The 144,179-nt window shown below is 42.4% G+C and overlaps 1 protein-coding gene across 1 annotated transcript; it reads left to right on the top strand.

The window, feature by feature from the left end:
* The first annotated feature begins 47,275 nt into the window (after window positions 1-47,275).
* LOC126109797 (probable cytochrome P450 304a1) lies at window positions 47,276-93,204 on the top strand. Its single transcript, XM_049914853.1, has 9 exons — window positions 47,276-47,420; window positions 60,414-60,662; window positions 64,209-64,372; window positions 69,742-70,035; window positions 72,190-72,307; window positions 77,080-77,260; window positions 81,397-81,514; window positions 87,943-88,084; window positions 92,838-93,204. Exons 1-9 carry the CDS (start codon window positions 47,321-47,323, stop codon window positions 93,011-93,013), a joined length of 1,542 nt encoding a protein of 513 aa, XP_049770810.1. The 5' UTR covers window positions 47,276-47,320; the 3' UTR covers window positions 93,014-93,204.
* The last annotated feature ends 50,975 nt before the right edge of the window (window positions 93,205-144,179 follow it).

Genomic DNA, 144,179 nt, shown 5'->3' with positions numbered 1-144,179 from the left:
TTTTCTGGAATGGGGTCGAGGGTTCCCGTTGGCCTAGAATCGTGAAACACGGCAAGACGTAAGGTTTCACAGTTCAAGTAAAGCAAACAGAGAATTTGAAACTTGTTAAACTGTATTTTGCCATTTGAACATACATTGCATTCATCATCCGCCAAAAGCATAATAGACGAACATCACTGCAAGCAGACATAGCATGTCAGATTTAGTCGCTTTAGTAAACGCTTCATTAAATCTTCTCTCTCTCTCTCTCTCTCTCTCTCTCTCTCTCTCCCTCTCTCTCTCTCTCTCTCTCTCTCTCTCTCTCTAGCGTCTTCTTGTATATCCGGTCTAGCCTGAAGAATTACTGCAGAGATTTTGATACGGTCTCGGAATTCCCGGAATCAGTATCTTTCCAGTACAGATATCGATAACAGGCAAAAATCGTTGAGATTATCAATTGCCAGTATGGATGAACGGTCTATACAATTAATTACGTTTGCACGGAACCCTGAATGTGCGAGTACTGTTCGCACTTGGCTAATTTTTTGTCAGTCCGTGTGTTTAGGTAAATACTTACTATTCTAGGGGGCCGAGCAGCTACACAGCTAGCTCTTTATTCACACGAAGTATTGAGTGCTATTAACAAGGGATTTCAAACTGATTCAGTATTTCTGGAAGGCTTTTGACACTGTATCGTCACCCGGGGTGGCCGAGCGGTTCTAGGCGCTGCAGTCTGGAACCGCGCGACCGCTATGGTCGCAGGTTCGAATCCTGTCTCTGGCATGGATGTGTGCGATGTCCTTGGGTTAGTTAGGTTTAAGTAGTTCTAAGTTCTAGGGGACTGATGATCTTAGAAGTTAAGTCCCATAGTGCTTAGAGCCATTTGAACTAACATTGTATCACACAAGCGGCTTGTAGTGAAATTGCGTGCTTATGGAATATCGTCTCAGTTACGTGAGTGGATTCGTGATTTCCGGTCAGAGAGGTTACAGTTCGTAGTAATTGGCGGAGAGTCATCGAGTAAAACAGAAGTGATTTCTAGTGTTTTCCCAGGTGGTGATGTATGAACTATGTTGTTCCTGATCGATGTAAATCATTTAGGAGACAATATGAGAGGCCGTCTTAGGATGTTTGCAGATGATACTGTCGTTTATCAACCGGCCGGGGTGGCCGAGCGGTTCTAGGCGCTACAGTCTTAACCGCGCGACCGCTACGGTCGCAGGTTCGAATCCTGCCTCGGGCATGGACGTGTGTGATGTCCTTAGGTTAGTTAGGTTTAAGTAGTTCTAAGTTCTAGGGGACTGATGACCTTAGAAGTCCAATAGTGCTCAGAGCCATTTGAACCATTTTTGTTGTTTCTCGTCTAGTAAAGTCAGCAGAAGATCAAAACAAATTGCAAACCGTTTAAGAAAAGATATCTGTATGGTGTGAAAATTTGGAATTGACCCTAAATAACGAGGAAAAGTGTCAGTTCACCGACATGAGTGGTAAAAGGAATCCTTTAAACTTCGGTTACACGATAAATCAAACAAACCTAACGGCCGTAAATTCAAAGAAAAACCTAGGAATTACGATTAAGAACAGCTTAAACTGGAAAGAACTCCTAGAAAATGTTGTGGGGAAGACTAATCAAAGACTGCGTTTTATTGGCGGAACACTTAGAAAATGTAACAGATCTACAAAACAGACTGCCTACACTATGCTTGTCCGTCGTCTTTTGGAGTACTGCTGCACGATATGGGATCCTTATAAGATGGGATTAACGGAGTACATCGAGAAAGTTCCGAGAAGAGCAGCACGTTTTGTATTATCGCGAAATAGGGGAGAGAGTGTCACTGACATGGTTCAGGATTTCTGATGGACTTCATTAAAAGAAAAGCGTTTCTCGTTGGGGCGGAATATTGTCACGAAATTTCGATCACCAAGTTTCTCCTCCAAATGCGCAAATATTTTGCTGACGCCGACCTACATAGGGAGATGCGATCATCATAATAAAATAAGGGGAATCTGAGCTCGCACGGAAAGATACAAGTGTTCGATTTTTCCGCGCGCTGTTCGAGAGTGTGTGTGACAACACAGAATTATTATGAAGGTGGTTCGTTAAACCCTCCGCCAGGCACTTAAGTGTGATTTGCAGAGTATTCATGTAGATGTATGGTGCGAAAATTGGGAATTGATCCTAAATAATGAGGAAAAGTGTCAGTTCATCGACATGAGTGCTAAGAGGAATCCGTTAAACTTCGGTTACACGATAAATCAGTCAAACCTAAAGGCCGTAAATTCAGCGAAAAACCTAGGAATTACAATTACGAACAGCTTAAACTGGAAAGAACTCATAGAAAATTTTGTGGGGAAGACTAACCAAAGACTGCGTTCTATTGGCAGAACACTTACAAAATGTAACACGTTCACTAATCAGACTGCCTACACTACGCTTGTCCGTCGTCTTTTGTTTTCAAACTTAAACGGTCATCATTTTCAACAAACGGCGTCTTCTTGGCAACTTGTTAGTCACTCTCGACGTCAGAATGGGCCAGTAAACGTGAAGTGGCAGAAAACTGCTTGGTCACTGTACTGGCGAGCAGTGACATGTTTCTAACAGTTATCGGCTTGTAGTTCTCTTGAATGCATACAAACTGTGGTGTCACCGCCAGACACCACACTTGCTAGGTGGTAGCCTTTAAATCGGCCGCGGTCCGCTAGTATACGTCGGACCCGCGTGTCGCCACTGTCAGTGATGGCAGACCGAGCGCCGCCACACGGCAGGTCTAGAGACAGATCCCAGCACTCGTCCCAGTTGTACAGCCGACTTTGCTAGCGAAGCTACACTGACAAATACGCTCTCATTTGCAGAGACGACAGTTTAGCATAGCCTTCAGCTACGTCATTTCCTACGGCCTAGCAAGGCGCCATTTATCTTTCGCTGGTTATCTTAATAAGCCTGTACCGTCAGACCGATGTTCACCAATTATGGAATAAAGTTAAGTATTACATCAACTACGCACTTTATTTGCTATATTAACTCCTTTAACTGTTCCAGACCTCACGCCAGTCTGCGTGAGATTAAGCGCTTGCATTTCGGCTTCCTACAAACCCCGTGAATTGGCTCCTGCCAATTCACAACACAAACTGCAGGCCGTAATGCGCTGTCAGAATCTATCAGCGCGAAACCCTTATCTACGGTGCAACAGCTGACCCCGCTTCCCGTTGAAAATGTGCCAGCGAGCATGCGGAGTGAATAGCATCTCTGTCCTTCACAGAAGTTGTCTCCCTGTCTCGCTATCGCACGGTACAGCGTAGTGGCATTTGGCTTGCAGAAAGCCGGTTCGAACACTGCTTCTGGAAGAAGTGAATCAGTGTCAATGCCTACTTGATGCATTTTAATCTACTAGTCCAGCCGAGGACTGAACTAAATACTTTGTTAATGAAAATGCGCACAATTTACAAACACAAGACTGAGTTGTACGGGGTGTTGAAAAAGTCTCTCCGCAGTGCCGTATGATTGCTAGCCGCACGTGCCGTATGATTGTTCGCCTGCCTGGGTTACTTCCCTCCACGTGGACTCTACCAGCATTCCACTGTTTCGTTTATCTCAGCCAGCGTCAGTAGTATCGTTGGTATGTGTCGTTACGTGTAGACGTGAACGGTTATCTTTAGTTTCGTTTGTTTCGCTTTTGTCACTGTCAAAATACACTCCTGGAAATGGAAAAAAGAACACATTGACACCGGTGTGTCAGACCCACCATACTTGCTCCGGACACTGCGAGAGGGCTGTACAAGCAATGATCACTCGCACGGCACAGCGGACACACCAGGAACCGCGGCGTTGGCCGTCGAATGGCGCTAGCTGCGCAGCATTTGTGCACCGCCGCCGTCAGTGTCAGCCAGTTTGCCGTGGCATACGGAGCTCCGTCGCAGTCTTTAACACTGGTAGCATGCCGCGACAGCGTGGACGTGAACCGTATGTGCAGTTGACGGACTTTGAGCGAGGGCGTATAGTGGGCATGTGGGAGGCCGGGTGGACGTACCGCCGAATTGCTCAACACGTGGGGCGTGAGGTCTCCACAGTACATCGATGTTGTCGCCAGTGGTCGGCGGAAGGTGCACGTGCCCGTCGACCTGGGACCGGACCGCAGCGACGCACGGATGCACGCCAAGACCGTAGGATCCTACGCAGTGCCGTAGGGGACCGCACCGCCACTTCCCAGCAAATTAGGGACACTGTTGCTCCTGGGGTATCGGCGAGGACCATTCGCAACCGTCTCCATGAAGCTGGGCTACGGTCCCGCACACCGTTAGGCCGTCTTCCGCTCACGCCCCAACATCGTGCAGCCCGCCTCCAGTGGTGTCGCGACAGGCGTGAATGGAGGGACGAATGGAGACGTGTCGTCTTCAGCGATGAGAGTCGCTTCTGCCTTGGTGCCAATGATGGTCGTATGCGTGTTTGGCGCCGTGCAGGTGAGCGCCACAATCAGGACTGCATACGACCGAGGCACACAGGGCCAACACCCGGCATCATGGTGTGGGGAGCGATCTCCTATACTGGCCGTACACCACTGGTGATCGTCGAGGGGACACTGAATAGTGCACGGTACATCCAAACCGTCATCGAACCCATCGTTCTACCATTCCTAGACCGGCAAGGGAACTTGCTGTTCCAACAGGACAATGCACGTCCGCATGTATCCCGTGCCACCCAACGTGCTCTAGAAGGTGTAAGTCAACTACCCTGGCCAGCAAGATCTCCGGATCTGTCCCCCATTGAGCATGTTTGGGACTGGATGAAGCGTCGTCTCACGCGGTCTGCACGTCCAGCACGAACGCTGGTCCAACTGAGGCGCCAGGTGCAAATGGCATGGCAAGCCGTTCCACAGGACTACATCCAGCATCTCTACGATCGTCTCCATGGGAGAATAGCAGCCTGCATTGCTGCGAAAGGTGGATATACACTGTACTAGTGCCGACATTGTACATGCTCTGTTGCCTGTGTCTATGTGCCTGTGGTTCTGTCAGTGTGATCATGTGATGTATCTGACCCCAGGAATGTGTCAATAAAGTTTCCCCTTCCTGGGACAATGAATTCACGGTGTTCTTATTTCAATTTCCAGGAGTGTACTTTATTAATGAAAATGCCCACAATTTCCAAACACAAGACTGAGTTGTACGGGGTGTTGAAAAAGTCTCTCCGCAGTGCCGTATGATTGCTAGCCGCACGTGCCGTATGATTGTTCGCCTGCCTGGGTTACTTCCCTTCAAGTGGACTCTCCCAACATTCCAATGTTTCGTTTATCTCAGCCAGCGTCAGTAGCATCGTTGGTGCGTGTCGTTACGTGTTGACGTGAACGGTTATGTTTAGTTTCGTTTGTTTCGCTTTTGCCATTGTTAAAATACTAAGCTTTGAAGAACGTGTGTTTTTAGTCGAATAAGTGTTCAAAGCTGACGGTAAACACAGAGTTTCAATTCATCAAACATTTAATTCAGTTTGTGGTGTCACCGCCAGACACCACACCTGCTAGGTGGTAGCTTTTAAATCGGCCGCGGTCCGCTAGTATACGACGGACCCGCGTGTCACCACTGTCAGTGATGGCAGACCGAGCGCCGCCACACGGCAGGTCTAGAGAGACGTACTGGCACTCGCCCCAGTTGTACAGCCGACGTTGCTAGCCATGGTTCACTGAGAATTACGCTCTCATTTGCCGAGACGATAGTTAGCATAGCCTTCAGCTACATTTGCTGCGACCTAGCAAGGCGCCATTACCAGTATAGATATTGAGATTCTATTAATGTATCCTCAAGAGCGATGTTCTACAAATGTGGATTAAAGTTAAGTATTCCAGAAGCTACGTAGTTTTCTTTATAGCATTCATTACGTATCCTGTTTCAGACATCACGCCAGCCTGCGTGAGCTTAGCGTGCATTTCGGCCTCCTCTAACTACAAGGTGTTGGCACTTCGACCAACACTTCACAGTTTTCCCACATCACGATATTGTGCAAGATTTGATTAACAAATCTCGAAGTACGGGTTCAGTGACAGATGCACCGAGAAGTGGTCGTCCTAGCGTTTTGTCTGAGGATAAACTTATTTCCGATGAAGTATCCACGAGCCCGAACAAGTCAGTAAGAAAACTCGCCCAGGAAATCGATGTTAGTGTCGGAACGGCCCACACAGGAAAAAACTAGAACTTTACTCATATAAAGTGACAGTCGTGTAAGAACTGAACTGATCATGGCAAGAGACCGTATTATTGTCAATGGTTCAAAATTTTCGTTCAACAAAATGAAAGGGATTTTCTTAATGAAACGTTTTTCACTGATGAGGCGTGGTTTCATTTATCCGGGTACATGAACTCGCAAAATTCTCGTATGTGGAGTACTGCAAATCCATTGTGTATTCATGAGGAATAAATTTCATTTTGTGAAAATAGGAGTTTGGATTGCAATTTCTAGACGTCGGATTGTGGGTCCCATATTTTTCAACGAAACAATAAACGCACAACGATATTGCAATGATATTCTGTACCCATTCATAGGAAATGTTACAGCTTGTGTTTGGAAAAATAATTAGACGAATTGAATTGTATATTCAACAACAGGGCGGACACTTTCAACATTTAATGGGAAATTTTGTAGTAAAAATGAATATTCAATAAATTAATAACTTGAATTTCACTGAGTTTCATTTCGGTATACGGCATACGACCCGCGCGGCTAACAATTGGGCACTGCGGAGAGACTTTTTGAACACCCCGTATTACTAGGATTGCATTAGTAATAATACTGCCCACAAACTGTTACATAGGTAGTGGGCTAATTGTAACAAATAAATAAATAAAATCTTCCCTTCACATGTGTGTTGAATGATGGCATTGTTGTTTCCAGAGTAACTCTGAGACAATTGTGTTTTGGTGACACTTCTGGTGGTTTGTTTTGAAAGGCCATTGTCTCTTATGCTGAGAGTTTTCCTTTGGACTAGCCTCGTCGTCAGTTTTGTTGTGCGCACGAAGCCGGGTTCGCTAGGCAAACAATGAAACACCTCGTATTTATGAGTTTTATTACAACAAGAAAATTACAATACTTAACTTTGCTAGATGTGTCCAAACAAAGGGCGAGATACAAAATAATCTTATAGAAAGTCGAAACGAGTAAGGTTGTTGGAGAAATAAAAGTGTAGTCAAAACATCCGAAAAGTTATTGAAAGTGCATCCAAATGGGCGCTTCGCCTCAACTACATTTTCATGCAAATTGCACTTAGGAATAACAGAAGGGCCAAGACCAGGACTGTGGAATTAGATTTTACGACAAGATTCCTGCAGATCATTAGTGAAGACTAGATCAAAACATCCCAAATATGGAAGTGACTCAGTTCATAACAAGACGACGGCTGAAGTAAAGTCTTCAGTGGTTTGCGCATCTATTAGAGCTATCGGACAATAACGTCCAAATTTTTCGTTACATTTACACAGATTATTAATTAACAATTTTCTATGTTTAATTTATGATACAAGCACCCTCGTTATCAACAACATTTTGTCGTCTAGCGTTCAAATTTTCAATGCTGAGTCACTATAAATCAATCGTTTTTCTTTAGTAAAATATGTGGAAATGGCATTTTGGACATCATCCATATTTGAAATTTTGTGCCACTTAGCAAATGTTATAGCAATATCAGGGAAGCATAGTGTGTGAGGCAATACCTCCCACACCAATACATTAATTTTTTTGCAGCACGGTCTTGCGTTATCGTGTTGCGTAATAACGCCTTTTCTGTTGAAAATCGCTGGGCACTTTTTAATTAAAGACTGATTCTCTCGATCAAATTGTTCACAGTAAAGGTCTGCATCACAGCTTGTCGAGGTTTCCGCATTTCGAAATGAAAGACTCTCGAATACTCCACCAAACATACCACAGCCTCATTTTGCAGTGTAAACCTTGCTTAGCTACACTCTGTGGCGATTCATTCGGAGAAAACCACTGCCTATTGCGTTTTTGACTATCGTAGAGAAATCATTTTTCACCTCCAGAGTTCAACCGATCAAAAAACGCTACTATAGTGTGCCGCTGAAGCAATGAGTTGCATGCCGTGAGTGGGTTAGCTTTGTGGGTCTTTACCAATCTGCTGCAAATGTTTTTCGATCGTCGCCTGAGGCTGGTTAAGAGTGTCTGACAATTCGTCGACTGAAACTTCCTGGCAGATTAAAACTGTGTGCCGGACCGAGACTCGAACTCGGAACCTTCGCCTTTCGCAGGTAAGTGCTCTACCACTCTACCCAGGCATGAGTCACACGGCGTCCTCACAGCTTCAATTCTCCCAGTACCTCGTCTCCTACCTTCCAAAAGCTGTGAGGGGCACTCGTGAGTCGTGGTTGGGTAGCTCAGTTGGTAGTGAGCACTTGCCCGCAAAAGGCAAAGGTCAGAGTTCGAGTCTCGGTCCGGCACACAGTTTTAATATGGCAGGAAGTTTCACATCAGCGCACACTCCGCTGCAGAGTGAAAAATCTCATTCTGGAATACATCGTTTGTTTGACACGGATTTGCTTCCACTCCCGCTATTAACATGTCACTTTCTAAAGTTTTTGGTCTTCCCTAATCATTGACAGAATAAAAAGATTAAGGGGCTCCGGAACGCCCTATACTTGCAATGTTAAAATAACGCTTATAAATTACATCTTTCCTCGCAAAGTATTTGAGGTAGGAAGTTGAACTTTTTACAGATTATTTATTGGAATATGGGCTACAACTTAACACAGGGATTTTACAAAATTTTAGTTCAGTTATTAAAGATGATTTTTTTTCAATTGTAATGAAAAATTCACAACATTTTTTTGCAATTTTTTATTTATATATTAAAAAATATACAGTTTTTTGGAAAAAGGCTGTGTTAAATTATGCAGAAGGTACTGTGTAACATTTACTGAAAGTTTGAAACAAATATGTTTGGAAGATCCTTAGAAAACATGTAATTAGTATGAGAAAATAAAAGTTTTGGGAATCGAGCGACAAAGATTGGATTAACTTTTTAGTGCATTCCAGGTCCATAGGATGGATTATCTTCATCCTCTGCAAACTGCTCCTCCAGCTTCCTCTTGTTCCTCCTCCTGTTTACTCTTGCTTGTATTTCTAGACTCTTTAGAGCCCTGTCTGCAGCCTGAAGGCGTTCCTTGTCTAAAGCAAGCATCGCTCGTACCGTGTTAGAACCTATCTTCATTCCCATATTTCTAAATACCTTGCACCTTACAATGTTGCCATCATTGAAAGTCGCAACAGCATCATACACACCAAAGTGAAGTGTTTCTATTCCAACAAATACAGTCTTGGGGATTCTCGACCATATAACACTATTTACACTTTCATTGGGGTTTTGAGTTTTTCCGTGAATACACTTTTTCAACAGTTCAGGTGCTGCTAAGTCTCTGAAAGTAGGTTAGCCACAACACATACTTTATCTCACATCACTAAAATGTACCTGATGAACACGGACGTTAATAATAAGACCATTTGACAGCAGTTTAACAGCGCCACAGTGAGTCACGCCCATGTAGAACACATTTCAAAAAAAATTTGAAAATAGTTGTAGTCTTCGGAATTGAATAAATTATATATCTATTAAAAGGTAATAGTCTGCAGATTCAGAAAACGCAAAACAGTAAAAATAGAACTTTTCATGATTTTGAGCCTTTTCGGAGCCCCTTAATGTCACTCATAATCTAAGTTTTGTCTTGAACCAGCGAAACTGAAGGCCCGTTAATACCCGGACTCAGTTCATTCGGTATTTGACAATGACAGCACTCAGCGACTTCCAATGAGGTTTACACATAGTTTGAAATTCCTATGAAACATTTTCACGCAGACAACTCCCACAGGACTATGAACGGTGAAAAGGTTGTAATCGATAAGGATTACAACCTTTTCGCCGTTCATGTAGTAGAATTTCAGCATCAGATACGGCGGTTTAATATATTACTTCTTTACTACCGATTCCATTCGCAACACATTTTTCAGACAATATCGACGTATGTTGATGGTGTTGAGACAGCAACCAACCACAAATTTATTTTCAGTTCCATTATTCAAAGGGTACTGTTACCGGTTTCGAATCGTTATGATTCATCTTCAGACGGTTTTCATGCTTTCATTACAACGTTTTTTAACAGATTAATTGTCCTACAATATAAATAATACATAATTATAAGCACGCCACACAGATGGTTCCGTTACAGATTTTCGTTGGATGTGACTTAACGTGAAATGTCGGTTTGGAGTTACATTCGTCCAACAGATGTGAATACATTCCCACTGCATTCTTATCGTTGCACACATAAATTTTTCTCGCTGAACACTTTAGATTTGCCAGAGAGAAGATTTCTAGCACACAACACATGTTCTGAGACAATACAAAGTGCTTACAAACATGTGCGTGACAAAGATGCTATGATATATCGTAACATCATGAAAATGCCCCATGTTTGGAAAAAGATCATAAATTCACTTACTTACTTAACTCACTGGTCATGCCGGACTCGAGAGTCCATTACAGCGGCAACGTATTTTCGCCATCTGTCCCTATCTTGGGCTATTTCCTTCCATTCCCCTTCAATACCTAGGCTCCTCAAATCAGCCTTCACATTTTCCTCCCATCCACGCCTCGGTCTCCCCACAGGACGTTTTCCCTCTAGGTGCCCTACCAGTACTCTGCTTATGCAACTAAAACGGCTTTTACACTAGTACAGAGAGACACTGATTTTATGAGCTTTAGAGTGAATATCGTTACATTAATTATAAAGTTGATACTTTTTTTTGGTACTGTATAGGTAAGACAGTACATTATTTACATTTAGCATCATGAGAATTGTAGCAACATATAAATTTGCTACTTGACGAAGAAGAAGATCTGCTTATTTGTTCCACTAGAGACTTTGAAATGCTACAAGTAGGACCGTTGAGTGGTGGTAAGAACTTCTTCCAGAACCGGGGTACGAACTCGCTATCTCCGAGTCTTGCGTTGGCGAGGGAGATAAACAGCTTCCACGAAGGACAGAAGTAACGTCTGGCGTGCCACAGGGGAGTGTTATGGGACCATTGCTTTTCACAATATATATAAATGACCTAGTAGATAGTGTCGAAAGTTCCATGCGGCTTTTCGCGGATGATGCTGTAGTATACAGAGAAGTTGCAGCATTAGAAAATTGTAGCGAAATGCAGGAAGATCTGCAGCGGATAGGCACTTGGTGCAGGGAGTGGCAACTGACCCTTAACATATACAAATGTAATGTATTGCGAATACATAGAAAGAAGGATCCTTTATTGTATGATTATATGATAGCGGAACAAACACTGGTAGCAGTTACTTCTGTAAAATATCTGGGAGTATGCGTGCGGAACGATTTGAAGTGGAATGATCATATAAAATTAATTGTTGGTAAGGCGGGTACCAGGTTGAGATTCATTGGGCGAGTCCTTAGAAAATGTAGTCCATCAACAAAGGAGGTGGCTTACAAAACACTCGTTCGACCTATACTTGAGTATTGCTCATCAGTGTGGGATCCGTACCAGATCGGGTTGACGGAGGAGATAGAGAAGATCCAAAGAAGAGCAGCGCGTTTCGTCACAGGGTTATTTGGTAACCGTGACAGCGTTACGGAGATGTTTAACAAACTCAAGAGGCATACTCTGCAAGAGAGGCGCTCTGCATCGCGGTGTAGCTTGCTCGCCAGGTTTCGAGAGGGTGCGTTTCTGGATGAGGTATCGAATATATTGCTTCCCCCTACTTATACCTCCCGAGGGGATCACGAATGTAAAATAAGAGAGATTAGAGCGCGCACAGAGGCTTTCAGATAGTCGTTCTTCCCGCGAACCATACGCGACTGGAACAGGAAAGGGAGGTAATGACAGTGGCACGTAAAGTGCCCTCCGCCACACACCGTTGGGTGGCTTGCGGAGTATAAATGTAGATGTAGATGTAGATGTAGATGTAGATGCATTTCACTCGGCGTGCCCGCTGGCGGCTTTTCAAGGTAAAGCCATATCTGCCGCTGCATCTCAGATAAGAGTTTCGCGCTAGTTGGAATACTGACGGTGCATACGGGGCCACGTGGTTGAGCGCGTTCCGGAGACCTGTAGTGAGTCGCGGAGATGCTGTGACTGGACAGTTTCTGGGGACTGCCGGTTTCTTCTTCTCTCTCTCTCTCTCTCTCTCTCTCTCTCTCTCTCTCTCTCTCAAACAAAGTCACGGCCAACCAGCTGATAAGAGTGAGGCAGCAAGTTATTTCTCGCCAGTACGCTGACTGAGCGATTTTCTGCAGTTCCTGGCTGGCGCGTTCAGAGGTCAAGAACCTCGCCAGTGATTCGCCAAGTCACGAGGAATTTCCGTCTGCTGATATTAGTGAACATTTCACTCAGGCACGAATATATGTTTTGCATTGAGAATCTAGAATGGTCAAGGAGCAGCAGGTCGAGCCCTAGAAAAATATGTACTTTACAGAACACTGTTGACGAGGGCGTGCTGGAAAGTAATGTCTTCAAATTCTTTATATGAAAACTCTTAAAGCTTTTTAAATAAAACAAAATTTGTTAACATTCTGCATTTTTATTCTTCATGTCTACATATTTAATTCTCAGCTTGTCCTCTTGTACACATCTATCCGACTACTCCTTCACAGTATACGGAACTTTATCCACAAAATTTTTGTACGCTTACCTTTTACTTATTGTGCATTAGACTTGGCCACTGTTTCTATGTTTTGATACAGTGTATCGATACGTGGAACTGTTTCAGTGTTTCGGAACGGCTGTGGTTCACTGTTTCGAAACAGTGGTGTTTCATTTCGCCCCTGTCTCGAACAACCGGACCAGATTCGATCTCGAGCCAGACACAGAAACTGTATCGTTGTTTCAAAATAAGGCTGTTTCAGTCCACTTGTGCTTGGAACGGACTAATTGTATCGAAACAGTGATGTTTCATTCCGCTCTGTGTCGGACGAGATTCGGGCTCGGCACAGGTACTGAAACACAACATACCACTTCATGAAACACTTTCAAGAGTGTCGAAATCTTTTTGACAAACAATAGCATGTAACTTAAGATATCCGAAAATAAAGCTTCGTTTCTAGCTGACTGTACTATTAAGAAATGGCGTAACATCTGCTTTATAAACACTAACCAAACAATAGAACAACGCATACTATTCACATTCCAAATACTAAATATATGAAAATCATTCAGTTAAATTACACTTTTTTATAACATACGCTTCTGTTCATGTACAGTAATAACATTAAGAAACGCAAGTAAGCCTACAACATTTTGAATAAAAAAAGGCGTCGAGTGGCAGTTATTAGACATATACATAAATTTGATGTAGGTATAATTGCAAGCAATCTGTTTGACGTATCACTGATAGTGTAATGGTGAACGGGAAGGGCTGGGAAGCATGGTGTATTTATAGTAACGGTTAGGAACACCTTGAAAGACAAAAAATTTTTCTGTTATATTTTGTTATTTATTCGAATTATTTGGCGTTACTTGTGAGTGTATAGTCACTGTGCCTATTATCCACAATGATTCCCTTTCTGTGAATGGGAATTAGCAGGATGGGTATATTACCCATACTAACAGAATATGGGAATCCCAGTAGCATATCCGTTGTTTCTGCAGTTTGCTCCCACCTCCAGTTCCGTTCGTGGTGGTTCTTCTGTCGTATGAAGGTCACACGACACGAAAGCAGCGCATTTGCTGCAGGAAATACGAAACTGCCAGGACGTCTAAGTGATAGTTTCATGCTTTCTGCGATATGATTAGCGTTCTCGCACCTAATTTGTGTTTATATGGACATACTTATAGAGTAGACATTCAAGATGATAAAATGTGTAGGTTTATTAGATTACAAAACACACACTGTTTCACTGTTTTGAAACAACGTATTGAAACATTACATTGTACTGTTTCATTTGTTTCGAAACAGTTACGTGTTTCAGTTTGCCCATCTCTATTGTGCATACTGTCCTTCGAAATACGAGGTGCATTCAAGTACTAAGGCCTCCGATTTTTTTTCTCCGGACTGGAAAGAGATAGAAACATGAGCATTGTTTTAAAATGAGGCCGCGTTCATTGTCAATACGTCCCAGAGATGGCAGCAGCGTACGGCAGATGGAATTTTACCGCCAGCGGCGAGAATGAGAACTGTTTTAAATACTTAAAATGGCGACGTTTTCCTTACTTGAACAGCGTGCAATCATTCGTTTTCTGAAAATTGCATGGTGTGAAACCAATTGAAATTCATCGACAGTTGAAGGAGACATGTGGTGATGGAGTTATGGATGTGTCGAAAGTGCGTTCGTGGGTGCGACAGCTTAATGAAGGCAGAACATCGTGTGACAACAAACCAAAACAACCTCAGGCTCGCACAAGCCGGTCTGATGACGTGATCGAGAAAGTGGAGAGAATTGTTTTGGGGCATCGCCGAATGACTGTTGAACAGATCGCCTCCAGAGTTGGCATTTCTGTGGGCTCTGTGCACACAATCCTGCATGACTACCTGAAAATGTGAAAATTGTCATCCAGGTGGGTGCCACGAATGCTGACGGATGACCACACGGCTGCCCGTGTGGCATGTTGCCAAGCAATGTTGACCTGAAACGACAGCACGAATGGGACTTTCTTTTCTTCAGTTGTGACAATGGATGAGACGTGGATGCCATTTTTCAATCCAGAAACAGTCAGCTCAATGGAAGCACACAGATTCACTGCCACCAAAAAAATTTCGGGTAACTGCCAGTGCTGAAAAAATGATGGTGTCCATGTTCTGGGACAGCGAGGGCGTAATCCTTAGCCATTGCGTTCCAAACAGTAACAGGTGCATCCTACGAAAATGTTTTGAAGAACAAATTCCTTCCTGCACTGCAACAAAATCGTCCGGGAAGGGCTGCGCGTGTGCTGTTTCACCAAGACAACGCACCCGCATATCGAGCTAACGTAACGCAACAGTTTCTTCGTGATAACAACTTTGAAGTGATTCCTCATGCTCCCTACTCACCTGACCTGGCTCCTAGTGACTTTTGGCTTTTTCCAACAATGAAAGACACTCTCCGTGGCCGCACATTCACCAGCCGTGCTGCTATTGCCTCAGCGATTTTCCAGTGGTCAAAACAGACTCCCAAAGAAGCCTTCGCCACTGCCATGGAATCATGGCGTCAGCGTTGTGAAAAATGTGTACGTCTGCAGGGCGATTACGTCGAGAAGTAACGCAAGTTTCATCGATTTCGGGTGAGTAGTTAATTAGAAAAAAAATCGGAGGCCTTAGAACTTGAATGCACCTCGTACGAGGGTCGTTCGAAACGTCCGTGCGAAGTCCGAGAGATGGCACCACCGGCTCGTATCGAGGTCACGTTTTGTTAGTAGCATCTTTGGAAAGAACGCACACCAAGTTTCAGCCATATTGATCTATTTCTTTGTGTTTGGCATTCGTGTGAATCAAGCGAGTGATTGTCAAAAAATGGACGAAAAAGAATTTCGTGTGGTGATTAAACATTACTTTATGAAAGGTAAAACACCTCAGGAGACTAAAGAGAAGCTTGATAAACATTACGGCGACTCTGCACCTTCGATTAGAACATTTTATAAGTGGTTTAAAAATTTTCGGTGTGGCCATATGGGCACAACTGATGCTGAATCTTCTGGACGCGCTGTGGAGCTGACGAATCCAGAATCCAGAATCCAGAAATCATCGTTAAAATCCATGATATGGTGATGGTTGACAGAAGAGTTGAGGTGCGTGGGATTGCTAGTGCTGGAGGCAACTTGAATGAGCGGGTACATAATATTTTGCTTAAACATTTGGACATGAGAGAGGTATCTGCAAGATGGGTTCCGCGATTGCTCACGCTTGGCCAAAAACGGAATCGTGTGAAATGTTGCAAGGATGGTTTGCAGCTGTTCAGGAAGAATCTGCAGGACGTTAAGCGTCGTTTCGTCACTGTGGATGAACCGTGGATACAGTACTATACTCCTGAGACCAAACAACAATCTAAACAATGGATTACCAAGGGAGAATTTGTACCAAAAAAGGCGAAGACCATTCCTTCGGCTGGAAAGGTTGTGGCGACAGTCTTTAGGGATTCACAAGGGATATCTGGCAAAGCGTAAAACTATTACAGGTGAATATTATTCATCGTTATTAGACCGTTTGAAAACCGATCTGCAAGAAAAACACAGGCGATTGGACCGCAAAAAAGTCCTTTTCCATCATGACAATGCACCAGCACACACCTCAGCAGTTGTGGTCGAAAAACTAATGGAAATAGGATTCCAACTCGTTTTACATCCCCCATATTCTCCAGACATGGCTCCCTCAGACTACAATTTGTTCCCCAACTTGAAGAAATGGCTGGCGAGACAAAGATTTTATTCAAACGCGGGGGTGATTGCAGCAACTAATAGCTATTTTGCAGACTTGGACAATTCCAATTATTCAGAAGGGATCAACAAATTAGAACAGCGTTGGACGAATTGTATAAGTCTAAAAGGAGACTATGTTGAAAAATAAAAAAGGTTTACCCCAAACACGCAAGTAATTTTTGGTTTTGCACCGACTTTTCAAACGCCCGTCGTACTCTCCTCCACAATTGATACACCGCTCCCATGCCGTTTCCACTTCCGGGTGCAGTCTTAGTATGCCTCTTGCTAGATCACACAAAGCGCCTTCTGCGAATTTTCTGTTATCTCGTGTATCGTTGCAAATCTACGTCCTTTCAACGGGCTTTGCAACTTTGGAAATAAAAAAAGTTCACAGAGGCCAGGTCTAGAGAATACCGAGGATGAAGCAGCACGGTGATTTCTTTTTTTGCCATAGTCACGCACCAACAGCGATGAATGAGCAGGTAATTAATCGTGTTGCAACAGCCACGAATTGTCTCGTGACATTTCAGGCCGTTTCCTTTTCACATTATCTCGCAGGCGTCGCAACACGTCCCGATAGTACAATCGATTAACAGTTTGTCGCTCTGGCACGAATTCATGATGAACTAATTTTTCAAAATCAAGGAAAACTATCAGCATCGCTTTGACGTTTGACCTGACCTGACGAGATTTTTTTTAGACTTGGAGAATCTTTACTGGCCCATGGCGGAGTTCGAACCTTTGTGTTAACATTATAACCGTAGACCCACGTCTCATTACCAAGTATGATTCTTCCAAGGAGCATCTCGTCCCTCGGAACTTATTCGCATTTGCTTAATTAAATCGCCTGAACACTTAAAACATATTATTTTGGCTGAACATCGTAAAAATGATATCGAAGCTTTTCAGGGACTTTTCTAGAATTGTAAATCGACACAGACAATCGCATGATGCAAAAAGAGAAAAACAACAATTACAGGTCACATCCATCACAATTTCATGATGACAGAGATAATATCCGTGCATGACAAGGCTACTGTTATAATGTAAATCGTGACCAAAACAGACACCACCCGTATGACAACCATTGGCAGAATAACAATAATTACAGAGAAAGATCATATTTTCGTCGTAATTACTATGACACAGACAACCGTAGAAATAGACAATATGGGAACCAAAATAATTATTATCAAGGGAGACAAAATGACTTCAGAAGCAACAGTCCACCACGTAATTACGATTCCGGGAGAAATTCTCCACCACTTAATCGACAAGAAAGAAATTACAGAAATTACCGACAAGACCTGAATTTAATCAGAACTGGGGTGATTAAAATAATGCAGAGCCCTCTCAACAAGCTGAATTGGTAGATCTCCAAATCCCAGTAACGACGCGCGACAACAAAGAGATAATAGCCAAAGACTTGCACCGCAGGCAGCCACAAAACGTTATTACGAAGCGGACGACGTAGCTGCCGTGACTATCAATTACGTTAAAATGGAAGACATTAGGGACATTTTACTCCAGGAACATTACATGAAACAGAACAATACTGCGTATCCTGTAATTCACATCACAACAAATGACACAAAATTTACGGCAGTACTTGGTCAGTCCTATTTTGGTAATTAGTGAAATAGCTTTCAGTAAATGCAGCAAATCGAACGATTGGCCCACACTTCCTTTACGTAAAATTAAATTACAAGATGCAATTTTTGGAAAAAGTGTAGATGTACGCCAACAAACTTTCTTTGAATTCTTCTGTCGAAGCCACACGTTTATTATGAATTTTCTTATTGTTCCATTATTGTAGATGGAGATTATATTTGGTGTAGACTGTTTTGAATGAGTATAAACCAGTTTTAACTTTCACGTCGCAGAATTTTAAAGAAAGAAGGTAAGTCAATAGCTTTGAAATTTGAAGATTGGCTTTCAGACCATGACGAGAAAATCAATCGGCTTTACCTTTTGTCAGTTCACAGTTTGAAACTTTCGACGGAATTTGACACCAATAATCACTTCGCAAGTAGTGACGGGGATGATATTTATGACGTATTAGATACTAACGTTGTAATTCAGAAAAAATTCAAACAATTGAGAACTTTAGTGACACTGATAGGCAGGACCTTTTTGATATCTTACAAGCACATTCCACAGTTTTTACTCATAAAACAGGAACTATTAAAGGATTTCAATGCAAATTTCGTGTTCTTGAGCATACTAAATTTTGCGTCAGACCATACGTAAATCGGGCACGTTATAGGGAGCCCGTTAGAACGGAATTAAATTTTATACTTGACAAGGGCATTGTTTAACCAGCGGTAAGCTCACACAACAATACATTACATGTTGCTAAGAAGAAAAACGGATCGATCAGGCTTGCCTTAGATTCCAGACAAATAAATACCATAAAAATTCTTGACACAGACAGGCCGCAAACGTTGGAAGTGTTCTCTTCTATCCGGCTTTTATCAAATTGAACTTCATCCAGAATGTAGAAAATATACGGCTTTTATTTGTTTCGGCGTTTGTTATGAATTTAGGAAACTTGCTTTTGGTTTGAACATCTCTTTGGCAGCATCCATTGGTGGGCTAAATTCCATATTACCTGATTCTTGAAACGACGCATCACCCCATACGTGAACGATATTTTAATAGCAGAAGCCTCTTGGGAACAACATAATCGTATCCTCAACAGTTTCTTACGTATTTTTGCTGAATCTGGAATTACAGTTAACTTGGAAAAATCTGAATTCGGTAGGACAAAGGTGAAGTTTTTGGATCACGTTATTTCTTCTGAGGGCATTCAGCCGGATCCTGAAAAGTTGGAAGCAAGCAGAGCCATTCCAGTTCCATCCACAAAAAGACAAGTTTGCAGTTTTCTACGTCTCGTGAATTTCTATCGTAACACTATTTGGAATAGGTACAGTTGGAATTTGATTCTTTGAAAGAAGCGCTACTTAACGCGCCAATCTAAGCTCACCCAGATCTGTCACAAGATTTCTGTCTTAGCAAGGATTCCCCTAAAGTTGGTCTTGGTGCCCATTTTATTTTAGGAAGCTATAGAAAATGACATTACTGCTCAGAAAACCGTCGCGTGCTAACAAAATCTGAGAAAAATTATTCCGTCACTGAATTGGAAGCCTTAGCTATCGTTTGGGCATTTGACAAATGTCGTTTCTTTCATGTAAAAGTTTATAGTGATCGCCGAGCATTACAATTTCTAGCTATGGGTACTTTATATTTTGTTAATGAGCTCATCTGGTACATTCATTTCAGCTACGCACATTTGGGTCCACAAAATGTTATCATGTTCCCAGAATGAGATTTTCACTCTGCAGCGGAGTGTGCGCTGATATGAAACTTCCTGGCAGATTAAAACTGTTTCATGTTATCATGTTCTTCGGACGATTTGTTATTTTAACAACATGGAAAAGAGAGTTAGGAGAGTCTTGTCTACTTATAAACTTTGTCAAAAAGCAAACCGTCTACCATCTCACATCGTGCTCCATTGTTTCCTATTATTCCTACTAGATTACAAGAATTATCTCAACTCTCGTAGAGAGACACTTGTCATAATCAGGGGTGTAAATGTAAGAATGTTTCTCATCAATTCATATGCATTTCAGTAAGTAGCTCAAACTACAAACTTCAATGTGTAATTATATGTTTATAAGTAATGGAGTATGTCGTATTTGTGGTGTGTTCTGCAAAGAAATGTTAGTAGCAAGATAGTTTTGATGATCACAGATGCACACATCCTATTGCAAGATTACATGGATACTTCCCTTATCTGCATTGCTGTCTTTACTGTAAGACTTTTTCTTCTCGTACTAGGTATAAATTATAACATTTTGTGCAAATATTTGTCAAGCAATGTACTACTGAATTTTACTTTGTATTACTGTGATAAGCCAGTTTTACCACTGATTTATTTTTCTTGTTTGCTGCTTATTGCCATTTATTAGCTGTAATGTTGCATTTTCTTTGCTAATTCAGATATGCTGCTGCTTGCTTTGCCAATTTGCATTTTTGTCGTTGTTTGTGTTAATTTTTTGTGCTGTTGCACTGTCTCGTTCTCTAGTTTATGTATCTGAGCGCCGGCCGCGGTGGCCGTGCGGTTCTAGGCGCTACAGTCCGGAACCGCGGGAGTGCTACGGTCGCAGGCTCGAATCCTGCCTCGGGCATGGATGTGGGTGATGTTCTTACGTTAGTTAGGTTTAAGTAGTTCTAAGTCCTAGGGGACTGATGACCTAAGATGTTAAGTCCCATAGTGCTCAGAGCCATTTGAACCATTTTGTATCTGAGGTCAGTAGATTTAAGTTAGCTTAAGAGGGGGTATGCTATATAAGAAAATGAGTTATGATGAGGTGGTAAGAAATGCATTGAGAAGCTATAAGGAAAAGGTGTGGCCAAAAAGTATTGTATAATGAGGAACAATTATTCTGAAAGAGGAAATGAACAGATATAAGTAGGGTGTAGTAGAAATCCTTGGGTAACAGAAGAAATATTGAATTTAATTGATGATAGGAGGAAATATAAAAACGCAGTAAATGAAACAGGCAAAATGGAATACAAACGTCTCAAAAATGAGATCGACAGAAAGTGCAAAATGACTAAGCAGGGATGGCTAGAGGACAAATGTAAGGATGTAGAGGCTTATCTCACTAGGGGTAAGATAGATACCGCCTACAGGAAAATTAAAGAGACCTTTGCAGAAAATAGAGCCACTTGTATGAATATCAAGAGCTCAGATGGAAAGCCAGTTCTAAGCAAAGAAGGGAAAGCAGAAAGGTGGAAGGAGTATATAGAGGGTCTATACAAGGGCGATGTACTTGAGGACAATATTATGGAAATGGAAGAGGATGCAGATGAAGATGAAATGGGAGATACGATACTGCGTCAAGAGTTTGACAGAGCACTGAAAGACCTGAGTCGAAAAAAGGCCCCGGGAGTAGACAACATTCCATTAGAACTACTGACAGCCTTGGGAGAGCCAGTCCTGACAACGGTGGTAGGGGTAAAATATAGGGAGCGAAAGGCTATTTACAATTTGTACAGAAAGCAGATGGCAGTTATAAGAGTCGAGGGGCATGAAAGGGAAGCAGTGGTTGGGAAGGGAGTGAGACGGGGTTGTAGCCTGTCCCCGATGTCATTCAATCTGTATATTGAGAAAGCAGTAAAGGAAACAAAAGAAAAATTTGGAGTAGGTATTAAAGACCATGGAGAAGAAATAAAAACGTTGAGGTTCGGTGATGACATTGTAATTCTGTCAGAGACAGCAAATGACTTGGAAGAGCAGTTGAACGGAACGGACAGTGTCTTGAAAGGAGGATATAAGATGAACATCAACAAAAGCAAAACGAGGATAATGGAATGTAGTCGAATTAAGTCGGATGATGCTGAGGGAATTAGATTAGGAAATGAGACACTTAAAGTAGTAAAGGAGTTTTGCTATTTGGGGAGCAAAATAACTAGTGATGGTCGAAGCAGAGAGGATATAAAATGTAGACTGGCAATGGCAAGGAAAGCATTTCTGAAGAAGAGAAGTTTGTTAAAATCGAGTATAGATTTAAGTGTCAGGAAGTAGTTTCTGAAAGTATTTGTATGGAGTGTAGCCATATATGGAAGTGAAGCATGGACAATAAATAGTTTGGACAAGAAGAGAATAGAAGCTTTCGAAATGTGGTGCTACAGAAGAATGCTGAAGATTAGATGGGTAGATCACATAACTAATGAGGAAGTATTGAATAGGATTGGGGAGAAGAGGAGTTTGTGGCACAACCTGACAAGAAGAAGGGACCGGTTGGTAGGACATGTTCTGAGGCATCAAAGGGATCAAAAATTTAGTATTGGAGGGCAGCGTGGAGGGTAAAAATCTTATAGGGAGACCAAGAGATGAATACACCAAGCAGACTCAGAAGGATGTAGGCTGCAGTAAGTACTGGGAGATGAAGAAGCTTGCACAGGATAGAGTAGCATGGATAGCTGCATCAAACCAGTCTCAGGACTGAAGACAACAACGAACGAACGTAGTGACAACAGGTTTAGGTAGGATTTTCTTTGAAACGAATGATGTGGTAATAAAAATATGGAAGTATAAGCTCTGGTTGAAAGTAGAAATAGAGATAGTAGGATTTTTTTGTGGTAAAAATGTTGAAATAAGAGAGGTCTGCGAGAATTAAATGAAGTTTTGGTTGGAAATGAAGTAATTTTTATTGAACAGAGGTATAAAAAGCTCACCACAAGTACTGCAGTACTTAGTGTTATACTTACACATTGACAAATTTGCACTTGAAAACAGATCCTGTCCTTTCCTTTTGTGTTATTCTGCTATGTTTATGTGTACCCTTGTGTGTCTGTGTTCTTCCTATCTCTTTGTGTTTAGCTGATAAGATAAATTTTGTAGAATTTTTTCCCTTCTAATACTAGGCTGCATTCACTATGATGAGGAATACTGTTATCCTCAAATCTAATCTCTGTTTTTGTACCACGTTCGGAAGATGTCTAAACGATCTTTACTCTGTTATGCTTCTACTGATCTTCTCATTATTCATTTACTTATGTCATAATTTCTGTAATACTCTTATATATGCTTGTTTTTATTCTTTTTGTAAAGCCTGTATTACTAGAAATGTTATTTGCATTATCATGTTCTTTACTATAATGATGTTTTTTTTACATTTGTAATTGTATTCGTATGTTATAAGATTGTAATTGTATAGACATCAATTCTTGAAGTTAGGTAAATAATAGGGATTCATTTTACTGCACAGTTTTGTCTGGTAGTCATACTACGTACATCAAATCTCAGAGATTATATGACCGTTAGTACTTGCATGTGTATTGATAATTCAGCAAGGGACTGGTTAACAGCATTGCTGGTTCTAAGGATACTGCAAAAAAAAAAAAAAAATAAATAAATTTGTGAGTGCACAATCGATGGTTTAGGGTCTTGTAATATCCATCAATACTGACTACACAATGGTGGTTCATGGACTTTCTATATTATCTTCAAGACTCTTTAATTGTGCACCTGCACAGTTACAACGGATGGCTGCTGGCCATCTCTACAAGGATTACAGCGGCTCAGCACCTTTAGTGGTCCACTACTATCATAATCTCTACAAGGACTACCGTGGGTCTACTCTGTGGTATCCCACCAATTCTACCAATATTCTTCAAAACGTCGACTGATACTGCTGGGGGTCTGCCCTTTTGTGGCCCATTACCAATCTTACGATATCAACTGAAATCTTCATGTCACGAGTCAACATTGTGTTTATGTGGGGAGGACGACACTACTTCTTCAAGACTGCATGGTTGTCCACTACGTCTTTGTGCATTCTCATATACTGCTCAGCCTTTGTGCATAAAACTGGCGTATTCTCTTCTATTATACGGGGTGTTCAAAAATTCTCTCCCCATTGCCGTATGATTGTTAGCCGCTCGTGCCGTGATTGTTCGCCTGCCTGGGTTACTTCCTCTCAAGTGGATCTCCAAACATTCCACTGTTTCATCCATGGAGGTAAGAATAAGGGGAGATGGCGCTACGTATCCCAGCCGTACTACGTTTTGAAGCCATGGGGGCGTGGTTCGCTGCCATGACACTCTGACCAAAACATTGCCAGTGTGCTATAGCACTGGTGTATTACAGTCGCTAATTGCACCATATACGCATGTAACGTCATCAGATTGGTTGTTTCAAAGTTTTTGTTTAAAATAAAATCTCGTAAAGGCGAAATTCCGCGTTTCTTCTGATTAAAAATAGTTTTTAATGTAGTATTACGAATAGCTAGCCTTCAATGTAAACGATACAATTTTGTTAATTCAGTAATAAACGTGTATCACAAACTAAATAATAGAAACTGAAAACTAAGTTAGCTATACCCTCCCTCCAAAGCCCCATAAATACATCTTGTTTGTAATACGTACTGGGAAATTTCAGTTACGTTACACTACTGGGAAACACTGTTCATTACCACCAATATTTACTGAAATACGGTATATAGAACGGCAAATCTACACAGTGTCCTGTTTAGGCCCATACTTTACGCCAGTTAATGTAGTGTTAGCTTTTAATTTGGTACATGATAAAGACAAAGTGAGTTACTCAACACTTCGATTATCGACGATACGTACGTATTACACTGAAACGTGAACTTGAAAACTAAGAATTTAATTCTTTGAATTAACATACCTTTTGCAAATGTTTTGGGTGTGTAGGGAAAACTGATGGTACAGCATTTTCTCGGAGCCTTACTGTTGAAAGGGAAGTTCTTCTCGGAAATGCTGAGAACATATAGTGCTCCATTTGGACGCACGCCAATTCTTCCTCCTCACGGCATTCTCCCACAGAGCTTTACGACTTTCATTTTTAGGAAAACACGCTATAGTACAAGTACAGATGTAGCACACGTTCATTCATAATGAAGTTGTAAAATCACACTTAACGAGACAACTTACACATGAAATGTTATTCCCTTCGATTTCGCATCACAATCAGAACGATTCGTACATCCGAACACCACACAAGTCACCATAATAGCGCAAAATCCTTCCAAAAGCGAGCGACAAGCCTATGCACACAAGCTTACAGCAGCAATGTTTTGGTCGGATTGAGATGGCTACCCTCGTCTTCACATAGCTTCACAGCTGTGACGTCACGGCGTCTCCCTCTATTCTTACCTCCACTGTTTCATCTCAGCCAGTATCAGTAGTATTGTTGGTGTGTGTCGTTACCTGTTGACGTGAACGATTAAGTTTAGTTCCTTTGTTCGTTTCTTTCGTTTTTTTCTTTCGTTTTTGTCACTGCTAAAATGCTAACCATTGAAGGACGTGTGTTTTTAGTCGAAAAAGTGTTCAAAGCTGGCGGTAAATACACAGGTTCCGTTCGTCAAACATTGAATTCAGTTTTCCCGGAGACAACACTCCCACATCCCGATACTGTGCGAGATTTGATTAACAAATTTCTAAGTACGGGTTCAGTGACAGATGCACCGAGAAGTGGTCATCTAAGCGTTTTGTCTGAGGATAAACTACTCGATATTTCCGATAAAATGTCCACGAGTCCGAACAAGACAGTAAGAAAACTCGCCCAGGAAATCGATGTCAGTGTCGGAACGGTCCACTCAGGTGTAAGGGGAAAATCAGAACTTTTCCCATACAAAGTGACAGTCGTGCAAGAACTGAAAAATACTGATCATGGCAAGAGGCTGCATTATTGTCAATGGTTCAAAAATTTCGTTCAACAAAATGAGAGGGATATCCTTAATGAAACGTTTTTCACTGATGAGGCGTGGTTTCATTTATCCGGGTACATGAACTCGGAAAATTCTCGTATGTGGAGGACTGCAAATCCATTGTGTATTCATGAGGAACCACTTCATTCTGGGAAAATAGGAGTGTGGATTGCAATATCTATGCGTCGGATTGTGGGTCCCATATTTTTCAACAAAACAACAAACGCACAACGATACTGTAGTGATATTCTATACCCACTCATAGGAGAACTTGTGTTAAGTGAAATACTGAACGGTTATTTTCAACAAGATGGTGCAACCGCACATACAGATCGTGTTTCAATGTCACTGCTTGCTGATGTTTTTGGTGACTGCACAATTTCACAGCGACTTTGACCTCCACGATCGCCTTATCCCCTGACTTTTTCTTTTTGGGTGCAGCGAAAGCAACTGTCTATAATAACCGTCCAAAATCCATCGATGAATTGAAAACTACAGTATGCACTTTCACTGCTTCTGTTGCAGAAGAAATGTTACAGCTTGTGTTTGAAAACACGATTAGACGAATTGAACTGTGTATTCAGCAACAGGGGGGACACATTCAACATTTAATGTGAACATTATTAAGTAAAAATGAACAGTCAATAAATTAATAACTTGTATTTCAGTGAGTTTCATTTCGGTATATTTACTGCGGCATGCGGCACGCGCGGCTAACAATCATACGGCACTGCGGCGACACTTTTTGAACACCCCGTATTATTAGAAGTGTCTTCAGGGACTGTGAGGAGAATTTTTACTTTATTGTATAACTGATTATTACTTAAACTTTGTGTGCATCTGATCTACACTCCTGGAAATTGAAATAAGAACACCGTGAATTCATTGTCCCAGGAAGGGGAAACTTTATTGACACATTCCTGGGGTCAGATACATCACATGATCACACTGACAGAACCACAGGCACATAGACACAGGCAACACAGCATGCACAATGTCGGCACTAGTACAGTGTATATCCACCTTTCGCAGCAATGCAGGCTGCTGTTCTCCCATGGAGACGATCGTAGAGATGCTGGATGTAGTCCTGTGGAACGGCTTGCAATGCCATTTCCACCTGGCGCCTCAGTTGGACCAGCGTTCGTGCTGGACGTGCAGACCGCGTGAGACGACGCTTCATCCAGTCCCAAACATGCTCAATGGGGGACAGATCCGGAGATCTTGCTGGCCAGGGTAGTTGACTTACACCTTCTAGAGCACGTTGGATGGCACGGGATACATGCGGACGTGCATTGTCTTGTTGGAACAGCAAGTTCCCTTGCCGGTCTAGGAATGGTAGAACGATGGGTTCGATGACGGTTTGGATGTACCGTGCACTATTCAGTGTCCCCTCGACGATCACCAGTGGTGTACGGCCAGTGTAGGAGATCGCTCCCCACACCATGATGCCGGGTGTTGGCCCTGTGTGCCTCGGTCGTATGCAGTCCTGATTGTGGCGCTCACCTGCACGGCGCCAAACACGCATACGACCATCATTGGCACCAAGGCAGAAGCGACTCTCATCGCTGAAGAAGACACGTCTCCATTCGTCCCTCCATTCACGCCTGTCGCGTCACCACTGGAGGCGGGCTGCACGATGTTGGGGCGCGAGCGGAAGACGGCCTAACGGTGTGCGGGACCGTAGCCCAGCTTCATGGAGACGGTTGCGAATGGTCCTCGCCGATACCCCAGGAGCAACAGTGTCCCTAATTTGCTGGGAAGTGGCGGTGCGGTCCCCTACGGCACTGCGTAGGATCCTACGGTCTTGGCGTGCATTCGTTCGTCGCTGCGGTCCGGTCCCAGGTCGACGGGCACGTGCACCTTCCGCCGACCACTGGCGACAACATCGATGTAGTGTGGAGACCTCACGCCCCACGTGTTGAGCAATTCGGCGGTACGTCCACCCGGCCTCCCGCATGCCCACTATACGCCCTCGCTCAAAGTCCGTCAACTGCACATACGGTTCACGTCCACGCTGTCGCGGCATGCTACCAGTGTTAAAGACTGCGATGGAGCTCCGTATGCCACGGCAAATTGGCTGACACTGACGGCGGCGGTGCACAAATGCTGCGCAGCTAGCGCCATTCGACGGCCAACACCGCGGTTCCTGGTGTGTCCGCTGTGCCGTGCGTGTGATCATTGCTTGTACAGCCCTCTCGCAGTGTCCGGAGCAAGTATGGTGGGTCTGACACACCGGTGTCAATGTGTTCTTTTTTCCATTTCCAGGAGTGTATAAAAAATTTTAACAACTTAGTCTTGGCCACAGCCCAAACCACTTTGTAAAATTTTTTGAGGGAGCAGGGGGCTATGTAAGTAGCCTTTTTATATTTTGTATGTTGGCAGTGCTATAGACTGCATTAATATCGCTGACTGCGCTCTGCGCCCTCGGTAAGAGAGTCTGTGGTTGAAATCTACTATGTTACGACTTATCTAATCTAAATTGAAGCTACTTTAAAATAATCAAAATAGAATAATCAATAATGAGAGCGAGCGAACGGCTTGAACATGTGTCCTTTGTGGAGACTCAGTGTTGGTAGGACATGCATTGTAAAATGAGGATGGATGTAGCTGGTAATGGTTGGTCAGTGGAATTATTGACAACTATATAAATTTTGGAACTGGATGTCACACGAATGAGGTAAAATCTGCTAAATACATTGGTTGATCGGGTCTAGTTTAGCAGGGGATACAACCCGTCGGCTCTGAACAATGACGTCACAAGTCGCCAGAGAGCATGTATTACAAAGATGAAAGAGCTGAGGAGAATGTTGAGAAACAAAGGAATGCGAGAGAGATAAACTGTACTTCACATATGTAAGGGCCAGTAGTATTTTCAAGTTAACGATATCGCGTGTTTGTATCTTAGTATTTCTCCGCAAAATACAATGGAAAGAAATGAATGAAATTACTAGCAAAGAATACATCACGTTACATGTATGTCAGTTGTATCTCGAAAGTCTTTCGAACTGTATTGCTTAAGTGCAGTACGGGATACAAGTTCAGCGTAGTCGATTTCTTAGTTTCAACTAGCATTGCTGTCCTGTTGTTCACTTGAACTATGTATCCCCTGCTTCACTAAACCGCAAATGAAACACCCGATACAAATTAAAAGCTCATTCGAAGTGTGTTGCTTAAGTACAGTCCGGAATACGAGTTTGTCGTAAGGCGATTTCTTCGTTTTCACTAACATTACTGTCCTGTTCTTCACCTGAACGATGTATCCTCCGCTTCAGTAAACCCTAAGTGGAACACGGGATACAAATTGTAGATGCGCTGTTTATTTCGTCTCCGCTATTACTAACAGTCTTTTCTTACGTACATATCAGTATTACTGATGACAGAAGGACCTACGCATGTAATATATGTATACCAGACTTCCATTGACCTCGATATATGTACACTGGTAACGAATAGGTGGAAATACACGTACGTTACATTTGCAACCTGTTTCATTTTATTTGTTTTGATTGTTTATTTAACCTTTGTGTTTCACTTGTTGAAAGGGAACTACACATTGATCTTGTCACAAGCCGAGAAGCGATTCTTCTTAGTGTTGTAGCTCCCTTCAGTAGCTGATAAGTGTTTCTTGGCTTTAAAAAAAAATCTCACGAGATAGAATAAACTGATCCTACTTTAATAAACAATCAATAAAAAAACTAAACTACAACATAAGAGTTCGTAATCTATTCTATTTTCAGTTTACCATTTTCGCTTTTTCTGTTGTTTTAGTTTAGTTTTTTTATTGATTGCTTAATAAAGTAGGATCAGTTTATTCTATCTCATGAGATTTTTTTTTTTAAAAAAGCCAAAAAATACTTATCAGCTACTGAAGCATCTGTATCTTAGGATTAGTTTATTCTATCTCGTGAGAATTTTTTTTTTTTAAAGCCAAAAAACACTTATCAGCTACTGAAGCATATTGGTCGAATAAGAAAGTGAAATATGGCAAAATAGTGAAATATAGACGAAAAATATTAAGTATTGTCTGAATAAGAAACAAACAATTAACTTAATTAAATCACACGTTTAATGATTTCGCGAATATCAAGCGATCGCTTTTAGATTCACATTCAATTATTTTAATGATAGCGCTTATTAGAACACAGAACTGCTTTATTATCTATGCCTCGAAGTGAAGACATTACTATCTATGACTAAGGAATGGCGTCATTGTTCAAAGCCGACGGGTTGTATCCCCTGCTTCACTAGACCCGTTTGCTCTTAAACAAACTCTTTCTTTTGCTATCCATATGACTCCTAGTAGTTAGAGCCTATAGTAGTTAGAATCCTTTTATTTATCTGGTTGTAGTTGCTGCTTGCTATAATTGCTGTAGTTCGTATTATGAAGATTTTCTGTGACGTAAGTGACTTATGAAAAGTATGGGTTATTGTTAGGATTCCTTCCAATTCAGGACCATTCTTTTGTGTTAATTATTTGAGGCCGTGTTGTCAATGTATAGCAGTCAGATTGCGTTGGGTTGTACAATTGTGGGTATTAAATGAATAGGTTAAGTTTGAGGTGTCTTTGTCCGGGAAGATTCTGCAGGTCAGTGTTTGAAATGATAAAAATAAGTAAACACAAAGAAGTTTCAAGACACGGACAAGTGCTGTTTCCTCACACACGCGCCTCAGGAAACGACGATAAAAGCAGCAAAATTAAAGCTCATACGGAGATGTATCGACACTTGCTCTTTCCACTACCTAGTTAGTTTCCCTCTGCACTGCAAACAAACGAATAGACCTCCTAAAGTACAGTATTTCGCATATTTACACTCAATAATACGTTACAGAATGATTTGTTGGAGTAGCTCATCACTTAGAAAGGAATTACTGATTGCACAAAGAAAAAAAAAATGGTTCAAATGGCTCTGAGCACTATGGGACTTAACATCTGAGGTCATCAGTCCCGTAGACTTAGAACTACTTAAACCTAACTAACCTAAGGACATCACACACATCCATGCCCGAGGCAGGATTCGAACCTGCGACCGTAGCGGTCACGTGGTTCCGGACTGAAGCGCCTAGAACCGCTCGGCCACCGCAGCCGGCCACTGATTGCACAAAACCAAGCAGTGAGAATAATATGATGTCTATTCAGAAAAATTCGGAACTTTGTCCACCAAGTTTTTTACGCTTATCTTTTAATTATCGTGCATGGTCTCCTTCGAAATATTTTTAGCATGGTGCAGCAGAGTCAGCAACTATAAAATGTAATGATATTAAATTTCAGCCTCCAGTTGCATAAGCCCGCAGCGCCCAGTTACGACTCAGCTTTCGCAGCCCACCTGTCTGGTACCTGCGTGGCCTATCGGCAAAACATTAGTAGAAGTGACGCAGTCTTATGGCTATGTACTGTAGTACTAACATTTTAAGTTTGATAAGGCCAATATCTGGCATGTTTTAATTTTAATTTTATATTGTGACATTTCTGAAGAAGGATACATTAGTATAGCCGAAACCTAGGTAAAGTTTCTTTGCTTCTACAACTGGAGGCTGAAATTTAATATAATTCCTTCGAAATAATCTCCTCCACAATTTATACACCGCTAGGGTGACCATACGTCCGGATTAATCCGGCCATCTCCTCCTTTTTAGCTCTTTGTCCGGAGTCCGGGTGGATTTTTATAGTGTCCGGCTTTTTCGCAAAATTGAGCGTAATACAGTTAAACTTACAGTTCGTCCCGTTCTATTGCTCTTTTCTTAAATACTTTTATTGGCACAGCCTTCGTGATAACCACGCGCGAAGGCGGTGTTAGTAGGTGGCACCAGGATCGTCGATGTTACCTTTGATCGACCTATAAGAGAATGCAAATATCGATTATTTAAAATTTTCGTTTAGTATCTTCGCTTTGTATTGGCTTGGCTTCCTGTAGTGCACGTGTGATTTGTGGGTGCAATTTTTAACCGAGTGAGTTATGTAAAATATTTGGCTATGCCTGAACGAAAGTGTACATTTTATGATGTCCTTTCCTGCAAATACCTGGCTTTGAAGAAAAGCAGAAATGAATTTGAAGCGGAATGTAAGATATGTGGAGCTGGAACGTACGTCTCAGTGGCCAATAAAGGTAAGAAATAACTCGACAGATTAACTGTCCTGGTTTTATTTCATTGCTTCGTAGTCATTCAATTTATTCGTATTCGGAAGGTTAAAGTGCAGTTTAGATGTCGTCAGCTGCTGCTTGAATTGTAGATGTTGGTAGCGGTGCGTCCAATGAAGGGAGGTGAATGGTCTTACGTTTTTGCTTTGTAAACAATTCCGTGTTGTTGACATAGGTAACAAAACAATTGACGCCACACTGTCACCACAAACAATGTTTTTAATTTTTTTTATACTGCTCAGTTAACCACCACCTGACCATCAGTAACAATTAGCTACTAGTTTTACCGGTAATTCCCGGCAGTCACGTGACTTGTCCAAACCTGACGGGTGGTATCCTCATCTGCAGTTGACCCGTTTGATGTGTCCTCTTTTCTCTTCCTTTGTCCTCCTTTTTGAAGCTGTTTGTCCTCCTTTTTAAACAATTGCATCTGGTCACCCTATACCACGACGCTTTCCACTTCCGGAAGCAGTCTTGGTGCGCCTCTTGCTGGATCCCGGGATGCGCCGTCTGCGAATTTTCTTTCCGCTCGTCTATCGTTGCAAATCTTCGTCCATTCCACGGGGTTCACAACATTAGAAATAAAAAAAAGTCCGCTATGGCCATATCTGGAGAGTACGTAGGATGAGGCAGCACAGTGATTTCGTTTTTTGTGTAACAGTCACGCACCAACAAGCATGAATGTGCGGGTGCGTTATCGTTAAGCAAGAGCCATGAATTGTCTCACCGCATTACTGGCCGTTTCCTTCTCACATTATCTCGCAGGTGTCGCAACACGTCCCGATAGTACCATCGATTAACAGTTTGTCGCTCTGTCACAAATTCGTGATGAGCTAATCCTTCAACGCCAAAGAAAACTATCAGCATTGCTTTGACATTTGACCCGATCTGACGATCTCTTTGATTCTCTAGGAACATCTCGTCCTCATTTTGCGCGATCCAAAAACTCTTGACAGATTGCGAGGTGGAGGTCATTCTAGTCGTGACTCATGAGCCGGGGGACGGGATTTCTGACACGATCCTACTGAAATGTTACGATCTCCTCCACTTTCTCGGACAGTCAGTTCTTGATTGGCGCGCTTTCCTGGCTTGAGCGTCGTCGGTAGACGTCGAAGTGCGTCCTGAGCGAGGGTCATCTTTAACTTCTGTCTGGCCATTTTTAAACTGTGTACGGTTTAAAAACTCAACACTGTAGGCTTCCTGCATCATTAGGTGTGTCTCTGTAAAGATTTTCTTGAGTTTCACGAAAACTTTAATGTAGAGGCGTTGCTCTTCTAACTATACCATCTCGAATTTCGCAAACTGTGCGACGAAACGTTCTACTCAATACAGCACCGAACAGTAACTAACAGACATACGACAAGGAAAGTTCCGGCAGTTACACACTAAACACAGGCGTGTGCAGGGATGATAACTGCATTTCGCTCCAACATACCATTGGCGTGAAATCACGAAGGTTGCGGAATTTTCTGAACAGACTTCGTATGTGGTGTTCACTTGGAGTCACCTTGCAGGACGGGCATAATGGCCAGTGAATTGATTGTAAATTTGTACCGCACTGGTAGAAGCCGAGCTCGGGGAAGATCAGTTTGGATTCCGTAGAAATGTTGGAACACGTGAGGCAATACTAACCCTGTGGCTTAGAAGATAGTTTAACGAACGGCAAACCTACATTTCTAGCATTTGTAGACTTAGAGAAAGATTTTGACAATGTCGACTGGAATACTCTCTTTCAAATTCTGAAGGTGGCAGGGGTAAAATACAGGAAGCGAAAGCCTATTTACAGTTTGTACAGAAGCCAGATGGCAGTTATAAGAGTCGAAGGGCATGAAAAGGAAGCAGTGGTTGGGAAGGGAGTGAGACACGGTTCTCGCCTATCCCCGATGTTATTCAATCTGTATATTGAGCAAGCAGGAAAGACAACAAAAGAAAAATTATTAGAAAAGATAAAAACTTTGAGGTTCGCTTATGGCATTGTAATTCTGTTAGAGACAGCAAAGGATCTGGAAGAGCACTTGAACGGAATGGACAGTGTCTTGAAAGGAGGATATAAGATGAACTTCAACAAAAGCAAACGAGGATAACGGAATGTAGACGCATTAAATTAGGTGATGCTGAGGGAATTAGATTAGGGAATGAGACACTTAAAGTAGTATAGGAGTTTTACTATTTGGGGAGCAAAATAACTGATGATGGTCGAAGTAGAGAGGATATAAAATGTAGACTGGCAATGGCAAGGAAAGCATTTCTGAAGAAGAAAATTTTGTTGACATCGAGTATAGATTTAAGTGTCAGGAAGTCGTTCCTGAAAGTATTTGTATGGAGTGTAGCCATGTATGGAAGTGAAACATGGACGATAAATACGTAGTTTGGGCAAGAAGAGAATAGAAGCTTTCGAAATGTGGTGGTACAGAAGAATGCTGAAGATTAGATGGGTAGATCACATAACTAATGAGGAGGTACTGAATAGGATTGGGGACACGAGAAATTTGTGGCACAGCTTGACTAGAAGAAGGGATCGGTTGGTAGAACATGTTCTAAGCCAGCAAGGATCACCAATTTAGTGTTGGAGTACAGCGTGGAGGGTAAAAATCGTAGAGGGAGACCAAGAGATAAATACACTAAGCAGATTCAGAAGGATATAGGTTGCAGTAGGTACTGGGAGATGAAGAAGCTTGCACAGGATAGAGTAGCAAGGAGAGCTGCTTCAAACCAGTCTCTGGACTGAAGACCACAACAACAACATCGCACTATTTATACTGGAATTTTTGTAACCTGACGTCCTTACTCGCTGTAAAAGGAAATGTCCTATTTACCTTATAACATGACCATGGGTACTGCAGTTTTTATTTCTGTACCCTACAGACAGAACAACGTAACTACTATAGAGAACAGGGACGATATGTGCATTTTACTAGCAATCAGTATCATCTGTGGTCGAAATTCAACCAACTGTGTTACTGGACCTCATCTGTGATGGAAAATGTCATGTATCTTAAGGTGTGTGAAATTTTTGCCGCAGAACTGATCCGTGGCAAATGCTGCTTTGTAGCTACGCATATTCTTGAAATAATTCTTTGATTTCTGTTTAAGTGTACGATCATGTGAAAGGAGTCTTTGATACACTGCGCTGAAAAATAAATGTGTTAATGGTGGCAGATTAACCTTTCCCTTATGACAACCTAATGTGAATGCTGTTCCATTGCGTAAAGTCACTTACGACACAAACTTCTTTGCATTATAAAATCTAAACTGTAAATTCGTGAAACTGGAGTTACAGTTCTCAAAATTATTTGACATTTTCTTCAGTGTGCATTTAAATGTATCTTTCAGAACGACAATAGAATTATCCTTATCAACATCTGCGTTATTCCTATTACTTCTTTCTCTATACAAAAATTGTGTCTCTCTAGATCTTCGTCATTCAGTCTGACCCGTTAATATTCTCCTTCGAGGCGTAGCCTAAAACAAATATAGTTTCCTTACAATAAGGGACGTTGTGGTTGCTCAAAATGAAACTACTGAAAAGTAGGCCATTGTAAATTTTGTGGTGACGGCGGCAAACAATTACAGAGTTAGTTCCGTTTTCTCTTAGACCAAAATAAGTGAAAAAACGACGCTAGTAGACAAAGCTTTTTCCTTGACGGCTACGGTAGAACTTTCGTTTTCCACTGACCACAACATCAGCAACTCAGCAGTTGCAGCATTGCAGCTGACGAGTATGCGTGTTGCTGCAAATGAACTATCTGCAAAATTTAAATATGAACGTCTCTAGAATGCTACTTCGTGAAACGATGTTACTTTCGTGTGTCCTTTCTACCATAGCACGCGACCGTTACGCTTGGTAAAAGTTGGCAGCAATGTTAGAAACAAAGGAAAACGTTTGTCGTATGTGCGGGTCTACTTCCTTTTACCTCTCCTAATGTTTATGCAAACACATGATGTTTTATTTTGTGCACATCTACGGCAAAGTTACTTTCGAATTAGGTAAGTTTCATTGGCTTCCAAATATAATTAAATATCGGTACTTCACTTTTCGATGCTCACGTATTGATATTATGATCGCTAACTAAAACAGATGCATTATCATTGTGAATGTCAACATTGCTATTACTTTCTATATGCAAAAATTGTGTCTATCTGTACGTTTTTCACTCTGACCTGTTAGCATTCTCCTCATTGGCATACCTAAAACACAGTTCTCACATAATAAGGGAAGTTCAAAGTTGTAGTTATTCGAAATGAAGAAATTAAATATTAGGACCATACTTCAAATTAGCTGATAATGGCAGCAAATGACCACACAGTTATTCTTACAGAAAAGTAATCGAAATAACAACGCCGATATACACCGAAGAGCCAAAGAAACGGGTACACCTACCTAATATCGCCTAAGGCCCCCGCGAGCAGGCGGAAGGGCTGCAACACGACGTGGCATGGACTTAACTAATATCTAAAGTAGTGCTGGAGGGAATTGTCACCATGCATCCTGGAGGGCTGTCCGTAAATCCTTAAGAGTACGATGCGTGGAGATGTCTTCTGAACAGCACGCTGCAAGGCTGAATAATGTTCATGTCTGGGGAGCTCGTTGGTCAGCGAAAGTGTTTAAACTCAGAAGAGTGTTCGTGGAGCCACTCTCTAGCAATTCTGGAATTGTGGGGTGTCGCATTGTCCTGTTAGAATTGTCGAAGTCCGTCGGAATGCACAGTGGACAAGAATGGATGTAGGTGATCAGACAGGATGCTTACGTACGTGTCACCTGTCAGATTCGTATCTAGGCGTATCAGGCATCCAATATCACTCCAACTGCACACGCCCCACACCATTACAGAGCCTCCACCAGCCTGAACAGTACCCTGCTGACATGCAGTATCCATGGATTCATGAGGTTGTCTTCATGCCCGTTCACGTCCATCCGATCGATACAGCTTGAAACGAGACTTGTCCGACCACACAACATGTTTCCAGTCATCAACAGTCCAATGTCGGTGTTGACGGGCCCAGGCGAGGCGTAAAGCTTTGTGTCGTGCAGTCATCAAGGGTACAAGAGTGGGCCGTCGCTCCGAAAGCCCATATCGATGATGTTTCGTTGAATGGTTCTCGTACTGACACCTGCTGGTGGCCGAGCATTGAAATCTGCAGCAATTTGCGGAAGGTTCAAATGGCTCTGAGCACTATGGGACTCAACTGCTGAGGTCATTAGTCCCCTAGAACTTAGAACTAGTTAAACCTAACTAACCTAAGGACATCACAAACATCCATGCCCGAGGCAGGATTCGAACCTGCGACCGCAGCGGTCTTGCGGTTCCAGACTGCAGCACCTTTAACCGCACGGCCACTTCGGCCGGCTTTTGCGGAAGGATTGCCCTTCTATCACGTTAAATGATTCTCTTCATTGGCGCTGGTCCCGTTCTTGTAAAATCTTTTTCCGGCCACAGCGATATCGGAGATTAGATGTTTTACCGGATTCCTGATATTCACGGTACACTCGTGAAATGGTCGTAGCCGGCCGCGGTGGTCAAGCGGTTCTAGGCGCTCAGTCCGGAACCGCGAGACTGCTACGGTCGCAGGTTCGAATCCTGCCTCGGGCATGGATGTGTGTGATGTCCTTAGGTTAGTTAGGTTTAAGTAGTTCGAAGTTCTAGGGGACTGATGACCACAGATGTTAAGTCCCATAGTGCTCAGAGCCATTTGAACCATTTGAAATGGTCGTACGGCAAAATCCCCACTTCGTCGCTTGCTCGGAGATGCTGTGTCCCATCGCTCGTGCGCCAACTACACCAGCACGCCCAAACTCATTTCACTGTTGATGACCTGCCATTGTAGCAGCAGTAACCGATCTAACAACTGCGCCAGATACTCGTTGTTGCCGACCGCAGCGCCGTATTCTGCCTGTTTACATAGCTCTGTATTTGAATACTCATGCCTATACCAGTTTCTTTGGCACCTCGACCTAGCAGTTGTAGCATTGTAGCTTGTAAAAAAATTGTCGTAAGATCTTATGGGACCAAACTGCCTAGGTCATCGGTCCCTAAGCTTACACACTACTTAATCTAACTTTAACTAACTTACGATAAGGACAACACACACACCAATGCCCGAGGGAGGACTCGAACCTGCGTCGGGTTAGCCGCGTGGACCGTGCAAGACGCCCTAGACCGCGCGGCTACCCGGCGAGGCAGCATTGTAGCTGTCCGGTACGCATGTTTCACTACAAATGAACCATGTAAACATGAAAACCCCTAGAATGCGATTTCACGAAATGTTATTACTTTCGTGTGACAGCACCTGATAGGTGCACAGGGCAGAGGTCGCTAGCTCTTGAGTTTTCGATGTTCAGGTATTTGGAAAAAAAATGGCTCCAAGCACTATAGGACTTAACATCTGAGATCATCAGTCGCCTAGAACTTAGAACTACTTAAACCTAACCAACCTAAGGACATCACACACATCCATGCCCGAAACAGGATTCGAACCTGCGACCGTAGCAGCCGCGTGGTTCCGGACTGACAGGTATTTGAAATTTTAATCCGCGACAGAGAATGTAACGCCATTATTATGAATGAGAAAGCTTCTGCTTCCTTTTACCACTCTTAACGACTTCGTATACACGTTATTTTTTCCTTGTACACATCTATTGTAAAGTTCCTTTCGAATTGTATAAGGATCATTGGCTTTCTTGTACATTGAAAATCGGTACACTCCTGGAAATGGAAAAAAGATCACATTGACACCGGTGTGTCAGACCCACCATACTTGCTCCGGACACTGCGAGAGGGCTGTACAAGCAATGATCACACGCACGGCACAGCGGACACACCAGGAACCGCGGTGTTGGCCGTCGAATGGCGCTAGCTGCGCAGCATTTGTGCACCGCCGCCGTCAGTGTCAGCCAGTTTGCCGTGGCATAAGGAGCTCCATCGCAGTCTTTAACACTGGTAGCATGCCGCGACAGCGTGGACGTGAACCGTATGTGCAGTTGACGGACTTTGAGCGAGGGCGTATAGTGGGCATGCGGGAGGCCGGGTGGACGTACCGCCGAATTGCTCAACACGTGGGGCGTGAGGTCTCCACAGTACATCGATGTTGTCGCCAGTGGTCGGCGGAAGGTGCACGTGCCCGTCGACCTGGGACCGGACCGCAGCGACGCACGGATGCACGCCAAGACCGTAGGATCCTACGCAGTGCCGTAGGGGACCGCACCGCCACTTCCCAGCAAATTAGGGACACTGTTGCTCCTGGGGTATCGGCGAGGACCATTCGCAACCGTCTCCGTGAAGCTGGGCTACGGTCCCGCACACCGTTAGGCCGTCTTCCGCTCACGCCCCAACATCGTGCAGCCCGCCTCCAGTGGTGTCGCGACAGGCGTGAATGGAGGGACGAATGGAGACGTGTCGTCTTCAGCGATGAGAGTCGCTTCTGCCTTGGTGCCAATGATGGTCGTATGCGTGTTTGGCGCCGTGCAGGTGAGCGCCACAATCAGGACTGCATACGACCGAGGCACACAGGGCCAACACCCGGCATCATGGTGTGGGGAGCGATCTCCTACACTGGCCGTACACCACTGGTGATCGTCGAGGGGACACTGAATAGTGCACGGTACATCCAAACCGTCATCGAACCCATCGTTCTACCATTCCTAGACCGGCAAGGGAACTTGCTGTTCCAACAGGACAATGCACGTCCACATGTATCCCGTGCCACCCAACGTGCTCTAGAAGGTGTAAGTCAACTACCCTGGCCAGCAAGATCTCCGGATCTGTCCCCCATTGAGCATGTTTGGGACTGGATGAAGCGTCGTCTCACGCGGTCTGCACGTCCAGCACGAACGCTGGTCCAACTGAGGCGCCAGGTGGAAATGGCATGGCAAGCCGTTCCACAGGACTACATCCAGCATCTCTACGATCGTCTCCATGGGAGAATAGCAGCCTGCATTGCTGCGAAAGGTGGATATACACTGTACTAGTGCCGACATTGTGCATGCTCTGTTGCCTGTGTCTATGTGCGTGTGGTTCTGTCAGTGTGATCATGTGATGTATCTGACCCCAGGAATGTGTCAATAAAGTTTCCCCTTCCTGGGACAATGAATTCACGGTGTTCTTATTTCAATTTCCAGGAGTGTAATATTATGATCACGTAAGAATTTTACACCCGTCCATTTCGTAAACAAACTGAGCGTTTTGCGAGCCAGGGACAGCCGACAACTTCTGCTGGACCGCGCTGCCATCGCGTATACGACGTTTAGGCACACCTGTGCCGTATGCACAAGCGGAATCGTTTCTGAAGTTTTGAAGCCGCCAGACTCAACATTGGCATTCAAATGGACGGTACATGTGCCGACAGCTTTACTCCTACAAGCCCGCCTCCGTAGCGTAGCGGTAGCGTTACCGCCTACCACGCAGGGGCCCGGGTTCGCTTCCCGGCAGGGGAGTGGGTGTTATGTGACCTTCATCATCACTGACTCGCAAGTCGCCGATGTGGCGACACCAAAAAAGGCCTTGCAATACGGCGGCTGAACAACCCCCGGCCAACAGTGCCATACGCTCATTTTCATCTTTTACTCTGTATTTCTCACACTTTGGTACATTGTCTGTGGAACGCGTATCTAACAACTAACGCCACCCAAGTGCCACCCGCCGATTCGGATAAACTTCGAATATGGTGTAGTCTAGGTCAAAATGTGAGACACGTATTTTTTTATACTTGCCGATACAGCTGTTGACCCTCCCGAAGAAAACGTGGTTGTTGTCTTTCTGAGCACATGCCATCGAGACAGTGGGAGATATACCAAAAATGTTGAAACATAATTTCCATGCTGGTAACAACAATTAATAAAATATTACGGGCTATTATGCCGTAGTCTTAGGCATTTAACTTCAAAATCCGTCGTTTCGTCCCCATCTGCGGAGGACATTTTCAAGGGGGATCGTAGCTTTGTTGAACGTCCGATTCACGCCCTGACTTGTGGTTGTTACTCTACTTTACAACAGCGCCATCACATCTTTATACATTTGGATATATTTCGAAATCCTCCCCTCACCTCACAATTTCCGCAACGGTAAAAAATCTATGTGTAGTATATCTAATAGTATATTTAACAACAAATTTAACCTTACATGAGAAAGTCGCAGTAGTCGGTAATAAGTTGCAAGTCCTCCTATAGACCGTTTTACGCGCGTTCTGTCCGCCGTATGACGCTTGTCATACATGGCGATTGTGTTGCTTCCAATTACACAGTGCAACCACAAAAGACGGACTCCTGAAGGATTTAATTGAAAGAATAAGGTCTCTCTCTCTCTCTATGAGTCTAGGAATAACCAACGTGGAGGTGACGAGAGGCTCTTCTCACTTCGCTTTTTTATAGTCTGTTTTATTTGTTTGTGGTTTGTTTTGTTTCGTTTCTTTGGTTGTTTAGTTTTGGATGTTACGTTTGACATCTACTTTGCGATTTAACCGTATTTAGGTTGTATTGCATTATCTTCGATAGTGCAGCAATGAGAGGACGTTGCGTTATCCACTGCGAAGAAGTCCTGCATCCACATACATACCACGCACATCTGATTATTGCTGTATTATTGCACAATTTACAGCATGTACCACAATTTTTAAAGTAATAATTAATAGGAGGTTCAGATTTGTCAGGTTTTTGTGTCGAGTATCCGCTTTTGAACCACGCAGAGCAGCGAAATGCAGGAATATCTGCAGCGGATAGGCACTTGGTGCAGGGAGTGGCAACTGACCCTTAACATAGACAAATGTAATGTATTGAGAATACATAGAAAGAAGGATCCTTTATTGTATGATTATATGATAGCGGAACAAACACTGGTAGCAGTTACTTCTGTAAAATATCTGGGAGTATGCGTGCGGAACGATTTGAAGTGGAATGATCATATAAAATTAATTGTTGGTAAGGCGGGTACCAGGTTGAGATTCATTGGGAGAGTCCTTAGAAAATGTAGTCCATCAACAAAGGAGGTGGCTTACAAAACACTCGTTCGACCTATATCTGAGTATTGCTCATCAGTGTGGGATCCGCACCAGATCGGGTTGACGGAGGAGATAGAGAAGATCCAAAGAAGAGCGGCGCGTTTCGTCACAGGGTTGTTTGGTAACCGTGATAGCGTTACGGAGATGTTTAGCAAACTCAAGTGGCAGACTCTGCAAGAGAGGCGCTCTGCATCACGGTGTAGCTTGCTCGCCAGGTTTCGAGAGGGTGCGTTTCTGGATGAGGTATCGAATATATTGCTTCCCACTACTTATACCTCCCGAGGAGATCACGAATGTAAAATTAGAGAAATTAGAGCGCGCACAGAGGCTTTCAGACAGTCGTTCTTCCCGCGAACCATACGCGACTGAAACAGGAAAGGGAGGTGATGACAGTGGCACGTAAAGTGCCCTCCGCCACACACCGTTGGATGGCTTGCGGAGTATAAATGTAAATGTAAATGTAAATGTAAATGAGATAAACATGTTCACAAATCGAGAGGATGGAAACTGATTACGAATCAGATTGAATTTTCAGGATATTATTCCTCAAGTGCAAATTTAAGTCATAGCCGTATAACAGGGTTATATCATGGTTGCATTTTGTGTTGTTAAATGTACTATTAGATTTATTGCACATAAATTTTTTATCGTTTCAAAAATTGTGAGGTGAGTGGAGAGTTTTGACATATATCAGAATGTTTGAAGATATGATTGCACAGTTGGAAATTACAGTAGCAACCATAAAAATTATGATTCAACATTTTTGTTATATCTTCTTATGGTTCTACCACGTGTGCTCAGAAAGAAACCGAGTTTTCTTCGGAAGAATTTTCACCAGCGGCCGTATGGGCACGTATAAAAAGATACGTGTCTCATATTTTGACCTAGAGTACAAGATATTCGAAGTGTATCAGAATCGGCGAGTTGCATTTGAGTCGTGTTACTTGTAAGTAACTAACTAACCAGGCACCAGTGGAACTGAGAATATCGGTAGCTATAGTGGTACCTGAACTACCCTATGCCACAGACCGTAAGCTAGCTTGTAGGTGTAGCAGTGTTTTAGTTGCAGAACTCCGTATTCCAGGGAGATTGGAAAACCATGAGAGTACTTCAATGCGAGATGCTTTTAATAATTTCCACAACGAAACTCTGTCTCGGAATCTAGCAGAAAACCCAAAGAGATTCTGGTCATACATAAAGCACACCAGTGGCAAGACGCAATCAACTTTACTGCGTGATAACAACGGTGAAGTCACTGATAGTGCCACAAAAGCAGAGTTATTAAACATTGTTTTCCCAAACTCCTTCACCAAATAAGACGAAGTAAATATTCCTGACTTCTAATCAAGAACAACTGCCAAGATGAAAAATGTAGATATCCTCGGTGTAGCAAAGCAGCTTAAATCACTTAATAAAAGCAAGGCCTCCGGTCCAGATTGTATACCAATCAGGTTCCTCTCACAGTATGCTGATACAATAGCCCCATATTTAGCAATTATATACAACCGCTGGCTCACAGAAAGGTCCATACCTAAAGACTGGAAACTTGCTCAAGTCACACCAATACCCAAAAAGGGAAGTTGGAGTAACCCGCTGAATTACAGGCGCATATCACTAACGTCGATTTGCAGTAGGGTTTTCGAACATATACTGTCTTCGAACATTGTGAAGTTCCTCGAAGGAAAGGATTTATTGACACACAGTCAGCACCGACTCAGAATGTACTGTTCTCGTGAAACACAACTAGCTCTTTATACTCATGAAGTAATAAGTGCTATCGACAGGGGATGTCAAATTGATTCGATATTTTTAGATTTCCAGAAGGCTTTCCACACCGTTCCTCACGAGCGTCTACTAATCAAACTGTGTTCCTATGGAATATCGCCTCAGTTGTGCGACTGGATTCGTGATTTCCTGTCAGAAAGGTCACATTTCGTAGTAATAGACGGAAAGTCATCGAGTAAAACAGAAGTAATATCCGGCGTTCCCCAAGGAAGTGTTATAGCCCTCCTATTGTTCCTGATCTATATTAACGACATTGGAGACAATCTGATAGTCCGTCTTAGATTGTTTGCAGATGATGCTGTCATTTACCGTCTTGTAAAGTCATCAGATGACCAAAACGAATTGCAAAATGATTTAGATAAGATATATGTATGGTGCGAAAAGTGACAATTCACCATGAATAAAGAAAAGTGTGAAGTAAACCAGATGACTAGTAAAAGAAATCCGCTAAATTTCGATTACGCGATAATTCACTCAAATATGAAGGCTGTAAATTCAGCTAAATACTTAGGGATTAAAGTTACAAATAACCTAAATTCGTATGATCACATAGATAATGTTGTGAGTAGAGCAAACCAAAGACTGGGATTCATTGGCAGAACACTTAGAAGGTGCAAAAGGTCTACTACAGAGACTGCTTACACCACGCTTGTCCGCCATATTCTGGAGCACTGCTGTGCGGTGTGGGGCCCGCGTTAGGTGGGCCTGATGGATGACATCGAAAGAGTACAAAGAAGGGCGGCTCGTTTTGTATTATCGCGAAATAGGGGAGATAGTGCCACAGACACGATAATTGAATTGGCAATCATTAGAACAAAGGCGTTTTTCGTTGCGACGGGATCTTCTCATGATATTTCAATCACCATTCGATTGACACCTACATAGGGAGAAATCATCATCACGATAAAATAAGAGAAATCAGGGATCGCACAGAAAAATTTAACTGCTCGTTTCTCCCGCGCGCCGTTCGAGCGTGGAACGGTTATAGCGTCCCCTGTGAAATAATAAGAAAAGACTTAAAAAACAATATTTTTAAAGAAGAGACATTTAAAATTTGAATAATAAGTGGACACGAGCCACTCAGGCGAACGTACATTTTTCTCCGCATTATAATAACTTCTCTGTGTAAGTTTCGAGGGCAAAGAAATACAACAAAATGATCTAAAGAGACGACAAGATACTCTCTTTTGTTAATTTTTTAGTCGTCTTCACTTCTTCGCTTGTCTTGGTTGCGTGTAGACTGACATCTTGCGAGTGCTGGCAAATGTAAGCATTTTTGTACTAATTAAGCAGATAATATATTGATTTTATATTATTGTTCACTTTTTATTTGTAAGAGGTGATCCCGATTTCACGTCCGCTTTCCTTGAATTAACCTGCATTCGAGTAATTTACAGTGCAACAATCGCAGCGGCCGATGCAGCCAACGACGCCATTACGTGGCGATATTAACTTATAAAATTAGCGGAAGCGAAAAACTCGTCCGCTATTAACATAATATACATTTTTCTCCACAGCCGTCCGACGTTGCAGAAAATCCGTAGCTTCGATTCTTATTTTCAGTACAACAGCCGAGAGCCAGAGCCAGGACTCCGACTACAATGCAATGGTTAACGGAGGTAAGAAGAAATACTCTCGCGCGTGTGTGGGCTGCAATTTTAATTAATAACTAAAGATTTTTTGCTTTAAAGTGAGCTGACTAGCCGAGGAAATTAATATGAAAAGTTTATTCCGTTGTTCAACTTATATGTTTATGTTTTAAGATTCAGCAAGTCTAACGTTCATTAACGTAACAAATAATTTGTACTGTAGATTAATATTGTTAAAAAAGAGAACTTCACAAAAGCATTTAATTGTAAATCAAAATTGAACGAAATATCATTTTGATTAAGGCCCGCCGGCCGAAGTGGCAGATCGGTTCTAGGCGCTTCAGTCTGGAACCGCGCTGCCGCTACGGTCGCAGGTTCGAATCCTGCCTCGGGCATGGATGCGTGTGCTGTCCTTAGGTTAGTTAGGTTTAAATAGTTGTAAGTCTAGGGGACTGATGACCTCAGATGTTAAGATGTTGTTGTTGTTGTTTTTGGGGAAGGAGACCAGACAGCGAGGTCATCGGTCTCATCGGATTAGGGAAGGAAGTCGGCCGTGCCTTTTCAAAGGAACCATCCCGGCATTTTCCTGGAGCGATTTAGGGACATCACGGAAAACCTAAATCAGGATGGCCGGATTGAACCGTCGTCCTCCCGAATGCGAGTCCAGTGTACTAGCCACTGCGCCACCTCGCTCGGTCAGATGTCAAGTCCCATAGTGCTTAGAGGCATTTGAACCATTTGATTAAGGCCCGCCACGTAAGTCGGCAACAATCAACATTACCGATAAATAATATATTAAATTACGACGGCCGTTCGAGGATGGAGTGGTAGAGAGACAGCTTGAAGGTGAAACTTCCTGGCAGATTAAAACTGTGTGCCCGACCGAGACTCGAACTCGGGACCTTTGCCTTTCGCGGGCAAGTGCTCTACCATCTGAGCTACCGAAGCACGACTCACGCCCGGTACTCACAGCTTTACTTCTGCCAGTATCTCGTCTCCTACCTTCCAAACTTTACAGAAGCTCTCCTGCGAACCTTGCAGAACTAGCACTTCTGAAAGAAAGGATATAGCGGAGACATGGCTTAGCCACAGCCTGGGGGATGTTTCCAGAACGAGATTTTCACTCTGCAGCGGAGTGTGCGCTGATATGAAACTTCCTGGCAGATTAAAACTGTGTGCTCGACCGAGACTCGAACTCGGGACCTTAGCCTTTCGCGGGCAAGTGCTCTACCACTTGCCCGCGAAAGGCAAAGGTCACGAGTTCGAGTCTCGGTCGGGCACACAGTTTTAATCTGCCAGGAAGTTTCATATCAGCGCACACTCCGCTGCGGAGTGAAAATCTCATTCTGGAGCTTGAAGGTGATTCACTGAACCAAAAAAATGGCTCTGAGCACTATGGGACTTAACATCTGAGGTCATCAGTCTCCTAGAACTTAAAACTACTGAAAGCTAACTTACCTAAGGACATCACACACATCCATGCCCGAGGCAGGATTCGAACCTGCGACCGTAGCGGTCGCGCGGTTCCAGACTGAAGCGCCTAGAACCGCTTGGCCACACCGGCCGGCTTCATTGAAGCCTCTGCCAGCCACTTTATTGTGAATTGCAGAGTAATCACGTAGATGTAAGAGGTTTTGTGAAGTTGTTTCAACTTCCAGACGACGCAGATAGCTTTCGCTTGTGATATGAGCCGATATTGATATACCACGTGACTTGCGTCCCGTGTTTACCTTTCCTCCGAACGATACGGCAGCATGCGATGACGCGAAGGTCGCTGGGGACGCCTAGTGCTCCAGATAGGTGCTTACTCATCACAGGTAGCGAGATAAGTCGCGAGCCATGCAAAACAAGAGTGAGGAAGGAGAGCGATTTTTACGCTGCAGGCGTCTGTTGGTTTCGTTACTGCAGAATGACAACCTCGCTTCCTCCCGAACTGCCGCGTGTGATGACGTCAGCATCGTCTAGAGATGCTGGTACTCCAGAAGTGTGTTTACTCATCATAGGTAGCGAGATAGGTCTTGTGGGGGAGGGGGGGGAGGGAGGGAGGAGGTGGTGGTGGTGGGGGTACGATACGGGTAGGGCGATGGAGGGACATTTCGGTCGGCTCTGCCTTTAAAACCACCCGCCCAGCTGCTAGTGGGTTAAGTTGTGTTGCGTCGGAGTATCTCGCAGGAGTGTACAGTACAGACACTGTGCTTGTCGGCCATGGCGATTGCCGGAATCCTGCTCGCTGTCTTAGCCGTGGGGCTGCTCGCTTACTACGTCATCAAGGCGGCCTATGACAAGCCCCCCAACTTCCCACCAGGTACGTACCCAGTGTCACGGCGGTCAATTATTCTGACGAGGTGGTCGTAAGCTTAACAATTCGGAAATGTGGTTATCTGTTGCGAAACATGACAGAAATAAGATGGGAAATGTACAGCTGCTGCAGAGTATGACAGTCAACCTTCCTATCCAACTTATTATTATTTCGCTTCGGTATGTAGAACCACTAGCTAGCTTTGAGGTTTGTTGTTGCTGTTGTTGTTTTTGTTGTAGTCTCCACTCCAAACACTTGTTTGATTCAGCTCTTCGCGCCACCTTACACTGTGCAGGCATCTTTGCCTCTAAATAACTACTCCAGCCTACATCCATTTGATTCACTACATTCGATCCTCGTTTTTCCTTCTGCAATCTTTACCCTCCAGTATTAAATTGACGAACTCTATATAGACACACCAGTGCTCAAGAGTGTACACATTGCAAATCAGTTATTCCTCAGAAAAGTTTATGTCTCTGCAAAACTTCCGATACCAAATGATGTGTCACAAACTTACTTTCTTACACACACGTATTTATCAAAGAACAATATTGCTGATAAAAATAGAACAGATATTAGTGGGTCTTTTAAATAAATTAAACATTTTTATACACAAGGTGTACAACTTGGCTTCCGCCTTTTTTTCCCCAGCATTTGAGGCTTTAATGAAACAAATTGGTTACACTGGTATTATTCAAAGTATTTTCCATCGCTGTCCACTACTATCTTCCATCTTTCGGGCAGTGTACGAATTCCGCCTCGAAAAAATTCTTTTGAAGCGATCAACGAATCGATGCAATTTGTGACTTCTTCATGAGATCGGAAGTGTTGGTCAGCTGGCCGGAGTGGCCGAGCGGTTGTAGGCGCTACAGTCTCGAACCGCGCAACCGCAGGGTTTAAGTAGTTCTAAGTTCTAGGGGACTGTTGACCTCAGCAGTTAAGTCCCATAGTGCTCAGAACCATTTGAACCACATTTTGTTGGTCAGCCAGACCATGCGCCATTGATCTAAACAGGTTGTAGCCAGAGGGAGCAATGTCTGGAGAATACGGCGGGTGGGTTAGGACTTCCCATTTTAACGTTTCCAAGTACGTTTTGACCTCTTTTGCAACGTGGGGTCGAGCGTTGTCGTGCTGAAAAATCACTTTATCGTGCTTCTCGCTGTATTGCGTCCGTTTGTGTTTAAATGCTCTGCTCAAACGCATTAATTGCGTTCGATAACGAGCACCTGTGATTGTTTCACTTGGTTTTAACACCTCATAGTACACGACGCCGAGCTGGTCCCACCAAATGCGGAGCTTGATCCTGGAGCCGTGAACATTCGGTTTGGCCGTCGACGTGGCAGCATGGCCGGGATATCCCCATGGTTTTTTGCTTTTAGGGTTATGGTAATAAACCCATGCTTCGTCCCCGGTCACAATGCGATGCAGAAATCCCTTCCGTTTTTGCCTCTGAAGCAACTGTTCACAAACACACAACGTCTCTTGGTTTCAGCTTACACGGGAGCCAAGTTCCTTCTTTCTGAATCATGCCCATAACCTTGAGACGTTTTGAAATGGCTTGCTGTGTCACTGCCACTAATCGTGCCAATTCTTCTTGAGTTTGACGCGAGTCTTCACTCAGCAATGTCTCCAATTCTGCATCTTCGAAAACATTCTCTCTTCCACCACTATGCCGGTCTACGACGTTAAAATCACCGTTCTTGAAGCGTTGAAACGACTCACATTCTTTCACTAATAGCGTCCTTACCATACATACTTGAGAGCATTCGATGAGACTCAGCAGCTGTTTTCTTAATATTGAAACAAAACAGTAACACCTCACGCAAATGACGAGAATTGGGCTCGTAAACTGATATTTTCAATCAAGAACAACTTTATGATGCCGACACAAATCGACTGATGTTTGAATGAGGTTATGTTGACGGAGGTCCAAGCTAACTGCCTGACCTCTGCGATCTGTTTCTTTCGACCGCTACTTACCGTTGTCGCCACCTATCGGCAAACGGCGGAAGCAAAGTTGTACACCTTGTAGAATCTTAGTTATGAAAATATGTCTCTATAAGGGGCGGGAGATCCAAAACTTTGCGTTTGGGGGCGTTGCCCCAGTATATATGCTAAGTAGTACAGCTCCAATGCCGATATACAGGGTTATTACAAATGATTGAAGCGATTTCACAGCTCTACAATAACTTTATTATTTGAGATATTTTCACAATGCTTTGCACACACATACAGAAACTCAAAAAGTTTTTTTAGGCATTCACAAATGTTCGATATGTGCCCCTTTAGTGATTCGGCAGACATCAAGCCGATAATCAAGTTCCTCGGCGCAGCATGTCCCCATCAATGAGTTCGAAACCATCGTTGATACGAGTTCGCAGTTCTGGCACGTTTCTTGGTAGAGGAGGTTTAAACACTGAATCTTTCACATAACCCCACAGAAAGAAATCGCATGGGGTTAAGTCGGGAGAGCGTGGATGCCATGACATGAATTGCTGATCATGATCTCCACCACGACCGATCCATCGGTTTTCCAATCTCCTGTTTAAGAAATGCCGAACCTCATGATGGAAGTGCGGTGGAGCACCATCCTGTTGAAAGATGAAGTCGGCGCTGTCGGTCTCCAGTTGTGGCATGAGCCAATTTTCCAGCATGTCCAGATACACGTGTCCTGTAACGTTTCTTTAGCAGAAGAAAAAGGGGCCGTAAACTTTAAACCGTGAGATTGCACAAAACACGTTAACCTTTGGTGAATTGCGAATTTGCTGCACGAATGCGTGAGGATTCTCTACCGCCCAGATTCGCACATTGTGTTTGTTCACTTCACCATTAAGAAAAAAATGTTGCTTTATCACCGAAAACAAATCTCGCACTGAACACATCCTCTTCCATGAGCTGTTGCACTGCGTCGAAAATTCAAAGCGTTTGACTTTGTCATTGAGTGTCAGGGCTTGTAGCAATTGTAAACGATAAGGCTTCTACTTTAGCCTTTTCCGTAAGATTTTCCAAACCGTCGGCTGTGGTACGTTTAGCTCCCTGCTTGCTTTATTCGTCGACTTCCGCGGGCTACGCGTGAGACTTGCCCTCACGCGTTCAACCGTTTCTTCGCTCACTGCAGGCCGACCCGTTGATTTCCCCTTTCAGAGGCATCCAGAAGCTTTAAACTGCGCATACCATCGTCGAATGGAGTTAGCAGTTGGTGGATCTTTGTTGAACTTCGTCCTGAAGTGTCGTTGCACTGTTATGACTGACTGATGTGAGTGCATTTGAAGCACGACATACGCTTTCTCGGCTCCTGTCGCGATTTTGTCTCACTGCGCTCTCGAGCGCTCTGGCGGCAGAAACCTGAAGTGGGGCTTCAGCCGAACAAAACTTTATGAGTTTTTCTAAGTATCTGTAGTGTGTCGTGACCATATGTCAATGAATTGAGCTACGGTGAATTTATGAAATCGCTTCAATCATTTGTAATAGCCCTGTATAAGCATCGACACGTAGGCAAGGGATTAGTGTAATATTCGTGTCATTCCGACGTGTGTGCCGCAAATGAAGAAACATTTACTATGACGACGTTATTATCAAATGCATACGCACAGAACCGACGTGCTGTTATTCTTTTCTTGGCTGCCGAAGGACAAACACCGGCAGATATCCACCGAAGAATGAAGAATGTGTCTGGGGCAGCATTTCTGTCGAAAACCACAGTTGTGGAAAATTGCGACAAGGGTTGCTGCTGCTTCGTGAATACGCACTTCCCAATATCGCAAATGTTAGTATGAGTTACGACAATTCAAGTGGGAGACACTCGGTTATCTGCCCTGTAGCCCTGATCTCTCCCTACGTGAGTATCACGACTTAGATCCCTTAAGAAAGGTCTGGAAGGGTCGGCGATTCCTAGTGGACGAGGATGTGCAGCAAGCAGTTACCGAATTCTTCACACAGCAGGACACGGTTTTTACCAAACGGGTACCTGCAATGTGGTGCATCGGTGGGATTATTGCCTCAATGCTCACGGCGATTTTGCTTGATTGGCATACCGATTCAGGTGTGTCCGGTCTTCAAGCGGGAACTATTTGGACGCTCCTTACACGATTTCAATTTGTTAACAGTACACGTAGTCTGACTAGAGGGGAAAAAGTTTGGACCATTTTGACAACATTACGATTTCAAGCTACTTTTCTTAAAGTCGCGACGTTTTGAGCTCTTCAGTTATTTTAATAGTACAAAAATATAGGTGGAACGTTGGTATTAACATCAAGGCGAATCAGTTGTGTTTTGAAAATGTTATCTACGATGCAATGTAATTGTTCTTCTTCTTCATGTGCCGTCTCCTCTAAGAAGGTTGGCTGTCATCATGGCAATTTCTGATCTTGATTTGGCTGATCTAAGGAGTTCTGACGTTGAGCAGTTGTACCAATTTTTTAAATTGTCAATCCAGGATGTCCGTCTTCTACCCCTCGTTCTCTTCCCACAAATTTTCCCTTCTAGTATTATTTGCAATATTTTGTAATTTACTCCCCTAATAACATGGCCTAAATATTGTAGCTTCCTTACTTTAATAGTTTTAATTAATTCTTTTTCCTTTCCCATTCTTCTTAGGACATCTTGATTAGTAATCCTCGACACCCAACTAATTCTAAGTATTCTTCTATATGCCCACATTTCAAAAGCTTCTAAACTGTTCATGTCCTTCTTTTTCAATGTCCACGCTTCCATTCCGTATAGTAATTTTGAGAATACATAGCATCTTAGCAACCTCATTTTTGTGTTTAAACAAATGTCTCTCGAACAGAATGCGTTTTTCATCTTATTAAAGATACTTCTGGCCTGTCCTATTCTCGATTTAATTTCTTCTGAGCTTTCAATCTCCTCATTTACAATTGTTCCGAGATATTTAAATTTACGTACTTGATCGACTCTTTCCCTATTGATTGTAAGATTTTCTTGTTGGTGTGTTTTAGATATCACCATGAACTTAGTCTTGCTTACGTTAAGAGTCAAGCCAAATTCTTCACTTTTTTCTGCAACTTTGTCAAGAAGTAATTGTAGATCTTTGAGGTTTCCAGCTAGTAGTGCAGTGTCATCAGCAAACCTAACATTGTTAATGTTTAGCCCATTCACTTTAATGCCAGCTATTTCATCTGATAGAGCTGCCTGGAATATGTCTTCTGAATACATATTAAACAATAAGGGTGAGAGAACGCAACCTTGTCTCACACCCCTCTTTATTTCTATATCATTCGATAACTCATTTTCTACCTTCACGGTTGCGGTTTGATTGTAGTAGAGGTTATATATAATGCGGATGTCTTTCTTATCAAGTGTTTTCTTTTCTAACAATTCTATGAGATGATCATGTATTGAATTTCCATGTAATTGTTACTTACTTCAATTAATTCTCAATGCAGCAAGTGTGCTGGAAAGGAAGTTTTGCTGCATCTCCATCACACGTGCTTTGTAGTGAGATACCAATATCATAAAGGATAAATCATTTTTGTAATTCGAATTTTCGTAAATTATGTGTTTCTTGAATTTCAGTGTTGTTTGCATGTTCTGGTAACACTGGAGAATATTTACGAACTGCGGCCAATAAGAGATTAGATTGTGGATCAGGGCAGGTTATTTGCAAGGCGCGGCCAATAAGAGATTAGATTATGAATCGCCGCGCATCTAATTGCTTCGGTGTCTATCAGTGTTGAATTTTTACGTAGTTTTAACCATATTACAAAATTTTAGCTTGTATCAAACATTGGCAGTTGGACGAGGTTAATTCTATGTCAGTATCCCGGATAGTATAGAGAAGGTTGTCATTCCAATTACGAGTCTTAATCTCTAACCCATAGTGTAAAAATATTGACTGGATTTCTCTATCCTAGCCCGTCGACTTTTGGGCGTTGGCAGCCGATGTGTTTATAAAATGAGAAGATCGATAGCACACAACATGTGTTACACCATTAATCGACCCCTTCTCTTACGCTGCGCCATAAATTTCTTTCTTCCCCATCCAATTTGAAACGTCTCCTTAGAAAAATTATACAAGACTGTGCCTAAACTGACACACAATAATTTTAGCGCAACGCAATCTGACTATCAAAAATCCCTACAAAGGAATGGCCCTGACTAACATTAACCTGTACCTTTCACAAATCACTTACCTCACAAAAATCTTGGTTACTCGAACTACTGTAATGCAGCGAGCGCCACTACTGCCAACTAAATAAAAGATTCAAACTACGGAAGGCACTAACTACTGATAGGCATAGTTAGCAAAATGAAAGATTTTGATAGAGAACAAACAATGTATTTACCTCCATAGTGTTGAAAAATCATAATATACATAGCAGTTCATAATATCCATTCTGTACTCAAAAATCCGCCATCTCATTTCCCACATCCACCACTGCTGGCGGCTCACCTCCAACTGCGCAACGCTACGCGCTGTTCACATCCAGCTGCCCCTCTACAATGGCAGATAACAATGCAAACTAGCCACAGACTGCACACAGCACAGCCAGTGATTTTCATACAGAGCGCTACGTGGCATTACCAATACAAAAATCTAAACAGCCTACTTACATATCTTCAAAAGTTAGACACAATGGAACAAAATCAGAGACAAACACAGCAAAAGCTTCAAAAGTTAGACACAATGGAACAAAATCAGAAGATTCCAGGTTCGAATCCTGGCAGGGTCGCTATATGAAACGTCCCCTTAGAAAAATTATACAAGACTGTGCCTAAACTGACACACAATAATTTTAGCGCAACGCAATCTGACTATCAAAAATCCCTACAAAGGAATGGCCCTGACTAACATTAACCTGTACCTTTCACAAATCACTTACCTCACAAAAATCTTGGTTACTCGAACTACTGCAATGCAGCGAGCGCCACTACTGCCAGCTAAATAAAAGATTCAAACTACGGAAGGCACTAACTACTGATAGGCATAGTTAGCAAAATGAAAGATTTTGATAGAGAACAAACAATGTATTTACCTTCATAGTGTTGAAAAATCATAATATACATAGCAGTTCATAATATCCATTCTGTACTCAAAAATCCGCCATCTCATTTCCCACATCCACCACTGCTGGCGGCTCACCTCCAACTGCGCAACGCTACGCGCTGTTCACATCCAGCTGCCCCTCTACAATGGCAGACAACAATGCAAACTAGCCACAGACTGCACACAGCACAGCCAGTGATTTTCATACAGAGCGCTACGTGGCATTACCAATATAAAAATCTAAACAGCCTACTTACAAATTCAGTACCCGCTCATTAATTATTGGAAGTACCTTTCTAACCATTATAATTCTTTGGTGGCACAACATTTCGAAAGCTGCTACTGCCTTCTTGTCTGAACTGTTTATCGTTCACGTTTCATTTCCGTACAATACTAAACTACGGACCAATAGTTTCAGAAAAAAATTTGGTGATACTTAAATTTATACTCGATGCTAACAAATTCGTCCCTTTCAAAAATGATTTTCTTGCTATTGGCAGCCTGCACTTTACATCGTCCCTACTTCGAACATCGGCAGCCATTTTGCTGTCCAAATTGCAGAACTGTAATATCTCATTTCCTAATCTCGTTTCCACAGAACCACCTAACTTAATTTGACTCCATTCCGTTACCTTTGTCTTCCTCTAGCAACGTTCATCTTATAACATCATTTCAAGATACTGCTTATTCGCTTCTACTGGTCATCCAAGTCTACTGCCGTCTCAGAATTATAACGTCATAGGCAGGACTTGAAGTTATTTTTTATTTCTTCTCCCTGGCCTTTAATCCCCTTTCCACTTTTAACGTTGGTTTCCTTCACAGCTTCCTCATTAATAACATCAGGGCTAAGTTACAACCTTATCTCACTTTTTTTTCTGAACTACTACTTCCCCTGCATGTCCATCGTTGTTATAACTACAGTTCAAGTCCTGTACAAGTAGTCAAGTAGTAGGTACACATTCGCTCCTTGTATTTTATCCTTGCTACCTACAGATTCACAAAGAGTGTATCCCATTTAACGTATGCTTTAGGGGTAACATATTTAAGGGTAACACCATTGTGACAGCCTAAGAAAAGCACTTCTTTTTTTATCACAAAAAAGTTTGTCGGAAAATATTACAGGTTATCCTATTGAATTTGAGGCGATCTGCGCCACACACTGTAACTGGTGACACTTTGAATCTGGAAAAAGGAAAGAAATATCTTTGTAATCTACATGAGTGTAGCTAGTGAACCACTCAGGGGATTTTAGAAATATTTATTTTTGTGTAGTTGGCGAGTGTTTGAATAAAGTGATTCTATTTCCACCAAAAAACGTACAGTCATTTGGTAATAAATATTGTTTAAATTTACCAAATTGAAAATTTCCTAGGTGGCTATGTTATTTCAAAGCTGTGGTTAAATTTTCAATGAAAAAGATTAAAAATTGTTGGAGTTTCGAAAAATCGTACTGCGAGAAAAACGTGTTTGAAGTTTTGAAATGTGTTATAGACATGAACAGATGAAGAAATTCTACTCTTAGAAAACTCTTACTAGTAATCCGCTATTCCAGTACTGGCTTGTCGTACTGTTGCCGTTCCGACAGAAATTATATCCAGTAGTTTATCATAGAACGGTTTAAATATCGGTCGAGGCCATTCCATGAAGGCACAAGACTGTACTATTTCATTCAACCCAACTCCAGACAGGCGCACTGCTACGACGATTCGACAATTGATTTCATATACGTTCCGTATAGACATATTACTTGGTATAACAACTTGTGAACGATTTGGGCAAGCGACAATTATCATGAAGCCCAAGCCTAGAGTACCTCGTTCTTTCAACGTGATACCTGCATTGCAAGTTTTGCATTTCACGTATTCAAAAATAACAGAGAAGCCGGCAAGGATATTTACGATACTATAGCTCAATCCGAAATGCACATCCGACCGAAAACATATCCAGTAGTTTACCACAGAACGGTTGAAATATCGGCCGACGCAGTTCCATGAGCGAACAAAACGCTGTAATTCCGTTAGCTCTGCTCCGAGCAACGGCATTGCTTGGACGATTCGACGGTTGATTTCATATGCGTTCCGTATAAACTTACTACTTGGTATAACGGCTTCTGGGCAGTCTGAAAAAGCAATAATTATCGTGGAGCCTAAGCCTCGAAGATTTCGTTCTAGCAACGTGATGTCTGCACTGCAAGTTTTACATTTCACGTGTTGAGAAATAACAGAGAAAACGGCAATAACATTTATAATCCTATAGCTCAATCCGTAATGCACAGCAAAATCCGTGTCGTTGTCTTTCAGTTTCGTAGCGGAGGCCCTGAGTCATTCTGAACTTCTCTCAGCCTCATATGTCCTCTTTGGACGCTTTGATGACATACTGCTTCGACGCCGCGTCGGATACGATATTTTCGCACCTTTTCTGTCCGAGTACACTTACTTACCACTCAGTCTTACTTGAAAGACAAAACTGTATACTATAAAATCACAAATAAACTATCATTAGAAAATACTGCTCACAAATATCATGATTCGAAGCGAAAGAGTTGGTTCAAAATGGCTCTGAGCACTATGGGACTTAACATCTATGGTCATCAGTCCCCTAGAACTTAGAACTACTTAAACCTAACCAACCTAAGGACATCACACAACACCCAGTCATCAGCGAAAGAGTTGTCTTTTTAGTACACTCACTGATCTTTGCTGACGCCAAGCTAACGTATTATTGTTCTGAAATACTTCTAACTAAACCCAGACACTACAGGGGGTATCGAATTGGCACAGGTCGATCGCTTTGTGTCATCCGAGGCGCTATAGGCGCGGCTTGGAATTCCGTAGAACACTTTTTTTTCAGGGATTAGAATTTTTGCCTCATATTTTAGAAGCTTCAAAGCATATTTTAAGCCAATAAAGAAACTGCTTGTTCGAAAATTCTGGAGTAGTGCTACCCGTTAAGGAAATTGAAATAAATTAATAAATATAAAAATTGGAATCTCTTCTGCGTTGATTAGTTACTGTTTACGTCTCTAAACACTATTATCTAAAAATTAAAAAAATCTTGTTTATCAACATTTAAAAAACGCGGGTTTATTGTCACTCGGTATCCATATGCATGTTTCATGAATCATGTGAGGCATAATTCCTAATGACAGCAAATGACGTGGAAGATTAGTTAAGCAGAATAGATCATGTCTCTTTTGTGAACAATATTTCACACAGTTGGATAAAAAAAATAACGGAAAAAACTCAGTTTCATGATGATTAGATACTTCGTTAATATGTAGACACTTCAGTTTTCAATATGTAAATTGTCGAGCTACGTTTATCAACCCTGAGAAGGGAGTGTGTTACCACCGTTCATGTACAACATCTGAAAGTCGATAATGTCGACCTCTTTTCGTTGCGATTGCACTTTCTACCTTTTCGTGGTGCAATTGTTTTAAAATTTGATAAAATAATACGGCATACTTAGTACAAAAAATCTTATGAAGTTTTCGTTGTATTTCCGATGTTTCTCTGTTTTGATATATACCGTAGTAACACAGCGCCGGTAATAGTCCAGGCGCGCCTGTTCTCATCACTTAGTATTCATAGCTGGCCAGTAACCGGTACTAACACTTCCTTTATGTGTTCGGTTGTAATGTCTTGTCCAGAAGAAGTATCTCAGAAACAGGCTGGAAGATGGACATGAATTTAGGTTAAACAAAGGTAATGGAGTGTGAGCAAATTCAGCCAGATAATGTTGGGGAACTTAGATGAGGAAATGAGACGCTAAAACCGGTACACGAGATTTGATAACTGACCAGCAAATAAACCGACAGCTACATGAATCAACAGAATAGAAAATATTCACAGAAAATGGCGAAAGAATTTTACTTCTGACAAAGAGAAATGTGTTAAAGTCGGAAATACAAGTCAACTGCCAGAAAGTATTTTCTGACGGTATTCGCGTACGTTGTAACCACATATGGGAATAAAATATGGACTATTAACAATACTGGAAAAGAGGGAAAGACGGGATTTGAAATGTGGCGCTACGGAAAAGTGACTTTTACGTCACAACTTGACGTTAAGAAGAGCTACTTTGGTCCGTCCAAACCGCACACATCACAGAACATTCGGTTCGGTAATATTTGTTTGATAGGTAACAATTAACTTACATCTTCTCAGTGCTATTATGGCTATGTGTGTTACACTTTAATCTATAGTAACACTTTACTAAAATGTAAACCAATCGCGTACGAACACTACATATTCACAAATTCACCTATACAGTAGAAGGATATATCCACTAGTATGAATTCTATATGTTTTTAAAACCGTTTCCATTGTCTGTCATCACCTGAAATTCACGAGGGAGGCGGTCAACTAATTTTTATGTCTACGTATGTTTGCTCTATTCTTTGCAACATTAAGATGTGGACTTAGGAATCGGCTTATACCCCTAGTCTTAAATTTGTGTAATCTGCCTTTGTTTTCAAATAATGCCTGATTCCCCACAACAGACATCATACAAGCGAAATGGCTTTTGCCTTTTTTTTTTCTAACAGTAACTTACATGAAGGCTGAGGACAACAGCAGACAGGTTCCCTATAGCATATGTTCGTGTACTGAATACTGCATGGCTCATTGCACACTGCTGCATACAATTATCTAAAGGAATACTAATGACTGGAAGTACACAAAGTAATCCAACTACCTGTTGGTTTCAACACCAAAATCATCAGTTACAAAGCTATAATAATATGTGATTTCCAACTCAAGTTCTGTTCAATGCAGGAATCCTGAACAGTCAATTTTGCGTACTTTCTTTCCTACGTTGTCTGTTGTTAATGTTGCTCATACATCCTGCCTAGCAGAGAATTGGATGAACTGAGAATCTTTCAAGTTAAGTGATGTGCCATAATGAAGAATAGTGCAGTGTTTTTCTGTGTACGTCATTAACGTTTTAACCAATCTCCAGAGGTTTCATTTGTAGCACAGTGCCAGTGGAAAATATTTACTTTATGGATAAAAGTCTGTCAGTTCTAATGTTCATACTGGTGAACAGAAACCAACATATAGTGAGCTGACTGACTTTTAATCATAACATGTACTTCATCGATTCTCTCTTCTGTTGTTACATCCGCATTGGCTATGTTATGATGCTTGATTAATCACTAAATAGCGTTGTTTTTGGTTTATTGTTGTAACGTCGAAGGTCACTTGCGTATACAAGAGAACATTGCACCCTGTACAACTTCAATAGAAATTCGCGAAATCTCGATGGGAGATCCTTCGTTTTGACTTTTGGAGCATCCACTGTTGATATTTTCGCGAAAGTGTTCTACATCTGCGACTTTTTCTCAGTCACTGATACAGTACCATGAATTACTATCATTGTATTTGCATATTCCCTTTACTCTTTAATGATTTTGCAACTTCACATGCCACCAATTCATGAATAAGTAAGAGGCTGCTACGCAGTAGCCAATAACACCTTACAAAAAGGTTCCTGATACGAAAGTCTGTAAGAGGTAATCGGTAGATATCAAATAGGTCAGGTAAATAAATAAATAAGCGATGTTTTACTAATGAAGTGTCTCAACATATAATAATTATCAGGAATTTCTGCAGGACCATTAATACACTCACCCATCCATCCATCCACACATCCATCCATCCATCCATCCATCGCTCGTGCAAGTCCCATCTGTCAGACAGGAATACTTCAGGGCAGTTCATCTTACAGATACATTGTATAAATGCTTTATGAGGTCTTGAGCTGTAATAACTGTTTGCTTGACTGCATTTTTTATTGAGAAATTCGATTTGTTGACCCACAATACAAGGAGTCACATATTGGATCCTTTGAAAATGGCATAATACCGAAATGCACAAGCTGTATAGAAATCTATAAGAACTGTGGTGAAGACAAAAATGTTATTGTAGTACATCCCTATGGGTGTCTACAGTATTCAGATACACATATGTAATACATGGTATTCAACCTTGCAGGCCCCCCTAGAATACCAATATGGGGCACCTACATCCAGCTGCTTCTGGAGAACTACAAGTTCCCATACAAAGTGATGCACGCCTTCACGCGCCGCTACAAGTCCAAACTGGTGGGCTTCTACTTTGGGCCTCTTCCCGTGGTGGTCATCAGCGATTACGAGGCCGCCAAGGAGGCCTTGAACAACCCCGCTCTGCAGGGCCGTATAACCAACATTGCCATCAAGCACAGGATGCCACACAGGGAACTCGGTAAGTGCAAATTTAACTCGCAATACCTTCTCTGCTATGTAATAGTTTCTTGAGTAATTCTTCTAGTAGGATACTGTTCACACGCCAGTATCTATTATGATGTGTTGTTGTGTGAATTATCCATACAAGACAACAACAACTTTTAGAATTACCCACTAAAATTTAGCATTATGAAGTATGAATCTGTTGGAACCCTTTGAAGTGCGGCTACCACAGTGGTCTTTTTGCAGACCACAGCTTTTATTGATAAAAACTTCTAAAAAATCTGTTTATTACATTAAGATTTCTCTAAAGTACCTCTTATTTGTAAATGATGCAAGCAACATTGTTAAATAGTTGAAATATTATGTAAATGACTTAGTTGAAAGGGTTCAATTATGTTATTCATCTATCAGGGAGAAAAATACCTCCGTTGGGAATAGTCCCCAGTTAAAGAGATGTGCATTGTATAGTAGCATGATGAAGTTGGATGGTAGGCTTGCTGATGCACTGGACAAAGCAAACTAAACTGGCCTACTGTGGTGTTTGCTACGACCCTATCCAATATCTGGGGAGTAGTTATGGAACTGTCGGAGCTCTGGGAACTATTTGTTAATGCCAAACGTACATGGGTTGCCAGCTGAAAGGTGTTATCTTTCATTTTCAAAATTAAGCTTTGTGGGTTTTGTGTGTGAGATGTGAAAAAAATTATGTGTACTACCTGATGAGTTATACAATGATCTCACCAGACGTTCGAATCCCCCCTCGGGCATGGGTGTGTGTGATGTTCTTAGCGTAAGTTAGTTTAAGTAGTGTTTAAGTTTAGGGACCTCAGCAATTTGGTCCCTTAGCAACTCACACATATTTTATACAATATAATATAAATAAATATGTTCAAAGTTATAATAAAAACAAAGTAGAAGATTCCAAAAAATACAAAGAAATAATGAGCATTCATTGTCTAAATTTGTTGCTGTGTCAGATAGACACAAACGTCTCATATATGAATTAGATAAGTTACAATAAAATTAATCCTCAGAAAGAGTCAGGAAGTTCTGCGTAAATATGCTAAAAAGGAACGAGTGTTCCACGTCTTGATTTGTTGCAGCATCAGATAGACACACAAATATCATACATTACAGGATCACTTCCAATTCCCAACCATAAAGTCAAAGATAAAAGTAATAATAGTTAACTGAAGCATGTAAGATATGGAAAAAAATAAATCACTTATTTTTTAATAGTTCACCATCTAGCTTATGGATCACAATATAGTGTATCTGAGCGCCAATGCGTACATGTGTTCTTACCATCTCTCTCAGAGAGAACAGCAAAATGGAGATCTTATTAGACGTGGATTTTCGTTTTATAATTTTCGTAATGGTGTGAGCAAAAAAAGGGACTACATAGATACAGAAGTCACATGGAAAATATTATGGATTCTTATTATAGCCGCAGCATAGAATACTGCCACTACACATTAAGAGATCCTATTCACTTGATATTCCATCTGGAAGATAGCTATCTCAAGAAATACACATCGGAAGACCCATCACTGCAGAGGAGTAGAAGGTACACAAAGGCCAAGAGGAGCTTGGTTTTATGGATGCTTCTGAGATAACAAATCAAAAGAATAAAATGCAAAAAGTGTGGTGTAGTAGACGAGCATGTGGGGTGGAAGATGAGTGCAGTGTGTGGGAAGAGACTATAGGGATTGAGTGAATAATCAGCACGAAGGAAGGAAAGGTTTGACAGTTCTACTCAGAGTGGCAGGAAGTGGCTAGACGCATCACCAGATGTGGTGTGGAGGGACGTGTGGTTTCTTGACGTTGGAAGCGACAGTAATCGGGCGAGTACCTTCACAGTCGACATGAGGCTGAGTGCACGGTGCACCAGTCCTCTCACTAAGGAACGATCCACGGCGGTAGCGGGAATCGAGCCCAGTCGACTGCTTGCCCGTCAGCTGTGATGAGTGCTCGGCTACAGAGGCAGAAAATTATATTTATGTGCTGTTGGACTACTGAACTGAGCAGCTAGTCTTAGAGATGTTTAGCAACTCATATGTAGTGGACTTATCTTAGAGGAAAGATTAAGGAAAGGCAAACCTACATTTCTAGCATTTGTAGACTTAGAGAAAGCTTTTGACAATGTTGACTGGAATACTCTCTTTCAAATTCTAAAGGTGGCAGGGGTAAAATACAGGGAGCGAAAGGCTATTTACAATTTGTACAGAAACCAGATGGCAGTTATAAGAGTCGAGGGACATGAAAGGGAAGCAGTGGTTGGGAAGGGAGTAAGACAGGGTTGTAGCCTCTCCCCGATGTCATTCAATCTGTATATTGAGCAAGCAGTAAGGGAAACAAAAGAAAAATTCGGAGTAGGTATTAAAATCCAGGGAGAAGAAATAAAAACGTTGAGGTTCGCCGATGACATCGTAATTCTGTCAGAGACAGCAAAGGACTTGGAAGAGCAGTTGAACGGAATGGATGGTGTCTTGAAGGGAGGATATAAGATGAACATCAACAAAAGCAAAACGAGGATAATGGAATGTAGTCGAATTAAGTCGGGTGATGTTGAGGGTATTAGATTAGGAAATGAGACACTTAAAGTAGTAAAGGAGTTTTGCTATTTGGGGAGCAAAATAACTGATGATGGTCGAAGTAGAGAGGATATAAAATGTAGACTAGCAATGGCAAGGAAAGCGTTTCTGAAGAAGAGAAATTTGTTAACATCGAGTATAGATTTAAGTGTCAGGAAGTCATTTCTGAAAGTATTTGTATGGAGTGTAGCCATGTATGGAAGTGAAACATGGACGGTAAATAGTTTGGACAAGAAGAGAATAGAAGCTTTCGAAATGTGGTGCTACAGAAGAATGCTGAAGATTAGATGGGTAGACCACATAACTAATGAGGAAGTATTGAATAGGATTGGGGAGAAGAGAAGTTTGTGGCACAACTTGACGAGAAGAAGGGATCGGTTGGTAGGACATGTTCTGAGGCATCAAGGGATCACCAATTTAGTATTGGAGGGCAGCGTGGAGGGTAAAAATCGTAGGGGGAGACCAAGAGATGAATACACTAAGCAGATTCAGAAGGATGTAGGTTGCAGTAGGTACTGGGAGATGAAGAAGCTTGCACAGGATAGAGTAGCATGGAGAGCTGCATCAAACCAGTCTCAGGACTGAAGACCACAACAACAAACAACAATGTAGTGGACCATCCATCATTCATTATTGTTAATAATCATGAGGTCACATTTTCTATTCAGATATTTAGGATATTATTCAGGTAATTTGAACAATGACCAAAATAATATTTATGTGGTGTTGCACAGTACTGACGTTCTATGCTGCTGTGAAGGGGTACTAGAGAGGTATCTTGCAATATTGTCCTTGCATGTCAGCGACATTATATTCGAGGCAGCTCTGCAACATGGTCCTAATATACTCAAACCACTTGAATTTAAAATTTAAATGTAAATAAATTAAATTAATAGTTCAATTTTTTTTTGTATCGGATGCTAAAAAATCTGGCGTGCATTCTGACTGTCGAGCCCTCCACTGTGCAGGCATCAACTTCCTGGAGGGCGAGGAGGCGATGGAGCAGCGCCGCTTCATGCTGAGGTACCTGCGAGACTTCGGCTTCGGGCGGCGATCCGACCGGCTGGAAGCGGAGATCGAGTCTGAGATGAGGGAGCTGGTGGAACTCATCCGCTGTGGCACCGGAGACAAGGTGACTGTCCTACTAGTCCTGCCCCACTGCACGGCACACACTGTAGGGTTAAAAACAATCTGGTCCAGGGGATAGGTACATGGAGAAGGCACATCAACTGTTATGGCATAATATCCGAGCGTGACCATGCAACAGTTATATTGATTAGTAGCCCAAATGGTCTGGGAGATGAGGATAATGGACTAAAGGAGGTAGAAGTAGACTAAGAACGGGACAAGGACCTGCGAGGAAATAAATGGCACAAGACGAAAGGAGGGAAGGCACTGGGTGTGGAAGAAATAAATGTCGAAATGGTGAAGGTGGCATGGGAGGTTGGGAAACAGTGGCCAGCCGGAGTGACCGAGGGGTTCTAGGCGCTACAGTCTGGAACCGCACGACCGCTACGGTCGCAGGTTCGAATCCTGTCTGGGGCATGGATGTGTGTGATGTCCTTAGGTTAGTTAGGTTTAAGTAGTTCTCAGTTCTAGGGGACTGATGACCTCAGATGTTAAGTCCCATAGTGCTTGGTTGTTTGGTTGTTTGGGGAAGGAGACCAGACAGCGTGGTCATCGGTCTCATCAGATTAGGGAAGGGTGGGGAAGGAAGTCGGCCGTGCCCTTTCAGAGGAACCATCCCGGCATTTGCCTGGAGTGATTTAAGGAAATCACGGAAAACCTAAATCAGGATGGCCGGACGCAGGATGGAACCGTCGTCCTCCCGAATGCGAGTCCAGTGTCTAACCACTGCGCCACCTCGCTCGGTCTAAGTCCCATAGTGCTCAGAGCCAGTTGAACCATTTGGGAAACAGTGGCTGTATTGTATGACGAGGGTGGTGTGATGAAATGAGGTGAAGACTTCGCAGGATTGTAAGAGGGCACTAATCGGCTGTGTATTCGACAGGGGAAGCAGGAGGGATTGTAGAAACTACAGGTGAGTCACACTGATACCACACGGTACCAAGGTACATGAAAAGATCCTGGAAAGCAGACTCTGAACAAGGGTCAAGAACAAAATGAGACAGGAACAGCATGGCTTCAGATCTGGGGGCTAAACTGTTGACCTCATATTTGCAATGAGACAGCTCCAAGCTGGGAAGACTTCATGATGGCCTTTCTCGATGTAGAAAAGGCACTTGATAGTGTCTGTAGAAGGAAGGTCTAGGAAGCACTAGAAAAGAAAGGAGTGAAAAGAGAGATAATAAGAGAGCGGAGGAGATGTAGTGTGGAAGTCATAAGAGTGTGGGAAATGAAAGGAGCAATTTCTTCCAGCAAACGAGTTGTGTGAGAGAAGGCAATGCATTGTCACCTCTCCTCTTCATTTGGTCTTGAATGAGATAATGATTAAGGCGACAGTTAAGAAAAGATGAAAGCGGTGGTGTTTGCAAATGACTGGATGATCTGGAGAAACAAGGAGGAGGAGATTCAGGAACTGCTACATGTTTGGGGGGAAACTGTGAGACAGTATGGAATGAAATTAATGCAAAAAAATGAGAGATTACAACTAGAAAAAAAGATAGAAAAGCTTGAAGGTGAACAGTGATGAAGATGGAAAGTGTCAGTTACTGGGGAAGTGTGACAGAGGAACATGGCAGAAATGAGAGCGAGATCAGTGAAAGTCACAGACAGGCAGAAACACTCCTGCAAAATTTTAGGAGCCTGGATTCGTACAAGGATGCCCCACAAAAAAGCAAAAATGTAATACATAGAAGCTACATCCCAAAACTAATCTATGTATCTGAAATGAAGGAAAGAGAAGGAAGTACATTACGTGCATGTGAAATGAAGTTCCTCAGAAGTATAGCATTAAAAAGGAGAGATAGGGTGAGGAAAGAACTGGTAAGGGAAGTAGTGAACGAGGCACCCTTGCAGAGCAGGATAGAAACATCAAGGGTAATATTGTATGGATACTTAAAGAGAATGGAAAACAAGGGGATTCCCAAGAAGACACACGAAATGATAAATGGGTGTACAGCTGAAAGACACGAAGGAATCTTTTGAAAAAAAAAGTGATGAGGTCTGGACCTGAGTGAATACAGAAAGGTTGTGGGAAAACAGTACTAGATGGCGAGGCTTATAACCCAAACAGACCCAGCCTCGGGCTGGGAACTGATGATGATGATGATGATGATTAGTTGCAGTGTTTACAAAAAGTCCAGGCATTGTGAGAATGTCTCACAGAGTGCTCTGTACTCTTCGATTTTGTTCATTCAGAGGTGATTTGAAAGTAAGTGCCTGGACATCAGTTTTATAATGCTGTGTGTCACACTTCTCGAAAACAGTCTGCATGTGCTCTTTAGTGTGAAAGTATAAAACGCTTGTAACAGAGCTGCTTATTACAAGTACATTGCAGATAACTGGCTGGTCCAACACTGCCGCTTAGTGCAGAGGAACTCCTGAACGTTTTCCCCTCACCCCCTCTTACTTGCTGACAAGTGCAACTAGTATAGGACACCCTCCAGGTAACCGAAATTGCACTCTTTCCGCACTTGCAAGGCAACTGACCACCCCGGTCCACGTACTTTCAGTCAGTGCAGTACTGTCCAGATGGCTGAGCCCACAGTCTTCGGGTCTGCTGATCCCACGTGGCCATTTTCCCATATGCTGCAAGCCTGTGGGCACGTGAGATGGAACAGTCCACTGTAAAAGTCTCAGAGTTGCTGGTTACATACTTTTCCATACATATTCATTTGAATTTTATTGCTGTCATGATACACAATGATCAGTAGTAGGAACACAATTTCTTGAAAGAAATAACGTTTTTTTAAATAACTAATCCGGCAAAAATGCGAGTATTCAAGATTAATGTCAAATGAAAAAACTTTATTAATGATAGAACACCATTATTGAAGCATATAAGTTTTTCATTTATCAATCAAAAACAAATAAGGGGGCTATGGGTGAGTAATAAATGTTCTTAAAATATACTTGCAACACGAATTTTTCACTCTGTATTGGTGTGTGTACTGATATGAAATTTCCTGTGAATTTAAAACTATGTGCCAGATCGAGACTAACTCAGGACCTTTGCCTCAAGTGGAAAGTGCTCTAGTAACTGAGTTGCAAAAGCATGACTGGTTAACCAACCATGACACCCCCTGTCCCCCTCACGACTTTATTTCCGCCCGTATCTTGTCTCCTACCTTCAAGACGCATTATGAGTCATCATTGGGTAGCTCAGTTAATAGAGCACCTGCCTGCAGAAGGCAAAGGTCCCGAGTTCGAGTCTTAGTGTGGCACCGTTTTAATATGCCAGCAATTTTTATGTTAAGACTGTCTTAGTAGCATCGAAATTACTTACTTTTCGACTGTGGTTAAAAATCACAGCAGCCTCTTTTCACAAAACACAGCATTTACACACTAATCTCACAAACTAAAATTAAAATGAAAAGAGCAGTAAGACCATTATATTACTGGAGATCTCAGAACCACCCTCCTAGGTGTCACTTTACTTCAAGGCAGACAGACCTTTACTGGGGTGCAGCATCTGCAGCGTTTCTCAAGTATGCATTCAGTATCTGCATTAGACTCGGCCAGACAACTATCAATAGCTCTGGGTGGCAGTCACGGCTTCTACACAGAACAAAGTCTTGAGCCACCTCCTAGCAGAATTGGAAGTGTCTCATACCAGGCTTAGAACCAAAGTGTCACACACAGCTACATGTACATTTACATTTTCATGTACATTTACAAATTTATCTGCATCTAGGATGCTCTCTCTCTCAGAGGTCTGCAAAATTTTGTCTGGATTGTCCTTATATCTGACTAACCAGCTCTGATTGTCTCTCTTGCCACTCAAATAATTTGTTAGCATCCTTAATTGCTATTGTGTAACAATCACATTTACCAATGTAAAAGAAACACACATACGTGGAAAATGTTCCATTCTAATAGTATTCACTTTTGTTTATTGTTGAGTTTCTCTAATATTGTACATTTTCGGTCCTGTTGAGATACAAATCTTTTTGTTTTGGTTAGCACCTCTTTTGAACCGTCATTGCCTGGGTCAGCTGGTGTGAGAAAGCTATGGTCTGGTCTTTTTCGAAACTTCAGTGGTTGGAAATGTGCCTCCCTGTGTCTGCCAAGTCTGTTGAGAGAACTTGGTGGTGGTGCCATAGTACAGACAGACTACACACCAGTGAAGGCAGAGTCGGAAATAAAGCTATCATTACCATCGTACAGGATTTTGCTATATAGGAGTGGGATAAAAATATTCAGGAAATTTTCAGAGGGTCACCACATTATCTACATTGTGAGAAGCTACAATGACTGTTCCATAGGGTTCAATGCTATTGCCAGTGCTTCTTATCTCTGTAGATATGAGATCCTATTTTATGGCAGATCTAGAGGTGATACTAATCCTTTTCACAGATGATATCAGCGTTATCAAAAGATAGATCCAACAAAAACTGTCAGAAAATTCACAAAAATTACCAACCGATTTTGCATAAATGAACACTCTGTAAGCTTAGAAAATAAAATAATGCCCATTCAGTTTTATAAAGCAAAAAGGACAAGACAGTTTTATAAAAACTGTGTACAAACAAGAGCCTGGAAAGGGAGAGCAGGTACGAGCTCTTTACTGGGTGCGTGAATGAAAACTAGCAACTGGAAATGTATATAGTGTATATGCTAAAACCTTTAAATTCAGCTACATTTGCCCTTAATAGAACTGTTAACTAGAGATTAGTGATAGGAAATATTGTTCTTGATTCATTTATAGATGTTCTACATGGTATAAAACAGGTACCTCCACAGTCAGGCACTGAGCTTTCTTGAGCAGACTATTAGACAGCTAACGATTGGGCATTATGTCAAGCAGTGAACAGTTATTGGATAGGGTAGGGTAATTAGAAAGTTTCAAATAGAGCCACTGCTGGTCTTTGGTAGTGGTGGATTTCAAAGGAATGAAACCTAATAATTTACTAAGGTTACTTGCTGTCATACCTTAATGAAGTACATACACAAGTTAGCAGCTGTGACAAGGTGAAGCAGTATGCTGGAAGATGGTTAGAATGTCGTTACCTGCATTTAGTTGTTGCCATCTGGGAGATCTTAGCGTGCCTCATGAAACGACTCAAACCTTCAACAAATTACTAGTGCATCTCAATATGTTTCCCTCCAGAAACCCTTAAATAATGAAACTGGGAGACCATTAGCTATGAGATAGTGATTTTTTTGGACACACTTGCCTTTCTAAAGCAACATTCAGATCAGGTTGATTTATTCGCTATATATTTATGATATACACTCGAAGATTTTCTGTAGATGATATAGGATTCAGTCTCTAACCTAACACTGCTGTATACAATTACACATTGTGTGAAATGGAGGACTATGGCATGTACTACTGAGTACCAGGGGGGCAGAGAGTAACTGGTGACGTTTCGACAGGCTGTGATGCAACCATCATCATACGGAGAAGGCTGCCGGCGCGTGCTGCTGCCCGACGCCCTGTTCCCCGGCTTCATCAACGGCTTCATGCCAGTGGTGGCCGGCAGCCGGCTGCCGAGGTCAGCTGATGGGACGTGCCGCCATCTTGGGCTTGCGGGCCTGCAGGCAGCCAGGGCTGGGGACGCCACTGGTGGTTTCCTCACGCTGCACCCCACACTCAGCAGCATCGCCCCCAAGATGTCCGGCTACTGGGACACGGTCGAGTCTGCCGAGAAGATCCTGGGCTACTTCCGCGTGAGTACTGACATACCTGCTGCTGTGCTCTCTCCCAAGGGCATATTCTTGTAAAGTTAATGCAGCAAAACCATATCTAGAGTACGTATGAGAATCTCCATACCACAATGGAGAAATACAGTGTGTCTGTAAAAGAATGTCCCACTTTCTAAGTAGGTTAAAACAGTTTAAGCTCTCTGTATAAAAGGCAGTGTCCTGACTTACTCACTCACTGAAACATCATCACTCAGCCCGCACCACTATGGAGAGAAAGTTGAAATTTGAAGAGTGTGCGATTTTAAACTGTAGGTATGGTTCAACAAGGGATAGCACACAAATTCCGCCCCTTAAAGGGTGAAATAGAGGATGAAAGGCTTTGTGAAAATCTGTCACAATAAAGACTGGACCAACGGAAATTGGTATTTGGTTTCTCAGTAAGAAATAAAAGAAATATATGTTTCACCATTTTTGAAATTTAACCCCTATGGGGGTGAAATAGTTGGTGAATGTCATTTTGAAAGAAAGTCATTATTAAAGACCTACTAAAGTCAAAATATTTTTCTGGGTTTGTGACTGCATTGTCAATACGTAAAACTACTGACGTTTTGGTCCTGTTCCAAGTGACTTTGTTCGGGTTGTGTTTGTTTACAATAAACAAAAACACCCTGAAGAAGGTCACTTGCAGCAGTAAACAAAAACACCCTGCAGAAGGTCACTTGAAACAGTTAGTTTTACATATTGACAATGCAGTTACAAACACAGAAAAAATTTATTGACTGTGACAACGGTCACGGAATCCTACATTTATATTTAACTACTAAAGCATTTTTAAAGTTACATCGAATAAAACTGGTATTTGACTTCTCAGTTAGAAATAATAATACATGTTTCACTATTTTTTGGAAATTCAACCCTTGTGGGGCTGAAAGAGGAAATGAAAGTTTTTATGGAAGTATTTTATTATACAATCATTTTCGAAACTAAGAAAATTTGTACTTGGAATCTGTGTCAGAAATAAAAAAAAAATTATTTCACTGTTTTCGGAAATTCAAGCAGGAGATGAAAATTTTTAAGGAGATGTTTTGTTAGATTAAAATTTTTTAAAAATCTGATGCTATGAAGAACTGGTTTTTCCATTTCTTGCTTATATTTAAAGAAATATGTGTTATGAGGTTAAAGTTTCTGCAGAAATATCACAAGAAACCAAACAGCATGTGTAACAAAACTTTGGACTCCAGTTACCGGAATTGCCTCTTTTTCAGAAGTATATTCGGAAACGATAATGCTTCTATGACCTGAATTAGCATGAAAAGTTTAAAAGCTGTCGCAATTTGTGATTAACACAAAATTAGATTAAAGGGAAACAAAAATAACTCTGCAGACCATTGAGCCTATGTGAGTGAAACAATGGGTGCCAAACTAGATTGCTTGAAACAAATAATACATCAAACTGAAGGTCAACTAAACTCGTTTCTCTTACGAATGGTCAGCATGTGTACACTCCATTGTAGGTGGCACACATCCAATCTAAAATCCAATTCATCCCACACTTTGGTTAATATCTCCGGTGTAGTGAAGCAATAGTGTGATGCAATTTAGATTATGGAACAGCGGAAATAAAATGTCATAATTTAATTGACATTTTATATGATGTGAACAAATTAAATGATAGAAAGTTACAATGTTTCACAAGAAACATTTATCTTCAGAATTGTATTGGCAGTCATATTTTTCTGTTTTGAAACGGAACTAATAGCATGACAACCTCTTAAAAGTATTATGATGAGGTGTTGTGACTGCTAAAATTTAATTGCATCTTTTATGAACACGTAGGAAAATATTGTCACAGGGACTCAATTGTATCGTATATTCCTTCAGAAATATGCATCAAACGTTCTCATACTAAAACGGCGTCAAATACTTTAAAAATAAAAGTGGTGTCGCAAAATTCACGTGACAAATTTGTCTTCTCTCTTGGTCTGTTTCACTCTTACTGAGAGAATTACTGCCTCGTTTCTGAATGAGTGTTTACTTCCCCATCATTGGTCATTGTGCTGTGACAGTCATAACGTATCACTGATATTCGACGTCTGATAATTTTAAAAGCTATGCTTCAGTTATCTTCCCTTCATCAGTTTGAGCTAGTTCAAGTTATTGTTGGTTTACATTTTACAGAAAGTCATCCAAGAACACGAGAAGACATACTCTGACGACCACATGAGGGACTTCATCGACAGATACCTCAAGGAGGTAAAGGAGAGGCAGAAGACTGGTGAACCCAGCACATACTCCAGTAAGTAAACCCACACTGAGTGACACACTACTAAACTACAGCTAAGATGCGTTTTGTATTTGTAGCCATTATGACAAAAGGAACAGCATCCTCTAAAATCCTCAGGAACAATGGCAAGTATATGTATACTTTATTAATGCAATATGGCCGCAAGTTTCGGTTATACAGTACAAAAATAAGTTTTTAACAGTAGTTTTCGAAAAATCAGTCCATTTACTATTCTAGTGGCAAATAGTAGTTCTTGTTGAGACAATGCGTTTCCTAACTTTGGAACTAACATCACGCTGACAGCCAGTAGAATCCTTTCAGCTACACATCAAGAGGGAAACTGATTAGCAGCGCCTTTGAGAAACTGTAAGACGGCTGAGATGAATAAGTTGAGTTACTCCCTCATAGGATCGGAAAGATGGTGCACAATTTAGTGTGAATTTTTTCATATTTCTCACATCATTGAGTATCAGAAAGAAAATACATAAGTTTCAGTACTAGCTCTTCATTATTAAAAACACGCTGGGCGAAAGAATTTCGCCAAATTTCTTACAGAAGAAGCTATTTATTTTCGTCTGTCTTGTTAACGACTTTTTACTTTCAGAGAAGCGTCATCAGTGACGAATATTCAGTGACACATATCTTTTGCAGTCATTTTATAATTAGGTTCTTTAGGCAGAACAAAGCGGATTTCACACAGTGTCATCTCACTAACACGTTAAATCAGTTGCAGTTGCGACACAATACTGAAACAGCACCACATTAAATAAGAAAGTTACACATGTTAACTTCATGGACAAAAGCTCTCCTTCTTGCCTGCGATACTTTTCAAAAACTTCTTCCAAATTCTTGAACCGTTTAGAAGATACGAGGTGCATTTAAGTTCTAAGGCCTCCGATTTTTTTCCTAATTAACTACTCACCCGAAATCGATGAAACTGGCGTTACTTCTCGACGTAATCGCCCTGCAGACGTACACATTTTTCACAACGCTGACGCCATGATTCCATGGCAGCGGCGAAGGCATCTTTAGGAGTCTGTTTTGACCACTGGAAAATCGCTGAGGCAATAGCAGCACGGCTGGTGAGTGTGCGGCCACGGAGAGTGTCTTTCATTGTTGGAAAAAGCCAAAAGTCACTAGGAGCCAAGTCAGGTGAGTAGGGAGCATGAGGAATCACTTCAAAGTTGTTATCATGAAGAAACTGTTGCGTAACGTTAGCTCGATGTGCGGGTGCGTTGTCTTGGTGAAACAGCACACGCGCAGCCCTTCCCGGACGTTTTTGTTGCAGTGCAGGAAGGGATTTGTTCTTCGAAACATTTTCGTAGGATGCACCTGTTACCGTAGTGCCCTTTGGAACGCAATGGGTAAGTATTACGCCCTCGCTGCCCCAGAACATGAACACCATCATTTTTTCAGCACTGGCGGTTACCCGAAATTTTTTTGGTGGCGGTGAATCTGTGTGCTTCCATAGCGCTGACTGGCGCTTTGTTTCTGGATTGAAAAATGGCATCCACGTCTCATCCATTGTCACAACCGACGAAAATAAAGTCCCATTCATGCTGTCGTTGCGCATCAACATTGCTTGGCATAATGCCACACAGGCAGCCGTGTGGTCGTCCGTCAGCATTCGTGGCACTCACCTGGATGACACTTTTCGCATTTTCAGGTCGTCATGCAGGATTGTGTGCACAGAACCCACAGAAATGCCAACTCTGGAGGTGATCCGTTCAACAGTCATTTGGCGATCCCCCAAAACAATTCTCTCCACTTTCTCGATCATGTCGTCAGACCGGCTTGTGCGAGCCTGAGGTTGTTTCGGTTTGTTGACACACGATGTTCTGCCTTCATTAAACTGTCGCACCCACGAACGCACTTTCGACACATCCATAACTCCATCACCACATGTCTCCTTCAACTGTCGATGAATTTCAATTGGTTTCACACCATGCAAATTCAGAAAACGAATGATTGCACGCTGTTCAAGAAAGGAAAATGTCGCCATTTTAAGTATTTAAGTATTTACAAGACCTCTGGCCGTAATAACGGCCTTGATACGCCTGGGCACTGAGTCAAATAGAACTTGGATGGCGTGTACAGGTACAGCTGTCCATGCAACTTCAACACGATACCACAGTTCATCAAGAGTAGTGACTGGCGTATTGTGACGAACCAGTTGCTCGGCCACCATTGACCAGGCGTTTTCAATTGGTGAGAGATCTCGAGAATGTGCTGGCGGTAAAATTCCATCTGCAGTGTGGTGCTGCCATCTCTGGGACATATTGACAATGAACGCAGCCTCATTTTTAAAACAATGCGCATGTTTCTATCTCTTTCCAGTCCGGAGAAAAAAATTCGGAGGCCTTAGAACTTGAACGCACCTCTTACAATGGGTGTCATTAATATTTTCATTTTCACTCACCGTTAGCGTGTGTGAGAGCGGAAGTGAACCCACTAGTTTCAGTCCTTTTTTCGAGACCGGAGTTAAAATAGATCTCCTCCCAAGTTTACAGATAATTTCAGTATTTTAGCTAAATTTCATACACAGCAATGTAAGACCTAACATGTATGAAACGTAAACTCACAGTGACTCACATTTTTTATTGTAATCTATTTTAATTTCACACAGTCTGTTACTTAAATGCAAAATATCGAAATGATAGGCACTTCACCATGAAACTGATTCATGAAGCTACAACATACAAAGGTGTCAAATTTTTGTACTCAATAGTTTCTTTAAAATCTAATGAGAAACACTGGAAGGCAGACATAGTGTTTGCGACGTTCTACTCATAATGGTACTTCTTCACCTCCAGTATTCTCTGTGTGCACCCTTAGGCACATAGGCTGAAGCGCCAAAGAAACTGTGTTCAAATACAGAGACATGTAAACAGGCAGAATACAGCTCTGCGGTCGGCAACGCGTATATAAGACTACGAGTGTCTGGCGCAATTGTCAGAAGGTTACTACTGTTAAAATTGCAGGTTATCAACATTTAAGTGAGTTTGAACGTGGCATTATAGTCGGCACACGAGCAATGGGACACAGCATCTCTGAGGTAGCTACAAAGTGGGGATTCTCCCGTACGACCATTTCACGAGTGCACCATGAATATCAGGAATCCGGTAAAAAATCAGATCTCCGACATCGCTGCGGCTGGGAAAAGGTCCTGCTAGAACGGAACCTACGACGACTGAAGGCAATCGTTCAACGTGACAGAAGTGCAACCCTTCTGCAAACTGCTGCAGATTTAGATGCTGAGTCATCAGTAAGTGTGAGCGTACGAACCATTCAACGAACCATCATCGATATGGGCTTTCGGAGCCGAAGAGCCACTCGCGTACCCTCTATGACTGCTCGTCACAAAGCCTTACGCCTCGCCTGGACCCATCAACACCGACATTGCGCTGTTGGTGACTAGAAACATGTTGCCTGGTCGGACGAGTCTCGTTTCAAATTGTATCGAGGGGATGGGCGTGTAACGGTATGGAGCGAGCCTCATGAACTCATCGACCCTGCATGTCGGAGGGGACTGTTCAAACTGTTGGAGGCTCTGTAATGGTATGGGGCGTGTACAGACGGAGTGATATGGACCCCTGATACGACTCTGACGGGTGACACGCCTGCCTGATCATCTGCATCGATTCATGTCCATTGTGTATTCAAACGTACTTGGGAAATTCCAGGAGGACAACGTGATAGCCCACACGTCCAGAATTGTTACAGACAGGTTCCAGGAACACTCTTCTTAAGAATGAGATTTTCACTCTGCAGAGGAGTGTGCGCTGATATGAAACTTCCTGGCAGATTAAAACTGTGTGCCCGACCGAGACTCGAACTCGGTACCTTTGACTTTCGTGGGCAAGTGCTCTACCAACTGAGCTAACGCCGAGCGAGGTGGCGCAGTGGTTCGACACTGGACTCGCATTCGGGAGGACGACGGTTCAATCCCACGTCCGGCCATCCTGATTTAGGTTTTCCGTGATTTCCCTAAATCGCTCCAGGCAAATGCCGGGATGGTTCCTTTGAAAGGGCATGGCCGATTTCCATCCCCATCCGTCCCTAATCCAATGAGACCGATGACCTCGCTGTCTGGTCTCCTTCCCCAAACACAACCCCCCAACTGAGCTAACCAAGCACGACTCACGCCCCGTCCTCACAGCTTCAGTTCTGCCAGTACCTCGTCTCGCAGGAGAGCTTCTGTTAAGTTTGGAAGGTACGAGACGAGGTACTGGCAGAAGTAAAGCTGTGAGGACGGGGCGTGAGTCGTGCTTGGGTAGCTCAGTTGGTAGAGCACTTGCCCGCGAAAGGCAAAGGTCCCGAGTTCGAGTCTCGGTCCGGCACACAGTTTTAATCTGCCAGGAAGTTTTAACACTCTTCTTAGTTTAAACACTTCCGCTGGTCACGTAACTCCCCAGACATGAAAATTATTCAGCATATCTGCGATGCCTTTCAAAGTGCTGTTCAGAAGACATCTCCTCTCCCTCTTACGGATTTAGGGGCAACTCTACAGAATTCATGGTGTCAGTTCCCCCCAGCAGTACGTCAGACATTAGCTGAGTGCATGCCATGTCATGTCGCTGCACTTGAGCCTGTTCGCGAGGGCCCTACACGATATTAGGCAAGTGTACCAGTTTCTTTGTGTTGTGGCACCTAACAATTTCTATGCCAGCTTGCAGAGTCCGGATCGACATCACCTGTTAGTGAGGACACAAAACTACAAGTAGTTATGACTGCTGTGATGGTGCAGGTGTGTGGTTAACCAGCTACCCACGTTTTGTTTGCAGCCGACCAGCTGGGCGTCATGATGTTCGACACGTTCCTGCCGTCGTCCATGGTGCAGTCCACGGTGCTCACCTGGGCCCTCATGTACGTCGCCTTCTTCCCCGAGGTGCAGAAACGGGTGCAGCAGGAGCTCGACTCCGTCGTCGGGCCTTCCAGGCTGCCCAACCTCAACGACCGCCCAAAGTGAGTTCCTCATTCAACTCTTCTCTGGACAGTCCTCTGATTATAGCTCAAAGTGGATCAAACCATTCCTGTTGTCCAAATTAGTGGAGTGTTCTTGTAACCAACTCACCTGATGATGCTTTAACCCAGGGCTTCACAACATACGTGCTCGCGGAGCAAGCTGTGAGCAGCAAGGCGCGAGCACAGAGCAGCGCGAGCACGCTACCCCCACTACCGGACCAGAGCGGAGAGTGGGGAGAGTCACGTGGGGCACACAACAGCTGCCGCCAGTCAATGTAAATCCGCGGCCACCTGCAGGGATATCACTCACGAATTATTACTGCGACAAATGAAACAAATTAAGGGGAATGTACACGTGCCACATAATTTTATTAGCTTAGTGTATGCCTCTACATTCGCATTAATTTGTGAACTGTTACACAATAAAAGGTGTCACTGAAGTGTGGGATTCTGGGTTATCTAGTACTTTTTGCCCTTTACAATTGCGTCTGTGTTCGGAGTAATTGTTCTTGTGCATTTTAGGCGTAGCGTGCAGTTTAAATTTCGATCAGACAATGCGTTTCTCAGGTGCGTCTTGTTACATTTCATTGCAGAGAACAGTTGTTCACAAACATACGTGGAACCGAACATTGATATTATTGTAGCCGCCAGTTTGCGCAAATGAGGAAATCTATCCTGAGGGAAGTGTCTGTAGAATTCCAAAATGTTTTTCTTGTTCTGAAATTTGTCCCTGTATTCTGTGTCACACTGCAGGTCAATAATTTCTTCCTGCAGCTCAGAACGAATCTCTTAAATATTCGCTGAATATGGAGAGAACAGATCAAAATCACTGTCTAGTGCTGTCAGATCTTGAAAGCGCTGATCAACTAAACTATGTGAATAACGTTCACAGTCTTTGTGAACATCTTGCATGGATGATAATTTAGGAAAGTGAGCTAGGTTTCCTGTTTCCAGCTGACTCACCCAAAGTGTCAATTTCATTTTAAAAGCTCGTATTTGGTCTATGAAATGAGTAATTAGCAGATCTTTACCTTGTAGTAAAATGTTCACAGCATTCAGATGGCTAGTTAAATCTGCTAAGAACGCGAGATCACATTCAAACGTGCGCGCGCATTTCCCCTCCCTCCCCTCCCTCCCTTCTCCGCGACCTTGCACCTGCTCGCGAGCACGTGCCTGAGCAGACGCGAGTACTCGCGCTCAAAACCGGCCAGTTGTTAAGCCCTGCCTTAACCCATTTGTTTTTGCACTCTTCATCAATTTTCCCAGTTTGCTTTTCTCTGTGCTGATCTGTTTCCTGTATCCTTCTTCCATCATACGTATATTGCTTGGAAGGAAACAGAATCCCTTCACTGTACCTAGTTCGTGGTTCACTAGTTTATCAAGAATCTGATTGGGGTTCACCATTACTTTCGCTTCTATTCAGTTTACTGTCACTCGATACTATGTGTTCATTAAACTGGTCATTTATTCACCAGGTCTTGTACATTCTTGTTCCATTTTAATGAGGGCTGTAATGTCATCAGTGAATCTTGTGACAGACTGAAGAGCAGGGGCAAAATCCTGCATCCCTTCATATGACCCTTTTCAATCGAATCATTTCATTCAGTCTTGCATTCTTGTTGTTACCCCTTATTTCTTGTAACATTCGCCCTTCCCTTCAGCTAATATACATTTCTCTGAATCCATACGTCTTGCACCATTTTACATTGTCGAATGGTTTTCTCTGTATCGACAGATCCTAGGAATGCGCCTTGATTTCTGTTTATTCTTGCTCCCATAAATACGAGCAATGTCAGAACTGCCCCTGTGGTGCATTTATCTCCCTCCTCTACTCAAAGCCGAACTGTAACTCATACATATGTATCATATACAGGGTGTTACAAAAAGGTACGGCCGAACTTTCAGGAAACATTCCTCACGCACAAAGAAAGAAAATATGTTATGTGGACATGTGTCCGGAAACGCTTACTTTCCATGTTAGAGCTCATTTTATTACTTCTCTTCAAATCACATTAATCATGGAATGGAAACACACAGCAACAGAACATACCAGCGTGACTTCAAACACTTTGTTACAGGAAATGTTCAAAATGTCCTCCGTTAGCGAGGATACATGCATCCACCCTCCGTCGCATGGAATCCCTGATGCGCTGATGCAGCCCTGGAGAATGGCGTATTGCATCACAGCCGTCCACAATACGAGCACGAAGAGTCTCTACATTTGGTACCGCGGTTGCGTAGACAAGAGCTTTCAAATGCCCCCATAAATGAAAGTCAAGAGGGTTGAGGTCAGGAGAGCGTGGAGGCCATGGAATTGGTCCGCCTCTATACCAATCCATCGGTCACCGAATCTGTTGTTGAGAAGCGTACGAACACTTCGACTGAAATGTGCAGGAGCTCCATCGTGCATGACCCACATGTTGTGTCGTACTTGTAAAGGCACATGTTCTAGCAGCACAGGTAGAGTATCCCGTATGAAATCATGATAACGTGCTCCATTGAGCGTACGTGGAAGAACATGGGGCCCAATCAAGACATCACCAGCAATGCCTGCCCAAACGTTCACAGAAAATCTGTGTTGATGACGTGATTGCATAATTGCGTGCGGATTCTCGTCAGCCCACACATGTTGATTGTGAAAATTTTACAATTTGATCACGTTGGAATGAAGCCTCATCCGTAAAGAGAACATTTGCACTGAAATGAGGATTGACACATTATTGGATGAACCAATCGCAGAAGTGTACCCGTGGAGGCCAATCAGCTGCTGATAGTGCCTGCACACGCTGTACACGGTACAGAAACAACTGGTTCTCCCGTAGCACTCTCCATACAGTGACGTGGTCAACGTTACCTTGTACAGCAGCAACTTCTCTGACGCTGACATTAGGGTTATCGTCAACAAGAATTGCCTCGTCCATTGCTGGTGTCCTCGTCGTTCTAGGTCTTCCCCAGTCGCGAGTCATAGGCTGGAATGTTCCGTGCTCCCTAAGACGCCGATCAATTGCTTCGAACGTCTTCCTGTCGGGACACCTTCGTTCTGGAAATCTGTCTCGATACAAACGTACCGCGCCACGGCTATTGCCCCGTGCTAATCCATACATCAAATGGGCATCTGCCAACTCCGCATTTGTAAACATTGCACTGACTGCAAAACCACGTTCGTGATGAACACTAACCTGTTGATGCTACGTACCGATGTGCTAGATGCTAGTACTGTAGAACAATGAGTCGCATGTCGTCACAAGCACCGAAGACCACATTACCTTCCTTTAGTTGGGCCAAGTGGCGGTGAATCGAGGAAGTACAGTACATACTGACGAAACTAAAATGAGCTCTAACATGGAAATTAAGCGTTTTCGGACACATGTCCACATAACATATTTTCTTTCTTTGTGTGTGAGGAATATTTCCTGAAAGTTTGGCCGTACCTTTTTGTAACACCCTGTATATATGAACTTACTGTAACTATTACCAAGCTGGCTAGAGCAGTGGTTAGTACAATGGACTCGTATTCGGGAGGCCATCTGTTCAAACCCGTGTCTGCACATTCTGGTTGAGGATTTCAGTGATTTCCCTAAATCGCTTAAGGCAGATGCTGGGATGGTTCCTTCTCCGCTTTTCCTTAATCCGAGCTTGGGCTCCGTCTCTAATGACCTCGTTGTCGACAGAACGTTAAACTCTAATCTCCTCCTCCTCCACTGTAGGCATTCCATTGTTAAGCCTTCAGGGCAACACTTTCCCACCCTTACAGCCCACCCCTCAATCCTCCCACAAACAGCGATACTAGGGGTGTTTCATCAGCATGGTAAGTGTCATCTGGTGGAAAATCACAAATGAGTCAGTCACACATCTACCACACATGTACCAAACCTAGTTTAAGTTGCTGAAGGTGTTCAACAGCTATGTTGGAAAAGACATAGACATGTATATTCGTTTTTGAAAGATACAGATTTGTGATATTCTTCATATTTCCAATTTCTCTCATATCCTACACCTTTGTTCTGTAAAGAACTCACAACTCAAGGAAAGATCAGGAATGAAACTTTTCTGCTATGTGAGGAAGCTTTTGATGATTGGTTGGAGAGGTGGGCTTTCATGATGTTCTGCTCTGACTATATTACTGTCTTCCACAGCTTGCCATACACGGAGGCGACCCTACGCGAGACGATGCGGTTCCAGACGCTGCTGCCAATAGGAATTCCCCACCTGGCGCTGGACGACGCCAAGGTCAAGGGCTACAACATACCCAAGGTCAGTCCCGGTCACTACCCGCAGATCAGTGGTGGGGAGTATGAGAGCAGAAAGGAAGTAGGTGGGGGAAAACTTACAAACTGAGATCAGTGCGTTACTCCAAGAAGAGCCACCAAGTGGAGACAAAACTTGCTGATACCATGCAGAGGTGAAACAGGTATGGGGTGACAATTATTGAACTGTACAAAAAACAAGCGTAAATTATTACAGACTACATTATTCAAAATGTAAACGTCACTGCAGATATTTGGATTTAGGTTATGGCACCTTCGATATGCCTGCCATCATAAGCGATGATGTGATGCAGACGAATAGCGAAATTATGCATGACCCACTGAAGTGTCAGAACATCGATGCTGTCAATGACCACCTGAATGGCTGTTTTCAGCTGAGCAATGGTTTTGGGGTTATTGCTGTCCACCTTATCTTTAATATGCCCACACAAAAAAAAAAGGCGCATGTGTTCAGATCTGGAGAATATGGCTGCCAATCGAGGCCAATGCCAGTGGCCTCCTCGTACCCCAGAGTCAGAATGCGGCCCCCAAAGTGCCCCTCCAGGACATCAAACACTCTTTAGCTTCTTTGTACGGTAGCATTCTCGCTTCCCACGCCCGGGTTCCCAGGTTTGATTCCCGGCGGGGTCAGGGATTTTCTCTGCCTCGTGATGACTGGGTGTTGTGTGATGTCCTTAGGTTAGTTAGGTTTAAGTAGTTGTAAGTTCTAGGGGACTGATGACCATAGATGTTAAGTCCCATAGTGCTCAGAGCCATTTGAATCTTTAGCTTCGATGGGGTCGAGCTCTGTCTTGCATGAACCACATCTTGTCACAATCAGGGTCACTTTGGATAATGGGGATGAAATCATCTCCCAAAACCTTCACACACTGTTCGGTAATCACCATTCGGTAGTCACCGTGCCATCTAGGAAAATCGCACCATTTATTCTGTGACTGGACACTGCACAGCACACAGTCATACATTGAGGGTAAAGAGACTTCCCGACCGCGAAATGCTGATTCTCAGTCCCCCAAATACCTTTCAGAAGTTATGACGATTTTATTTCATATAGCTCAATAACTGAAACTTCCTGGCAGATTAAAACTGCGTGCTGGACCAAGACTCGAACTCGGGACCTTTGCCTTTTGCGGGCAAGTGCACTACCAACTGAGCTACCCAAGCACGACTCACGCCCCGTCCTCACAGCTTTACTTCTGCCAGTACCTCGTCTCCTACCTTCCAAGTCCAACAATTGTCTCCCTATATGTGAAGAGGAGATAGAATAAATTCGAAGTGATAGACAGATTGGCAAAGACCAACAGCAATCAAAGATGTGTGAATCGATGTGAATCTCCACACCAGGCTGTTCAAGTTCGCATGCCCTTCCAAGGCCAGCTGAATGGGCACAGACAGAAGGCAGGCAGGAATGGGTAAAAGAATGATGCGTAGGACCATCTGGCAGCTAGGCCATAGTGTAGTCCACTGGCCGAGCTAAGCAGGGGCGCCCAAGCTGGTGGGGTGTGTGCACAACACATGAAGATTAGCCATCTTGTGGGTTGCCTGCACCATCCACCACAGTCAGCAGAAGAACAGCAAGCTGACGGCTGAGTGGTTCTATGCACTTCAGTAGGGAACAGCGTGACTGCTACGGTCGCATGTTCGAATCCTGCCTCGGGCATGGATGTGTGTGGTGTCCTTAGTTAGGTTTAAGTAGTTCTAACTTCTAGGGGACTAGACTGATGACCTCAGAAGTTAAGTCCCATAGTGCTCAGAGCCATTTGGACCATTTGAAGAACTGCATGGCGCTCGGGCACACACGCCCATTGGTGCAGCCTTGCAATAGAATGCTCAACAAGAATAGCACTGCCTACAAACAGAACACGATGTTAAAACATCGAGAGACATAATATGCAACTTCAGAATTTTCACAACATTCTTTCAAACATATGTAGGGATTTTTATGTTTTGACAAATGTTCAAATGTGTGTGAAATCTTATGGGACTTAACTGCTAAGGTCATCAGTCCCTAAGCTTACACGCTACTTAACCTAAATTTTCCTAAGGGCAAACACACACATCCATGGCCGAGGGAGGACTCGAACCTCCGCTGGGACCAGCCACACATGTTTTGACAGTTTCGTTATGGCCAAGAGAAGCCCAGTGCTGTATTACTACACCACAATGGATTTAAACTCGAGAGGGATGTTTATTTAATTCAAAGTGACATTTGGAGAGTAGAGCAGCCTAGATATATCTAATCAGTACTGTATGCCAAATCGAGACTCGAACCTGGACCTTGGTTTTCATGAACAATGGTCGTACCAACTCAGCAGTCAGGCTGCGACTTACGACCCACTCTCATAGTCACTTCCGCCAATAACTGCCCCCTACTTTCTGAACTCCAGAGAAGCTCTCCTGCATAACTGCATACCTAGAGACAATTACTTATCAACAGCATATGGAAATGTTTCCAGGACGAATCGTCCACACTACAGTGAAATGTTGACTGTTTATTTATTTATTGTTCCGTGGGACCAAATTAAGGAGAAGTCTCCATGGTCATGGAATGAGTCAATACATGAAATTATAACACGATAATAGAAACCGATAAAATGAAATGTAAAAAAAAACCATATTCAGGCGACAAGTCGTAAGTGTAAATAAAGAAAATCAACAATGTAACACTGAAATTTGCTTAATTTTTTAGCTCTTCCAGGAGCTCCTCGACATAATAGGAGTGAACCATGAGGAAACTCTTCAGTTTAGACTTAAAAGAGTTTGGGCTACTGCTAAGATTTTTTAGTTCTTATGGTAGCCTATGGAAAATGGATGCAGCAGAATACTGCACTCCTTTCTGCACAAGAGTCAAGGAAGTGCATTCCACATGCAGATTTGATTTCTGCCTAGTATTAACTGAGTGAAAGCTGCTAACTCTTGGGAATAAGCTAATATTGCTAACAACAAACGACATTAAAGAAAATATATACTGTGAGGGCAATGTCAGAATTCCCAGACTATTGAATAGGGGTCGACAAGAGGTTCTCGAACTTACACCATATATAGCTCGAATAGCCCGTTTTTGAGCCAAAAATAACCTTTCTGAATCAGAAGAATTACCCGAAAAAATAATACCATACAACATAAGCGTATTAAAATATGCGAAGTAGACTACTTTTCGTGTTGGACTGTCACTTATTTCAGATACTGTTCTAATGGTAAATAAAGCAGCATTTAGTTTCTGAACAAGATCCTGGACATGGGCTTTCCACAACAGCTTACTATCTATCCAAATGCCTAGGAACTTGAACTGTTACGTCTCGTTTTCAATATGCCCATTCTGTCTGATCAAAATATCGGTTCTTGTTAAATTGTGAGTTAGAAACTGTAAAAACTGAGTCTTACTGTGATTTACCATCAAATTATTTTCCACAAGCCATGAACTTATTTCATGATCTACATTATTTGATACTGCTTCAATATTACACACAAGATCCTTCACTACCAAGCTGGTGTCATCAGCAAACAGAAATATTTTTGAATCGCCTGTAATACTAGAAGATATATCATTTATATAAATAAGAAACAGCAGTGACCCCAGCACCGACCCTTGGGGAACACCCCACTTAACAGTGCCCCATTGGGACTGAACATCACTACCACTCTCAATGTTGCGGTGAATTACCTTCTGATTTCTGTTTTTAAAGTAAGAGGCGAACCAATTGTAAGCTACTGCCCTAACTCCATAATGGTCCAACTTCTGCAGTAATATTTTGTGGTCAACACAGTCAAAAGCCTTCGTTAAATCAAAAGAAAACACCTAGCGTTCGCAACCTTTTATTTAATCCGTCCAACTTACTTACATATTAAAATTGAACCCCTAGGTTGCAGCAAACCCATTCCCCCTCAATATCCTTTCTTTCAGGAGAGTTATTCTGACTTGATATGCAGGAGAACTGCTGTGAGGTTTGCAGGGTGGGAGAACAGGTACAGCCGGAAGTGTATCTGTCAGTGGGTGCCATGAGTCATTCTCAGATAGCTCAGTAGGTAAGAGCCAATTGAAGGTCCTGAGGCCGGCCGGAGTGGCCGTGCGGTTCTAGGCGCTACAGTCTGAAGCCGAGCGACCGCTACGGTCACAGGTTCGAATCCTGCATCGGGCATGGATGTGTGTAATGTCCTTAGGTTAGTTAGGTTTAATTAGTACTAAGTTCTAGGCGACTGATGACCTCAGAAGTCAAGTCGCATAGTGCTCAGAGCCATTTGAACCATTTGAACCAAGGTCCTGAGTCGGAGCCCGTGTGCAGCACAGAATATGCTGCTGGGAAGATTCAAAACAGCACACCCTTCATTAGGTTCAGAAACGTTATTTCTATTGTCATATTTTCGATCTGGGTCAAGCCGCTTTTAAGGAACGAGATCATCCAGTGGATATGTGAGAAAGATAGGGAAACACCGAAGGAATCCAAGATGGTGTGCTGAAAGCTAGATGGAAAGTGTGGAGACATGCAACACACTCTCGCCCCCTCCCTGACAAAAAAATGTGAATACAAAAAAAAAAAAAAAGCCAAAGCTCTGTAATCTGTCCCAGTATGCCAGTAAAATCTAAATGTGAGAAATCCAAAGTTACTGTGTAATTACTTACCGTTATCCCATATTAAAAACCGCCTGAACTAAGCACACTCAACGAGTTAGTTTTTACTGTGAAAAGTAGTAAGGTGGTTAATATACATTAATTTCTTGTATAAACTATGTTGATTGTCCCAAACATATTAGTTTCAAAATTATGCAGATGAATCGCGACTCTGAGCCAAGTACTTTTAGATGAGAGACTGGCGGTCGAAAATGAATATTGAAATATTTCATTGACACAAATACCTTATGTCTCACGTCAACAACTTAAGCTTACAGTAATTTTTCAAAGTCTCTGCTGGATGAAAACATTAATTACAACATTATTGGCGATAAAATCAATTCCGGAAATTATGAAGGTGTGAGGGATGAAATTCAGGGACTGAACATTTATTTACAACTTGTACAGACTGGCGGTCGAAAATGAATATTGAAATATTTCATTGACACAAATACCTTATGTCTCACGTCAACAACTTAAGCTTACAGTAATTTTTCAAAGTCTCTGCTGGATGAAAACATTAATTACAACATTATTGGCGATAAAATCAATTCCGGAAATTATGAAGGTGTGAGGGATGAAATTCAGGGACTGAACATTTATTTACAACTTGTACAGAAACCAAAATGTAGCTGTAAGAGTCGAAGGTCACGAAAAGGAAGCAGTAGTTCAGAAGTAAGTGGGATAACGTTGTGGGCTATCCTCAATGTTATTCAGTTTGTACACTCAAATAAAGAGTTAAGAAAACCGTGGAGACATTTGGAGAAGAAATTATGGTACAGAGAGAAGAAATTAAAAATTTTGAGGTTTGCCACTCGTAATGTAATTCTGTCAGAGACAGCAAAGGTTGTGAGAGAATAGTTGAATAGAATGGATAATGTCTTGAAAAGAGGTTATAAGATGAATAACTGAAAGTGAAGCAAAGTTAGTCGAATTAAATCAAGCGATGTGGAGGGAGTTATAGTAGGAAACGAGACTTTCAAAGTACTTAATGGGTTTTACCAGTTAGACAGTAAAATTACTGACGAGGGCTGAAGTAGAGAGTATATAAAATGCAGGCTGGTAATACCAAGAAAATCATATCTCTAAAAGGGGAATTTATTAACATCTGATATCAGTTTAAATGTTAAGAAGTCTTTTCTGATAGTATTTGCTGCAGGGTAGCCATGCACAGAAGTGAACTGCGGTAAATAAGCAGTTCAGACAAGACGAGAACAGAAGCTTTTGCAGTGTGGTGCCACAGAAGAATGATGAAGATTAGATGGATAGATCGAGTAAATAATAGGGAGTTACTGGACAAAATTGGGGAAAAAAGAAATTTATGGGCATCCTGACTAAAAGACGGAATCGATTGACAGAACGCATCGTCAGGCTTCGGAGATTAGTCTGATAATGCAGTGAATTGTGTGTGTGTGTGTGTGTGTGTGTGTGTGTTGAAGTGGGGGAGTGGGAGGGAGGCGTGAAGACTGTATGGAGACTCAAACGAATGTAGGTCGCATTAGGTTTGCAGGGATGAAGAGGCTTGCACAGGATTGATTAGCATGCATTGCAGCATTAAACCAGTCTTAGGACGGAAACCAGAACATAAACGTCAATTCCGAGGAAACTAACTGCGTCACGTAATCGTCAGATATTACTAGCTTAACAAAGAAATGGTGTCACTAAAAGGATGGCAAGACGACAGTAAGAACTTTTATTTCATAACAAAACATTTTTTCTTCAAATTACCAACTCTCTCAATGTCGCTAGTTTTATGTGATAGCCTAGTGTAATGTGATAAATGACACAGTAGTTTTGTGTTACAGGGAACCGTAGTGGTGACCAACCTGTGGAGCATGCACATGGACAAGGACGTGTGGGGAGACCCAGATAGGTTCAGGCCAGACAGGTTCCTCGGCCCAGATGGGAAGATCACCAACAAGGACTACACTCTGCCATTTAGCACTGGTACGTACTCCTTCTTCCAGTATTTCCAGTTTTGGAGCTACGATATCATATAAACAGACTACTTCGAACATGCGGCAACCATAGATACATCTAGAACCATAATCACCTGTATAAAAGTGCTTATACTTTGTAAACATTTGACATCATAGCTCCAAAACTGTCAAATTACTCTTATAATAAAAGTAATAACTGCGTTACTTCAACAAATATAGAACGACAGTAAAAATACAGCTACGAACGATGTTATACAGGGTGAGTCACCTAACGTTACCGCTGGATATATTTCGTAAACCACATCAAATACTGACGAACCGATTCCACAGACCCAACGTGAGGAGAGGGGCTAGTGTAATTGTTTAATACAAACCATACAAAAATGCACGGAAGTAGTTTTTTTAACACAAACCTACGTTTTTTTAAATGGAACCACGTTAGTTTTGTTAGCACATCTGAACATATAAACAAATACGTAATCAGTGCCGTTTGTTGCATTGAGAAATGTTAATTACATCCGGAGATATTGTAACCTAAGGTTGACGCTTGAGTACCGCTGTTCGATCGTGTGTATTGGAGAGCACTGCAACATACATCGCGTTTCTACAGAATGATCTGCCAACGTTGCTCGAAAATGTCCCACTGGAAACGCGTCGACGTATGTGGTATCAGCATGATGGTGCACCTGCACATTCCGCAATTAACACTAGGCTGACCCTTGACAGGATGTTCGACACGCGTTTCATAGGACGTGGAGGACGCATTAATTGGCCAGCCCGTTCTCCTGATCTTACACCTCTGGACTTCTTTCTGTGGGGTACGTTGAAGAAGAATGTGTACCGTGATGTGCCTACAACCACAGAGGACATGAAACAACGTATTGTGGCAGCCTGCGGCGACATTACACCAGATGTACTGCGGCGTGTACGACATTCATTACGCTAGAGATTGCAATTGTGTGCAGCAAATGATGGCCACCACATTGAACATCTATTGGCCTGACATGTCGGGACACACTCTATTCCACTCCACAATTGAAAACGGAAACCACGTGTGTACGTGTACCTCACCCCTCATGGTAATGTACATGTGCGTCAGTGAAAAAGACCAATAAAAAGGTGTTAGCATGTGGACGTAATGTGCTGTTCCAGTCTCTTCTGTACCTAAGGTCCATCACTGTTCCCTTTGGATCCCTACGTAATTCGGTGCTCTCCGATACACACGAGCGGACAGCGGAGGAGTGATACTCAAGCGTCAACTTTAGGTTACAATATCTCCGGATGTAATTAACATTTTACAATGCAACAAACGGCACTGATTACGTATTTGTTTATATGTTCAACTGTGCTAACAAAACTAACGGGGTTCCGTTTAAAAAAAAAACGTAGGTTTGTGTTAAAAAAACATACTGCCGTGCATTTTTGTATGGTTTGTATTAACCAATTACACTAGCCCCTCTCCTCACGTTCGGTCTGTGGAATCGGTTCGTCATTATTTGATGTGGTTTACGAAATATATCCAGCGGTAACGTTAGGTGACTCATCCTGTATATACATGTAATTCTATCTAGACAATATATATGTAAGTAGTAATCCATGCTCAATGTCGTACCATAACATAAATATGTATAATGAGTATGTATAATGAAAATAACGTCACCCACACTGTACTGCAGTTCATTCGATAATGGCAGTTCATCTGAAACAAACCTATAGTTAAAGATAGACAAAAATTAATGTCACACAGCAGCGATTCCCGACAGTATTTGTAAATATGTCACCTGCTGAATTAAACTAAGTTGCAGGTACTGTGAAACAGGAAATAGCATACTGAGGTAAACCCACTCATCCTTGAAGTCTCCGCATTAGTCTAACAGTGTTCAGTGATCCGTACTTTGCTTACTGAAGACGAAAAACCGCCTAAAGTCTTTTCTCGAATGATTTTACAGTATGGTGAAAGCTATATGAGCAACGGAAACTTTTCTAAGCAAGTGGAACAGTTCAAAAACGGTCGATCCTCAGTGACTGACAGCCAGTTGAAATGTCAATTGCCTCGCTAGAAACCTGCAATGACGACATTATTGCTGAGGACCGATGTATTACAGTTTAACGTATAGCAAAGACAGTTGCAGGAAGTGTTGGCACAGTTCATAACGCAATCTGTAACAAGCTCAGGTACAACAGAACAAGTGCAAAGTGGGTGCCGAAAGAGTTAACGCAACAACGCAAGGAAACAAGATTCAGAGTGTGTGCAGACTTGGAAAAAAGCTATGCAAACGAAGGGGATTCTTCTGCAAACATAATTTTCATTTGTTTGGTCCACTCAAGGAGCATTACGTTGAGAAAAAGTTCGGCAACGACGGGAAGGTAAAATAATTTGTGGGAAAATTGTTCAAACAACAAGACAGGGACTTCTTTGCGTCAGGTAGTACGAAAAAAATAGTTCATCGTTGGGACAAACGTATTAATATGGGTGGGGATCATGTTTCGTAAAAAAAACACTGTTTTTTTCTAAATCAATTGACCCCTAGTTATTGAATGTCCCTCGTACAAAGTTTTCCGTTTCTTTATATGTAGGCTTATCTTTCTAGCAGCTCTTTCAAGACTTCTAGAGTGTATTTGTTTTTCTTGTAATGATATTAACAGCAACTGCTATGGCAATCCCTGAACTGATGTGCCCAGGGCAATTTCCCTCTTATTGATGTCTGTACCTCTTATGACGTTCTCAACATTTATATTAAACACAAGGCAGGATAATGAATCTCTCCGTCTTCCTCCATTTTTTGTAGTCACAGCACTTCACAACATATTTTGCATCATTGACACTAGGTGTTTACCATTGTAGCTTGCACTGAGCAGTCTTCAGTAACGGTATCTGTGGGCTAATCATAACTTTAGAGTGACATGTCTTTACATGAAGTTCAGCAAGCAAACACCTGCTAGGATTGAGACATTTATGCCACGTTTTTCCATATTAATGTGTTATCGTCTGTTTTTGTCACATGTGTGATTTCATCTGTCGGCCACTGTTTTGGGACGTCTAGAGAAAGTCCCTGCACTGACGTGGCTTTGTGTATACAGGGTGTTACAGAAAGGTACGGCCAAACATTCAGGAAACATTCCTCACGCACAAAGAAAGAAAATATGTTATGTGGACATGTGTCCGGAAACGCTTACTTTCCACGTTAGAGCTCATTTTATTACTTCTCTTCAAATCACATTAATCATGGAATGGAAACACACAGCAACAGAACATACCAGCGTGACTTCAAACACTTTGTTACAGGAAATGTTCAAAATGTCCTCCGTTAGCGAGGATATATGCATCCACCCTCCGTCGCACGGAATCCCTGATGCGCTGATGCAGCCGTGGAGAAAGGCGTATTGTATCACAGCCGTCCACAATACGAGCACGAAGAGTCTCTACATTTGGTACCGGGGTTGCGTAGACCAGAGCTTTCAAATGCCCCCATAAATGAAAGTCAAGATGGTTGAGGTCAGGAGAGCGTGGAGGCCATGGAATTGGTCCGCCCCTACCAATCCATCGGTCACCGAATCTGTTGTTGAGAAGCGTACGAACACTTCGACTGAAATGTGCAGGAGCTCCATCGTGCATGAACCACATGTTGTGTCGTACTTGTAAAGGCACATGTTCTAGCAGCACAGGTAGAGTATCCCGTATGAAATCATGATAACGTGCTCCATTGAGCGTAGGTGGAAGAACATGAGGCCCAATCGAGACATCACCAACAATGCCTGCCCAAACGTTCACAAAAAATCTGTGTTGATGACGTGATTGCACAATTGCGTGCGGATTCTCATCAGCCCACACATGTTGATTGTGAAAATTTACAATTTGATCATCAGAATCGAGGAAGTACAGTACATACTGACGAAACTAAAATGAGCTCTAACATGGAAATTAAGCGTTTCCGGACACATGTCCACATAACATCTTTTCTTTATTTGTGTGAGAGGAATGTTTCCTGAAAGTTTGGCCGTATCTTTTTGTAACACCCTGTATATTAAACACAAGGCAGGATAATGAATCTCCCCGTCTTCCTCCATTTTTTGTAGTCACAGCACTTCACAACATATTCTGCATCATCGACACTGGGTATTTTCCATGGTGGCTTGCACTTAGCAGTCCTCAGTAACGGTATTTGTGGACTAATCATAACTTTCAAAAAATGGTTCAAATGGCTCTGAGTACTATGGGACTTAACATCTATGGGCATCAGTCCCCTAGAACTTAGAACTACTTAAACCTAACTAACCTAAGGGCAGCACACAACACCCAGTCATCACGAGGCAGAGAAAATCCCTGACCCCGCCGGGAATCGAACCCGGGAACCCGGGTCATAACTTTAGAGTGACACGTCTTTACATGAAGTTCAGCAAGCAAACACCTGCTAGGAACGAGACATTTATGCCACGCTTTTCCATATTAATGTGTTATCGTCTCCCGGCCGGAGTGGCCGAGCGGTTCTAGGCGCTGCAGTCTGGAACCGCGCGACCGCTACGGTCGCATGTTCGAATCCTGCCTCGGGCATTGATGTGTGTGATGTGCTTAGGTTAGTTAGGTTCAGGTAGTTCTAGGGGACATACGACCACAGCAGTTAAGTCCAATAGTGCTCAGAGCCATTTGAACCATTTTGCTATCGTCTCTTTTTGCCACACATGTGTGATTACATCTGTCGGCCACTGTTTTGGGATGGCTAGGGAAAGTCACTGCACTGACGTGTCTTTGGTGTTGTCAGGCAAGCGCGTGTGCCCCGGGGAGACGTTCGCGCGGCAGAACATGTTCCTGATGCTGGCGACGATCCTGCAGAACTTCTTCGTCCGGTCGGACGGGGTGCCGCCCCCCTGCATCAGCAACATCCCGGGGGTGGTCGAGACGCCGCCCGCTCTGTGGGTCGAGTTCCAGGCACGCTAGGTGCACCCTGCACCCTGCACCAGACTCCAGACTAGCAAACAACACCGCCTGTCTCACAACACAGGCAGAAGGCGCATACGTCTTAAAAATAGTGTCACTTTACAGTGAACAAAAACAGTTTTCCATCACATCAAATATGGAAATAATACCCTTACTGCTAGCAACAGATTCTGTTCCTGTATTGTTTCCTATATATAGCAGCCATGACTTTTTCAAATATGTATCCTTTGTTTAAAAAAAAAACACATGTGTATTTTAAAGCATTTTATCCTACCACCAAAGCTTGTACTGTAATTTAATTTTCAATAAAATTTTTCACTTATATTAAGGCACTTATGACTACAAACAAAGGCACCTGAAATTCTTCCTTCTAGAAATCTGCGACCGTATTTGTCGAGCATCACTGAATGACCATTATGAGGTCATCGTCATTTTCTTGACATAAAACGAACACACCTTGAAGCTGCGGAAAACTCGCTAGATGTGGACGAAATGCACCGTCGAGCTTTTCCGTCAACTTCCTGCGCAAGATATTGGTGGTGATAGATGGTTGCCCACTTCACAATACGACACAAACGCCAGCATTGCCCTCCTTACCACTGCACCTGTCACACGGTCTTCCCCGCGAACTTCTATTGTCTGCCGGTGATAACTACACTGCAAAGTCTTTCGCAGACAGAAGACGAATCACTGTACGAATTTCGTATTCAGACCAGAGACCGGTTTGATGCAGCTCTCCATGCTACTCTATCCTGTGCAAGCTTCTTAATCTCCAAGTAACTGCTGCAACCTACATCCTTCTGAATCTGCTTACTGTATTCATCTCTTGGCCTTCCTCTACGATTTTTACCCTCCACATTGCCCTCCAGTACTAAATTGGTGATCCATTCATGCCTCAGAACATGTCCTACTAACCGAACCCTTCTTCTAGTTAAGTTGTGCCACAAATTCCCCTTCTCCCCAATTCTGTTCAGTATCTCCTCATTAGTTACGTGATCTACACTTCTAACCCTCAACCCTGTAGCACCACATTTTGAAAGATCCTATTCTTTGCTTGCCTAAACTATTTATCGTCCGTGTTTCACTTCCATACATGGCTACACTCTATACAAATACTTTCATAAAAGACTTCCCGACACTTAAACCCATACTCGATGTTAACAAATTTCTCTTCTTCATAAACGCTTTCCTTGCCATTGCCAGTCTACATTGTATATCCTTTCTACTTCGACCATCATCAGTTATTTTGCTCCCCAAATAGCAAAACTCATCTACTAGTGTCTCATTCCCTCACCGTTACCTGATTTTATGCGACTACGTTCCATTATCCTTGTTTTAATTTTGTTGATGTTCACCTTATATCACCCTTTCAAGACACTGTCCATTCCGTTCAACTGCTCTTCCAGGTCCTTTGCTGTCTCTCACAGAACTACAATGTCATCGGCAAAACTCACGGTTTTTATTTCTTCTCCATGGGTTTTAATTCCTACTTCGAATTTTTCTTTTGTTTCCTTTACTGCTTGCTCAATATACAGATTGAATAACATCTGGCCGCGCGGGATTAGCCGAGCGGTCTCGGACGCTGCAGTCATGGACTGTGCGGCTGGTACCGGCGGACGTTCGATTCCTCCCTCTGGCATGGGTGTGTGTGTTTGTCCTTAGGATAATTTAGGTTAAGTAGTGTGTAAGCTTAGGGACTGATGACCTTAGCAGTTGCTCCTCGACTCTTATAATTGCCATCTGGTTTCTGTACAATTTGTAAATAGCCTTTCGCTCCCTGTATTTGACCCCTGCCACCTTCAGAATTTGAAAGAGAGTATTCCAATCAACATTGTCAAAACCTTCTTGAAGACTACAAATGCTAGAAATGTAGCTGTACCTTTCCTTAATTTATTTTCTGATATGAGTCGTAGGGTCAGTATTGCCTCATGTGTTCCTACATTTCTACGGAATCCAAACTGATCTTCGCCGAGGTCGGCTTCTACCAGTTTTTCCATTGGTCTGCAAAGAATTCGTGTGACAGATCGATAATTTTGACACCTGTCGACACCTGCTTTCTTTGGGATTAGAATTATTATGTTCTTCATGAAGTCTGAGAGTATTTCGCCTGTCTCATACATCTTGCTCACCAGAAGGAATTGTCAGGGCTGGATCTACCAAAGCTGTCAGCAGTTCTAATGGAATGTTGTCTACTCGCGGGCCCTTGTTTGGACTTCAGTTATATGAAGCATTTCAAATAATAGCAGACGAACGTTAACACGGACGAATACTTCCGTTGTGGCGTGTGTGGCAAATCATAAGAAATCAGTACTCAATGCGCATGCGCAGACCGCTGCATGCAGTGCTCATATTCAAAAGCGATAAGTACTTAAAAAAGCGTGCCTCGCAGTTACTAAGATGGTGAACCGTGTTCTTAATGCTGCCTGCATACCTGCGTTATTTGCGCTGTTGTTTGCCGTTTTCTTTCTAGCGAATTGGAGAATACTTTCTACGAACTATCTACACTCCTGGAAATGGAAAATAGAACACATTGACACCGGTGTGTCAGACCCACCATACTTACTCCGGACACTGCGAGAGGGCTGTACAAGCAATGATCACACGCACGGCACAGCGGACACACCAGGAACCGCGGTATTGGCCGTCGAATGGCGCTAGCTGCGCAGCATTTGTGCACCGCCGCCGTCAGTGTCAGCCAGTTTGCCGTGGCATACGGAGCTCCATCGCAGTCTTTAACACTGGTAGCATGCCGCGACAGCGTGGACGTGAACCGCATGTGCAGTTGACGGACTTTGAGCGAGGGCGTATAGTGGGCATGCGGGAGGCCGGGTGGACGTACCGCCGAATTGCTCAACACGTGGGGCGTGAGGTCTCCACAGTACATCGATGTTGTCGCCAGTGGTCGGCGGAAGGTGCACGTGCCCGTCGACCTGGGACCGGACCGCAGCGACGCACGGATGCACGCCAAGACCGTAGGATCCTACGCAGTGCCGTAGGGGACCGCACCGCCACTTCCCAGCAAATTAGGGACACTGTTGCTCCTGGGGTATCGGCGAGGACCATTCGCAACCGTCTCCATGAAGCTGGGCTACGGTCCCGCACACCGTTAGGCCGTCTTCCGCTCACGCCCCAACATCGTGCAGCCCGCCTCCAGTGGTGTCGCGACAGGCGTGAATGGAGGGACGAATGGAGACGTGTCGTCTTCAGCGATGAGAGTCGCTTCTGCCTTGGTGCCAATGATGGTCGTATGCGTGTTTGGCGCCGTGCAGGTGAGCGCCACAATCAGGACTGCATACGACCGAGGCACACAGGGCCAACACCCGGCATCATGGTGTGGGGAGCGATCTCATACACTGGCCGTACACCACTGGTGATCGTCGAGGGGACACTGAATAGTGCACGGTACATCCAAACCGTCATCGAACCCATCGTTCTACCATTCCTAGACCGGCAAGGGAACTTGGTGTTCCAACAGGACAATGCACGTCCGCATGTATCCCGTGCCACCCAACGTGCTCTAGAAGGTGTAAGTCAACTACCCTGGCCAGCAAGATCTCCGGATCTGTCCCCCATTGAGCATGTTTGGGACTGGATGAAGCGTCGTCTCACGCGGTCTGCACGTCCAGCACGAACGCTGGTCCAACTGAGGCGCCAGGTGGAAATGGCATGGCAAGCCGTTCCACAGGACTACATCCAGCATCTCTACGATCGTCTCCATGGGAGAATAGCAGCCTGCATTGCTGCGAAAGGTGGATATACACTGTACTAGTGCCGACATTGTGCATGCTCTGTTGCCTGTGTCTATGTGCCTGTGGTTCTGTCAGTGTGATCATGTGATGTATCTGACCCCAGGAATGTGTCAATAAAGTTTCCCCTTCCTGGGACAATGAATTCACGGTGTTCTTATTTCAATTTCCAGGAGTGTATATACATACTTTGATATCCAAGCGTCGGTCGCGAAAAGGTGAGAACCCTTTTATTGTTAGAAAAATTTGATTCCGTTAGTAGACTGCAATCAGAAATATCTAAACAATATGAGACCATTGTTTGCCCTTTACTCGTTCTCGTTGTATTTTGCTGCACCCTTGCTAGCATTGCAGTAAAGCTCGGTTTGGATAATCCGTGGCGAGCTAACCAGCTTTCACATAACTCAGCTGAAAATTCATATCTAGAAGATGCTATTAATGTAAATGAAACGAACAAAGGGAGGTATCTGCTACCTTTGAGAAGCAGTGTGTGTGTACGTGTGTGTGTGTGTGTGTAAATGTGTGTGATAAAAAGAAAGAAAGAGAGAGAGAGAGAGAGAGAGAACGCAGCATCTCGGCCAATGATGCAATTGGACGACCCATGAGATTAACAAGAGACCATTCCCAAGTGTATAGCAACAGTCTTGAACAAACTTGGTGGGTATGTAGAGGGGGCAAAATTATGACATACATTTTTTTTTCTTTTTCACCATTTTCACTACCTAGGCGAAAAACACATTCGAAAACGTAATTAGGCACATCAGGTTTAAACTCAATGTCTTCGAAATCAAGACATAAAAAATATTTTTCATATAAAAGTTTATACGTAATTAACTTCCTTGAGAACTGCATGATCAATTTTTCTAAGAATTTGAAATTTTGCAAAGTACCCCACCACCATTAATTAATTTTGAGAAACAAAAAATTTTGTTAGAACGTAAATTAACGAAACTTTCACACAACGTACATCTATGTGTAATAAAGCTAGTTTTGAAATATCATTTTGGAAAATAAGCTGTACACAATCTGCTGCAGGACAATTTTCAACATACCTAATTACAAAAGGCAAGATGGCAATAGTCATGGGATAGTGAGATGCACATATACGGCGGTAGTATCGCGTACGCAAAGTATAAAAAAGTCAGTGCATTGGTGGTGCTGTCGTTGCAACTCAGGTGATTCATGCGAAAAGGTTTGCGACGTGATTATGGATGCTCGAAGGGAATTAAGGGGCTCCGGAACGCCCTATACTTGCAATGTTAAAATAACGCTTATAAATTACATCTTTCCTCACAAAGTACTTGAGGTAGGAACTTGAACTTTTTACAGATTATTTATTGGAATATGGGCTACAACTTAACACAGGGATTTTACAAAATTTTAGTTCAGTTATTAAAGATGATTTTTTTTCAATTGTAATGAAAATTCACAACATTTTTTTGCAATTTTTTATTTATGTATTCAAAAATATATAATTTTTTTGGAAAAAGGCTGTGTTAAATTATGCAGATGGTACTGTGTAACATTTACTGAAAGTTTGAAACAAATATGTTTGGAAGATCCTTAGAAAACATGTAATTAGTATGAGAAAATAAAAGTTTTGGGAATCGAGCGACAAAGATTGGATTAACTTTTTAGTGCATTCCAGGTCCATAGGATGGTTTATCTTCATCCTCTGCAAACTCCTCCTCCAACTTCCTCTTGTTCCTCCTCCTATTTACTCTTGCTTGTATTTCTAGACTCTTTACAGCCCTATCTGCAGCCCGAAGGCGTTCCTTGTCTGAAGCAAGCATCGCTCGTACCATGTTAGAACCTATCTTCATTCCCATATTTCTAAATACCTTGCACCTTACAACGTTGCCATCATTGAAAGTCGCAACAGTAACTTTACTTTTACTCATTATTATACATCAACAAAACAGAGACTCAAGAAACAGAATTAATTACGAATATTTTCGAGATAGCGATAGAGTAAATAAACATGAAACAATCGACAATCACACCAGCGATATATATTGAACCATCACAGGTTAGACACAACACATACTTTATCTCACATCACTAAAATGTACCTGATGAACACGGGCGTTAATAATAACACCATTTGACAGCAGTTTAACAGCGCCACAGAGGGTCACGCCCATGTAGAACACATTTCAAAAAAAATTTAAAAATAGTTGTAGTCTTCGGAATTGAATAAATTATATATCTATTAAAAGGTAATAGTCTGCAGATTCAGAAAACGCAAAAAAGTAAAAATTGAACTTTTCATGATTTTGAGCCTTTCCGGAGCCTCTTAACAGATTTTGAACGCAGAACGAAACTTGGAGTTAGATGCATGCGACATACCATTTCGGAAATTCAAGATTCCGAGACCCACAGTGTCGAAACGCGTTAACTGTCACCACGAAGAACACAGTCGCTGGCGACCTTCACTTAACGACCGACCGCAGCAGCGTTTGTGTAGAGTTGTCAGTGCTAGTAGACAAGCAACGCTGTGCCTGGGGCATGGATGTGTGTGGTGTCCTTAGGTTAGTTGGGTTTAAGTAGTTCTAAGTTCTAGGGGACTGATGACCTCAGATGTTAAGTCCCATAGTGCTCACAGCCATTTGAACCATTTGAACCACGCAACGCTGTGAGAAATAACCATAGAAATCCACTTGGTGCGTACGACGATCGGATCCGTCAGGACACAGCGGCGAAGTTTGGCGTTAATGGGCTTTGGCGGCAGACGACCGACGCGGGTGCCTTTGCTAAGAGCACGACATCGTCTGCAGCGCCTGTCCTGGGCTCGTGACCGCACCTGTTGGACCCTGGGCGACTGGAAAACCATGGACTGGTGAGATCAGTCCCATTTCATCTGGCCACGGCTGGTGGCAAGGTTCCAGTGTGGCACAGATCCCAAGAAGCCAAGGACCCAAGTTGTCAACAAAACACTGTCAAAGCTGGTGGTGGTTCCATAACGGTGTAAGCTGTGCTTATATGGAGTGGATTGGGTCGTCCAGTCCAACTGAACCGATCATTGACTCTAAATGGTTATGTTTGTCTACTTGCAGACCATTTGCAGCAATTCATGGACTTCATGTTCCTAAACAACGACGTTTTTTTTATGGATGATCATACGCCATGTCACTGAACCACAATTCTGGATAATTTGAGCAAATGATTTGGCCACCCAGACCGCCCGACATGAATCGCACCGAACAGTTATGGGACGTGATCGAAAGGTCAACTGGTACACAAAAACCAAGCATGGCTCAGTATTTCTGTAGGGGAGTTCCTGTTGTGTCTAGACAAGAGTCTAGACACAGGGTGAGGTTACCGATAGGCACGCGTACACACACGCCGGCTGGCGTGAGTTCTGGAACAGGATACTTGATGAATGCTATAGAGAAAAATATGCAGCTCCTTGAATACTTAACTTTAATTCATCCTTGTGGTACATCGCTATTGACGATACAAATGAGTCTATCTCCAGATACGGTTAATTACAATCACTGTAAGGCTAATGGCACCTTGCTAGGTCGTAGGCATGGACTTAGCTGAAGGCTATTCTGTCTCTCGGCAAATGAGAGCAAGGCTTCGTCAGTGTAGTCGCTAGCAAAGTCGTCGTACAACTGGGGCGAGTGCTAGTCCGTCTTTCTAGACCTGCCATGTGGTGGCGCTAGGTCTGCAAGTACTGACAGTGGCGACACGCGGGTCCGACACGTACTAATGGACCGCGGCCGATTTAAGCTACCACCTAGCAAGTGTGGTGTCTGGCGGTGACACCACATTCCTCCCCCGCAAATCGGCGAACGGTCGTGTTATAAGGCTTCCGCCCGCCATGGGGAGGGCCCCATGTTGACGTATGCGATGAGGTGGGGAGCCTAACAACAGGCGAGGCTGTGCCACCCGCACCCGGCCATTCGGTCCGAGGGGAGCTAGGAAACGCCTGGAAACCTACTCCAGGGTGCACGTCAACATGCGGCGCATGCGCCCGTAATGAGACAGGAGGGGCCGAAGGGTCGACCTCCATTGCGTCGGGGTATCCGACGCGCGATGACGCCATGTGGTCCGGAGCGAAGGACAGCTGGTCACGGGAAGCGATCGGCGGCGCGTGACCCAGGGAGGCGGTTGGCGGCTGCAGCGAAGCGTCCACTGCGGGCGGCGCCGGCGGCGGTGGCGCGACGCCACGGGGCAGAATGGAAGGCATCGTCGGTAACACCTGGGGATGAGGCGAGCCAGTAGATGGGTCCCCAGGGCGCTGACCGGACGGCTCCGTCGCTGAAAGCAGACGGGGAGCGGCAGAACCCAGGCGACGACAGAGGCGCAGCTGATTGAGATGCCGACGCACCTCACCAGAGGCCCCCATAACCAAATACGTCGCGCGGCCGAGGCAGCGAAGAATGCGCCCTGCGAGCCAACGCCGTGAACCGCGATAGTTGCGATAGAATACAACGTCGCCTGGAGCAAAAGCAGGAGTCTGCCGCTGCACAGGAACCTGATGCGGCGGATGCAGCAAAGACATCAAGGTTCGATGAGGACGACCGTGAAGCAACTCAGCCGGCGAGCGACCATCGCGGGGCTGAGAGCGATACGAAGACAGAAATAGCAACAACGCGTCCTCCCGAGAATGCGACGCTTTCAATTTCAACATCTGTGACTTGAAAGTCCGGACCAATCGTTCAGCGGCACCGTTTGACTGAGGCGAAAACGGCGCAGATGTCAGATGTTGAATACCATTGGCCGTGCAGAATGACTGAAATTCTGCGGACATGAATTGTGGGCCATTGTCGGAAACAATAGTCTGTGGAAGACCTTCCACGCAAAAGATAGCAGACAACGCTTGGATGGTGGCAGATGACGTCGTGGAAGACATCCGGACAACAAAAGGAAAATTACCGAAGGAATCGACAACAACCAACCATCGAGCATTCCAGAATGGACCAGCAAAATCTATGTGTAAGCGTTGCCAAGGGGAAGTGGCTTTCGGCCATGCAAAGAATTTCCGCGGCGGTGCGGATTGTTGTTCGGCACACGCCACGCAAGAAGAGCACATATTCGTAATCGCAGCATCGATTCCGAACCAAGTACAGTGCTGACGAGCAAGTTGTTTCGTACGCACTATACCCCAATGTCCGTGGTGGAGAAGCTTTAAGACAGAGGACTGTAACGAACGTGGGACCACGACCCTAGACTGATCATTATCAGAACGCAACAACAAAACACCACGTCGTACAAAAAGTCTCTCCTTGTGAGCAAAAAATCTGCGAACCAACGGATCCTCGATCCGCGACTTCGACAAGGGCCATTGAGTAGTAACAAAACGCAAAACGGTAGCAAGGACAGGGTCAGCAGCTGTGGCTGTAGCGACACGACGAAAATCAATCGGAAACGATTCGACCACGTCATCAGTTTCCGCATCAATGAACATGCAAGCAAGTTCGGAAGAATCGAATGCTTTATCCTCAGCAACTGGCAAACGGGACAACGCATCTGCGTTTCCGTGCTTAGCAGTGGACCGATACAAGATATCGTAGCGGTACTACGAGAGGAAAATAGACCAGCGAATGAATTTCTGCGCGGTACGCGGAGGTACAGGCTTGTTCGGATGAAAAAGCGATGTCAAAGGTTTGTGGTCTGTGATGATGGTAAAGTGACGACCATACAAGAAATCGTGAAACTTTGTAACACCAAACACGAGAGCCAAAGCTTCTTTCTCTATCTGGGAATAATTTCTTTGCGCTGACGAGAGCAATTTGGACGCAAAGGCAATAGGGCGATCATGCGAACCATCTTTGTGCGCAAGCACAGCACCGATCCCGAAATCCGAGGCATCTACCATCAACAAAAGGGGTTTCTGGGGATCGAATGGCGTAAGGCAAGTATTTGAAAGCAACGCCGATTTCAATTGGCGAAAGGCGCGTTCGCATTCCGTCGACCAGACGAACGGAACACCCTTACGGCGTAAGCGATGAAGCGGAGCTGAAACGGAAGAGGCATGAGGAAGAAATTTATGATAATAGTTAATTTTTCCCAACACACTCTGTAGCTGCTTCAAATTCTGCGGCGAAGGCAAGTCCTGTATGGCACGGAGGTGCTCTGGACTCGGATGTATGCCGTGAGCATTGATTTCATGTCCCAGATATGGCAAGTCACGAGCAAAAAACACACATTTGTCCTTCCTCAAGCGAAGACCATTTTGTCGCAAGACCTGAAATAATGTTCGGAGATTTTGTAAATGTTCCGCTTCTGTCTTTCCGGAGATCACTATATCGTCCAGATAGTTTGCTGCAGTAGGGACCGACGCACAAATAGTTTGTAAATATTGCTGAAACAATGCAGGGGCGGATGCACACCCGAATGGCAGTCTTTTGAATCTGTACAGTCCAAGATGCGTGTTAACCACCAATGCGCGCTGGGATTCTTCGTCCACCGGTATTTGCAAGTACGCATCTGCTAGGTCCAACTTTGAAAAATATTTTCCCGGGCACAGTTTGTCAAAAAGATCTTCCGGGCGGGGCAAAGGAAAAGTAGCAGTCACTAGTTGTGGATTCACTGTTGCCTTGAAGTCCACGCAAAGTGTCAATTTTCCGGAAGGTTTTTGCAAAATTACTAAGGGTGAGGCCCAGAGAGAAGCCTGCACACGTTCAATTACACCTTGGGATTCTAAATCGTGTAATGTTCTTGCGACCTCATCACGCAATGCGTGGGGAACATTGCGCGCTCTGAAAAATTTCGGTTGCGCGTTGACTTTGAGTTCCAAATGTGCTTCATAGTTCTTAGCGCAACCAAGTCCCGGTGCAAAAATGTCTGCAAATTCCTCACATAGTCGAGAAACACTGGCTGAAGGCACAGTCTGGTTCACTGATAGGACCTGATTCACTATTGACAAGTTAAACAAGTGAAATAAATCTAAACCAAACAAGTTCACTGCAGCAGAAGAACGAAGAACGTAAAACGACACAAGTTTTGTTTGTCCCTTGTATGTTGCAAGAAGGCTGCACTGTCCTAACACAGGGATATGCTGTCCTGAATAACTAGTGAGCTGAACTTTCGCGGCACGCAACGGAGGTGCGCCCAGCTGTTTATACGTGGCGTGATTGAGCAATGAAACTGCAGCTCCGGTATCGAGCCGGAACGGTATCACTTGTCCGGCAAAGTCCAAATCTACAAAGAGTTTATTGTCCTGCTGACGACAAGAGCGACTGTTTTGTGCAACTTGAACAGAAACTGGTACAGAATCACTTGCGACGTGACGGGATTGCCGTCGACGTCGACGCACACTTTTTGTGGGACGAACACAGTCACAGTTAGAGAGAGGAACACTGGGCGGAGTGGCATTAACTACATGAATGTCCATGGGCGAATGTTCCCGAGCCTGAGTGTCCTTGGTTTGATTCCGGCGCGAAGCAAAGGGCCTGGAATAGTTGGTAGTGTCCGATCGGAGCTTTTTCTGGCAAACACTTTGAACATGTCCTTTCTTATTACAGAAAAAGCAAATAGCTTGGCGTGACGGGCAATTCTCACGCGAATGTCGAGTTGCACACCGCGGGTATGATTTGAGCACTGCATTTGCTCGCTTTCGCGGGACACATGTTTGTTCGGACGTGCGCGAAGGCTGTTTACAGTTCCTTGCAGCGCGCCCGGCGGGCCGGTTAATGCGACACACAGCTGGCGAAGTTTCAAAGGATTCCTGAGCAAAGTCAAGTGTGTCTTGCTTATCCAATATGTCTATCACTTGTTGAAGGGAGTGATTGACTAGTTTCAATATCTGTTCCCTTATGCGAACATCAGAAACGTTCTGTGCTATTGCATCACGCACCATTGTGTCTGAATAAGGAAGGCCACAGTCACATTCAAATGCGCAGTCCCTAGTAAGGCCTTGCAAAGTTGCAACCCACTCCCGATTAGTCTGACCGGCCGTACGTTTTGTACGAAAGAAAGTATACCTTTTTGCAACTACATTGACTGTTTCCTTGAAATAGGCATCTAAAGCCGACACAATTTCTTCGTAGGACAGAGTTGCTACGTCGCGTCGGTGAAACAAATTCACTACCACTCGGTACGTTTGCACGCCGACACAAGACAATAAGTGAGGCTGCCGCTCGTTACCTTGAATTCTGTAGGCGGCGAGATGGAATCCAAACTGGCGGGACCATTCAGTCCAGGTCTCGTGGGTTTGATCAAACTGGCGAAACTGCGGTGCAACTGCATGTTGTGGCTGCGGTAGCGAAGAAGCGGCGGCGGCCGCATCGTTTTGCAGCGCACGTTGACCCTGGACGAGCTGTCCAAGGGCATCCAATAACGCCTGCGTCTGCTGATTCTGCAAGCGATAAAATTCGGACAGTACATCTGGAGATTGTGGCGAAGCCATGACACAAGTAAATGTAAGCAATTAGAAAGAACAAAACCCTTTGTTAACTCGTCGCCATGTTTTGTTGTGTCTAGACAAGAGTCTAGACACAGGGTGAGGTTACCGATAGGCACACGTACACACACGCCGGCTGGCGTGAGTTCTGGAACAGGATACTTGATGAATGCTATAGAGAAAAATATGCAGCTCCTTGAATACTTAACTTTAATTCATCCTTGTGGTACATCGCTATTGATGATACAAATGAGTCTATCTCCAGATACGGTTAATTACAATCACTGTAAGGCTAATGGCACCTTGCTAGGTCGTAGGCATGGACTTAGCTGAAGGCTATTCTTTCTCTCGGCAAATGAGAGCAAGGCTTCGTCAGTGTAGTCACTAGCAAAGTCGTCGTACAACTGGGGCGAGTGCTAGTCCGTCTTTCTAGACCTGCCATGTGGTGGCGCTAGGTCTGCAAGTACTGACAGTTGCGACACGCGGGTCCGACACGTACTAATGGACCGCGGCCGATTTAAGCTACCACCTAGCAAGTGTGGTGTCTGGCAGTGACACCACAGTTCCAACGACTTGTTGAGCCCATGCCACGTCGAGCTATCGCACTATGGCAAGCCAAAGGGGGTGCGACACGATATTACACTAGTGGCCATTAAAACTGCTACACCAACAAGAAATGCAGATGGTAAACGGGTATTCATTGGACAGATATATTATACTAGAACTGATATGTGATTACATTTTCACGCAATTTGGGTGCATAGATCCTGAGAAATCAGTACCCAGAAGAACCACCTCTGGCCGTAATAACGGCCTTGATACGCCTGGGCATTGAGTCAAACAGAGCTTGGGTGGCGTGTACAGGTACAGCTGCCCATGCAGCTTCAACACGATACCGCAGTTTATCAAGAGTATTCACTGGCGTATTGTGACGAGCCAGTTGCTCGGCCACCGTTGACCAGACGTTTTCAGTTGGTGAGACATCTGGAGAATGTGTTGGCCAGGACTGCAGCCGAACATTTTCTGTATCCAGAAAGGCCCGTACAGGGCCTGCAATCTGCGGTCGTGCATTATCCTGCTGAAATGTAGGGTTTCGCAGGGATCGAATGAAGGTTAGAGCCACGGGTCGTAACGCATCTGAAATGTAACGTCCACTGTTCAAAGTGCCGTCAGTGCGAACAAGAGTTGACCGAGACGTGTAACCAGTGGCACCCCATACCATCACGCCGGGTGATACGCCAGTATAGCGATGACGAATACACGCTTCCAATGTGTGTTCAGCCAATGTCGCCGATGACGCCAAACACGGTTGCGACCATTATGATGCTGTAAACAGAAACTGGAATCATCCGAATAAATGATGTTTTGCCATTCGTAACCCGTGGTCTAGGGGTAGCGTCTTTGATTCATAATCAAAAAACGTCTTCGGTCCCGGGTTCGATCCCCGCCACTGCCTAAATTTTGATAAATTATCAGCATTGGCGGCCGAAGACTTCCGGCATAAGAAGTCAGCCTCATTCTGCCAACGGCCTTATCAAAGAGGGCGGAGGAGCGGATAGAGGTTCAGGGCACTCTCTTGTCCTAGGAGTGGGAAATTGCCCCTAAAGGTGGAAGAATCAGCAATGATCAACGACATGAGGATGCAGAAGGCAATGGAAACCACTGGATTAAAGACACGTAACTTGTATCCATAGGATATGTGGCCTGTATTTGAAGAAGTGTCATGATGATCTCTCCATTGGCAAAAGATTCCGGAATAGTCCCCCATTCGGATCTCCGGGAGGAGACTGCCAAGGGGGAGGTTACCATGAGAAAAAGATTGAATAATCAACGAAAGGATAACGTTCTACGAGTCGGGGCGTGGAATGTCAGAAGCTTGAACGTGGTAGGGAAACTAGAAAATCTGAAAAGGGAAATGCAAAGGCTCAATCTAGATATAGTAGGGGCCAGTGAAGTGAAGTGGAAGGAAGACAAGGATTTTGGCCAGATGAGTATCGGGTAATTTCAACAGCAGCAGAAAATGGTATAACAGGTGTAGGATTCGTTATGAATAGGAAGGTAGGGCAGAGGGTGTGTTACTGTGAACAGTTCAGTGACCGGGTTGTTCTAATCAGAATCGACAGCGGACCAACACCGACAACGATAGTTCACGTATACATGCCGACGTCGCAAGCTGAAGATGAACAGATAGAGAAAGTGTATGAGGATATTGAAAGGGTTATGCAGTATGTAAAGGGGGACGAAAATCTAATAGTCATGGGCGACTGGAATGCAGTTGAGGTAAGGAGTAGAAGAAAAGGTTACAGGAGAATATGGGCTTGGGGGAAGGAATGAAAGAGGAGAAAGACTAATTGAGTTCTGTGACAAGTTTCAGCTAGTAATAGCGAATACCCTGTTCAACAATCACAAGAGGAGGAGGTATACTTGGAAAAGGCCGGGAGATACGGGAAGATTTCAATTAGATTACATCATGGTCAGACAGAGATTCCGAACTCAGATACTGGATTGTAAGGCGTACCCAGGAGCAGATATAGACTCAGATCACAATATAGTAGTGATGAAGAGTAGGCTGAAGTTCAAGACATTAGTCAGGAAGAATCAATACGCAAAGAAGTGGGATACGGAAGTACTAAGGAATGACGAGATACCTTTGAAGTTTTCTAACGCTATAGATACAGCAATAAGGAATAGCGCAGTAGGCAGTACGGTTGAAGAGGAATGGACATCTCTAAAAAGGGCCATCACAGAAGTTGGGAAGGGAGACATAGGTACAAAGAAGGTAGCTGCGAAGAAACCATGGGTAACAGAAGAAATACTTCAGTTGATTGATGAAAGGAGGAAGTACAAACATGTTCCGGGAAAATCAGGAATACAGAAATACAAGTCGCTGAGGAATGAAATAAACAGGAAGTGCAGGGAAGCTAAGACGAAATGGCTGCAGGTAAAATGTGAAGACATCGAAAAAGATATGATTGTCAGAAGGACAGACTCAGCATACAGGAAAGTCAAAACAACCTTTGGTGACATTAAAAGCAACGGTGGTAACATTAAGAGTGCAACGGGAATTCCACAGTTAAATGCAGAGGAGAGAGCAGATAGCTGGAAAGAATACACTGAAAGCCTCTATGAGGGTGAAGATTTGTCTGATGTGAAACAGGAGTCGATTTAGAAGAGATAGGGGATCCAGTATTAGAATCGGAATTTAAAAGAGCTTTGGAGGACTTACGGTCAAATAAGGCAGAAGGGATAGATAACATTCCATCAGAATTTCTAAAATCATTGGGGTAGTGGCAACAAAACGACTATTCACGTTGGTGTGTAGAATATATGAGTCTGGCGATATACCATCTGACTTTCGGAAAAGCATCATCCACACAATTCCGAAGACGGCAAGAGTTGAGCAAGTGCGAGAATATCAGCTTAACAGCTCATGCATCGAAGCTGCTTACAAGATTAATATACAGAAGAATGGAAAAGAAAATTGAGAATGCGCTAGGTGACGATCAGTTTGGCTTTAGGAAAAGTAAAGGGACGAGAGAGGCAATTCTGACTTTACGGCTAATATAGGAAGCAAGGCTAAAGAAAAATCAAGACACTTTCATAGAATTTGTCGTCCTGGGAAAAGCGTTCGACAATATAAAATGGTGCAAGCTGTTCGATATTCTGAAAAAAGTAGGGGTAAGCTATAGGGAGAGACGGGTCATATACAATATGTACAATAACCAAGAGGGAATAATAAGAGTGGACGATCAAGAACAAAGTGCTCGTATTAAGAAAGGTGTAAGACAAGGCTGTAGCCTTTCTCCCCTACTCTTCAATCTGTACATCGAGGAAGCAATGATGGAAATAAAAGAAAGGTTCAGGAGTGGAATTAAAATACAAGGTGAAAGGATATCAATGATACGATTCGCTGATGACATTGCTATCCTGAGTGAAAGTGAAGAAGAATTAAATGATCTGCTGAACGGAATGAACAGTCTAATGAGTACACAGTATGGTTTGAGAGTAAATCGGAGAAAGACGAAGGTAATGAGAAGTAGTAGAAATGAGAACAGCGAGAAACTTAACATCAGGATTGATGGTCACGAAGTCAATGAAGTTAAGGAATTCTGCTACCTAGGCAGTAAAATAACCAATGACGGACGGAGCAAGGAGGACATTAAAAGCAGACTCACTATCGCACAAAAGGCATTTCTGGCCAAGAGAAGTCTACTAATATTAAGTACCGGCTTTAATTTGAGGAAGAAATTTCTGAGGATGTACGTCTGGAGTACAGCATTGTATGGTAGTGAAACATGGACTGTGGGAAAACCGGAACAGAAGAGAATCGAAGCATTTGAGATTTGGTGCTGCACTCCTCTCTGTGATGCAGCGTGAAGGGTAAACGCAGCAATGGTCTCCGAGCTGATAGTCCATGCTGCTGCAAACGTCGTCGAACTGTTCGTGCAGATGGTTGTTGTCTTGCAATCGTCCCCATCTGTTCACTCAGGGATCGAGACGTGGCTGCACGATCCGTTACAGCCGTGCGGATAAGATGCCTGTCATCTCGAATGCTAGTGATACGAGGCCGTTGGGATCCAGCACGGCGTTCCGTATTACCCTCCTGAACCCACCGATTTCATATTCTGCTAACAGTCATTGGATCTCGACCTACGCGAGCAGCAATGTCGCGATACGATAAACCGCAATCGCGATAGGCTACAATCCGACCTTTATCAAAGTCGGAAACGTGATGGTACGCATTTCTCCTCCTTACTAGAGGCATCACAACAACGTTTCACCAGGCAACGCCGGTCAACTTGTAACATTATGTGATTGTCTTATCATTTTAAATCATTCACTAATCGAGCAGTCGCTCGGCAACAGCTACAGTTGGCAAATAATGTTGCGAGAATGTAAAAGGTGAACGACCTGTGACGTAACTTGTTTATTGTCGAAGCGCCGTCAGAGATGCAGTGAGTTATTGACTTTGAAAACCGCGGCGCGAAAAACAGACAGAAGAAGAACACTTTTACACATTTTTTTTTTTGAGGTACGAGATATTCTCGATGAACAGTTACTCATTCTTCTCTTGTCTCCTGTAACTTGTGTCGGACGCGCATGTCTTGCCGCCGTATTATTATTGTTAAAATTAATATTGTTCTAGTGTAAATGTGTAATACTAAAAGTGCCTAGCAGTAGATTTATTGTGCGACGTGTATGTGAAAACGTCGAAGGAATTGTTTTCATTAAGAGAAGTGCCAGTCAAAACGTCATCCATGTTAAATCCTTCATTGCAGTGTAAGTTCGTCTATTAATTGCCATAAATTCAGAGTTTCATGGAACTGGTGTATGGACTATTTATTTAATATAGAATCTATGTCTCACTCCTTCATGAAGTTATTTAATTTTCTTTATGTTTCTGCCAAATAGAGAGTTCACAGTCACGAATTCTTTCGTCGAGTTCGGACGGAAGTTGCATGCGGCGAAATATTTTCTCCGCGCCATACTCTACTGATAAATGCATGATAAACTACGGTCCCCTAGGAAATTCATGTTGAGCTATCCAAAATAATTATATTTTGAATAGGTATTTACTCTCCTCTGCAATGCAACTTCCGACTGATCAGACGATCAAAGAAGAATCAGCCGCACACGGTCGGCGTTCGCAAATATGTTTCCACCGCTGATTATAGCTATATGTTACAGCACAAAAGTAAACGTATTGTTATAATTAGCGACTACGAACGGGGACATTTATAACTGTATGTTTATGTATACACATTACGTAAACATATCGTTATAATTGGCGCCCGAACCGGGACCTGAATTTAAAAAAAAAAAAAATATACTCAAAGGAATAAAAAATTTATGTAAGATAGGCATTGTGGATATATTCATAAATAATTGTAGCTAATCTTGTGCTTTTTATTTGTTACATGACATCAAACGCCATCCAATAAAATTTCCATTGAGCGAAAGAAACGAGATATTCAGAGAAAATTACGGAAGAGAGATTTTTTTTGGAACAGAATTTGTGCGAAAATCTAGTTGCAACGCCCAAGGCAGTCATCAGTAACGTAAGTTAAAATTTCGTTAGCCGTAGCCAAGCTTCCTTAATTTCAGCCGACATTAATCAATTTGTGACGATATTTATTAGTTGCAGTAAAATTTGCTTTGAATTCAGTAGATTGCATTTAGTAGATTAGTAATTTCTTCAAGTATTGTTTAAATTCCATTGTTGTGTATTGCATATCATTTGTTTTTAAATGTCCGCTGCCTGTTCACGGAGCTCTTGTTCTCGTGACGTGCACGACATTCCGATCTTGTGACGTAGCAGTGACAACCGACTCGCAACCGATAAATTACATCTCTGTCCACAGCTGACGGCCGTAGCTCAAACGAACTTCATTGACTTACTGTTTGTAAATAAGTGAGCTATGGCAGACGATAAAATGTCATCACTAGATACAGATGAACGGAATGAAACGAGTGAAGTGTCGCGTCGCTTACGGTCCCGCACGGTAATTAGTAGGGCTGAGACACCAATTGAAACAATTGTAGAAAGTGAAGTGGGAAATCTTACGGACTTTGGTGCCTCACACCATAATGTTACCGGTACTGAACTAGACAATGCCAGCATAGTTTCTGCCACTAGTAGTCGTAGCCATATACCGGTTGCAAGGGAGGCAGGTGAAAGCAATTCAGGGGTAGTGACAGACGATGTATTCAAACAGCTACTGAGTCAAATAAGTCAAATGATGCAGGACGGAAATCGCCAATTGAAAGAGGAAAATCGCCAAATGGTGAATTCCATTAAAAATGATTTGAAAGACGAAAATAGACAAATGTTAGCCTCAATTGAAGATAAACTTTCTACAGTAAGCGAAGAAATAAAAACTGTTAGAGAAAACGTAGCCAAAGAAGTAGCAAAGCAAGTTAAGGATGCTGTTTCTCAAATGCGAAGTGGAATAATTTTCGAACTGAATGACACTTTAGCTACCATGCAAAGCGAGACAGCTGACATCCGAAACGCAACCAAGAATCTTGACTACACCGTAACCACGGTTAATCACAGATTAGACAGAGTAACTACACAGGTAGAAAAACTAACCGAGGGAATGTCAAACTTGACTCTGGAAACGGAAACGAAAGTAAAGGAGAGGCTAGATAGTCATGAGAGAGAATTTAGAGAGAAGTATGTGAACTGGATTGCTGGAAAGGACAAATTTGTCGAAGATAAAATTAACAAAGACCTAGTAGAGACTGTGAAAGCAACCACTCTTGGTATCTTGTCAGCTCCTGGAAGCTCCGGAGATACCGTAATGTCTGAACTCTGTAGCATTAGGCGTACCCTTCAGCAAGAATTACCAAATTGGAAGCAAGAGGTAACGGAACAGCTAAATAACCTGAAGGCACAAGTGAGTAGTAGTTCACGAATACAGAGACCGAATTATCCTAACTCTTTAGCCTCAGAGGAAGAAGATGAATTATTTCGGCAATTCCGAATACCTGTTGTATCTAATGAACACACTTCACCAGTTAGTCACCGAAATCAAGAATCTGACTCAGTAGTAAAAATGATGAAGGAAGAAAGCATGATAAAGCATCGAGTTTTTCAAACCTTTAACCCAGAAAAACGAAATATCCACCCAATTGTCTTTCTTCGTGGATTCTCCGGCATTTTTCCAAATTCGTGGACTGATAGACAGCGTATCCAATTTGTTACCGGATATATAGGTGGCGAATCGGCAATATTGGGAACAGAAATGGTTTATAAGTGTCGAACCTATGAGGAGTTTGAGCACTGTTTCCTCAGCAAATTTTGGAGCGAAGGTGTTCAGAAGCGCCTTCGTAAAGAAGTCTATAATGCAGAACAATTTGACCCCAGGAATAGTAGCCTGAGAAAGTACTTCGAAAAATATCTTGGCATAATTAGGTATTGGGATAACCCCATCAATAGTAAAGATGTAATTATGATTCTCAAGTCTAAATTACCCATTTCGATTCATGAAAAGCTGATAGCCATACCAGATGATCCAGATACCTTTCTGTCGATATTAGATTCCCTAGACCTGATCTATGAGGACATGAGAGCTAACAAACCGCGGAATACTCCGCACAATTCTTGGCCACAACATTACGACAGTAACGGCTATGAAAAGCCAGGGAACGGTTCAAAAAGTAGTAACGATTGGCAAAACGGAAATAAAGGCAGTGGGTATCCGCACAAAAGGAATAGACATAATCAACACAACCGATTCAATCCCGTGTATAACACGACTGGTAACCAGTACGGCAATCAATCGTACAAGCAGAAGTTTGGAAACGGTTTCAGTCAAAAAGGTTGGCAACAGCAGAGCGGATCGCAATGGAATGCACCGTACTCGCGCAGCCAACACTCAGATTACGGGCAGCAACAAACAGTTGATAACGCCCACTCATACCAATACAACTCCGCGCCTAGTAAAAATCAAGCGCAGGCAATGCACAGAAACACACAGTTTAACGGCAAACCACAGTGTGAAGGTGGATTTCACAGTAACAATTACGGAAATCATAATAGTAATAAAAATCATCAGACCCCGCGAAGGCATTACAATCCCCCTGTATTTTTCGCAAACGCGGAAGACAGTAACACGTATTGGACACCAGAACAAACGCAGCAACATTTTGACACGAGGTTTGTGCATAACAGTAATTTTGTTCCTCAGTGTTCTCACAATGTCAGATTGGTCGAACTTTCTAATGATGAAGGCCAATCAAAACCACACAAGCAGCAAAACTAAGTCCAGCATCTGAAAGCTCCCTAAGTGATGCTGTGAGACAGAATGGGGGCTACCACTTCGACGGAGAGACTAACCATGACGTACTTGTACTGAGATACAATGACGGGATTGACATGAGACAAGAATTATTACAAGAGAAAGAGACAACTGACGGTGATGAACCGATAGATGACCAAGTGCAAGCTATGACAAAACTTCCTATAGCCGGAATTTTGACGACTGGAATCCTAGATACAGGTGCAAATATTAATGCTATGTCCCTATGTTTCTATAAGCAAATTAGTACATTAATTAAAATTCCAACATTACCCGTCCAAGGATGTTCAATAACAGGAGCCATCGGCTCCCAGACACAAAAGGTCAGTATACAAGCTTGGGTACCACTGGAGATTCAATCAATACCCATAAAATGTATTTTCCTCGTTGTCAAGAATTTGGCAGTGCCATGTCTCTTGGGAATTGATTTTTTACGACGATATAGAGCCCGAATAGATCTTTATATAGGCATTTGCACACTGTTAGTACAGCAAACAGAAGTTGCACTGGAGTTAGTGAAAGAAAGAGTAAAAAACTTTGGCACTTGTAATAGCATTAGATTACAAAGGATAGGCAGAAAACCTTGTCGTAATCATTTCAATTTGTTTTATAGTAACTGTGATACATTTAATGATACAATAACAGTCAGTGACTTACCCTCTCAGCAGGAAATAACCAATAAGACTACAGAATCAACAGAGTTATCCGAACCTCAGCGACAGGAATTATTTAGTTTGTTGTCACACTATATCAACGTGTTTTCAAAACGACCCGGTATTATAAAAGACTATGAATATACTATGGAAGTGGTGCCGCACCAAACTTTCTGTCGCACGACATATCCCATACCGTATGCAAGAAGGGAAGCAGTTCGTAATGAAATTAAGAAAATGTTGAACTGGAAAGTCATAGAGTATTCTAATTCACCATATAGTAGCCCGTTGTTGACGATTTTGAAACAGGATAACACAGTACGACTCGTACTTGACGCACGAAACATAAATAAAATTGTTGTGCCAGTACGAACGAGACCTGAAGCGATTGAAGAACACCTCCAGAGATTTTATGGAGTTAAATATTTGAGTAGCATAGATTTGAAAATGTCATTTTGGCAAGTGAGACTAAATCCTAACTCACGAAAATATACGGCATTTATCTTCGCCGGCAGATCCTATCAATTTCGGGTCATGCCTTTTGGATTGAATGTTAGTTCTGGAGTATTCATCTCCGCCTTAGATCATGTTCTTGGTCCAGATCTTATTGATGAAGTCACTCTCTACGTTGATGATCTTTTAATTGGTACTAAAACCTGGGAAGGCCACGTTGAATTAATACAGAAAGTGTTTCAGCGATTCCTGGAATACGGAGTCACTGCCAACTTGCAAAAGTCACACTTTGGCCGAGCCGAAATCAAATTCTTAGGACACGTCATTTCATCTGACGGAATCCGTCCTGATCCGGCTAAGCTAAGTGCAATTAAAAATTTTCCTGTCCCATCTTCAAAACGACAACTTAAAGGTTATCTTGGACTCGCTTCATTCTTCAGAAGATTTTTACCAAAGCAAGTAATGAACAACCCTGATTTATTGAAATTGTTAAAGAAAAATACTCAGTGGAATTGGACTGACGACTGTCAAAAGGCATTCCTCGATATCAAAGAAGCTTTGTTAAATAGCAACATTCTTTATCATCCAGATATGGATAAGGAATTTTGTGTGTCATCTGACGCAAGTTTTCAGGGATTAGGTGCATGTCTCTTCCAGATCCATGAAACCAATGGAAAACCAGACATCAGAGTAATTAGTTTTGCTAGTAGGGTTCTTACAGAAACTGAACGATCCTATTCTGTTACTGAGTTGGAAGCTCTTGCAGTAGTTTGGGCTTTCAAGAGATTCAACTACTACATTAATGGCAAGAAAATCAAAGTCTATTCTGATCATCAGGCTCTTAGTTTTCTTCTGACGTGTAAACTCCTACATCCTCGCTTAACGAGGTGGTGTCTTTTCTTACAGGAATATGACTTCGAAATAATCTACATAAAAGGCAAAGATAACATTATTGCGGATGCTCTATCTCGCATGCCTGAAGGCTCTTCGGACAGTACTGAACTTTTGGAACAAATGTCAAATTACAGAATTTTATTGATGAAGGATCCAATACATCGGAAATATTTTCTTGATCTTTGTGACCAGATTGTCCAATTGCAGGAAACTGATCCAAAATGGAGAGGTGTGAAACAGATCCTCGAAACTAATCCTACCCATCGCATGTGCAAATATTACAAATTGCATAATCAAGTTCTTTTCCATCGAACATCACTGTCATCAGAAAATTGGCTAGTATGCATTCCGCAGGAATATGTAGAACACTTACTCTGGTATACACATATTTCGTGGGGACACTTTGGTCCAGGAAAGTGTAAGCGTAAAATAGCAAAGTACTGCTACATCCCTAACCTTCATAGCAGAATTCACAAGCTCTTGAAACACTGTATCATTTGTCAAAAGGCAAAACCTTTTAATCTTTCGAATATACTGCCTTTGAATCCTATCATCACAGAGAAACCTAGACAAACCCTAGGCATAGATTTGGCAGGACCCCTCCCACGAGGTCGTGGAGGACTAAGGTACCTTGTAGCTGTCATTGATCTATTTACCAAACATTTGAGATTGTACGCTATGAGATCTGCAAATACTCAACTAATCATCAATCGTTTAGAACGTGACTACTTTCCTAGATTCGGAAAACCTGAATCAATTCTCTCAGACAATGGGTCTAATTTTGTCTGCAAAAGATGGAAACTTTTCCTTGCTAGTTATCAAATTAGGCAAATCCTTATCTCCAAGTTTAGACCGCAGTCGAACACGACTGAGCGGGTGTTCAAGGAGTTTAATCGTTTTATTCGTACTTATATACCAAATCAGCAGACTCGCTGGGTTGACTTTGTGTCACCTTTCGAGGAAATTGTGAATAATCTACCACACCTGTCTACTGGTTTCACTCCGAGTGAGTTGATGTCTTCTGACCAAGAGAAAAATGAATGGGTCAATTCAATTCCTAAGTGTAACAACGCAAGTGCTAGTTTAGACGCCAGAATAAGACAAGCTCTAACAACGTTGACCACCCAAGCCAATTTACGCAAGAAGGCGTATGACAAACATATTAATAAGGTGTTAACTTATAAACTAGGCGAAAAGGTCTTGCTAAAAACACACTTTAAACCATCGTTGCTCTTACACAAAAATCGAAAATGGCAAAGTCTTTTTGAGGGACCTTACGAGATCCTTCGTATACCGCATACAGGTTGTTGTCTGATTTCTGATCCCGCAAATGGAAAAATAAAAGGATTATACCATCACTCTGATCTTAAAAAATATCATGCTACAAAATAAGTCAAAAGGAAAGCTTTATAATGACAAGAGAAGGTTAGCCGCTAGTGACTAAGTAACAACTGATTTTACTTCGTTAAAAAAAAATGCTTAGAATATATATTACATGACAGTGAGTCTATCTTGCTATACAGCAGACAATTTAAAATATGTTATCTTGAGCCATAATTTAAGTACAGACAAGCTGATAAAAAAAAAATCTTGTTTAACAAAGAAAGTGATCAACTCCAAGAACTCTAGTTTTAAGATTTAGTTTTAAGGAGATAATATTTAAGAGAGAGAAATGAAATATAAAGCGAAGGATGTGCCTAACAAGCCGGCTTCTGCGATATGAAATGCTAAAGAAGTGAAAATAAAACATAGTATGTAAGAATTTTTTTTTAAGTTCAAGGAGCAATGATCCAGAAACGAAATTTATTTTCGTCAAGGACAAGGGTCGCTTGACAATTATTGGTTCCTGATCCCACTAAAAAGGAAAACATGTAACTAGTTTCTAAGTCAGCTATGTCTAGATTAAGTTCCAATGTACATAGAAATCTGGAACAGGTTCATCTCTGCATTAAAATAACGTAATGTTTACGAAGCATGTGAGTTTATTGTAAGTACCAACATGACCACGAAAGCGCTATCCTTCAGCTAGATAAACAAAGTAGCATTAATTGTAATTGCAATACGCAGGACAGATACATTCAAAGCCATAAGTGAAATAAATACCAACTATAAGAGTGTAAGTGGCAAGGACAAAGCAATTATGACTTAAAGTCATATATAGAGGCCAATGCAGTGTAGTGCAAGCAGGCGTCAAGGCGAGAATAAAATGACAATGAAACCGCCGGCAAAACAAAGTAGCTAGTTTGTAATTGGAGCGTGTACGCAGACGTACGGCGCAAAGGAAAATTAATTTCTGAGTCATAAGGAACAAGGAGTTGTTTGCTAGATTTCTTCTTCTATGTACTATTATATCTATGTCTTTCTTCTGAATTTGTGTAAATATCCTAACCCGCCTAAACCCGTCCCGTAGACTTGACGTCACAGATTGAGAAATGCGGTTGACGTGGAAGGCTGGTTTGGCAAACGATTTTCAAAAGGAAACGCGTGAACGAAATCGGGAAAAGCTAGTTTTGAAATGTCTTTATTTTTCCTTTTAAAGTCAATCCGAGACGCAAACCGAGATCGCGATAAGGAATTTGAAATTTTCTTGAATGGTGTTCTGTTCTCATGTGAGAGGGCAATCAAATGTGACTGATTGATCCTCACATCTAGTAAAAAGAGAATTTTTGTTGAAATGACATTGATAACCTTAATGAATCTAATAAATAGAAAGAACGATTCAAATGAATTAAAATAATAATAATAATAATTGCTAACAGATCGGAGAAACTAATGTATTGTGACTGTGAACTAAAAGCATAATTAGTCTTAGAGAAAGATGAGGAACAATGTAAAGCGAAATGTTAAGGTAGTTAGCAACAAAGCAACAGAAATGAAATGGACATGATAATCAAAGCTCTGAATTAACAAGCTTCAAAGTGAGACAAACTATTTGATTATAAACTGTAAAAAAAAAATTGTGTACGTAGTAGTGTATAAGTGAAGGCTTAAAATGGTGTGGAAGTCTGCCACAGACACGAAGCAATGCATCGTTGTTATAAGTAAGTGATAATTTCATTCACGGTGAAGATAAAAAGTGTTAAACGTGCAGATAGGCCGACGGACAATGATAGTCCGGTTGTGTAACCGAAGGCGGTGATGTGATTACGTGCAGTGCATCGGAAACCAAGTGTGTTAGCTGCTTTGCAAAGTGCGAGCACTAGCCTACCTTAAAATCTTCACAATCGGCTGGAAAATGTGGAGACAGGGATGGTTTCAATGGAGTCTCTGTCCCTGGTAATCCTCGTCCCTCCTCACCAGCCTCAGCAAACCACAAAATACCACAACACCATCGACGCAACGTGTTCACTGAACCGTGCGCGGAAAAGCTGAAGTACCGCGTGGAGGCTAGTGAGCGCCTCGAGTTGCGATTCAGCTCTAACAATCAGCCTGTGTCAACGTACATCGACGCAACAAACGCGTTAAATTTAAAGTGATGTACTAGCACAGCACTCCCGCTGCAGTTCGACGAAAAGGACTTTCCATGAAAGCCGCTCCCAAAATAAAAGACTCTTATATGAGTTCACAACATATCACATACAATGCTAATGTTATATCCCGTGGATGAAATGTGAACAGCCAAACCACACGCGAATAGTGACAAAGTCAAATTCCTATGAATCCCAAGTCCTAAAATAGATTTAAGCTTAGTTTTTAGACTAATGGGTATTTATATTTCTTTTGTTACATGTAACGTGTGTACGTAACGTGCGAGTGAGACTCGCCCGCCAGAGCTGATGAAAAGTTTTCTACTTGGAGACCGCAAAGTAGCGATCCAACTTTTCAAGGCATAAGCTTCACCTGGAGAAGAATCAAATTTTAACTTACCTGTCAATATACAAACAGTGAAAGCGTAAAAATCATGACAACTAGTGAGCAATGGAAAATGGATACGTGTGAGAAATTCCATGTGTGAGAATTATATGTGTATAAAAATGGACACGTGTGAGGAATTCCATGTGTGAGAATTATGTGCGTATAAATAGATGAATCCTATGTGTTTTCTTTCAGGAGCAAAGAGCCTATGAGCTCTGGACAATAACTTGAGGCCACAAAGATGGTCGGTATGAACTCTGTAAAAAAAAGACTGTAATGAGTATAATGTATAATGTCCATTGTAAACTTCGTAGATTTACTGTCTTAGTTTTTAAATTTTTTTGTGTATCTTTACCTTAAGAACTGTCTTTGTCTATGAATGAGAGATCACCATATTTGTGTAATCCTAATAATCAAATGACAGGAATACTGTGTTTGATCAAAGTAAATCTGTAAAGTACTCAATCCCATAATGTTAACGGCGACATGTGAATCTTGGTAATCTCCCTGATTTCCAAGATTCCCATGGAAGGCAATGTAACATTATGTGATTGTCTTATCATTTTAAATCATTCACTAATCGAGCAGTCGCTCGGCAACAGCTACAGTTAGCAAATAATGTTGCGAGAATGTAAAAGGTGAACGACCTGTGACGTAACTTGTTTATTGTCGAAGCGCCGTCAGAGATGCAGTGAGTTATTGACTTTGAAAACCGCGGCGCGAAAAACAGACAGAAGAAGAACACTTTTACACATTTTTTTTTTTTTGAGATACGAGATATTCTCGATGAACAGTTACTCATTCTTCTCTTGTCTCCTGTAACTTGTGTCGGACGCGCATGTCTTGCCGCCGTATTCTTATTGTTAAAAGTAATATTGTTCTAGTGTAAATGTGTAATACTAAAAGTGCCTAGCAGTAGATGTATTGTGCGACGTGTATGTGAAAACGTCGAAGGAATTGTTTTCATTAAGAGAAGTGCCAGTCAAAACGTCATCCATGTTAAATCCTTCATTGCAGTGTAAGTTCGTCTATTAACTGCCATAAATTCAGAGTTTCATGGAACTGGTGTATGGACTATTTATTTAATATAGAATCTATGTCTCACTCCTTCATGAAGTTATTTAATTTTCTTTATGTTTCTGCCAAATAGAGAGTTCACAGTCACGAATTCTTTCGTCGAGTTCGGACGGAAGTTGCATGCGGCGAAATATTTTCTCCGCGCCATACTCTACTGATAAATGCATGATAAACTACGGTCCCCTAGGAAATTCATGTTGAGCTATCCAAAATAATTATATTTTGAATAGGCATTTACTCTCCTCTGCAATGCAACTTCCGACTGATCAGACGATCAAAGAAGAATCAGCCGCACACGGTCGGCGTTCGCAAATATGTTTCCACCGCTGATTATAGCTATATGTTACAGCACAAAAGTAAACATATTGTTATAATTAGCGACTACGAACGGGGACATTTATAACTGTATGTTTATGTATACACATTACGTAAACATATCGTTATAAACTGCTGTTTGTGTATGAGAAGTCGGTTGGAAACCTTCCTCATGTCAGCACGTTGTAGGTGTCGCCACCGGCGCCAAACTTGTGCGAATGCTGTGAAAAGCTAACTGCTCTCATTAATAAACGGTCACAACGCCCATATAGTACTAGGGACAGAAAGTTGGCTGAAACCAGACGTAAACAGTAATGAAATCCTAAACTCAGATTGGAATGTATACCGCAGAGATAGGCTGGACAGTGAAGGGGGGAGGCGTGTTTATAGCGATAAGAAGTGCAATAGTATCGAAGGAAATTGACGGAGATCCGAAATGTGAAATGATTTGGGTGAAGGTCACGGTTAAAGCAGGCTCAGACATGGTAACTGGATGTCTCTGTAGGCCCCCTGGCTCAGCAGCTGTTGTTTAGCACCTGAAGGACAATTTGGAAAATATTTCGAGTAGATTTCCCCACCATGTTATAGTTCTGGGTGGGGATTTTAATTTGCCGGATATAGACTGGGAGACTCAAACGTTCATAGTGGGTGGCAGGGCCTAAGAATCCAGTGAAATTTTTTAAAGTGCTTTATCTGAAAACTACCTTAAGCAGTTAAACAGAGAACCGACACGTGGCGATAACATATTAGACCTTCTGGTGACAAACAGAGCCGAACTATTTGAAAAAGTTAACGCAGAACAGGGAATCAGCGATCATAAAGCGGTTACGGCATCGATGATTTCAGCCGTAAATAGGAATATTAAAAAGGTTAGGAAGATTTTTCTGTTTAGAAAAAGTGACAAAAAGCAGATTTCAGAGTACCTGTTGGCTCAACACAAAAGTTTTGTCTCAAGTACAGATAGTGTTGGGGATCAGTGGACAAAGTTCAAAACCGTCGTACATAACGCGTTAGTTGAGTATGTGCCAAGCAAGATCGTAAGAGATGGAAAAGAGCCACCGTAGTACAACAACCGAATTAGAAAACTGCTGCGGAAGCAAAGGGAACTTCACAGCAAACATAAACATAGCCAAAGCCTTGCAGACAAACAAAAATTACGCGAAGCGAAATGTAGTGTGAGGAGGGCTATGCGAGAGGCGTTCAATGAATTCGAAAGTAAAGTTCAATGTACTGACTTGGCAGAAAATCCTAAGAAATTTTGGCCTTATGTCAAAGCGGTAGGTGGATCAAAACAAAATGTCCAGACACTCTGTGACCAAAATGGTACTGAAACACAGGATGGCGGACTAAAGGCCGAAATACTAAATGTCTTTTTCCAAAGTTGTTTCACAGAGGAAGATTGCACTGTGGTTCCTTCTCTAGATTGTCGCACAGATGACAAAATGGTAGATATCGAAATAGACGACAGAGGGATAGAGAAACAATTAAAATCGCTCAAAAGAGGAAAGGCCTCTGGACCTGATGGGATACCAGTTCAATTTTACACAGAGTACGCGAAGGAACTTGCCCCCCTTCTTGCAGCGGTGTACCGTAGGTCTCTAGAAGAGCGTAGCGTTCCAAAGGATTGGAAAAGGGCACAGGTCATCCCCGTTTTCTAGAAGGGACGCCGAACAGATGTGCAGAACTATAGACCTATATCTCTAACGTCGGTCAGTTGTAGAATTTTGGAACATGTATTGTGTTCGAGTATAATGACTTTTCCGGAGACTAGAAATCTACTCTGTAGGAATCAGCATGGGTTTCGAAAAAGATGGTCATGTGAAACCCAGCTCGCGCTATTCGTCCACGAGACTCAGAGGGCCATAGACACGGGTTCACAGGTAGATGCCGTGTTTGTTGACTTCCGCAAGGCGTTCGGTACAGTTCCCCACAGTCGTTTAATGAACAAAGTAAGAGAATATGGACTATCAGATTGGATTGAGGAGTTCCTAGATAACAGGACGCAGCATGTCATTCTCAATGGAGAGAAGTCTTCCGAAGTAAGAGTGATTTCAGGTGTGCCGCAGGGGAGTGTCATAGCACCGTTGCTATTCACAATATACATAAATGACCTGGTGGATGACATCGGAAGTTCACTGAGGCTTTTTGCAGATGATGCTGTGGTGTATCGAGAGGTTGTAACAATGGAAAATTGTACTGAAATGCAGGAGGATCTGCAGCGAATTGACGCACGGTGCAGGGAATGGCAATTGAATCTCAATGTAGACAAGTGTAATGTGCTGCGAATACACAGAAAGATAGATCCTTTATCATTTAGCTACAAAATAGCAGGTCAGCAACTGGAAGCAATTAATACCATAAATTATCTGGGAGTACGCATTAGGACTGATTTAAAATGGAATGATCATATAATGCTGATCGTCGGTAAAGCAGATGGCAGACTGAGATTCATTGGAAGAATCCTAAGGAAATGCAATCCGAAAACAAAGGAAGTAGGTTACAGTACGCTTGTTCACCCACTGCTTGAATACTGCTCAGCAGTGTGGGATCCGTACCAGATAGGGTTGATAGAAGATATAGAGAAGATCCAATGGAGAGCAGCGCGCTTCGTTACAGGATCATTTAGTAATCGCGAAAGCGTTACGGAGATGATAGATAAACTCCAGTGGAAGACTCTGCAGGAGAGACGCTCAGTAGCTAGGTACGGGCTTTTCTCAAGGTTTCAAGAACATACCTTCACCGAAGAGTTAAGCAGTATATTGCTCCTTCCTACGTATATCTCGCGAAGAGACCATGAGGATAAAATCAGAGAGATTAGAGCCCACACAGAGGCTTACTGACAATCCTTCTTTCCATGAACAATACGAGATTGGAATAGAAGGGAAAACCGATAGAGGTACTCAAGGTACACTCCGCCACACACCGTCAAGTGGCTTGCGGAGTATGGATGTCGATGTAGATGTAGATTGACAAATTAACACAGAAATTGCGTCGCAATGAAATACTCTTGGTCCCATGCCTTCTCTTTTCCAATCTAGGAACGTTTCTACGGCAACGACAGGATTTCCTTTTGGGGTCGAGTATCTCCTTTCCGATGCACTATTTCTTCCTTACTGTATCATTCGCACCAACACATTGACGAATTAACACACAAATTGCGTCGCAATGAAATACCCTTGGCTCCAAGCCTTCTCTTTTCCAATCTAGGAAAGTTTCTACGGCAACAACAGGATTTCCTTTTGGGGTCGAGTATCTCCTTTCCGATGCACCATTTCTTCCTTACTGTATCACTCGCACCCTCACATTGACGAATTAACACAGAAATTGCGTCGCAATTAAATACTCTTGGTTCCATGCCTCCTCTTTTCCAATCTAGGAACGTTTCTACAGCAACGACAGGATTTCCTTTTGGGGACGAGTATCTCCTTTCCGATGCACCATTTCTTCCTTACTGTATCATTCGCAACCTCACATTGACGAATTAACACAGAAATTGCGTCGCAATGAAATACTCTGAGTTACATGCCTTCTCTTTTCCAATCCAGGATTGTTTCTACGGCAACGACAGGATTTCCTTTTGGCGTCGAGTATCTACTTTCCGATGCACTATTTCTTCCTTACTGTATCACTCGCACCCTCACATTTACGAATTAACACAGAAATTGCGTCGCAATGAAATACTCTTGGTTCCATGGCTTCTCTTTTCCAATCTAGAAACGTTTCTACGGAAACGACAGGATTTCCTTTTGGGGTCGAGTATCTCCTTTCCGATGCACTATTTCTTCCTTACTGTACCATTCGCACCCTCACATTGACGAATTTACATACGAATTGCGTCGCAATTAAATACGCTTGGTTCCATGCCATCTCTTAACCAATCAAGGATCGTTTCTATGGCAACAACAGGATTTCCTTTTGGAGTCGAATATCTCCTTTCCGATGCACTATTTCTTCCTTACTTTACCATTCGCACCCTCACATTGACGAATTAACACACAAATTGCGTCGCAATTAAATACTCTTGGTTTCATGTCTTCTCTTTTCCAATATAGGAACGTTTCTACGGCAACGACAGGATTTCCTTTTGGGGTTGAGTATATCCTTTCCGATGCACTATTTCTTCCTTACTTTATAATTCGCACCCTCACATTGCCGAATTAACACAGAAATTGCGTCGCAATGAAATACTCTATGTTTCATGCCTTCTCTTTTCAAATAGAGGAACGTTTCTACGGCAATGACAGGAGTTCCTTTTGGGATCGAGTATCTTTTTTTCCGATACACTATTTCTTCTTTACTGTATCCGTCGCTACCTCACATTGACAAATTAACACGGAAATTGCGTCGCAATGAAATACTCTTGGTTCCATGCCTTCTCTTTTCAAACCTAGGAACGTTTCTACAGCAACGACAGGATTTCCTTTTGGGGTCGGGTATCTCCTTTCCGATGCACTATTTCTTCCTTACTGTATCATTCGCACTCTCACATTGACGAATTAACACAGAAATTGCGTCGCAATGAAATACTCTTGGTTCCATACCTTCTCTTTTCCGATCCAGGATTGTTCCTACGGCAACGACAGGATTTCCTTTTGGGGTTGAGTATCTCCATTCCGATGCACTATTTCTTCCTTACTGTATCACTCGCATCCTCACATTGACGAATTAACACAGAAATTGCGTCGCAATGAAATACTCTTGGTTCCATGCCTTCTCTTTTCCAATCTAGGAACGTTTCTACGGCAACGACAGGATTTCCTTTTGGGGTCGAGTATCTCCTTTCCGATGCACTATTTCTTCCTTACTGTATCATTCCCACCCTCACATTGACGAATTAACCAGAAATTGCGTCGCAATGAAATACTCTTTGTTCCATGCCTTCTCTTTTCCAATCCAGGTACGTTTCTACGGCAACGACAGGATTTCCTTTTGGGGCCGAGTATTTCGTTTCCGATACACAATTTCTTCCTTACTGTATAATTCGCACCTTCACATTGACGAATTAACCAGAAATTGCGTCGCAATGAAATACTCTTGGTTCCATGCCTTCTCTTTTCCAATCCAGGTTCGTTTCTACGGCAACGACAGGATTTCCTTTTGGGGCCGAGTATTTCGTTTCCGATACACAATTTCTTCCTTACTGTATAATTCGTACATTCACATTGACGAATTAACAAAGAAATTGCGTCTCAATGAAATACCCTTGGTTCCATGCCTTCTCTTTTCCAATCTAGGAATGTTTCTACGCCAACTACAGGATTTCCTTTTGGGGTCGAGTATCTCCTTTCCGATGCACTTTTTCTTCTTTACTGTATCATTCGCACCCTCACATTGACGAACTAACACAGAAATTGCGTCGCAATGAAATACTCTTGGTTCCATGCTATAACGATATGTTTACATAATGTGTATACATAAACATACAGTTATAAATGTCCCCGTTCGTCGTCTGATCAGTCGGAAGTTGCATTGCGTAGGAGAGTAAATGCCTATTCAAAATATAATTATTTTGGATAGCTCAACATGAATTTCCTAAGGGACCGTAGTTTATCATGCATTTACCAGTAGAATATGGCGCGGAGAAAGTAATTCGCCGCATGCAACTTCCGTCCGAACTCGACGAAGGAATTCGTGACTGTGAATTCTCTATTTGGCAGAAACATAAAGAAAATTAAATAACTTCATGAAGGAGTGAGACATAGATTCTATATTAAATAAATAGTCCATACACTAGTTCCATTTAAGTCTGAATTTATGGCAATTAATAGACGAACTTACACTGCAATGAAGGATTTAACATGGATGCCGTTTTGACTGGCACTTTTCTTAATGAAAACAATTCCTTCGACGTTTTCACATACACGTCGCACAATAAATCTACTGCTAGGCACTTTTAGTATTACACATTCACTTTTCACAAAAACAATATTATTTTTAACGATAATAATACGGCGGCAAGACATGCGCGTCCGACACAAGAGACAAGAGAAGAATGAGTAACTGTTCATCGAGAATATCTCGTACCTCAAAAAAAAAAAAAAAAAAAAAAATATGTGTAAAAGTGTTCTTCTTCTGTCCGTTTTTCGCGCCGCGGTTTCCAAAGTCAATAACTCACTGCATCTCTGACGGCGCTTCGACAATAAACAAGTTACGTCACAGGTCGTTCACCTTTTACATTCTCGCAACATTATTTGCTAACTGTAGCTGTTGCCGAGCGACTGCTCGATTAGTGAATGATTTAAAATGATAAGACAATCACATAATGTTACATTGCCTTCCATGGGAATCTTGGGAATCAAGGAGATTACCAAGATTCACATGTCGCCGTTAACATTATGGGATTGAGTACTTTACAGATTTACTTTGATCAAACACAGTATTCCTGTCATTTGATTATTAGGATTACACAAATATGGTGATCTCTCATTCATAGACAAAGACAGTTCTTAAGGTAAAGATACACAAAAAAATTTAAAAACTAAGACAGTAAATCTACGAAGTTTACAATGGACATTATACATTATACTCATTACAGTCTTTTTTTTACAGAGTTCATACCGACCATCTTTGTGGCCTCAAGTTATTGTCCAGAGCTCATAGGCTCTTTGCTCCTGAAAGAAAACACATAGGATTCATCTATTTATACGCACATAATTCTCACACATGGAATTCCTCACACGTGTCCATTTTTATACACATATAATTCTCACACATGGAATTTCTCACACGTATCCATTTTCCATTGCTCACTAGTTGTCATGATTTTTACGCTTTCACTGTTTGTATATTGACAGGTAAGTTAAAATTTGATTCTTCTCCAGGTGAAGCTTATGCCTTGAAAAGTTGGATCGCTACTTTGCGGTCTCCAAGTAGAAAACTTTTCATCAGCTCTGGCGGGCGAGTCTCACTCGCACGTTACGTACACACGTTACATGTAACAAAAGAAATATAAATACCCATTAGTCTAAAAACTAAGCTTAAATCTATTTTAGGACTTGGGATTCATAGGAATTTGACTTTGTCACTATTCGCGTGTGGTTTGGCTGTTCACATTTCATCCACGGGATATAACATTAGCATTGTATGTGATATGTTGTGAACTCATATAAGAGTCTTTTATTTTGGGAGCGGCTTTCATGGAAAGTCCTTTTCGTCGAACTGCAGCGGGAGTGCTGTGCTAGTACATCACTTTAAATTTAACGCGTTTGTTGCGTCGATGTACGTTGACACAGGCTGATTGTTAGAGCTGAATCGCAACTCGAGGCGCTCACTAGCCTCCACGCGGTACTTCAGCTTTTCCGCGCACGGTTCAGTGAACACGTTGCGTCGATGGTGTTGTGGTATTTTGTGGTTTGCTGAGGCTGGTGAGGAGGGACGAGGATTACCAGGGACAGAGACTCCATTGAAACCATCCCTGTCTCCACATTTTCCAGCCGATTGTGAAGATTTTAAGGTAGGCTAGTGCTCGCACTTTGCAAAGCAGCTAACACACTTGGTTTCCGATGCACTGCACGTAATCACATCACCGCCTTCGGTTACACAACCGGACTATCATTGTCCGTCGGCCTATCTGCACGTTTAACACTTTTTATCTTCACCGTGAATGAAATTATCACTTACTTATAACAACGATGCATTGCTTCGTGTCTGTGGCAGACTTCCACACCATTTTAAGCCTTCACTTATACACTACTACGTACACAATTTTTTTTTTTTACAGTTTATAATCAAATAGTTTGTCTCACTTTGAAGCTTGTTAATTCAGAGCTTTGATTATCATGTCCATTTCATTTCTGTTGCTTTGTTGCTAACTACCTTAACATTTCGCTTTACATTGTTCCTCATCTTTCTCTAAGACTAATTATGCTTTTAGTTCACAGTCACAATACATTAGTTTCTCCGATCTGTTAGCAATTATTATTATTATTATTTTAATTCATTTGAATCGTTCTTTCTATTTATTAGATTCATTAAGGTTATCAATGTCATTTCAACAAAAATTCTCTTTTTACTAGATGTGAGGATCAATCAGTCACATTTGATTGCCCTCTCACATGAGAACAGAACACCATTCAAGAAAATTTCAAATTCCTTATCGCGATCTCGGTTTGCGTCTCGGATTGACTTTAAAAGGAAAAATAAAGACATTTCAAAACTAGCTTTTCCCGATTTCGTTCACGCGTTTCCTTTTGAAAATCGTTTGCCAAACCAGCCTTCCACGTCAACCGCATTTCTCAATCTGTGACGTCAAGTCTACGGGACGGGTTTAGGCGGGTTAGGATATTTACACAAATTCAGAAGAAAGACATAGATATAATAGTACATAGAAGAAGAAATCTAGCAAACAACTCCTTGTTCCTTATGACTCAGAAATTAATTTTCCTTTGCGCCGTACGTCTGCGTACACGCTCCAATTACAAACTAGCTACTTTGTTTTGCCGGCGGTTTCATTGTCATTTTATTCTCGCCTTGACGCCTGCTTGCACTACACTGCATTAGCTACTTTGTTTTGCCGGCGGTTTCATTGTCATTTTATTCTCGCCTTGACGCCTGCTTGCACTACACTGCCTTGGCCTTGGTCATCTATCGGTTCATCACCGTCAGTTGTCTCTTTCTCTTGTAATAATTCTTGTCTCATGTCAATCCCGTCATGGCCTTAAGTCATAATTGCTTTGTCCTTGCCACTTACACTCTTATACTTGGTATTTATGTATCTGTCCTGCGTATTGCAATTACAATTAATGCTACTTTGTTTATCTAGCTGAAGGATAGCACTTTCGTGGTCATGTTGGTACTTACAATAAACTCACATGCTTCGTAAACATTACGTTATTTTAATGCAGAGATGAACCTGTTCCAGATTTTTATGTACATTGTAACTTAATCTAGACATAGCTGACTTAGAAACTAGTTACATGTTTTCCTTTTTAGTGGGATCAGGAACCAATAATTGTCAAGCGACCCTTGTCCTTGACGAAAATAAATTTCGTTTAAGGATCATTGCTCCTTGAACTTAAAAAAAATTCTTACATGCTATGTTTTATTTTCACTTCTTTAGCATTTCATATCGCAGAAGCCGCCTTGTTAGGCACATCCTTCGCTTTATATTTCATTTCTCTCTCTTAAATATTATCTCCTTAAAACTAAATCTTAAAACTAGAGTTCTTGGAGTTGATCACTTTCTTTGTTAAACAAGATTTTTTTTTTATCAGCTTGTCTGTACTTAAATTATGGCTCAAGATAACATATTTTAAATTGTCTGCTGTATAGCAAGATAGACTCACTGTCGTGTAATATATTCTAAGCATTTTTTTTAACGAAGTCAAATCAGTTGTCACGTAGTCACTAGCGGCTAACCTTCTCTTGTCATTATAAAGCTTTCCTTTTGACTTATTCTGTAGCATGATATTTTTTAAGATCAGAGAGATGGTATAATCCTTTTATTTTTCCATTTGCGGGATCAGAAATCAGATAACAACCTGTATGCGGTATACGAAGGATCTCGTAAGGTCCCTCAAAAAGACTTTGCAATTTTCGATTTTTGTGTAAGAGCAACGACGGTTTAAAGTGTGTTTTTAGCAAGACCTTTTCGCCTAGTTTATAAGTTAACACCTTATTAATATGTTTGTCATACGCCTTCTTGCGTAAATTGGCTTGGGTGGTCAACGTCGTTAGAGCTTGTCTTATTCTGGCGTCTAAACTAGCGCTTGTGTTGTTACACTTAGGAATTGAATTGACCTTGAACATCCTTGGACGGGTAATGTTGGAATTTTAATTAATGTACTAATTTGCTTATAGAAACATAAGAACATAGCATTAATATTTGCACCTGTATCTTGGATTACAGTCGTCAAAATTCCGGCTATAGGAAGTTTTGTCATAGCTTGCACTTGGTCATCTATCGGTTCATCACCGTCAGTTGTCTCTTTCTCTTGTAATAATTCTTGTCTCATGTCAATCCCGTCATTGTATCTCAGTACAAGTACGTCATGGTTAGTCTCTCCGTCGAAGTGGTAGCTCCCATTCTGTCTCACAGCATCACTTAATGAGCTTTCAGATGCTGAACTTAGTTTTCCTGTTTGTGTGGTTTTGATTGGCTTTCATCATTAGAAAGTTCGACCAATCTGACATTATGAGAACACTGAGGAACAAAATTACTGTTATGCACAAACCTTGTGTCAAAATGTTGCTGCGTTTGTTCTGGTGTCCAATACGTGTTACTGTCTTTCGCGTTTGCGAAAAATACAGGGGGATTGTAATGCCTTCGCGGGGTCTGATGATTTTTACTACTATTATGATTTCCGGAATTGTTACTGTGAAATCCACCTTCACACTGTGTTTTGCCGTTAAACTGTGTGTTTCTGTACATTCCCTGCGCTTGATTTTTACTAGGCGCGGACTTGTATTGGTATGAGTGGGCGTTATCAGCTGTTTGTTGCTGCCCGTAATCTGAGTGTTGGCTGCGCGAGTACGGTGCATTCCATTGCGATCCGCTCTGCTGTTGCCAACCTTTTTGACTGAAACCGTTTCCAAACTTCTGCTTGTACGATTGATTGCCGTACTGGTTACCAGTCGTGTTATACACGGGACTGAATCGGTTGTGTTGATTATGTCTATTCCTTTTGTGCGGATACCCACTGCCTTTATTTCCGTTTTGCCAATCGTTACTATTTTTTGAACCGTTCCCTGGCATTTCATAGCCGTTACTGACGTAATTTTGTGGCCAAGAATTGTGCGGAGTATTCCGCGGTTTGTTAGCTCTCATGTCCTCATAGATCAGGTCTAGGGAATCTAATATCGACAGAAAGGTATCTGGATCATCATCTGGTATGGCTATCAGCTTTTCACGAATCGAAATGGGTAATTTAGACTTGAGAATCATAATTACATCTTTACTATTGATAGGGTTATCCCAATACCTAATTTTGCCAAGATATTTTTCGAAGTATTTTCTCAGGCTACTATTCCTGGGGTCAAATTGTTCTGCATTATAGACTTCTTTACGGAGGCGCTTCTGAACACCTTCGCTCCAAAATTTGCTGAGGAAACAGTGCTCAAACTCCTCATAGGTTCGACATTTATAAACCATTTCTGTTCCCAATATTGCCGATTCGCCACCTATATATCCGGTAACAAATTGGATACGCTGTCTATCAGTCCACGAATTTGGAAAAATGCCGGAGAATCCACGAAGAAAGACAATTGGGTGGATATTTCGTTTTTCTGGGTTAAAGGTTTGAAAAACTCGATGCTTTATCATGCTTTCTTCCTTCATCATTTTTACTACTGAGTCAGATTCTTGATTTCGGTGACTAACTGGTGAAGTGTGTTCATTAGATACAACAGGTATTCGGAATTGCCGAAATAATTCATCTTCTTCCTCTGAGGCTAAAGAGTTAGGATAATTCGGTCTCTGTATTCGTGAACTACTACTCACTTGTGCCTTCAGGTTATTTAGCTGTTCCGTTACCTCTTGCTTCCAATTTGGTAATTCTTGCTGAAGGGTACGCCTAATGCTACCGAGTTCAGACATTAAGGTATCTCCGGAGCTTCCAGGAGCTGACAAGATACCAAGAGTGGTTGCTTTCACAGTCTCTACTAGATCTTTGTTAATTTTATCTTCGACAAATTTGTCCTTTCCAGCAATCCAGTTCTCATACTTTTCTCTAAATTCTCTCTCATGACTATCTAGCGTCTCCTTTACTTTCGTTTCCGTTTCCAGAGTCAAATTTGACATTCCCTCAGTTAGTTTTTCTACCTGCGTAGTTACTCTGTCTAATCTGTGATTAACCGTGGTTATGGTGGAGTCAAGATTCTTGGTTGCGTTTCGGATGTCAGCTGTCTCGCTTTGCATGGTAGCTAAAGTGTCATTCAGTTCGAAAATTATTCCACTTCGCATTTGAGAAACAGCATCCTTAACTTGCTTTCCTACTTCTTTGGCTACGTTTTCTCTAACAGTTTTTATTTCTTCGCTTACTGTAGAAAGTTTATCTTCAATTACTGTAGAAAGTTTATCTTCAAGTGAGGCTAACATTTGTCTATTTTCGTCTTTCAAATCATCTTCAAGTGAGGCTAACATTTGTCTATTTTCGTCTTTCAAATCATTTTTAATGGAATTCACCATTTGGCGATTTCCGTCCTGCATCATTTGACTTATTTGACTCAGTAGCTGTTTGAATACATCGTCTGTCACTACCCCTGAATTGCTTTCACCTGCTTCCCTTGTAACCGGTATATGGCAGTGGCAGAAACTATGTTGGCATTGTCTAGTTCAGTACCGGTAACATTATGGTGTGAGGCACCAAAGTCCGTAAGATTTCCCACTTCACTTTCTACAATTGTTTCAATTGGTGTCTCAGCCCTACTAATTACCGTGCGGGACCGTAAGCGACGCGACACTTCACTCGTTTCATTCCGTTCATTTGAATCTAGTGATGACATTTTATCGTCTGCCATAGCTCACTTATTTACAAACAGTAAGTCAATGAAGTTCGTTTGAGCTACGGCCGTCAGCTGTCGACAGAGATGTAATTTATCGGTTGCGAGTCGGTTGTCACTGCTACGTCACAAGATCGGAATGTCGGGAGATGCACGTCACGAGAACAAGAGACTATTCTGGACCGTAAAGAAACTATGGCTGCACACTGTTCAAAATAAATGAAAACTAAGGCTGGTCAGCTCCGAGAACAGGCAGCGGACATTTAAAAACAAATGATATGCAATACACAACAATGGAATTTAAACAATACTTGAAGAAATTACTAATCTACTAAATGCAATCTACTGAATTCAAAGTAAATTTTACTGCAACTAATCAATATCGTCACAAATTAATGTTGGCTGAAATTAAGGAAGCTTGGCTACGGCTAACGAAATTTTAACTTACGTTACTGATGACTGCCTTGGCGTTGCAACTAGATTTTCGCACAAATTCTGTTCCAAAAAAAAAAATCTCTCTTCCATAATTTTCTCTGAATATCACGTTTCTTTCGCTCAATGGAAATTTTATTGGATGGCGTTTGATGTCATGTAACAAATAAAAAGCACAAGATTAGCTACAATTATTTATGAATATTCCCACAATGCGTATCTTATATAAATTTTTATTCCGTTGAGTATATTTTTTAAATTCAAGTCCCTGTTCGGGCGCCAATTATAACGATATGTTTACATAATGTGTATACATAAACATACAGTTATAAATGTCCCCGTTCGTCGTCTGATCAGTCGGAAGTTGCATTGCATAGGAGAGTAAATGCCTATTCAAAATATAATTATTTTGGATAGCTCAACATAAATTTCCTAAGGGACCGTAGTTTATCATGCATTTACAAGTAGAATATGGCGCGGAGAAAGTATTTCGCCGCATGCAACTTCCGTCCGAACTCGACGAAAGAATTCGTGACTGTGAACTCTCTATTTGGCAGAAACATAAAGAAAATTAAATAACTTCATGAAGGAGTGAGACATAGATCCTATATTAAATAAATAGTCCATACACTAGTTCCATTTAAGTCTGAATTTATGGCAATTAATAGACGAACTTACACTGCAATGAAGGATTTAACATGGATGCCGTTTTGACTGGCACTTCTCTTAATGAAAACAATTCCTTCGACGTTTTCACATACACGTCGCACAATAAATCTACTGCTAGGCACTTTTAGTATTACACATTCACTTTTCACAAAAACAATATTATTTTTAACGATATAATACGGCGGCAAGACATGCGCGTCCGACACAAGAGACAAGAGAAGAATGAGTAACTGTTCATCGAGAATATCTCGTACCTCAAAAAAAAAAAAAAAATGTGTAAAAGTGTTCTTCTTCTGTCCGTTTTTCGGGCCGCGGTTTTCAAAGTCAATAACTCACTGCATCTCTGACGGCGCTTAGACAATAAACAAGTTACGTCACAGGTCGTTCACCTTTTACATTCTCGCAACATTATTTGCTAACTGTAGCTGTTGCCGAGCGACTGCTGGATTAGTGAATGATTTAAAATGATAAGACAATCACATAATGTTACAATGCCTTCTCTTTTCCGATCTAGGAAAGTTTCTACGGCAACACAGGATTTCCTTTTGGGTCGAGTATCTCCTTTCCGATACACTATTTCATCCTTACTGTATCATTCACACCCTCACATTGACGAATTAACTTAGAAATTGCGTCGCAATGAAATACTCTTGGTTCCATGCCTTCTCTTTTCCAATACAGGAGCGTTTCTATGGCAACGACAGTATTTCCTTTTGGGGTCGAGTATCTCCTTTCCGATTCACTATTTCTTCTTTACTGTATCATTCGCACCCTCACATTGACGAATTAACACAGAAATTGCGTCGCAATGAAATACTCTTGGTTCCATGCCTTCTCTTTTCCGATCTAGGAAAGTTTCTACGGCAGCACAGGATTTCCTTTTGGGTCGAGTATCTCCTTTCCGATACACTATTTCTTCCTTACTGTATCATTCCCACCCTCACATTGACGAATTAACACAGAAATTGCGTCGCAATGAAATACTATTGGTTCCATGCCTTCTGTTTTCCAATCCAGGTACGTTTCTACGGCAACGACAGGATTTCCTTTTGGGGCCGAGTATTTCGTTTCCGATACACAATTTCTTCCTTACTGTATAATTCGCACATTCACATTGACGAATTAATCAGAAATTGCGTCGCAATGAAATACTCTTGGTTCCATGCCTTCTCTTTTCCAATCCAGGTACGTTTCTACGGCAACGACAGGATTTTCTTTTGGGGTCGAGTATCTCCTTTTCGATGCACTATTTCTTCCTTACTGTATCATTCGCACCCTCACATTGCCGAATTAACACAGAAATTGCGTCGCAATGAAATACTCTTGGTTCCATGCCTTCTCTTTTCCAATCTAGGAAAGTTTCTTTGGCAATGACAGGATTTCCTTTTGGGGTCGAGTATCTCCTTTCCGATGCACTATTTCTTCCTTACTGTATCATTCCCACATTCACATTGACGAATTAACTTAGAAATTGCGTCGGCATGAAATACTCTTGGTTCCATGCCTTCTCCTTTCCAATCTAGGAACGTCTCTACGGCAACGACAGGATTTCCTTTTGGGATCGAGTATCTCCTTTCCGATGCACTATTTCATCCTTACTGCATCATTCACACCCTCACATTGACGAATTAACTTAGAAATTGCGTCGCCATGAAATACTCTTGGTTCCATGCCTTCTCCTTTCCAATCTAGGAACGTCTCTACGGCAACGACAGGATTTCCTTTTGGGATCGAGTATCTCCTTTCCGATGCACTATTTCATCCTTACTGCATCATTCACACCCTCACATTGACGAATTAACACACAAATTGCGTCGCAATGAAATACTCTTGGTTCCATGCCTTCTCTTTTCCAATCTAGGAAAGTTTCTTTGGCAATGACAGGATTTCCTTTTGGGGTCGAGTATCTCCTTTCCGATGCACTATTTCTTCCTTACTGTATCATTCCCACATTCACATTGACGAATTAACTTAGAAATTGCGTCGCCATGAAATACTCTTGGTTCCATGCCTTCTCCTTTCCAATCTAGGAACGTCTCTACGGCAACGACAGGATTTCCTTTTGGGATCGAGTATCTCCTTTCCGATGCACTATTTCATCCTTACTGCATCATTCACACCCTCACATTGACGAATTAACTTAGAAATTGCGTCGCCATGAAATACTCTTGGTTCCATGCCTTCTCCTTTCCAATCTAGGAACGTCTCTACGGCAACGACAGGATTTTCTTTTGGGGTCGAGTATCTCCTTTCCGATGCACTATTTCTTCCTTACTGTATCATTCGCACCCTTACCGTGCCGAATTAACACAGAAATTGCGTCGCATTGAAATACTCTTGGTTCCATGCCTTCTCTTTTCCAATCTAGGAACGTTTCTATGGCAACGACAGGATTTCCTTTTGGGGTCGAGTATATCCTTTCCGATGCACTATTTCATCCTTACTGTATCATTCCCACCCTCACATTGACGAATTAACACAGAAATTGCGTCGCAATGAAACACTCTTGGATCCATGCTTTCTCTTTTCCAATCTAGGAACGTCTCTACGGCAACGACAGGATTTCCTTTTGGGTCGAGTATGTCCTTTCCGATGCACTATTTCTTCCTTACTGTATCATTCCCACATTCACATTGACGAATTAACTTAGAAATTGCGTCGCCATGAAATACTCTTGGTTCCATGCCTTCTCCTTTCCAATCTAGGAAAGTTTCTACGGCAACGACAGGATTTCCTTTCGGGGTCGAGTATCTCCTTTCCGATGCACTATTTCATTCTTACTGCAGCATTCACACCCTCACATTGACGAATTAACACACAAATTGCGTCGCAATTAAATACTCTTTGTTCCATGCCTTCTCTTTTCCAATCCAGGAACGTTTCTACGGCAACGATAGGATTTTCTTTTGGGGTCGAGTATCTCCTTTCCGATGCACTGTTTCTTCCTTACTGTATCATTCGCACCCTTACCGTGCCGAATTAACTTAGAAATTGCGTCGCCATGAAATACTCTTGGTTCCATGCCTTCTCTTTTCCAATCTAGGAACGTTTCTATGGCAACGACAGGATTTCCTTTTGGGGTCGAGTATATCCTTTCCGATGCACTATTTCATCCTTACTGTATCATTCCCACCCTCACATTGACGAATTAACACAGAAATTGCGTCGCAATGAAACACTCTTGGATCCATGCTTTCTCTTTTCCAATCTAGGAACGTCTCTACGGCAACGACAGGATTTCCTTTTGGGTCGAGTATGTCCTTTCCGATACACTATTTCATCCTTACTGTATCATTCACACGCTCACATTGACGAATTAACTTAAAAATTGCGTCGCAATGAAATACTCTTGGTTCCATGCCTTCTCTTTTCCAATCCAGGAGCGTTTCTATGGCAACGACAGGATTTCCTTTTGGGGCCGAGTATTTCGTTTCCGATACACAATTTCTTCCTTACTGTATAATTCGCACATTCACATTGACGAATTAACAAAGAAATTGCGTCGCAATGAAATACCCTTGGTTCCATGCCTTCTCTTTTCCAATCCAAGTACGTTTCTACGGCAAAGACAGGATTTCCTTTTGGGGCCGAGTATTTCGTTTCCGATACACAATTGCTTCCTTACTGTATAATTCGCACCTTCACATTGACGAATTAACACAGAAATTGCGTCGCAATTAAAAACTCTTTGTTCCATGCCTTCTCTTTTCCAATCAAGGAGCGTTTCTATGGCAACGACAGGATTTCCTTTTGGGGTCGAGTATCTCCTTTCCGATGCACTGTTTCTTCCTTACTGTATCATTCACACCCTTACCGTGCCGAATTAACACAGAAATTGCGTCGCAATGAAATACTCTTGGTTCCATGCCTTCTCTTTTCCAATCTAGGAACGTTTCTATGGCAACGACAGGATTTCCTTTTGGTGTCGAGTATATCCTTTCCGATGCACTATTTCATCCTTACTGTATCATTCACACCCTCACATTGACGAATTAACACAGAAATTGCGTCGCAATGAAATACTCTTGGTTCCATGCCTTCTCTTTTCCAATCCAGGAGCGTTTCTATGGCAACGACAGGATTTCCTTTTGGGGCCGAGTATTTCGTTTCCGATACACAATTTCTTCCTTACTGTATAATTCGCACATTCACATTGACGAATTAACAAAGAAATTGCGTCGCAATGAAATACCCTTGGTTCCATGCCTTCTCTTTTCCAATCTAGGAATGTTTCTACGCCAACTACAGGATTTCCTTTTGGGGTCGAGTATTTCCTTTCCGAAGCACTTTTTCTTCTTTACTGTATCATTCGCACCCTCACATTGACGAACTAACACAGAAATTGGGTCGCAATGAAATACTCTTGGTTCCATGCCTTCTCTTTCCGATCTAGGAAAGTTTCTACGGCAACACAGGATTTCCTTTTGGGTCGAGTATCTCCTATCCTATACACTATTTCATCCTTACTGTATCATTCACACCCTCACATTGACGAATTAACTTAGAAATTGCGTCGCAATGAAATACTCTTGGTTCCATGCCTTCTCTTTTCCAATCAAGGAGCGTTTCTATGGCAACGACAGGATTTCCTTTTGGGGTCGAGTATACCCTTTCCGATTCACTATTTCTTCTTTACTGTATCATTCGCACCCTCACATTGACGAACTAACACAGAAATTGCGTCGCAATGAAATAGTCTTGGTTCCATGCCTTCTCTTTTCCAATCTAGGAACGTTTCTACGACAACTACAGGATTTTTTTTTGGGTCGAGTATCTCCTTTCCGATCCACTATTTCTTCCTTACTGTATCCCTCGCACCCTCCCATTGACGAATTAACACAGAAATTGCGTCGCAATGAAATAGACTTTGTTAAATGCCTTCCCTTTTCCAATCTAGGAACGTTTCTACGACAACTACAGGATTTTTTTTTGGGTCGAGTATCTCCTTTCCGATCCACTATTTCTTCCTTACTGTATCCCTCGCACCCTCCCATTGACGAATTAACACAGAAATTGCGTCGCAATGAAATAGACTTTGTTAAATGCCTTCCCTTTTCCAATCTAGGAACGTTTCTACGGCAACGACAGTATTTCCTTTTGGGGTCGAGTATGTCGTTTCCGATGCACTATTTCTTCCTTACTGTATCATTCGCACCCTTACATTGACGAATTAACACAGAAATTGCGTCGCAATGAAATACTCCTGGTTCCATGCCTTCTCAATTCCAATCTAGGAACGTTTCTACGGCAACGACAGGATATCCTTTTGGTGTCGAGTATCTCCTTTTTGATGCACTATTTCTTCCTTACTGTATCATTCGCACCCTCACATTGACGAATTGACACAGAAATTGCGTCGCAATGAAATACTCCTTGTTCCATGCCTTCTCTTTTCCAATCCAGGAGTGTTTCTATGGTAATGACAGGATTTTTTTTTGGGGTCGAGTAACTCCTTTCCGGTGCACTATATCTTCCATACTGTATCATTAGCACCCTCACATTGACGAATTAACACAGAAATCGCGTCGCAATGAAATACTTTTGGTTCCATGCCTTCTCTTTTCCAATCTAGGAAACTATCTACGGCAACAACAGGATTTCCTTTTGGGGTCGAGTATCTCCTTTCCGATGCACTATTTCATCCTTACTGCATCATTCACACCCTCACATTGACGAATTAACACAGAAATTGCGTCGGAATTAAATACTGTTGGTTCCATGTCTTCTCTTCTCCAATCCAGGTACTTTTCTACGGCAACGACAGAATTCTCTTTTGGGGTCGAGTATCTCCTTTCCGATGCACTATTTCTTCCTTACTGTATCATTCGCACCCTCACATTGCTAAATTAACACAGAAATTGTGTCGCAATGAAATACTCTTTGTTCCATGCCTTCTCTTTTCCAATCTAGGAAAGTTTCTACGGCAACGACAGGATTTCCTTTTGGGGTCGAGTATCTAATTTCCGATTCATTATTTATTCCTTTCTGTATCATTTGCACCCTCACATTGCCAAATTAACACAGAAATTGCGTCGCAATGAAATACTCTTGGTTCCATGCATTCTCTTTTTCAATCTAGGAAAGTTTCTACGGCAACGACAGGATTTCCTTTTGTGGTCGAGTATCTCCTTTCCGATGCACTATTTCATAGCTACTGTATCATTCACACCCTCACATTGACGAATTAACACTGAAATTACTTCGCAATGAAATACTCTTTTTTCCATGCCTTCTCTTTTCCAATCCAGGAACGTTTCTACGGCAACGACAGGATTTCCTTTTTGGGTCGACTATCTCTTTTCCGATGCACTATTTCTTCCTTACTGTATCCCTCGGTAGCTCACATTGACGAATTAACACAGAAATTGCGTCGCAATGAAATACTCTTGGTTGCAAGCCCTCTCTTTTCCAATCTAGGAACGTTTCTATGGCAACAACAGGATTTGCTTTTGGGGTGGAGTATCTCCTTTCCGATTCACTATTTCTTCCGTACTGCATCATTCCCATCCTCTCATTGACGAATTAACACAGAAATTGCGTCGCAATAAAATACTCTTGGTCCCATCCCTTCTCTTTTCGAATCTAGGAATGTTTGTATGGCAACGACAGGACTTCCTTTTGTGGTCGAGTATCTCCTTTCCGATGCACTATTTCATAGCTACTGTATCATTCACACCCTCACATTGACGAATTAACACTGAAATTACTTCGCAATGAAATACTCTTTTTTCCATGCCTTCTTTTTTCCAATCTAGGAACGAATCTACGGCAACGACAGGATTTCGTTTTAGGGTCGAGTAACTCCTTTCCCATGCACTATTTCTTCCTTACTCTATCCCTCAGCAGCTCACATTGACGAATTAACATAGAAATAGCGTCGCAATGAAATAGTCTTGGTTCCATGTCTTCTCCTTTCAATTCTAGGAACGTTTTTACGGCAACAACAGGATTTCCTTTTGGGGTGGAGTATCTCCTTTCCAATGCACTATTTCTTCCGTACTGTATCATTCCCACCCTCACATTGATGAATTAACACAGAAATTGCGTCGCAATGAAATACCTTTCGTTCCATGCCTTCTCTGTTCCAATCTAGGAACGTTACTACGGCAAATACAGGATTTTTTTTTGGAGTCGAGTATCTCCTTTCCGATGCACTATTTCTGCCTTACTGTATCATTCGCACCCTCATATTGATGAATTAACACAGAAGTTGCGTCGCCATGAAATACTCTTGGTTCCATGTCTTCTCCAAGCCAGCAACGTTTCAACGGCAACTACAGGATTTCTTTTGGGGTCGAGTATCTCCTTTCCGATGCACTATTTCTTCCTTACTGTATCCCTCGCACCCTCACATTGACGAATTAACACAGAAATTGCGTCGCAATGGAATAATCTTTGTTAAATGCCTTCCCGTTTCGAATCTAAGAACGTTTCTACGGCAACGACAGTATTCCGTTTGGGGTCGAGTATCTCCTTTCCGATGCACTATTTGTTCCTTACTGTATCATTCGCAACTTCATATTGACGAATTAACACAGAAATTGCGTCGCAATGAAATACACTTGGTTCCATGCCTTCTCTTTTCCAATCTAGGAACGAATCTACGGCAACGACAGGATTTCTTTTTAGGGTCGAGTAACTCCTTTCCGATGCACTATTTCTTCCTAACTGTATCCCTCGGTAGCCCACATTGACGAATTAACACAGAAATAGCGTCGCAATGAAATAGTCCTGGTTGCATGTCTTCTCCTTTTCAATCTAGGGACGTTTCTATGGCAACAACAGGATTTCCGTTTGGGGTCGAGTATCTGCTTTCCGATGCACTATTTCTTCTTTACTGTATCCGTCGTTACCACACAATTGATGAATTAACACAGAAATTGCGTCGCCATGAAATTTTCTTGGTTCCATGCTTCCTCTTTTCCAATGTAGCAACGTTTCTACGGCAACGACAGGATTTCCTTTTGTGGTCGAGTAACTCCTTTCCGATGCACTATTTCTTCCTTAGTGTATCATTCGCACCCTCACATTGACGAATTAACACAGAAATTGCGACGAAATGATATACTCTTGTTACCATGCCGTCTCTTTTCCAATATAGGAACGTTTCTACGGCAACGACAGGATTTCCTTTTGGGGTCGAGTATCTGTTTTCCGATGCACTATTTCTTCCCTACTGTATCATCCCACCCTCAAATTGACGAATTAACACAGAAATTGCGTCGCAATGAAATACTCTTGGTTCCATGCATTCTCTTTTCCCATCTAGGAACGTTTCTACGGCAACGTCTGGACTTCCTTTTGGGGGTCGAGTAACTCCTTTCCGATGCACTATTTCTTGCTTACTGTATCATTCGCACCCTCACATTGCCGAATTAACACAGAAATAGGGTCGCAATGAAATACTCTTGGTTCCATGCCTTCTCTTTTCCAATCTACGAATGTTTCTATGGCAACGACATGATTTCCTTTTGAAGTCGAGTATCTCCTTTCCGATGCACTATTTCATCCTTACTGTATCATTCACACCCTCACATTGACGAATTAACACACAAATTGCGTCGCAATGAAATACTCTTGGTGCCATGCCCTCTCTTTTCTAATCTAGGAATGTTTCTACGGTAACGACAGGATTTCCTTTTGGGGTCGAGTAACTCCTTTCCGATGCACTGTTTCTTCCTTACTGTATCATTCGCACCCTCACATTGCCGAATTAACACAGAAATTGCGTGGCAATGAAATACTCTCGGTTCCATGCTTTCTTTTCTCCAATCTAGGAACGTTTCTACGGCAACGTCAGGATTTCCTTTTGGGGTCGAGTATCTCATTTCCGACGCACTATACCTGCCTTACAGTACCATTCGCACCCTCACATTGATGAACTATCACAGAAATTGCGTCGCAAAGAAATACTTTTGGTTCCATGCCTTCTCTTTTCCAATCTAGGAACGTTTGTACGCAAAGACAGGATTTCCTTTTGGGGTCCAGTATCTCCTTGCCGATGCACTATATCTTCCTTACTGTATTCCTCGCACTCTTACATTGATGAATTAAAACATAAATTGCGTCGCCATGAAATACTCTTTGTTTCTAGCCTACTCTCTTCCAATGTAGGAACGTTTCTATGTCAACTACAGGATTTCCTATTGGGGTCGAGTATCTCCTTTCCGATGCACTATTTCTCCCTTACCGTATCCCTCGCACTCTAAAAATTGACAAATTAACACAGAAATTGCGTCGCAATGAAATACACTTGGTTCCATGCCTTCTCTTGTCCAATCCAGGAACGTTTCTACGGCAACGACAGGATTTCCTTTTGGGGTCGAGTACCTCCTTTCCGATGCACTGTTTCTTCCTTACTGTATCATTCGCACCCTCACATTGACGAATTAACACTGAAATTGTGTCACATTATAATTCTCTTGGTTCCATGCCTCCTCTTTTCCAATCTAGGTACGTTTCTACGGCAACGACAGG

The sequence above is a fragment of the Schistocerca cancellata genome, chromosome 12 (genome assembly GCF_023864275.1).
Source record: "Schistocerca cancellata isolate TAMUIC-IGC-003103 chromosome 12, iqSchCanc2.1, whole genome shotgun sequence".
Lineage (NCBI taxonomy): Eukaryota > Metazoa > Arthropoda > Insecta > Orthoptera > Acrididae > Schistocerca > Schistocerca cancellata.
Note: the sequence above shows the minus strand (reverse complement) of the source record. Positions and strands in the feature narration are given on the sequence as shown.

Excerpts from the sequence above, each read along its gene's own strand:
- LOC126109797 (XM_049914853.1), top strand. The coding sequence starts at position 47,321 with ATGGCGATTGCCGGAATCCTGCTCGCTGTCTTAGCCGTGGGGCTGCTC. Across the intron at positions 70,036-72,189 it reads AGATCCTGGGCTACTTCCGC|AAAGTCATCCAAGAACACGA; the intron begins GTGAGTACTGAC and ends TACATTTTACAG. Across the intron at positions 81,515-87,942 it reads AGGGCTACAACATACCCAAG|GGAACCGTAGTGGTGACCAA; the intron begins GTCAGTCCCGGT and ends TTTGTGTTACAG.